The sequence below is a fragment of the Haliotis rufescens genome, unplaced genomic scaffold (assembly GCF_023055435.1).
Source record: "Haliotis rufescens isolate VD_foot unplaced genomic scaffold, xgHalRufe1.0.p SCAF_13, whole genome shotgun sequence".
In the NCBI taxonomy this organism is placed as follows: domain Eukaryota; kingdom Metazoa; phylum Mollusca; class Gastropoda; order Lepetellida; family Haliotidae; genus Haliotis; species Haliotis rufescens.
Genome location: NW_025963813.1, coordinates 34,782,151 through 34,906,940, shown reverse-complemented (window position 1 = coordinate 34,906,940; position 124,790 = coordinate 34,782,151). Strand labels below are relative to the sequence as shown.

The following is a 124,790-nucleotide window of genomic DNA, read 5'->3' as shown; positions in this document are numbered from 1 at the left end:
GTGTCATCCTTGTGCAGGAACCCGTGAAGATCCGGGGTAGAATAGATCTTCAGCAACCCATGCTTACCGTAAAAGGCGACTATGCTTGTCGTAAGAGGCGACTAACGAGTGGTCAGGCTCGCTGACTCGGTTGATGCATGTCATCGATCCCAATTGTGTGGATCGATGCTCATGATATTAATTACTGGATTGTCTGGTCCAGACTCGATTATTTACAGACCGCCGTCATATAGCTGGAATATTGCTTAGGGCGGCGTTAAACAACAAACCACCAAACCAATCAAATCCTTGTGCAGGTTTACAATTCGTGGCATCAGTATTGTTTGGGGGAACATGCGGGTCTGAATTGATCTCTTTGTTAGATTCGGCAAATATGGAGAAGAACGTTAAAAAATTAACATGTCAAGCCTTTATATGCTGGAGGAAATCAGTGGGCGTTTTACGGTAATTTCGATCACATTTCCAGTACACATAATGTGTGTGTACACATAGGTCAGTCTAGTTGTCACTTCTTTGTCTTTGATGTTGTTTTTAAATTTTAATGATTTATTGACTTAATATGAAATTGTGTGTTTGTACATGCTTTCTGCATATTTTTTATTGCGGTAACATTGATATTTATATAATGCTTACATTTCATGCAGGCTTGTTTCTGTACTTGGAACAGGAATCGTCCTTCGTGAAGATTGACAAAAAGGAACACGGAATGGGCCGTCCATTAAGAAATGCCATAATGGAATCCATAACATTTTGAACATGGATACCATGCATGACATAACTGCCAATTTTATAACAGAAACGATGGGGATAATACATTAAACTCTCCATTTTCAGCCTACGTATTCTATATTAGCCTTGTCCTCGAGCAACTCTATTTCAGATTTACATCATTGCTGTAAGAAAGATGAAAACCACATTGAACAGATTTAATTGAAAATATTTATCTGTCAGTAAGGATTGAAACATATCTTTTAGTAAGTGGAATCAACATCATTGTTCTTGTCTAAGTACATTATTATATTTGTTTGTTTGTTGTGTAACGCCGCACGCAGCAATATTCCAGCTATATCACGGCGGTCTGTAAATAATCGAGTCTGGAACAGACAATCCAGTGATTGACATCATGAGCATCGATACACGCATTCGGGATCAATGACATGTATCAACCAAGTCAGCGAGCCTGACCACCCGATCCTGTTAGTCGCCTCTTACGACAAGCATAGTCGCTTTTTACGGCAAGCATGGGTTGCTGAAGACTTATTCTACCCCGGATTTCCACGGGTCAGATTATTATAACTTGCCCTTGTCATACAAATGAATACGGACTCAATATACCACTCAAAGTATCCGGCCTTGTGGCTGTACAGCAGCGTCTAATTGTGAGCATATTATACCTAGGCGTGTTGGAGCATTCACAGACGGTCGGCTGATTATTTCATTTTTTGAAAAAAATGATATATAAGATCATGAAGAACTGCTGTCTTGTACACTTCGAAGTACAGACATACATATAGTCAGTTAACTCGTCTAAGGCGCCGCAGTTCGCTATGCAGAGTTGCGTCCCTTAGTCGTGTCGGGAATCTATATTTGGGGAATTGATGTATGTTCGTGTGTGTGTGTGTGTGTGTGTGTGTGTGTGTGTGTGTGTGTGTGTGTGTGTGTGTGTGTGTGTGTGTGTGTGTGTGTGTGTGTGTGTGTGTGTGTGTGTGTGTGTCTTCTTGTACGAGTCCGAAGTGATGCCGATTTATAGTGTTTGTCCAGAAACCTATGTTTGTGGGTTCGAATCCCGGTTCGCCCAAATTATGTTTCTAGGTTTGTCAGTACCTTAACCATGTTCATAGGTTTCACTCAAGTGAAAAACGAATAAGACCTTCGGGTTTTCCACCAAAAACGCCGTTTTAAATAAGTAACACCGTTCCAAAAAGCGTTTAAGAAACTCACTCACTCGCTGTTACGAAGGTCCGAATGTCATTACAAGGAGTGAGTGAGTGAGTGATTGGGGTTTAACGCCGCTTTTAACATTATTCCAGTTATATCGTGGCGTGCCAGCTTAGTGTGGGAGGAAAGCCCGAAGTGATGCAGGTCTCAGGCGTTTACCACTTCGGTGAAACCCACGAGCACGGGTATGGTGCTGACAAACCTAGAAACATAATCAGGGCGAACCGGGATTCGAACCCACAAACATAGGTTTCTGGAGTGCCCAAGGGACGCAACTCTGCACAGCGAATCGCGGAGCCTTGGACGACTGGGCCACCCGTGCCCCCTCATTACAAGGAAGTATAGTGTGTAGTGTTCCAAGATCTCAGATATATTACGTATTCTATCGTACATAGGTGTTTGAATGTTGAAGATACACAATGCGATGACCTCAGTAACGTCCTTTCTCACCATTGTGCTCTCAAATCTGACATAGAAAATAAAGTCATGACCTTCCGCCCCGAGAGCGGAAGGTCATGAGTTCGATCCCCGACCGCTTCATACCAAAAGACGTTAAAAGATGGTACTTGTCTGTCGTTCGGCATTAAGGGGCTGAAACAAGTACTGGTTGTCTCGGAGTCAGTACACTGTGTTCGAGTGGGGTATTCATGTTAAACTGCGGCATAGTATCTCGGTGGGCAAACACTATAAATCGGCATCACTCAGGACTCGTTCAAGAACACACACACACACACACACACACACACACACACACACACACACACACACACACACGAACATACGCTATATGAATGCAATAATATTGGACGCGACGTTAAACCATATTTCACCTCACCTCACCATGACATGATCCATTTATGGTGAACGCAGCGTGTGATTTATCATTCTGTTACCTGTTCAGTCTCCCCTCAAGTGCACAAGCCATTCAAATGGCATGCACTTGATATAGAATGACGCTTTTAACGCTCGCCTAAGTGGAGCGGTGTTGAACAACTGATGCTCGCTCTACCTGAAAGGCTGCTCTGTTGTTACTGAGATGTTTTTACGGATGGTACCAGTAACTTAAATGACGCGACGCTAACAACATCAAACATTCATTGTTGACAATTCAGCACTTCATTGATTTCCCCTGTGCCTATTGCAATGTCCGGATCTGACGAAGATTATACCTGGATTTCTGCTACGTATGAAATACTGCAAGGGACATTCTCGCGATCTCGATTTCTCGCGATCTCGACCTTTGGAAACGAGCTAAAGATGCCCAAAGTGCGAGAATGGTTGGCGCGAGAACGCAACATGTGGCCAAAATCTCGCGTTCTCGCGATCCGACATTCTCGTGTGTTTTTGTTTTTTTGCACGTAACGATACGCGATAAAACAACATTTGGACCTCAATCTGTGTTCGTCAAATCTCGACTTGTCTAATAAGGCCACACACGAAATCGCCAGAACGAGAGAATGCGAGATTTCATTTTCTCGCATCCTCGCGTTTTAGACGCTGTCTGTGGCCGTGCGTAATGTCAAAAGGTTAAGGCGCATGCGCACGTGAGTAGTCCTGTGGTCATGCTTCTTTCATGCTCTTCATTTTCAAAGTAGTATTTAGCAAAATTATGACAGCTTGAAAATTGTTTACATGAGTCCTATGTTTTGTATACAAGTCGTCTCCCGCTGTTACAGTTTCTTGTGTACTTTAAATTAAAACCCTCAACAGGCTCAATATGATTTAACAAAAGAAAGTATGTACATGAATGTCAAGTAACAGTGAAAACATTAAAGTGTTCAAAAGCTGGGTGAGTTTATATTGTTTAAGTGAGTGAGTGAGTATGGTATTACGCCGCTTTTAGCAATATTCCAGCAATATCACGGCGGGGGACATCAGAAATTGGCTCCACACATTGTACCCATATATTGATTAAAGCCGCATCAGCAGTATTGCAGCTATTCGCGGTGACACTGTCATTCACCATGAGGCTATATTATACACGGCGAGCATATTCATTAAAACAAAATTCTCACAGAACAATGTGTAGCATTCGGATAAAATAAGCTGATCCGATATTTTACGCGACACCATCGTTACCTTAGGGCGTGCAAAATAAATTAATAAATTTTCATCCGCTCGCGCCAGACTTCAAAACATCCCGCCTTACAATATTCTATTGCCTCCATGTTCCTAAGAAATAGAAATATACTAGTATGTGTGGTCCTTCTTTCTTTACTTGATGAAATACTCCACACACGTGGCCCTACCGATCACGCATGATGCATGTGAATCGGTATCTTTTGTATTATTTGTAAACTGATACCTTAAAAATGTAATTATACAAATGTCTTCCGCCTCTCGTGTTTTTTTTCATAAAAATCAATCAAACTCTATTTATTAATTTATTGCGGCCTTCACATCCACATGCTATGCTTGCTTATAGTAGTAATGTGCCCAAATTCACAGCCCGTGCAGTTTTATCACGGCGTTTTAGCTGGATAGTGAACAAGCGCACAATCATAGGTTTCTGGCATGCCCAAGGGACGCAACTCTATACAGCGAATTGCGACGCCTCAGACGACTTAGGCGCCCGTGATCAAGATGACTGTATAGGCAATGGGCAGAAAAACGCGAGATTACGAGGTCACGGAATTAGTCTAGTGTCGCAATCTCGCGTTCTCGCGATTTCGCATTCTGAAAGAAATAAACTAGTGTCCAAAAGAAACGATACCACCTGTTTGCAACGACATAAAAGAAAAACTAAACAATGCAGAAGTTTAGGATTGGTGTTATGCTTTTGAGAAATCCTTTCACAACATCTGTACAAAAATTTCATTTCAATAAAATCTGTACAACCAATATGACAAGCCTTTAAAGATGGGTGGGGTCGAAAAATGAACATTTCGTTAGAGCACTGATCACAGAAACAACGGGAAATGTCACACCACACGCCTCAATGTCAAGTCAGTAGCGGGTATGTCCACCGTGAGCATCAATACATGCCAGAACACGCCTACGGACTGATGACGTCAAACGTCTGATGACGTTGGGAGTGATGCGTTGCCATTCCTCGAGGAGACATCGTTCCAAGTCCTGGACGTTGACTGGAGGCATACGGCGACGTCGGATTTGCCGATCGAGGTGGTCCCATAAGTGCTCGATGGGATTCATGTCCGGTGAACATGCGGGCCATGGCAAAACCTGTACGTTGGCGTTGGCAAGGAAGTTCTGTGTCAATCTTGCTGTGTGTGGCCTTGCATTGTCATGTTGGAAAAGGAGTCCACGAGGCTGTTGCTGAATAAAGGGCACCACAACAGGTCGTAGGATGTCATCAAGATAACGCTGTGCATTCAGGTTTCCACGAATTACGACAAGCATCGTTTTGACGTCACCACATATGCCACCCCAAACCATTAACTATCCACCTCCAAACGGCCGGACCTGTTGGATACAGTTAGGCGCCAAACGTTCACCAAATCGTCGGTATACAAGCTGCCGTCCATCGTTTCTGAAGATGAGGAATCTGCTCTCATCAGAGAACATAACACGTGCCCAGTCCCGCCGTTGCCGACGTCGAACTCGCCTGGCCCAGATCAGTCTGTTGTTCCGGTGTCGAGGCGTCAGGAGCGGTCCGCGGTAGGGATGACGTGGCCGGATACCATACTGCCGTAGTCTCCTGTAGACGGTCTGTCGACTGATCCTGTGTCCCAGTGCTGTAGCCGCCGTGGACGTCGCTGTTACGGTGCGGCTCCTCAGGTGTAATACCCGGATGTAACGATCTTCAAGGGGCGTGGTTACTCGTGGTCTTCCACTCCTGGGCCTGTCTGACGTCTGACCTGTCTGACGTAACCGCTGCATCAACCTGGTGATAGTGATGCGTGCGCAGCCCAACCTTCTGGCGACGTCGACGTGTGACGCTCCTTGTTGGACCATTCCAACGGCTCTCTCTCTCTCGATGGCTGTCAAACGTGGCATATCTTGTGTTCTTTTTGTTGCTGTGATATCAACGTGTCTGATCAGCCGTTTAATACAGTTTTTATGCACGTGCAGAACATGCTAGAGAGGGAAATGTCACTTTCACGAAATTTACGTTTTTTCCCAGAAGTGATCACGTGTTCCCGGTATTTTTTTCCGACTATACTGTGTTTGGGATGTGCAATACGAATTGGCATGTTTTCATACTAGACAATTCACTTATATTAGTAAAAAACAATTTTGAAAATAAGTTGGTATCGTTTCTTTTGGACACTAGTTTAGTTACATGTAACGGCACAGGCAAGTGTTGCGATCTGTCGGTTTTTTTCAATGGTTACATATAACGGTTTGAGTCGAAACAGCGCTAGCCAATCAAAAGTCGCGTAGGAATTGACTTTTTCCCCACTACTGCACTTAATTATGAAAATGTCAAATCGTGTGAAAAACGGGCAAAAATATGAATTGTTACATGCACACCAGATATGGCTATCGTGAGTGGGTGAGTTAAAACGTAATGTCGCATCGGCATTATTTCAGCCATAGAGGGGGGCACAGGTGCCCCAGTCGTGAAAGGCGCCGCGATTCGCTGTGCAGAGTTGCGTCCCTTGGGCACGCCAGAAACCTATGATTGTGGGTTCGAAATCCGGTTCGCCCCGATCATGTTTGTAGGTTTGTCAGCACCATACCTGTGCTCGTGGGTTTCACCAAAGTGGTAAACGTCTGAGACCTGCATCACTTCGGGCTTTCCTCTCACATTAAGCTGACACGCCGTGATATAACTGGAATACTGTTAAAAGCGTCGTTAAACCCAACTCACTCACTCACTCACTCACTCAGCCATATAGCGACGAGAACAAGTTTATTTAATATATATATATATGATGATAATGATGATGGATTTAAATGAATGCTTATGGATTATTGATGGATGATGTGTGGATGTATGATGGATGATGATGATGGGTGTATGGATAATAATAATAATAATAATCATAATAATCATCATCATCATAATCATCATCATCATCATTATCATATACGAACTGGACATAACGAACTACAAAGGAATGCAATAGAAGAACTTGTATCTGAAATTATTACTTTATCAGAAAAATATATTCCAATATCGTGTTATTTTAGTTACAGCTTCCACTATATGTATTGAAAATTATAAGAACCATAAGAGTAGCACTTTGGTACAGGTGGTTGCTGTTGCCATATATTTTTTCGTATGGAACAACTTGACCAGTCACCGTAGGGACTTCCCGCGCTACATGTTGGTTGATTGGTTTGTTGTTTAACGCCGCACTCAGCAATATTCCAGCTATATGACGGCGGTCTGTAAATAATCGAGTTTGGACCAGGCAATCCAGTGATGAATATCATGAGCATCGATCCAATAATTGGGATCGATGACATGCATCAACCAAGTCAGCGAGCCTGACCACCCGATCCCGTTAGTCGCCTTTTACGACAAGCATAGTCGCCTTTTACGGCAAGCACGGGTTGCTGAAGATCTAATCTACCCCAGATCTTCACGGGTCGCGCTACATGTATTTCGATTGCGAAAACGATATATGTATTCATTCTCTTGCAACTAAAGTTCGTTTCAAGCCGTCAATGGCGGTAAAATGACCGTGGTTGCTGTAAACAACGTTCAGTTATGAGTGAGTGAGTGAGTGAGTGAGTTTGATTTTACGCCGCTTTTAGCAATATTCCAGCAATATCACGGCGGGGGACACCAGAAATGGGCTTCACACATTGTACCCATGTCGGGAATCGAACCCGGGCGTTCAGTTATGAGATCTCCCGATCACTTCACACACGATTTCGTCGAAATTAATGTCAAGATTTTTGAATGAGTAGCTGATAATGTTTTTAAGCAGAGGAAGACATCGCGTCATTGGAAAATTTAGGTGCAATCAGTAATATAGGGCTCATGTGTTACTTGAAGACATTGAATTATCCAGTTTGACACAAACGGTGGTCCATTTGGATGTTCTATTGTTTAACTGTACAGAAATCAAGCTCTGAACTGAAGCATTTATACACACGCACGCGCACACAAAAACGAAAAAAAAAACTCACGCCGAAACGCACGTGCACACAAAAACGAAAAGAAAAACTCACGCAGAAACGCACGCACGAAGAAACACACACCACAATCGTATGCACGCACAAATGCTCGCACATTCACACGCACAAACGCATACACAAACACGCATAAACGACGCTCGCATGCACAAGCGCATGCATGAATTTCCAAATGTTCGCATTCACAAACGCTAACATGTAACTTCGTGCACACTTTCATTCTTTTCTATAAAAAAAACCTTTCAAGATATATTTTTTTAAAGTAATATTTATAAGAAAAGAAATCGATCATAAGGTAATATTATATGGCCGCAGCAAAAATGGTATCAGAAAAACAGCTCGCATTATTTGATGTATCACCCAAGAGAAGTTTAAAACAAACCCGAACTGTTCATATGAATAAAGTTAATCTGTACTGGCCCGTCCGTTATATCACCAGGGCTCGCATTTCGGTAAACCTAGCTACACTAATCCTTAAACAAATAAGAGAGTGTACTTTAACTTTCAGTGACAAGAGCGAGCTTGAGATTTTAGTAGGTTAAGCCCTGTTTCATCGTATCAGAATATCGCAAGCTGACGACGCACATAGTCTTGAACCAGTTTAGATATTTGTTTTCTTCTTCTGTAAGCTGATTCCCGGCTCTCTATGCGCGTCGTCAACTTTCCCCAAACTTGGAGTAGGTACAGACCACCATTTCAAAAGGTCATCTCGTTTATGTGTCTCTATGTCGACGTCGCGTTGAAAGATACGGGAAGCAGTTTAGATGTAATGCCAATGCAAGATGCACACTTGTTGCCTCATCTTGTGATAAGGTTAAAAATTCTCGAATATTTTTTAACCGTACAGTCGTTACCACTGAAATATTTCTCACATATAACATACAGTAAACGGTTATTACGAACTCAAAGGGACCTCTAATTTTAGTTCGTCATAACCGAAGTTCGTTCTAAGCATATACACAGAATATATACAACAAATGGCCTGGACTAAAAAATAAGTTCGTTATAAAAGTGTTCGTTATAAACGTATGTAGTAGTATGTAATTATGTATATATCATCAAGTGTATTTTAAGGTCACCTCTTATTTTAATACCTAAGTTTTAGTCTACACTCCAATCTAACCTGCTTCACTAATACAATAGCACAGTCACCCTTGCGCTTGCCTTCTCTATTGTTTCTCTGGTTTCTATTGTTTAGCCCCAGCCCCTTACTTTCAGTGACAGGGTGCATTATGGGACTGGTCAGTTTAAATTCACACTTGTAGTTGATTATGTATGGAGTAGTCGGTTCATCGCTGATATAATTGAGACAATTGTCACAGGTTAGTTTGGTTGAATTGTATATTTATGTGTTCTTATTTAGTGCTTTGAAGAGTTTGTTAAGGTGCATATGTATGGTTTCTTAACTTCTTTTAATAATGCTTATATTGTTAGGTGTGATAAATATATATCATATCAGTCATCGTATTCAGGTAAATGTAGTTAGGCTAAATTTGCTTAAATACCTTATGTAAGTATGTTTATAATAGATAATCTTAACTAGCATTTTCATGTTGATATTACTTAACTTATTGTGTAACTAAGCATAATGAGTACATTTATTGATAGACTGGAGCTATTTACCTGTAAATTAAAGTTCTGCACCTAGCTGCACATGTATGAATGTATGTCTGTATGTCTGTATGATGAGGTGAGTAATTAGAATATATATTTTAGGGTTATTGTATATACCTAAGGATGTAAACATATTGATGTAATATGTTACACTGTAATTATGTTATATGTATTTATGTTCAGGTGTGTCCCTGTAAAGCAAATATCTGATGTTGTGACATCATAGGGCACAGTGCCATACACCTGGTGAGGACATTTATATTTTGTATGTATTTATAGTGATATGTACTTTAATTGTGTGTTATGTATTAATGCATTTATCATCATTCACCTATTATTGATAAACTATGTTTGTCAATTTATTATATGATAAATCTCCTGTAATATTTATAGTACAGTAAGACAAAACTAATTAGGCTAACTATGATTGATCATAACAATGTATATAATCATATTTAAGATTCTAATGTTTGTCAGTAAGTTATAATGTAATGATTTATTTGTATGTGTACGTATTGTGCATATTGTAACTCTGTGTATTTATTTTCACAGGGCCGTTTTATTTTGTATTAAAACAACTGGCATCAACAAATTAACCTGCGTTTTGTGATTCATTCACATAAACCACTCCGGTTACATTGGCGTCGTCGGCAGGATTTAACAGTTGTTGCAGTAAGGCACCCAGTGACAAGTGACAACGATGGACACTAGCTGTCCATGGATGAACGCGACAGAGATCTGTGTGCTCCAGGACCCGTGATGTGAAATTAATGTAACTACATAATGTATCAGTTACTTTATGCCATCATCTTTTCATGAGCTTGCCTCTCAGTGTATAGACAGCGATAAACTTGTATTGTGCAAGAGCTTGATTGACACTTTCGTTCCATTGTATTGTGCTTTCTGTGATTGACAGTTATTCATGTGAAGAGAAGAGGATACCACTGCTGTGATCATGTATAACAGACATTTGTCTTTCCTGTATGTTTATATATAACTGTCTAATGGGTTGTCTGTTGTATATTTGACATTTACATAAAATATTTACTGCATAGATTTGTACAGTGCACTTGGTAGTCTTAATCATACCGGCCGGTCATTAGTTAGTTACCACATTAGTTAGTTAGATCATTAGTTTGTTATAACATTACTTAGTTAGATCATTAGTTAATTATTCCTTTAGTTGCTATACAGAGTTGTGTCCCTTGGGCACACAAGAAACCTATGATTATGGGTTCGAATCTCGGTTTGCCCCACTTGTGTTTCTAGATTTGGCAGCACCATACCAGTGCTGAGGGTTTAACCAGCGTAGGTGTCTAAGATCTGCCTCACTTCGGGATTTTCTCCCACTTTGAGCTGACATGCCGTGATATGACTGGAATATTGTTCAATGCGGCGTTAAACCCTCACTTACTCACTCATTTAGTTAGTTAATTAGTCTACAGATTTTTTAATTTTATGGTTAATTTGTTAGTTTCTTAGTTAAGTAGTTATTTAATTAGTGTTATTAGTTTAACTTGTATCATATTAGTACCCTTTATATAGTTATGTAATATATCTGTGTTTGTGTGAAAGAAGTATGACTGTTTAGCACTTACATATTACTCAAACACTATTATAAGCAATAAAATCATAACATAATTTAATAATAAAACATTTAAATCAGTTTAGATATAATAGATAGGTCATAATTGTGTTTGGTTACATTCAGTTGGTCATAGAGTTTATTGATGTTGTCTTGGTAAAGTTGTACGTGTTGGGACTCTGTCTCCATACATCTTATTTTTTTCTTCTTCTTTTTTTTCTTTGTGTTTGCAGCGGTCGCACAGCTTACACTTGCACACCATTACTAACGTTTGCACTTGTCAATATACAAGTATTTTATATCTTGTGTTCTATTCAAAACAACATTGTTTAGTTAGAAGTTAGAATATACATATGCAGTTGCTATGTTGGAGATCCAGCCCAATCACTTTACTTCTCTGCTACTAGTGTCATAGATATATTTTTATTTATTTTTTGGTGCTAGTTGTTAATACTATACACAGGCATGTCTGATCAAATGTCAGAAGAGGAAATTTCGCAACTTGTTGCAACATTTCAGCAGCTAAAGGTCAAACCTAAGGCTGACTCACCAGAAATCTTGTTAAAGTGGATGTCTGAGTTTTCAACTGGCTCTGTGAAAACAGAAGATGTTTCCCATGCCTTTGGAACTCAGCATCCTAGTCACCCATCTGCAGCTCAGGTGTTTACCGTATCTCACCCTCCAAGTTTACCTTGCTTCTCGGGAGATGAAGGTAAAAGTAATGTGTCATATGACTTGTGGAGATACGAAGTGGATTGCATATTGAAGGACAAAGCACATTCAGGGGCGACAATTGAACATTCCATCAGGAAATCTTTGAGAGGGGAGGCCGCCAGAGTTGCTATGCGATTAGGTTCCACAGCTTCTCTTTCATCGCTTTTAGATAAGCTAAGGTGTGTTTATGACACAAGTGATTCTCCCGTCAACTTATTGGCAGCCTTCTACACAGCACGGCAGCGGGACGATGAGGACGTCAACACTTGGTGTTGTCGTCTAGAAGACCTACTTAGTAAGGCTGTAGACGCTGGTGAAGTTATCCATCAAGACACCAACAAGCTCCTTCACTCCATGCTTTGGACAGGACTCAAGCCATCAATCAAGGATGTCAGCGGACACAAATTTGATTTATTCTCCGATTTTGATGTTTTGCGAAGAGAACTACGGCAGATTGAGCGGGAACACAATCAACGCAGAGGTGACGGAAAGGTCAAAGGTAAACAGTCTGCAACAAGTATGGCGGCTGTAACTGAGACAACCACCCAAACAGAGTTGAAGGAACTTCGAGGAATGATCAAGAGCCTTACTTCTGAAGTTGCATCTCTCAAGAAACAACAGCAACAACCACCACAGGATCACTATCAACATCCTACAGGAGAACAAGCTCGATTTCAGTCGAAGTCCTATGATCAAACAGACAGGAGCAACACTGGATGGTATCCTCAATCTTCTTTCCAGACGCAACGGTATGACCAGTCACAATATAGAGGCAGATCTAGAGGACGACCATTTGAGAGAGATGTACAGTGCTTTCGCTGTGGACAGTTTGGACACATAGCTTCAGGATGCAGGGTCAGGATGGACCATAGTCGTCAGCATTTAAACGGGAGATGGCCTATGCGAAGGGGTGGCCCATAGGTCTCAACAAACAACAGACTGATACTCAGAGATATGATACAACAGCACTTGTAGGAAATGCCAATGAAGTCGATGTCTGTATTCAAGGAATCAAGACAAGAGCTTTATTAGACACAGGAGCTACAGTCTCCACGATGAGTCAGGCATTTTATGATCAATATCTCTCCAGTATTCCTATCACCCCCATTACAAGTGTTTTGGATGTTGAATGTGCTGATGGACAGCCTCTTCCATATACAGGTTATATTCAGGTTGACCTTGAGGTCAACGGTATTGATGCTGAATCTCAGTCATGTCTTCTACTTGTAGTTCCTACTAGTAACTATAATTACAAGGTACCAGTTCTACTTGGCACCAATATATTATCTGTTTACTTGGGAACTTGCAGACATAAGCATGGTGAAAAGTTTCTTCAAGACGCGAACCTTCACACGCCTTGGTATTTAGCTTTTAGGTGTATGGTGCTACAGGAACGCGATCTTGTAAGAAGAAATTTTCAGCTGGGATTAGTCAAGTGCGCAGGAGTTAAGAAGGTTATCATCCCACCCAACTCAGACGTCACTATCTCGGGCTATATTGACAAGGCGCTTCCCTATCGCAGTACATGTGCTATATTGCAAAGTACTGGCCGTTCAGCTATCCCCGATGATCTTGACATCTCACCCAGTTTGATCACTTACAGAGAGAAAGGATTCGTGGATGTCAACATTTCCAACATTACCACAAGGACAGTAGTCATTCAACCTCATGCACTTCTTTGTGAGATCCAGCCTGTCTTTGTTGAAGAACAGCCTACCTTGGAAGACAATTCTCAGGACAGCACTTCTCTCATTAATAAGATGGACATAGAATCTTCAAGAATTTCAACCACTCAGCATGAAGAGGGATTGAAAGTCATCTCAGACTATTTAGATATTTTCTCTCATGGTGACCTTGACCTTGGACACACTAGTACAGTGAAACATAGGATCGACCTCATTGATGAACGACCTTTCAAACAACGACATAGGAGAATTCCACCATCCATGCATAACGAAGTAAGAGATCATCTACATCAACTATTAGCTAGTGGAGTCATTCGTCGATCACGATCACCTTGGTCTTCTAATGTGGTGTTAGTACGCAAGAGGAATGGATCTTTGAGGATGTGCATTGATTTTAGACAGTTGAATCAAAGGACAGTTAAAGATTCATACGCTCTGCCACGGATTGAAGAGATGTTTGACACCCTCAGAGGATCCAGATTCTACTCCACAATGGATATGAAGAGTGGATATCACCATGTCGAATTAGAAGAACATCACAAGGAGAGAACAGCTTTTTCTGTGGGACCCCTTGGATTCTATGAATTCAACCGGATGCCCTTTGGTTTATGCAACAATCCTGCCGACGACGCCAATGTAACCGGAGTGGTTTATGTGAATGAATCACAAAACGCAGGTTAATTTGTTGATGCCAGTTGTTTTAATACAAAATAAAACGGCCCTGTGAAAATAAATACACAGAGTTACAATATGCACAATACGTACACATACAAATAAATCATTACATTATAACTTACTGACAAACATTAGAATCTTAAATATGATTATATACATTGTTATGATCAATCATAGTTAGCCTAATTAGTTTTGTCTTACTGTACTATAAATATTACAGGAGATTTATCATATAATAAATTGACAAACATAGTTTATCAATAATAGGTGAATGATGATAAATGCATTAATACATAACACACAATTAAAGTACATATCACTATAAATACATACAAAATATAAATGTCCTCACCAGGTGTATGGCACTGTGCCCTATGATGTCACAACATCAGATATTTGCTTTACAGGGACACACCTGAACATAAATACATATAACATAATTACAGTGTAACATATTACATCAATATGTTTACATCCTTAGGTATATACAATAACCCTAAAATATATATTCTAATTACTCACCTCATCATACAGACATACAGACATACATTCATACATGTGCAGCTAGGTGCAGAACTTTAATTTACAGGTAAATAGCTCCAGTCTATCAATAAATGTACTCATTATGCTTAGTTACACAATAAGTTAAGTAATATCAACATGAAAATGCTAGTTAAGATTATCTATTATAAACATACTTACATAAGGTATTTAAGCAAATTTAGCCTAACTACATTTACCTGAATACGATGACTGATATGATATATATTTATCACACCTAACAATATAAGCATTATTAAAAGAAGTTAAGAAACCATACATATGCACCTTAACAAACTCTTCAAAGCACTAAATAAGAACACATAAATATACAATTCAACCAAACTAACCTGTGACAATTGTCTCAATTATATCAGCGATGAACCGACTACTCCATACATAATCAACTACAAGTGTGAATTTAAACTGACCAGTACCAAGATCCTATCTTACGACAATGGACAAGATGTTTACAGTCTGGCAACAAACCAAGAAGACATGACTTCTGTGATTCCAATGCTCATTCAGTTTTTCTCAAGATCTCAAGTAATCTCCATCTTCAGCGGGGAATTATCTACAGAGAAGTAATAATCAACGGAGAAACTAGACAACAGTTGGTATTACCGGCAGACTACATTCAAGATGCATTAGAAGGTCTTCATAACAGCGTTGGTCATCCAGGAAGAGACAGAACCTTGGCACTCTTGAGAGACAGATTCTTCTGGCCAGGTATGTCTAAGGATGTTGATGACTGGATTAAGAATTGCAGAAGATGCATCTGTCGGAAGACTCCAACCAACCAGAGAGCTCCACTCATTGGAATTGAGACTACTCAGCCACTAGAGCTGGTGTCCATGGATTTCTTGGACCTTGAACCATGCAAGGGAGGGAAGCACAATGTGTTAGTTGTTACGGACCACTTCACTAGATATGCACAGGCATATGTTACCAACAACATGACAGCCAAAGTCACCGCTAAAGCCTTCTTTGACAACTTCATTGTTCATTATGGGATTCCACAGCGGATACACTCTGATCAAGGTGCTAACTTTGATGGGAATCTCATAAAGGAATTGTGCTTACTTACTGGCATGAAGAAGTCCAGGACCACACCGTATCATCCCATGGGCAATGGCATGTGTGAGAGGTTCAATCGCACTTTATGTGACATGTTGGGAACCTTATCACCTGACCAGAAGAGTGATTGGAAATCACATATTGGGCCTCTTGTACATGCCTATAACTGCACAAGGCACGAGTCAACTGGACAGTCACCATTCTTTTTAATGTTTGGTAGAGAGCCACGTCTTCCTTTAGATCTTGCTTTTGGGCTAGAACTTGGTTTGACACAGTCACTTGCAGAGTACACCCGATTACTCAGAGAAAGATTGAAGAAATCTTATGAACTGGCTGTGGCCTCAGCTAAAACATCTCGAGAGAGGCAGAAGAAAGGCTACGACATTAGAGTGAGAGGAGCCACACCACAGACTGGAGACCGCGTTCTAGTGAAAATATTGGCATTTGATGGTAAACACAAGCTCTCAGATAAGTGGGAAGAAGATCCTTACATCATTCTGCAACAGCCAAATCAAGATGTGCCCGTCTTTGTAGTGCAGAAAGAGAATGGTGAAGGTCGACAGAGGACTTTACATAGGAATCTTCTCTTGCCCATTGGTGCTCTTCATGACCCTGGAGAGATTGAAATATCACATGAACCAGAGCCTATATCATCTAGACCTGTACCAAGGCCAAGACGGTCTAAGCCACAACCAAAACCAGAGACACTCCCAGATGAAGACATTAGTCAGGAAGACATCATTGTAGAGATCCACACCCCAAATAGAGATGCTGCAGCTGCTGGTATACCCACAGATACCAATCAGGAGGTTCCTGCAGATGTGGATACTGCTACTCAGGCAAGTGGTGACGATCATGAGGCTGAGGCAGCAGTGGAGAACATTTCTGGTGACGACGGTCACATCCCAGGAGAGGGAGAAACAGAGGTGAATCCTACTGATGATGAAGTGGATGAAGATGCTGGTGCTACTACTCCAGATCTACACGAAGATGATGTCATTCCTTCAGCTGAAGACGAAACTAAAGATGATGATACAGTTCTGGATCAAGTTCCTTCAGCTGAAGCAGAACATGTTGACGAAATGGATGTCACAGGTGATGCTGTTCCAGATACAGACGGAGCTGATGTTGTTCCACGAAGGTCAACACGTGAACGACACCCTCCAAGTTGGATGCATTCAGGGCAGTATGCGCTTAGTCAGGCAGCAGTAGAGCCAGATTGGATGGTTAGGGTTCGTTATCTGGAGCATTTAACGAGCGCTGGAACATTGGAACAGACTACACCGGACATCACGAAAGCATTTATATCTATTTTAACACGCCAAAACTCAGAATGACGAAGACGTCATTTCCGAGGGGAGGGAAGAATGTAGTAGTATGTAATTATGTATATATCATCAAGTGTATTTTAAGGTCACCTCTTATTTTAATACCTAAGTTTTAGTCTACACTCCAATCTAACCTGCTTCACTAATACAATAGCACAGTCACCCTTGCGCTTGCCTTCTCTATTGTTTCTCTGGTTTCTATTGTTTAGCCCCAGCCCCTTACTTTCAGTGACAGGGTGCATTATGGGACTGGTCAGTTTAAATTCACACTTGTAGTTGATTATGTATGGAGTAGTCGGTTCATCGCTGATATAATTGAGACAATTGTCACAGGTTAGTTTGGTTGAATTGTATATTTATGTGTTCTTATTTAGTGCTTTGAAGAGTTTGTTAAGGTGCATATGTATGGTTTCTTAACTTCTTTTAATAATGCTTATATTGTTAGGTGTGATAAATATATATCATATCAGTCATCGTATTCAGGTAAATGTAGTTAGGCTAAATTTGCTTAAATACCTTATGTAAGTATGTTTATAATAGATAATCTTAACTAGCATTTTCATGTTGATATTACTTAACTTATTGTGTAACTAAGCATAATGAGTACATTTATTGATAGACTGGAGCTATTTACCTGTAAATTAAAGTTCTGCACCTAGCTGCACATGTATGAATGTATGTCTGTATGTCTGTATGATGAGGTGAGTAATTAGAATATATATTTTAGGGTTATTGTATATACCTAAGGATGTAAACATATTGATGTAATATGTTACACTGTAATTATGTTATATGTATTTATGTTCAGGTGTGTCCCTGTAAAGCAAATATCTGATGTTGTGACATCATAGGGCACAGTGCCATACACCTGGTGAGGACATTTATATTTTGTATGTATTTATAGTGATATGTACTTTAATTGTGTGTTATGTATTAATGCATTTATCATCATTCACCTATTATTGATAAACTATGTTTGTCAATTTATTATATGATAAATCTCCTGTAATATTTATAGTACAGTAAGACAAAACTAATTAGGCTAACTATGATTGATCATAACAATGTATATAATCATATTTAAGATTCTAATGTTTGTCAGTAAGTTATAATGTAATGATTTATTTGTATGTGTACGTATTGTGCATATTGTAACTCTGTGTATTTATTTTCACAGGGCCGTTTTATTTTGTATTAAAACAACTGGCATCAACAAATTAACCTGCGTTTTGTGATTCATTCACATAAACCACTCCGGTTACACGTATATTACTGTTTCTTCATTAATTCAATAAATGATTGCTGAATAAGTTTGTTTCTAAATCGTGCAAATCCGACAATCCTTCTGAAAGGTAAATTTTATCAGGATGTATATCATGTCTGTCTAAAGTTATTATTTAATTATTTCAGTGTAGTGAAATAGTTTTCGTGATTTTGCCATTGTATCAAATGTGAAGAGATATATTCGGTGCAGAGATTCACTGAAGATACCAGGAAAAGCGCACTAAAATCACTGCGATATTAAATGATGAACGCGTTTATGAATGAAAACTGTGCGGATGAACTCTGTTTGCTGCTTAAAATATAAAACCAGGAGATCAAATACTACATACAGTAACTACGTTTATAACGAACACGCTTATAACGAACTTACTTTTTTGTCCCGACTATTTGCTGTATTTATGCTGTATATATACTTATAACGAACTACGGTTATAACGAACTAAAATTAGAGGTCCCTTTGAGTTCGTTATAACCGTAGTTTACTGTAATATGTGAACAAAATCATGCCATTCGTGTGTGTAGAGGAAACGGCGATTATATTCTAAAAACATCAGTTACGCATCAATATATCACTGAGTGAGTGAATGCATATGGTATTACGCCGCTGATAGCAATACTTCTGCAATATGTCTGTTGCAGTGACGATTTTACGTTGTATTTTGTTTTATTTAAAAAGTCAATAAAAAGGTACCTAATATATTGTTTTAATTTGTGATTAATTTCATTGACCTTAATTATCTTTATCAACTCTGAGTCTATTATCAAAATAATTATTAAACTGACATGGTCTTACAAGTAACAACTTTGATTTGTTATTCTCATAATAATAGGTCTTCTCATAATAATAGTAGGTCTTCAGTCTGCTCTGGAAGCTGCACAGGTCTCGGGAACTTCTGATGTCAAGTGGTAGGCTGTTCCACAACCTTGGAGCTGCTCGTGCAAAGAGTGAGTGAGTGAGTTGGGTTTAACGCCGCTTTGAACAGTATTCCAGTTATATCACGGCGTGTCAGCTTACTGTGGGAGGAAAGCCCGAAGTGATGCAGGTCTCAGACGTTTACCACTTCGGTGAAACCCACGAGCACGGGTATGGTGCTGACAAACCTAGAAACATAATCGGGGCGAACCGGGATTCGACCCCACAATCATAGGTTTCTGGCGTGCCTAAGGGACGCAACTCTGCACAGCGAATCGCGGCGCCTTGGACGACTGTGCCACCCGTGCCCCCGCTTGTGCAAAGAAGGATCACCAAATCTGCTTGTTTGTGACGTGGGTATGCAAACTATTTTTATGTCACCTGAACGCAGATTGCGTCGAGGTTCATACTCACAAATCATGTTCTTGATATATGCTGATGCAAGACTTTGTCTTGCTTTGAAGATCAATGGGAAGATCTTGTACTTGATACGGTCAACGGTCAACGGTCTACGGTCACTTGAGCCAGTGAAGGTCCTTTAATATTGGTGTCATGTGATCTCGTCTTTAGGTCTTGTGACTAGCCGTGCAGCGCAGTTCTGGATGCGCAGGAGATTTGCTAAGAGATGTTGTGGTAGGCCAAGAAGCAAAGCATTACAATAGACTAAGTCAAGATGTGAACTTACGCATGCCCGTACTTATGTTGCAGCGGTCTTTGTGTTGATGAACCTACGGGTCTGGCCGATGTTTCTCATGTTGTCGTAGGCACTCTGGCACACTTTGTTTACGTGGGACTCAGCACTCAGAGTAGAGTCAAAGACAACTCCAAGACTCCGTGCCTCCTTACTTGATTTGATGACATTTCTTGCGATTTCACCATCATCATCATCATCATCATCATCATCATCATCATCATCTACATATAGCATCCAATATCATATATCATCCCGAATTATTATCCGGTGTGCAAGTAACAATCGATGGGAAAATATTTCTGCCTATTTCTTCCACGTTTTGATCACGTTATCATAATAATTGCGGGAAGATGTGTATTGACATACCACAATTTTTACGTGAATTCTGATAAGCTAGCATTGTTTCGACTCAAACGTCATATGAAACCATTGAAAAAACCCCGCAAGAATGCGAGATCGCGACACTTGACAAATGTCACGATATCGTAATCTCGTGATTTCGCGATCTCACGCTTTTGTGCCATTTGCTTATATTATACAGTTACATGTAACTATTTTTGAAAACGCTAGATCGTGAAACGCTAGATCGTGACCAGTTCTCATTCTTTTTTTACCAAATGCGCAAACTATGGTGGGGGATTAGGGCCATCGCCATATCGCCCTGGGACAACCACGCGAAATCGTGACAAAATGGTAGCACGGCGCGGCATCGCGACACGATATAGCGATATTGCGAAACAGCTCAAAACAAAGTTAACGCGCAATGACATGTCGATAGCACGACACGACATGACTATTACACGATACGACACGAAACTACACGACACGACATGGCGATAACATGACACGACATAGCGACAACACGACACGACATTGCGATATGGTAACGCGATACAGCTGAATAATGGCGATACGGCGACATAGTTATTTTACGAAATAAAGTAAGCGGGAACGTAGGATCATATTGATTATGAACATCTCATAATATGAGAGCGGGATGTAAGTTTGATCAACGCACTCGTAAGCAGGCACGACGGCACCCTGTATCTAACCGTTGCTCAATTGGTGTAAGGGGGCACGGGTGGCCCAGTCGTCTAAGGCGCCGCGATTCGCTGTGCAGAGTTGCGTCCCTTGGGCACGCCAGAAACCTATGATTGTGGGTTCGAATCCCGGTTCGCCCCGATTATGTATCTAGGTTTGTCAGCACCATACCCGTGGTCGTGGGTTTCACCGAAGTGGTAAACGTCTGAGACCTGCATCACTTCGGGCTTTCCTCCCACATTAAGCAGACACGCCGTGATATAACTGGAATACTGTTAAAATCGGCGTTAAACCCAACTCGCTCGCTCGCTCGCTCCCTCCCTCCCTCCCTCACTCACTCACTCACTCACTCACTCACTCACTCACTCACTGACGGAAAATGTGTTTTTGTTATTCCTTGGCAAGACGACTAATCAAATGAACTAATTAGAAACGCGTAATGATCACCGAATCCTACAAATTAGGCTAATGCTAATGCTCTGTTGTGTGCAAGATGAATGTCATATTCGCGAAGTAAAATCAAACATCAGATAACAACAGTTCAGTTTATTGTAAAATGTCATATCCATATAAAATCTTAAAACGATAATCGAAGGTACTTGCAGCTGAATTCAAACAAACTCCTATTTGAAGATTTTACGACGCATCTCTCTCAATACCACTGCTGATAACATTTCTCAAACGCAGTGTCATTCGACATACACAACTGATATCGTTCATATTTAAAATTACGTGCATGTGCTGAGGGATGACACTCAACAGGGCCTGAGGGTCCTCGTTTGCCACGAGCGGCTTAAATACGGGTGTCAAGTACTCAGTGATTATGTGGAAGTCACGATAGTGAGTGAGTGAGTGAGTGAGTGAGTATACACCAGAAACGGGCTTCACACATTGTACCCATGTCAGGAATCGAACCCGGGTTTTCGGCGTGACGAGCGACCGCTTTAACCACTAGGCTACCTGACCGCCCTCACGATAGAGAAGTCAAGATGGTATCAAATTGTTAAGTAGCTTTCTCTACTCCAGCCAAAATGTCTGTTAACGGACATACATGCAGTGGCAGGACTCACCTACCTAGACAAACGCTGCAAAACGCCAAAGAGATGTTTGATAAGACACCGCATTCTGTTGATTACATTTTTGTGTCTGAAACCTCTCACATGAAATATGATTTTGTGTTCGATGATCTTGTGATGAACATTAGCTAAGCAGGAAGTTAGCTTATGTTAACCTTTTATAACACACTCTCGTCATTTGGGGATTATCGTAAAAAATCTTCAACAATCGGCCTACCCCGAAGGCTCATTTGCTAGCCCAATAAGTTGAAATACACAAATTTTCATTTTGTTGTCCAATCACCCTTCAGCACATGATTACACAGTTCTAGCCTCACACATCTTTCCAGCACAAGCAAAATACTTGACAGATTCATGTCGAGGTGCTATTGAAGGAGGCAAGAAGCATACTTATCTCTTGGTTGGACACTTCTCCTTTAACAATCGACCCGTGAAGATCCAGGGTAGAATAGGACTAAGGTCTTCAGCAACCCATGCTTACCGTAAAGCGAGGCTATACGTGTCGTAAGAGGCGACTGAGGGGATCGGTTGGTCAGGCTCGCTGACTTGGTTGATGCATGTCATCGTATCCCAACTGCGTGGATGGATGCTCATGATGTCAATCACTGTATTGTCTGGTCCAAACTCGATTATATACAGACCGCAGTCATATAGCTGTAATATTGCTGAGTGCGGCGTTAAACAACAAATAAACCAAACCATAATACAGTTAGGTTGTGGGTTACGTTCATACGAGATATACTTGAATTACATTCCTCCATGGCAGCCCTATTGGTTTCTTAAAATATATTGAATATCTTAAGCTAGTACTTTGCCAAGGGTCATGATTTTATGACAAAGTGCAGATTTTGTCACGAAGCGGCTTCACTATATTGGCAATCTTAAACTGTTCGTATACACACACTTACTCAAATCCATAGGAACTGAAGGCGACTATGCTTGTCGTAAAAGGCGACTAACGGGATCGGGTGGTCAGGCTCGCTGACTTGGTTGGCATGTCATCGATCCCAATTGCGTGGATCGATGTTCATGATGTTAATCACTGGATTGTCTGGTCCAGACTCGATTATTTACAGACCGCCGTCATATAGCTGGAATATTGCTGAGTGCGGCGTTAAACAACACACCAACAACAACACCAACCATACGAACTGAAATGACTTGTACACCATAAACACTGGATGTATGTACGATGTATCATGACAAGTTATTGTTTAATGGAACGCTCGATTCTGTCCTGTTACTTTCAACTTCCTCGTACAATAACAGGTCGATGTAATACAAAACAAAGGGAAGGAAAAAAATGCGTAAAATATGTAACTATTGATATATAGAAAATGAAAATCATGTTTTGCTTGTCTATGAGGCTTATGCACTGTGTACATCCACCTGACTGATATATTCGATTCTAATGTCTGTTGATGACATTGAAATTGTTAGACTTTTGGCTCTGTTTGTTTTTCATACAATGCAATTACGAAACAACAGTGTTAGAGTTATGTGTAACAAGAAGACTGTATGTTGGCTGCACTGACAGTCTTTAACCTTCATTCATGTTGCAAATAAGATGACGCTGATGAATAAGCAGATGACATACATTAGGGAACTGCATTCCACATAAGACAAAAACCGGAAATCTGAACTTGCACCTTTATTTAGAAGCAAATACAATGGTGAAGATCAGAAAGTTGTGAGGACTTCATCCAACCGCAACTTCAGGCCCGGTGTCAAATGAGATGGCGAAATTCTTGAACCACGCGTAACAATCACGAAATGGGGCCCAGGTTGCGTTGCTCCCACCAAAGAAGGTGGAAAAGAAAATGCCATCAATGTTGACATCACTTTGTGACCGTAGTGCTAGGTTGTCATCGGCGTACACCACCTTCCCATTGTGCAACACCTTGATCGCCCCATCCGTGCTCCCGGGGGTGTTCAGCTGGATCGACTGTGCAATATTCTGCCATACGCCACGTTGAAACCGCCAGGACCCTCTGCCAAACGAAAAGCCCTTCACTGGATTACAAACATTTTTCGTACAGAAACCAGGGAGTTGGTGCGATGGGTCAGGAACATAGCCGTAGACTTCTCCGTCCCCATTTTCTCGCCACATGAACCTTGTAGAGAAGCAGTTTTCTGAGTGTCTCCCACCTGAACAATTGACCAGACCACCATACAATCCCGGAAGTTTGCCGCCTATGCGGAAGTCGAAATTTGGGTCGAATCGAACGTCATAACTCAAGGTCATGGCGACACGTGGTTTGATTGGAGTGGCAAAGAACTGCACCTTGCTGTTTGGCCCATGGTGGCTGTATCTCCCCTTCTCATAAAAGACTTTCAGAACGAGGTTGGAACCTCCATTTGGATCCGGAACTACTGTTGCTGATCCGTTGACATCTTCGTCGGTGACAGGACTATGCATGCCATTCCTGAAGTACACGGGGTCGAATTCATTGTGCGTCCACACAACGCTTGCTGTTGAAGAGAGAAATTTTAAGATGATGTTGAAGATTTTAAAGAATACACACTTTGCACATTGGTAAATTCTGTTTTACGCCGCAGTCAGTTATATTGGACGTGAACTTAATAGCTATAATTGTTTCGCCAGTAATTGACGTCTGCCTTCAATTGCGTGCTTTAGACCGTCTCTGTGGTCTAGAGGTAGAGCGTCCGCCCTGAGAGCGGGTTCGATCCCGGCCGCGTCATACCAAAATACGTTAGAAGATGGTACTTGTTCTTACCCTGTCTGGCGCTCGGCACTACAGAGCTAAAACAAGGACTGGTCGGCTCGGAGTCAGTATACTGTATACTGTATCAGCATCACTCCGGACTAGTACAGTCAGCCACACACAAACACACACGTGCATGCACGTCGTTATGTAAGTGCAATAGTCTTGGACGCGACGTTAAACTCCATTTCACCTCACGTCACCTGTCTGCTTTAATATGCACGAAAAGGGACACCATTAAGTATTACATGACAGGAAATCTTCAAAGTGACTGTCTATACCAATGTATGCTCTTTATTCACAGCATTAGAATGAATGTGATTTCACAAAGATATCTCCAGTGGACATAATGAAAATAGCTCACCCTCTGCTGTAGTCAGAAAGAAGAAGAGTAGATACGTTAAGATCTCCATTGTCCACATCTGGTCAAGGTAATGAAAGCAATGCATTACTATGTTTACTTCTTTTCAATAAATGCATTCATTTGAAAGTAACAGATCTCATTATAAACGCCATACTGATTACCGGCCGGACATTTGCATTATACTGAATATCAGTATATTTTGTAAACGTCGATCAGTCATGTTGTCATGAATGCGCCTCTGCAATTAAGTAAAATGAAATGTTTAGTGTTTGTACGTTTGGCGTTGTGAGTGAGTGGGTGAGTTGGGTTTTACGCCGCTTTTAACAGTATTCCAGTTATATCACGGCGTGTCAGCTTAATGTGGGAGGAAAGCCCGAAGTGATGCAGGTCTCAGACGTTTACCACTTCGGTGAAACCCACGAGCACGGGTATGGTGCTGACAAACCTAGAAACATAATCGGGGCGAATCCGGATTCGAACCCACAATCACAGGTTTCTGGCGTGCCCAAGGGACGCAACTCTGCACAGCGAATCGCGGCGCCTTAGACGACTGGGCTACCAGTGCCCCCTTTGGCGTTGTGAAAATGGTGATAAAAATGTTCAGCTTTCTGTCATGACATAGATGGTATTTTAGATTTTTCCTTCATGTCAATCGATATACTTTATTACTCAAAAGGGGGCACAGGTGGTCGAGTCGTCTAAGGCGCCGCGATCCGCTGTGCAGAGTATCGTCCCTTGGGCACGCCAGAAACCTATGATTGTGGGGTCGAATCCCGGTTCGCCCCGATTATGTTTCTAGCTTTGTTAGCACCATACCCGTGCCCGTGGGTTTCACCGAAGTGGTTAACGTCTGAGACCTGCATCACTTCGGGCTTTCCTCCCACAATAAGCTGACACGCCGCGATATAAATGGAATATTGTTAAAAGCGGCGTTAAACCCAACTCACTCACTCACTCACTATTCCTCAAAATATGTAGTTTATTGAGATTCGAATGAGGCTGTTGTTGTTCTTACATGACACAGTGATGCTTGAAGCATTATTTGAAAGATTATGACACAGTCTCAGTCTTGGTATAATGATCTATACCAAAACGTTTCAAAAACAATACATTAAAGAAGTAATATCCATAACCGTGTCATCTATGTCAACCGTCAACTGACAAGAATTGCCTGGCAATCTTTTCACAGATAATAGTGAGTGAGTGAGTATGGTTTTACGCCGCTTTTAGCAATATTCCAGCAATATGACGGCGGGGACACCAGAAATGGGCTTCACACTTGGTACCCATGTCGGGAATCGAACCCGGGTCTTTGGCGTTACGAGCGAACGCTTTAACCACTAGGCTACCCGACCGCCCCTCACAGATAATAGCATACTGTAACAGTCTCATGCAATCTGTTGGTTTCACAGAGCTAAAGCATACAGTGGCATTCTGTGTGTCCGGATTAATATAGTTCCAATTAGCAATTCATGGGTGTAGCATTCCTTGTGTCCCCCGCCGTGATATTGCTGGAATATTGCTAAAAACGGCGTAAAACCATACTCACTCACTCACTCACTCATGGGTGTAGAGTTATGTCCTTCTGTCAGGTTGTACTCGTTCGGACTGACGGGTCCGGACCAAGGGGCATCATGGCGGACGCAAAGCTGCGACCCCTACATTAAGTTCAAAGTCACCATCCTTCATGGTCGTCGACTCTTGTCCTCGCTTTTTTATTTCAAAAGTTTATCAAAGTGGCAATACTCTGATCAACCTACCAGAATACATTAGTGTTCAAACAAAAGCAACAAAACCCTTTCCATATTCATAAGACATCTCCGCGAAACGCAGAGTCGATTCTTTGACTATATATCATGAGCATGTGTTAATGAATCACTATCATGGTATAATGAAAGTTTACTTAAATAGTGAATGTAGGTTCTTCTATATTCTCCCATGAATGCTTGATTCTGATTGGTTAAAAAAGATTTTATTTTTGCTACGAAACCCTTTTAAATTTATAAAGCCTTTTCACTCAAAACACCGTGCTTATGAACACAGCTATAGCCTACATATCGATTCACAAAGTTGACAACCGATCGATCTCCCATAAGAACTGTAAAACGTATCTACTCTACAGTAGGGGGGCGGTCGGGTAGCCTAGTGGTTAAAGCGTTCGCTCGTCACGCCGAAGACCCGGGTTCAATTCCCGACATGGGTACAATGTGTGAAGCCTATTTCTGGTGTCCCCCACCGTGATATTGCTTGAACATTGCTAAAAGCGGCGTAAAACCAAACTCACTCACTCACTCTGCAGTAGAACTACATCACATTTTAAACCACGGTAGGTTTATATCTAAAATCGAAGCCCCTTCAAGCGGACAAAAGCGTAACATACCTTCCTTCCTGTCTGGTTAGAAAGCAGTGAAAGCAAGATGAGTACACACTGACCCTCATTGTCAAGAAAGATAACACACGCTCCATGTGATCAGTTCACAACTTAAAGGGCGATTACCAAAATTGATTCAGTTATTAGCGAGCGAGTGAGTTAGGTTTAACGCCGCTTTTAACAGTATTCCAGTTATATCGCGGCGTGTCAGCTTAATGTGGGAGGAAAGCCCCAAGTGATGCAGGTCTCAGACGTGTACCACTTCGGTGAAACCCACGAGCACGGGTATGGTGCTGACAAAGCTAGAAACATAATCGGGGCGAACCGGGATTCGACCCCACAATCATAGGTTTCTGGCGTGCCCAAGGGACGCAACTCTGCACAGCGAATCGCGGCGCCTTAGATGACTGGGCCACCCGTGCCCCCGATTCAGTTATTAATTTATATATAATTTATAATTGTGTCAGACCATGATTGTTATTTCAACGTCAAAACGACGGCGCGAATGTGCCCTGATGACCTGATGTCCAGTTACATAAAGCCCGACTGTGTTGCTCTGTTACCTTGTTCTTTATTTAAATGGGCCCGTGAAGATTCTGGTGTAGAATGGGTCTTCAGCAACCCATGCTTGCCTTAAAAGGCGACTATGCATGTCGTAAGAGGCGCCTAACGGAATCGGGTGGTCAGGCTCGCTGACTTGGTTGATGCATGTCATCGATCCAAACTGCGTGGGTCGATGTTCATGATATCAATCAGTGGATTGTCTGGTCCAGACTTGATTATTTACAGACCGCCGTCATATAGCTGGAATATTGCTGAGTGCGGCGTAAAACAACAAACCAACCAACCAACAACTTGATTTAATGATTATTGCTTCAAGAGGTAGCCTTGTTGTTAAAGCGTTCGCTCATCACACTGAAGCCCCGGGTCCGATTTCCGGCATAGGTTCAATGTGTGAAGCCCATTTCTGGTGTACACCGCCATCATATTGCTGGACTATTGTGGCATGAAACCATAGTCACTCGCCCACTCACTTACTCTTAGTTTGACTTATAGTGAGTGAGAGAGTGAGTATGGTTTTACGCCGCTTTCAGCAATATTTCAGCAATATCACGCAGGGGACGCAAGAAATGGGTTTCATAAATTGTTCCCATGTCGGGAATCGAACCCGGGTCATCGGCGTGACGAGCGAACGCTTTAACCACTAGGCTACCCGACCGCCCATTTTGACTTACCTATTTGATAAGACTGGGAGGCAATCTGTTATTTCTCACGTCTATACCACATGCATAGATTAGGTGCATGGTGCATGATACAATCATAGGTTAACAGCGTGCAAATCTGCACAGCGAATCACGGCGCCTCAGACGTCTTGGCCACCTGTGTTCTCCGTCGGATACAGATATGGGTGTATCTGCAATGTAAATGTTAGTTTAATTTACAATCAGTTATACAAGTAAAACATGTCGACCGTTGTGAAACCGAGTTGGAATTTATCCCCAGCAATCTGTACGTCTAACCTAATTGGCAGAGTTGGTGACTTGGCAGATGGAGCATCATTGTAACCAAACGGAGGGATCCTTACTCACGCTATCAGTCACTGATGACTGTTCAAACTGCTGTACAGTGGCATATTTTAGTTTGGTTACAACCAATAGATTCAAATAATACCATCATTAGATGAGAAAGATCTGTGTAAATCTACGACAGTAAGTCAGTCACAGTGAGAGCATGTCGTCATACATTTGCATCAAGTACAGGTCATCAAAATGGCCGACATGATAAACGTGACGGGTGAAGATTTAAGAAGATTTTGATGAACCTGTGGCCATTACACGTGTCAGGCATCACTGATCACTTGACCGATCATTGAAAGGTGATTGATTAAAAAGATTTGCCATGTAGATACTGGGTTAAAATTACACATTGCTGTAGATTGGCACTGTTAGTCTAGACACTTATCGAGTTGATAGTTTTGATTTAATGTGCATTTCTTCGTTTTGTGCACTAGATGGGTCGTAGCAAGCATATATTCTTAAACGGACATGCCGTCAGACTCTTTGACTTTTCCTAATGTATGCTAAACTTATAGTGTAGTGTCTAAGTGATCAGAAACAACACTTCTTGATTTTTGCGTTCACGGAAATTCCTAGGAATTTTTCCATGTACATGTATGTGGATGTAGTCCTTTAGTGTTTACGTCAACTGAAGAATACAGTTTCGTCAAAACGGTATGAACGCCAACGTGTGTCGTTCATACGCCAATGAACGGCGGTTCTGCAGTCATGTGATCGACCCTTTGTCCAGTGGAAAAGCCATATATCGTGTAAACGCCACATTAACAAATTATCAATAGATAACGCATTCCTACATGAAGTGTCATTGCACGTCGGCTGCCTGGCACCGTCACGATAAAGACATTTAAAAATATTTGAAGCCGACTTCACTACCGGCTGGTATAAATACTCTATGTACAGGCACTGACTTATAACATTTTATGAATTAATAATTGAGACGAGAATGCCCATTTCCACAACAAACACATCATAACTATTTGCAACCAACATTTAATCAATCAAATTGTCCATTTGATACACTATTAATCCATAGTCCTGGCGTACTTTGCAACTCCCAACATCTGGATGACGTAGGTGTAGGCGTCTGAGGACCAGAAGGGAAAGAACACGGCGTTGTCGTTGTAGCCGGGGAAGACGGTGGGTGTGTGGTAGTGGCCCCAGATATGCTTCATCTTCTGTTCATATTCTTCCTCTGGAATGACGTCTTCAACCCCCATAATGGCATGACCATGCGCACGAAATGTGTCGTTGATTCTTGTGCCATTGAACAGCTCAATTCGGTTCATCGGATAGAAGTATGGTTCTGTCTGCAATGAAAAGGAAGCCTCAATTTACAATCAGTTATACGAGTAATACCCGTCTTCCGTTGGGAGAACGAGCTAGAATTGATCCCAGGCGAGCCGTACGTGTAAGAGGCGACCTCGTTCTGATGGTCATGCTCGGTGACTTGGTTGATTGCAATCACTGTTACCCGGCGCTGTAGATCGTATCTAATTATGTCAATCATTGTATTGTCGGGTCGAGACTCCATAATTTACAGGATGCTGTCATTTAGCGGAATAGTGCTAAGTGCGCCGTAAAACAACAGACAGGCTATTTCGGTCACAACAAACCGTCACTGCCATGTTTACCTACGCTATATACTAATTCTAACATGACATTGATGAATGCTTGATTCTGATTGGATAAAAAGATAAACGCCTTTCAAATATATTTAGTCTTTTCACACAAAAAGCTCGAGTAAGAATACATCGATAGTCTTCATAAAAAATGGCTGCCGATCGATCTCGTGACGGAAAAACATGTTTGGTCCATAAAGGGACATTTTCGTAACAACTGTACTGTACACATTGAAGCCATACCTAATTCAAGTACCAATTTTGTCTTTAAATGAAATGTCCCCAATAAAACGAATGCTACTTCTATCAACGAAGAATTGCTCTTCCGGGGGGAAAATGCACATGTTCTTGTTCTTTGCCATAGACTCGAGGCCTGCGCACGTTTCAACACCATGGTCCAGGTGTATTGTCCTCGTAAAGCTAATGATACTAATATGTGAGTGAGTGAGTGAGTTAAAATTTTAAGTCACATCGGCAATATTTCAGCCATATCGTGACTTTCCATAGTTATTGATAATACATATATTGAAATTTATATAAAAAAACTGTCACCAAAGGACAGTAAAATAACTAGATTTATCACAGAAAAAGATATAAAACTAGTATGGAATCATAAAAGAGAATAGCACTATGCATAACGATACAAGATAAAAACGGGCTGCAGATCGTCAGCAACTGAAGGCAGACCACCATACTGGGGACCATGGGGACTTGCAGTACCTTTGCTACCTGCATGGACCCCAGCGAATTTACATAATCCCTTCAGCAACTGGCGATTGTACGCAAAGTTAGCCACAAGTAGAAATACAAATATTCTACGTTAAAAAAGCAGTAGGCATAAATATTCTTTGAATGACATGTACTTACGATATCCTCTTAGTAGGATACTAATGTTACACTACATCAACCCCCTTTGAGAATACGGCCATATATATGGAATTATAATTTCATTCTACTAGTTTAAAAAAATGCATTATACACAAAACATATTAACAAAAGTTATGATACAGTTCTATCTCTTTTAAAAAATCAATAATTAAAAAAGTACTCATAGTATTAAAAATATCCTTTTAGATTTGACCTGAAAATATTTATCCCTTGCGATGGAAAAATCAACACAGTCAAGCAAAATATGCTTGACGGTGATTCTTTCATCACAAGGGATACAGAACGGAGGATCCTCACCTTTCAACAAATATTCGTGGGTGTAACGACAATGGCCAATGCGACATCTTCTCATAATGACCTCTTCAAATCTGGACTGACAACCCAAGTTGATACTAATATGTCATACTGGCAGCTATGTGTATACGTACTGTATGTCCCTTGTAGGAGCCGGAGAAGAAAGCATTCCATGGTTCAAACCCACTGAACATTCCGAAGTAGTACAACCAGCTGACGATTCTGTCGACTGTAGTCTTTACGTTAGCGGGTGTATCTATAATGAATAACGTACATGATTTTAGTTCTGTACTAAGTGATAAACCAGAATCAGGGGTTAACCAGAAGTCGATGGTCGTCCAGTCGTGCCTCGTTTATACGCACACTTGCGTCATTTCATAATTATAATTATAAACGAATATCCGTAAAACTGAACTAGCTTCTTACTGGAAGAGTTACTTCCCTTCAATTATGCAACTCATGACGGATGACAGAGCAAACAGATACATCCACTCAATCTTTATTCAAGACATACACGTTTGAATTTCCGTATATACGGGTAAATTTATATAGTTATTATTTAGTTTTGAATGAAAATCGTCCGGGAACCGTGGTTTCCGGATATCTGAAGTCCGTATAAGCGGGGCATGACTGTAATCCTACACGAATGTGAATAAGTGTTAAAAACTACTGTGGTATTTAATATCTGCCAAATGTGTAGAGCTGAATAACTTAATCCATCGTTCAACACTTGGACATGCTCTATTAGCCCTTTAAAGGAGATATTCATATTATCTGAAATATATCGCTCAACAATCGAAACGAGCATGATGAAATCTGTTACAAACTGAAACCTCGTTTGTCTGGAAACCCACCACACGCAGGACGATTATAATTATATATACAGGAACACAGAACTGGCACCAGTATAATACACATATGGTTCGATTCTCCACATGGAAACTGATTGTGAAGCCCGACGAGATATTGCTGGAATATTGCTGAAAGCGGCTTAAAATCTTATTCACCCGTCCAATTCCTGCGAACACATGATAATCCATGTTAAATTGGAAATTTGTTCATCCGATGGTTTCCTTGGAATCGTACCGTTCGTATAAACGAGGTTTCATTGTAGAAATCTAAAACATCAAACACTGCAGGTTGACAGTTGACATCGACATATTGATGTGTTCATACAGACTAGCTGTCGTGTGGTATTTGAGGAAAGTAAGGAATCTCTACCTTTATCCCAGATGACCTTCTCGGTGTGCTGGTCCTGCGTGGTCCAAGTGGTCATCAGAGCATTCAGTGCCATGGAAGTCGTGAAGATACGGTCCTCCGCGTTGTTCTGCAATACATCTTCACGCAATGTTTATAGGTACATGTGTTGAAGCGCTAAATTGCATCTAAGTGGTTAGCCTTTTAAGATCCTGGTGACTTACCAATGATGAATATGATAATAGTTAAAATGTCCTGATCTCACAGAGAGTTGCACATAAACATATTCGACATGGCTTGAATGCTCTGTCACCGTAGGTCTTGGTTTTCTGTGGCAACCTTCGTCTGTACAGCATAGCAAACAATCAATGGCATAAACCAAACTTACAAACAAATGTCCACAGTCACCAGCGGTGATTTCAGGTAAGACTTTAGGTCCCTATCAAACTATGCAGGTCGTACAGGGCGAGTAAACTGATCGTGTGTTCCTGGAGATACGAATTTGCTTGTCGTGAGAGGCGACTAACGGGATCGGGTGGTCTGACTTGGTTGATTCATGTCACTGTATGCCAATCGTGTGTACTGATGTTGTGGTGTCAATCGCTGGACTGTATGGTCCAGACTTGATTTATTGACAGACCACCTTCATAAATCTGGAATGGTACCGCTGGTGATATTCAACAACATACAAACAAAATAGTGCAGATCACGTACGATCTTATTCTGCCAAAATAGTCTTAGTCTCAGTTAATGTCAAAGTATTTTATCTTCTCCGGCTCATATAAACATCATATACCATTCATTCACAGCATGACCCTCAACCCAGATGAACCAGCTGGACACTGTTGATTTAAGTTAAATTTATGAAATTATTAACCCCTTCAATTATATTATTGGTTAAAGGTGAGTTTCGATGTCAACGTCAAGTCGACGTCTTGTGTCCCCTAGGCCTGTCGTTACATTGCTGGAACGTTGCTCAATAACACTTTCAGAGCATAACTTCTCCTGACAACACATTAACTTACCACAGTTTGGTTTTCATATGATTTATCGGCATTGCCGAGAAAGTCGTCATAGTATATGAGGTCATATCCTGCTTGAGAGCCTTTCTTGCCCTGGGTGACAAGTCTGGGGCTGGCGTATGTTCTCAGTACACGCTTGAAGTCCGCTAGAACCTGATCCATGCCCTGCAAGTAGGAAGGAAATATTGTACATCGACCTGTACCGTCAAGATTTATGTTACTTGACTCTTTAAAGATTTGTAATGCAAAAGTTTGTCATATCTAAGAGATTTTGTGACGACGTTGCATATGATGTGTTTATGTAGTTCAAGAGCTGGTACCACATGTAATCTTTCATACAGGCTAAGACTTAGTCTTGATGCGTTCAACAACTGATTACAGAATGTGTGCTGTCGTTGAGGCAATTCACTTTGATCAGAATGTTTGATCAGCATGATCACAATCATGATCCAAGAGTGTATTAGCTTTCATCAGAACACCTATTTATCAACACCTCCGATAGCTAATTTTCGACAATAACAATGTAATCAGGGTTAGGCCTTTCAGAACAATTAGGTTTAGCCTTAAAGCTTGTCATCACCTTATGTGGCAGCGATCCCGTCCTGTCCAGAGTTTCCTGTAGTTTGTTGTACGTCCTGGCCACGAACCAGTAGAACTCTATGACAGAGGGGTAGTACGTCAACGCCAGGTCTGCTCGGTCGGAGAAGTTAGTCTGAACTTGGAAAGCGATCATCCTCGATGTATCATTATAGATTTGCTGAAAGACAGAAATGCTTACATTGACTAACCAGGACTTTCTTGAAGTCGCCCAGAGACCACAATTCCAACAAATTTGACGTTGGTTTTTATCGTTGCTTTGAGCGGTACATTCTACTTCAGTTGTATCACGGCATTACAGATTCATTTGATGCAGGTCGCAGATCTTTAGGAAACAAACGAACATGGGTATAATGCTGAGAATGACATACATCTGTTCAGTGATTCTGGAGTTTGAACCCGTTTGAATCGTTCAATAACCATCAAATAGCCAATTCCCTTCCACTGATTTACCCATCTGGACTAGAAATAAAGGAGACCAAAGAGTGACAAAACACTCTCCACAAGACCGTATGACAAGAGGATTGACTTATACGTTCCAATAGTATACTTTCTCTTCATGTTGAGCAATATGTCAGACGTTCCAGCTTTTGGAGTTTACATTTCCCTACTTTTGAGACACAATCGAGCATGCTCTTTCTACCAAGATTTCAAAGAGTGCTATACGACTCTTGCTCTGAAGTTGTTGGATCAACACTTAAGGCCTCAGTAAAGCTTTCACAAAGTTTTATGGTAGACATGTGGAGAACATTTCCAAATCTGACGCATCAGTGACAAAAATGTTGTCCGATGCAATTCTCAATTTACGTGTGCCATATGATCCCGTGTTCACTCAGATGAACAATTGACTTCACTTTGCATGTGTTTCTGATGGATGCCACCGATGGGCCAGGATATGCTGACCTATTCGCGAACACGTGGTATCATCACTATTTGATAGTGATTCATAAACTCATGCTCATGATCAACTCGGAATCGTACAATCGCTTTCAGCAGAGATTTTTATTAAATATGGAACAGATTGGTCGCATTAGTTTACCGCTTTGACTGACCATTATTTCAGGATCATCCAACAGTGATGGTTGAAAGAGGCCATTAATGATTCCATTGGTGACGCCAAATATGAAGTTGGCACACACAGTGACGTCAATGTTGTTAATGTTGTAGGGCATCATGACTCCTTTGTCAAACCAAGTGCGAACCTCGTCAGTGTCCTGGATCTGCATACAACAATGTAAACCTTAATATTTCAATAATCTCAGTTTTGTCACACTGCCATGGGGGACTGGAGTCGGCAGGAATGCATGGAATTACTTTACAAAACGATCTAAGCGAAAGTCTTACTTGTTGTGCTGAGATATAAAGGTCCTTTGACGCCGATGTCTCAGATATACAGAACGTACAATTGGTGTGATCTCCAAGGTGTGTGGGCGCTAAATCTACCGTGCCTCCTGTAAGTTTGTCGTTCTAGAGTCGTCAATGTAGCCTCACTATATGTTTCTATATATGGTTCGCGTTTCTTTTGGCGGTGAGTATGATCTAAATGCTGGACCTACGAGATTCGTCCGTTTAACTCGTTTAAGGCATATAAGCGTTAAGATAATAAAAAGTCCACTATGCTTGAAGTATGATAGTAGCTTTAACAACCACATCGCCGTCATGCTTTGTTGACATATATTCGTTCTTGTAGGTCTAAGTTACATAAGCAAACTGCTACTCATATCTCCGACACGCTGAACGTGTGCTAGTCGTGTATGAACATGAAAGAATAAACTACGACTCTCGTGTCTCTAGTCATACGGCAGCAGTAAATGTCTCTCTGAAGACAACTCGTGAAACAAGTCCAACGACCCGCAGTTAGTCCTTGATATGTTCCATGGTATATATGATCCACGTATCTGTATTCATGCTGACGTTAATGATACTTTAATCAGTGACATCTTCAGCACTGTTGAATGTTAAAAGGGTACTACGTGACATACTCCTAACTGTTATCAGAAGGTTATAGAAATAACAATATTCATGAACCCGCCTTTTTATCTGTGTCTGACATACAGATAATAATAGGTTAAATGGTACGACTTTACGCATGTATACAAACCCATGTTGGCACTAAGGCTACATCGTGTCCGGCTTGTTTCTCCTGCTCCAACCAATGTCTGAGGTAGTAGTACGTCCTGGAGTCGATGGTATTTACCCTTTGGTTCCCAGAGAAGGGTCTGTGTGATATACAGAATTAGCGGTATAATCTTGAAATATTTGAAAATAATACTTTCGGATGATATTGATCAAACAATAACAATACTATATTGGGAATTCAATGAATATGGAAGGTCCCTTCCATGTAAATACATATACCTTGGCCACATTGGTGTTACAAGTGGCCCGAACTAAGCATTGAAGTTGGTACGTCAGAGGAAAAGGGACCTAGAGGCCACTCCGTACGTATTCTAGATCTGTACCTTCCTTTCCTCTTAGCAGGAGCATTAAATGGCATGACGCCCTTTTCCTTTCAACATACAGTTAAAATCGCGGGTGCTTGGGTAAAGTTTAATATTGTAAAGTTTCATGTAAATGTTTTAACATTTATAAACAAACATCAGAATAGAACAGTTTTGGTGTAATCTTTTGCATGTGTAACTTAATGGTTCTTCCTTGACCCGGGAATTCTCAAGGTAATTAGTTCTTGATCATAAATTACTTCAATTTAATTTTGCTTTCTATCCATGAACAGCTGCTTTATCAGGTAAGTAGTAATTATAGCAAGGAAGCAACTAAACATTTATCAACAAGAAACATGTACTTTTAACAGATTTCGAGTGTCGTCCCCAGGATGGCCTTTGGCTCTAATTATGTTTACACATTTTTGTCGTCTCCTTGACCACCATGTACTCTTCAAACTGTTGTCAAATGATTATCGTCTCACACAATTGAAGGGTATAATATTTTGTAGAGAATCTTTGATTTTGATGTATCACATTTTCTGTAGGCGATTAGTTAGGATTGGTTAGCAATTAGTAGCGCAGGATACGCGCACCTTATCGGAAACAGCTGGTGTCATTACTTTTTTCATATTGGCTCATCAACACATTTTCATGATACCGTAATCGATTCTGCTGTCAGCGGATATTTCTTGGGATTATGGAAATGGTTTATTCGCTTTAAATTACTCATCTTTTCACGTCTTTTAGTATTGTGCGTTCAGGACAGACACTCTATCCACTTCACCAAGGACTCATTCACGTACTAAGATGAAGACAAGCATGCCCTCTACCATACTGACCTGTAGGCGTAATACTTGAGGGCGTCGAACACAGATGTGAGATTGGTGTTGTGGGATCGCCACATCTTGTCGTAGGTTGGGTACAGATGGGACATCTCTGAGAGGAGGGAACCGAGACCAATGTTGAGGAAGGTGTCATCAAAGTCCGGGGGGATGTGAAACGCATATGTGTAACCACCCCTGTATCCAAAGAAATCGGTCAATATTACAGTTATAGCACAGGGCGTGAGCTTGATCAAAGATGAAAGCCGGAAGTAATGCCTGACTTAGACGTTTACCACGTCAGTGAAACCCACGAGTACGGGTATGTTGCTGACAGAGAAGTAGTATCAGGTCGAATCTTAGAATCGAACCCATGATCACAGTTTTGTAGCAGGCCTAAAGGACGCAATTCTTCACGCCGATTGCACAACAACCTGTTAGATTTTGGTTTGGTTTGTTATTTAACCCGCACTGAGCAATATTCCAGCTATATGACGGTGGTCTGTAAATAATCGAGTCTGGACCAGAAAATCATGTGATTTACATCATGAACATCGATCCACGCCATTGGGATCGATGACGTGCATCAACCAATCAGCGAGCCTGACCACCCGATCCCGTTAGTCGCCTTTTACGACAAGCATAGTCACCTTTTACGTCAAGCATTGGTTGCTGAAGACCTATTCTACCCCGGATCTTCACGGTTCACAACCTGTTAGTGGACTTTGCTAACCGTGCCTCCACGAACACTGAATGCTGGAGCCCATGTCAGTTGATTCGTGGAGTGACACGGTCCTGAATAACGTATTGCTGTGTTATTGACCACGTACTGATCTCTTACAGCACCCTAACTAGCAAGGATACAATCAACACTAAGATATGTTGTGTATAATATTTATACAAGAGGTTGTCAGATATATCAGGGTACTTACATATGAAAAACATCAAAATAATACAGACCTGATACTCATTAAGGCTTTGATGATCCCCTCAACATCTTTCAGACCCAGTTTCTCGAGGAACTCATACGTCGCATTCAGTGGCATGGCGTCAGTCGTTTTGATGAGGTCATTGAGATTGATAGGGTAACTGTTATAGACTCCGAGTGTCTCATTGTATTTCTGAGGCCAGAACGTCATCAGTGAGTTAGAATAGTTCACATTCATATCATGGTGGCTCTTAATGGCATTCAAACCATTTGTCATTTCTTCGTGCGTCGGTCCATACGATGTGCTATTGATATACCTCCTTCCTTCGACCAAGCAAGCCATAACGTAGGTGGTTGTGAACATATTGTTGTCGAATATGCCAAATAGTTCTCTGAACAATACATAATCTGGGTAACCGTGGAAGTTCAGCTTGACATCACTGGGCCACATTCCTTGTTCCTCATCCCATCTGAACGGAGGAAAGAAGTGCTTTGTTTTAGGTACTTGCAGGTCCATAACTTGCGACTTCAATGTTTCAGTCGCCAACTTCAGTGACGGTAGATCAAATGGCAACTCATCGGGTGTGACGATTGATATCAACAACAGAAATATAATATTCTGCAGTACCATGTTCAAAATGTCAAATAAATCTAGATGTGTCGAATTTCAGTGGTTGAAAATATATACCTAGTGCTCCAAAAAGTAAGATTGATAAGATAGCACTCTGAGAGATCATTGTGTCTGAAAGCAGGTGTTTTTCTGAATGTCAAGCTTTATCTATATCTTCTTGTGTCGTATGTTTGAAATCTGCTCGTACCACTAGGAATCTCATCAGGCCATAAGTGAATAACCGACATGGAGTTGTAACATATAGGTACGTGACGTCATAACATTTAGGAGAACTATGACGTCACAATACCAAGGTGAAAATGGACAAAGAACATACGCCTTACATTTCACTTAGGCGCGTATTTATGAATAAAACGTTGCTCTTTTTTAAATAATGTAGGTGCACGATCAAAATTTATCTTATATAGCGGGAAAAGTAAAAAGTTGTCGTTGCCACATGCATCTTGATGTTGAATCATCTTGAATCGTGTGGTTGTGTGGCTGCCTTATTTGTGAACAGTGAAGATTCATTCTTCTTTTCAATTTATGATCTTTCTGATATACCTTTGATGGTACCAACTACAAACAATCAGGTAAATAACATTTCTGGTATTACAAGTCATATTTTCGTTTACAGTAAATTTAGTATCTTCTGTAACTTCAATTATGTTGCTGCAAGTAAGGCAGCATTTGTCACTGCACTAAGGCATGCCTCTGATTTGTGGATGTTCCAAAACCCTAACCAGACATTTGTATTTGATGCCCTGAAGCGTTATGCCTACAGGTACCACCGTAATGTATGCATCACTCTGACTACAGGTACGACGTAACCATCACTCTGACTACAGGTACGATGTAACCATCACTCTGACTACAGGTACGATGTAACCATCACTCTGACTACAGGTACGATGTAACCATCACTCTGACTACAGGTACGATGTAACCATCACTCTGACCACAGGTACGACGTAGGCATCAGCCTACAGCGGTAAGACGGGTGTATCAGTTTGTCTACAGGTAAGACGGGTGTATCAGTTTGCCTACAGGTAAGACATGTACATTGGTTTGCCTCCAGGTAAGACGTATACATCAGTATGCATCCAAGTAAGACGGGTGTCTGTTTGCCTACAGGTAAGACGGATGTATCAGTTAGCTAACAGGTTGGACGTATGTATCCGTTTGCCTATAGGTAAGGCGGATGTATCAGTATGCCTCCAGGTAAGACGGGTGTCTGTTTGCCTACAGGTAAGACGGATGTATCAGTTAGCTTACAGGTTAGACGTATGTATCCGTTTGCCTATAGGTAAGGCGGATGTATCAGTATGCCTCCAGGTAAGACGGGTGTCTGTTTGCCTACAGGTAAGACGGATGTATCAGTTTGTCTACAGGTAAGACGGGTGTATCAGTTTGCCTACAGGTAAGACATGTACATTGGTTTGCCTCCAGGTAAGACGTATACATCAGTATGCCTCCAGGTAAGACGGATGTGTCAGTTTTCCTCCAGGTAAGACGGATGTATAAGTATGCATCCGAGTAAGACTGGTGTCTGTTTGCCTACAGGTAAGACGGATGTATCAGTTAGCTAACAGGTTAGACGTATGTATCCGTTTGCCTATAGGTAAGGCGGATGTATCAGTATGCCTATAGGTAAGACGGGTGTCTGTTTGCCTACAGGTAAGACGGATGTATCAGTTAGCTTACAGGTTAGACGTATGTATCCGTTTGCCTATGGGTAAGGCGGATGTATCAGTATGCCTCCAGGTAAGACGGATGTGTCAGTTTGCCTGCAGGTAAGACGGATGTATCAGTTAGCTTACGGGTAAGACGGATGTATCCGTTTGCCTATAGGTAAGGCGGATGTGTCAGTTTGCCTACAGGTAAGACGTTTACATCAGTATGCCTCCAGGTAAGACGGATGTGTCAGTTTTCCTCCAGGTAAGACGGATGTATAAGTGTGCATCCAAGTAAGACGGGTGTCTGTTTGCCTACAGGTAAGACGGATGTATCAGTTAGCTTACAGGTTAGACGTATGTATCCGTTTGCCTATAGGTAAGGCGGATGTATCAGTATGCCTCCAGGTAGGACGGGTGTCTGTTTGCCTACAGGTAAGACGGATGTATCAGTTAGCTTACAGGTTAGACGTATGTATCCGTTTGCCTTTAGGTAAGGCGGATGTATCAGTATGCCTCCAGGTAAGACGGATGTGTCAGTTTGCCTGCAGGTAAGACGTATGTATCAGTTAGCTTACGGGTAAGACGGATGTATCAGTTTGCCTACAGGTAAGGCGGATGTGTCAGTTTGTCTACAGGTAAGACGTATGTATCCGTTTGCCTATAGGTAAGGCGGATGTATCAGTATGCATCCAGGTAAGACGGATGTATCAGTTTGTCTACAGGTAAGACGGATGTATCAGTATGCCTCCAGGTAAGACGTGTGTATCAGTTAGCTTACAGGCTAGACATATGTATCCGTTTGCCTATAGATAGGACGCAAGCATCAGTATGCCTACAACTTAAACGTATGTATCAGTTCGCCTACTAGGGAGGCGTATGTATCACTTTGCCTACAGGTAAGACGGATGTGTCAGTTTGCCTACAGGTAAGACGGATGTATCAGTTAGCTTACAGGTTAGACGTATGTATCAGTTTGCCTACAGGTAAGTCGTATATATCAGTTTGCCTACGCGTAACATGCATGCATAATTTTGTACACTACATCCCCTTATTTTACAACAATGCTGATCATACGGTCAACATGACTCAAGTACGTGGTCTCCCAATCAATAAGATGACAGGACATTGACACGATTGAAGATGCATCTTGCAAGGCAGCACTAAACGAAACTGAAAGGCAATTATGAATTCAACCTGTTGTTGTTGTACAAATCTTATAGTATATGGATTCCACATAGACATTAACCAATTATTAAAAGACAGCGTTGAGACAATATTAATGTATGGTACTTAAGAATTAGAAAACTGCCCTCTATCCTACTATTAGTAATCTTAATTTTATTGTTAGCGAACACCATAATATGAGCAAAAAAGATATATATAGCATGTTTTTAGTTTGGTTACAACCAATAGATTCAAATAATGTCATAAATAGATGAGAAAGATCTGTTTAAAACTACGTCAGTAACGCCAGTCACAGTGATAGCGCGTAACGCATTTACATCAAGTGCAGGACATCAAAATGGCCGACACGATAAACGTGATGGGTGGAGATTTCCGAAGATGTTAATGAACCTGTGGCAATTACACGTGTCAGGCATTACTGATCAACTGCCCGATCATTGAAATGTGATTGATTATAAAGATGTGTCAAGTAGATACTGAGTTAAAATTTAACATTGCTGTAGATGGTCACTGTCAGTCTAGACACTGATCGAGTTGATAGTTTAAATGAGCATTTCTTCGTTTTGCTCTCGGGGATGGGTCGTAGAAAGCATATATTCGTGGACGGACATGCAGTCAGACTCTGTGACTTTTCTTAATGTATGCCACAATTATAGTATCCAAATGATCTGTGTTCATGCGTGCAAGGGAATCACCAGGGGTTTCCCCAGGCATGTGGATACAGGCCTTCTGTGTTTACGTCATTTCAAGAATAGACTTTCGGCCCCTTGTTCAATGGAAAAGCCATGTATCCACCGTAACAAATTATCAATAGGTAACAGATACTTCCATGAAGTGTTAAAGACATTTAGAGCCGACTTCATTTTCGGCTGGTATCAATATTATATGTATAGGCGCCGACGTGTAGCACTTTGTGAATGAACAATTGAGGTGATAACGCCTATTTACACCACAAACACAACATAACTATTCGCAGTATTTAATCAGTCAAATTGTACATTTGATACACTATTAATCCATACTCCTGGCGTACTTCGCAACTCCAAACATCTGAATGACATAGGTATAGGCGTCTGATGACCAGAAGGTTAAGAACACGGCGTTGTCGTTGTTGCCGGGGAAGACGCTGGGTGTGTGGTAGCGGCCGCGGACATGTTTCATCTTCCGTTCATATTCTCCCTCTGGTATGATGTCTTCAACCCCCATTTTGGCATGACCATGAGCACAAAACGTGTTGTTGATTCTTGTGCCACTGAACAGCTCAAGTCGGTTCATCAGATAGAAGTATGGTTCCATCTGCAATTCTAAGCCAGCCTTAATTTACAAGATGCGATCTCGTTCTGATGGCCATGCTCGGTGACTTAGGTTGATTGCGATCACTGTAACGCGGGGGCGTTGATCGTTACTCATTATGTCAATCACTAGATTATCGGGTCGAGACTCCATATTACACAGAATGCTGTCATTTAGCTGGAATGGTGCTAAGTGCGTCGTAAAACAACAAACAAGCTAATTCTGTCACAACAAACCGTTACTGCAATGTTCACCTACGCTGTATACTAATTCTACCATGACATTCATGAATGTTGATTCTGGTTAAAGAGTTTTTCTTTTTGCTACGGAAACCCCTTTCAAATGGATTAAATCTTTTCACACAAAAAGCGTGCATATGGAGACATCAATAGCCTTCATATCGATTCATAAAAAAATTCTGCCGATCGATCACCCCCATATGAACTGTAAAACGTATCTATATTTTCTCTTTTACACGCTGGGTCTCAAATACAAGCCAGGTCTCCAAAACACGCCGAGTGAAGCATGTCTGAGGAAACTTTATTCAAGACAACAGGTTGCTTAGAAACCATTTGTGAATTTTTGCCATCTCCGTCTACTACCACCGTAAGAATTTGGCAGGAGAGGTGTTTAAAGTCCATCATAAAAAAACTCAAATTGACAGGACAAATCATGCAGATACCTCGTGTCAAAATAGATGGCTTGTCTGCAGCCATAAAAGCGTCTTGTCAGCAGTCTAAAAAGCAGCTGTTCAGTCATACTCCAGTTCCATTGGTAATCACATTGTACCAGCAGGCACATTCCCAGTGAATCTACAGGTTAATGTTGAACCACATCATAGATCGGGGTTGTCATCTTGTTTCGTAACATGTCTGCTGAGGCACGTGAGATGTAAACACTGGCAGCCATATTGACAGTTTTGAAGTGTGAGGAACTTTGATGATGAGGTGAAGAAGCGTTTATTTATTTTTTATTTACTGGTGGTAATTGCTAACAAACTAATATGACTTACACTTGCTAAATAAATAGTAGAATGTTAAGTCATAAAGTATGTTGAAGAAATATATTCGTATAGCATTTTAAAAACTAGTTCTACAACCTCTAACCCCTAAAATTTCAAAGAAATTACCTCTCTCGCTGATTTCCAAGAATTCACTTGAGGTCAGTCCAAACAGTGCACAGCGGGTTGGTAGAAATTAAAACATCTGTCTTTGGACTAAGTTTGGAGGGTTGTTTGTCAACCATTTTTTGAAAGCTATGTGTTTTGAACACTTGTTTTGAACAACTCAAGTCTTGGTGTTTTTAATCTTGAACTTAACTAATATTTGTTACATATATAACTACCTGGGATCACTTTTCGGAATGTTCAAAGATTGGAACCTACATGATGTGTCATCCTAAATTAAAGACGTATTTAGTAAAGTCGACTTCGTTATCGCTTAGTGTCAATACTATATGCATAGACGCCGAGTTGTAACACTTTGTGAATGAACAACTGAGGTGATAACGCCCAGTTCCACAAACAAGCACATCATCATTATGTTATTTGCAATATTTAATCAATCAATTTGTACATTTGATACACTACTCATCCATAGTCCTTGCATACTTCGCAACTCCCAACATCTGGATGACGTAGGTGTAGGCGTCCGAGGACCAGAAGGGGAAGAATACGGCATTGTCATTGTAGCCGGGGAAGACGGTAGGTGTGTTGTAACGGCCCATATGTTTCATCTCATACTGGTACTCCTTCTCCGGAATTAAACCCTCCACGCCTTCTATATATTTAGCAGTGTGAATTTCAGTTCTGTTCATCCTGGTCCCATGAAATAGCTCGACTCGATTCACTGGGTACAGTAACGGGTATGTCTGAAACAGAAGCGACCGTTTATTTCAACAACAGTAACTGAATCTGATAGCGTCTGGTATGACGAAAACAATATCATTCAAATGATCTCATCTTTGATATTTATAAACGCAAGAAATTCTTGTTCACATTCATAAGAAAGCTTGATTGTCGATTGTACAATTCCGACCATATAATGAGCATGCACCCGTCAAATAGTGACTTCAGGTGTTCGTGAAAAGGTGAGCGTATCATGCTACCCTGGTAGCTCTCGTCACAAACACATGCAAAAGCAAGTCAAATATTCAGAACGTCTTCTGTCAATATTAATACTAGACATTAATTATCAATATACAGTTTAAAACAGCAGCCATCGACAGTGAAAAAGTATAGTTATCCACAGTTCGTGTGCAACATTAGAATACAGTAAAGGTTTATATTTTGTTTCAGGCAGACAATAACGGTCGCATATACCGTGTTGAATTAGCTTGAAGTAACGGCGTTTAGTCATTACTTTACTCCCGTATGTTTGAGCCTTTAGTTAAAGATATGTGTGAGTCCTTTGGATTCAATGCCACATTAATATTATATTATTACTGTGCAAATGAAAGAAAGATTAGACATAAGCGAATGTAAATTAAGACAGTCACCATTTAATTATAAGGTTGCCTGTCCCATGACTACAAGTTGCACAAGGTCTGTGTCCAGGGGAATATGACGTGTGACAGGTACATTCTTTAAATCATGCACCTTGTGGCTACCAGACCTTTCTACATGGACGACAAAGCAAGACACCAATCTCAACAGGTATCAGCGTTCCTCTAGCAGAACGCCATAACGACCATCCCTAGTCCCGCCATGAATCTGCAGGGGAGCATGATACAGTCGCTGGACCAGCGAGGGATCAATCTACAGGAAGACACATATACAGGAACTGACACAAGCATTACATAGAAAATTGCAACATCTACCATCAGACGTCTCCAGGAGGCTACATGACGGCTATACACGCTATTGACAACCTCGTGACGGGAAGACATGTGTTGGCCAAAACGGACATTTTTAGTAACAACTTACGAGGGCATGTTAAAGCCATACTTAATTCAAGTACCAATTTTGTCAACTTGAAATGAAATGTCCCCAATAATACAAATCTTACTTTCTAAAATGTCACTATTGTTGTCTTTATTTAACGACGAAGACTTGCTCTTTCGGGATAACAAGCAGCATGTTCTAGTTCTATGCCATAGACTAGAGGCCTGCGCACGTTTCAACCCTATGGTCCAGGTGTATTGACCCTGTCAAACTAATGATGCTAATATGTCAAACTGACAGCTATGTGTATACGTACTGTACGTCCCTTGTAGGAGCCGGAGAAGAAAGCATTCCACGGTTCGAACCCACTGAACATACCGAAGTAGTACGACCAGCTGACGATTCTGTCGACTGTAGTCTTTACATTAGCGGGTGTATCTATAATGAATAACGTACATGATTATTCAGAATCAGAGGTTAACAAGAAGTCGATGGTCGGACATGTAATCCTACACGGAAGCGAATTAGTGTTAAAAACATGCTGTGGTATTTAATATCTGCCAAATGTGTAGAGCTGATTAAATTAATCATTCGTTCAACACTTGGACATGCTCTATTGAAAGTACATATTGATATTATCTGAAATATATCGCTCAATAATCGAAACTAGCCTGATGAAATATGTTTCACACAGAAACCTCGTTGTCTGGAAACCCACCACACGCAGGACGATATTATAATTATATACTGAACCGCAAAAGAAACGTCACCATGGCTAGATATATGAGTAACCTTATTTGTCCAAACACTGTAAACATACTTTGAGAGGTATTAAAAAGATGAAACTTGGCATCAAGGTTGAAATTAAAGTGTCCAATGTTCTTAAAGTGAAACACAACACTAGCCTCTGAGAAAATGCCATCACAAGTCAGTATCTAGTGTGTCCGCCTTTTGCATTAATGCCTGCCATGCAACGTTGATACATGGAATGAATGAGGCGGTTGATGAAGTATATAGGCACTTGAGCCTACACTCTGAGGAACGCCTGACGCAGTTCAGCTGCAGTTGTCGGCCTTGGTCGGACGTCATCCAACCATCGTTGAATTTCGTCCAGCAAGTGCTCAATAGGATTTAAATCGGGACCGAGGGCAGGCCACTGCATGGTTCTGATGCCATTCTGCTGAAGGAAGTGTTTTGTTGCTATCGTAGTGTGGGCACGGGCGTTATCATGCTGAAACTCGTGGTTGCAGCGACGTCCCAAAGGAGGTATGGCATGTGGTCTCAAGACTTGATCAATGTAGCGAGCTGCTGTGACACCATTGCCTCTCCCAGGACCTATGTTCTGGAAGACCACAGGGTCGACCCTCTGTGCAAGACCAATTTCAACCCACACCATGATGCTCGGACAACCCAACGAGTCTCTCTCAACAACACAAGCATCCGAATAACGTTCCCCACGGCGTCGCCAGACTCTCTCTCTCTGCCATCTGCTGTTGAGATACAGTAACAGCTCTCGTCTGAGAAGAGGACTCTTCTCAGCTGCTGTGGCACCAATGCTGGTTCTGTGTTGCCCACTGAAGACAGTCCCGGCGATGACGTGGTGTCAGAATAGGTCCTCGGTGTGGCCTGTGGCAGTGGAGGTCAATCGTCGACAAAGCGACCTTGAAGAAGCTGTCGCACAATCTGACGATCCTGACGTCGGGTGGTAACCATTGGTCTTCTACTACGTGGTCGGTCATCTGTAGCGTTGGTGGTCTGGTTCCGTTGCTGGAACCTGTGTATGGTCTTTACGTGGACTTGAAATGCATTGGCGGGCGGTTTGTCCAGATTGCAATCGTCCAAGGGCTTGGTGTCGCTGATTCCTTGTCAATCTTGGCATGTGGTATCAATTCAATAACGAATGAATGTTAACCGGTCTGGGTGGATTTTTATAGGGTAAGAAATGGGGGAACGCCTGTGCATTTCTATTTGCACAGAACTCACGTGCATCGGGTAACCATGGGTGATCGGTTTTATTGTCATCAACAACAGAAATATGATATTCTGCAGTACCATGTTCAAAATGTCAAATAAATCTAGATGTGTCGAATTTCAGTGGTTGAAAATATATACCTAGTGCTCCAAACAGTAGGATTGATAAGATAGCACTCTGAGAGATCATTGTGTCTGAAAGCAGGTGTTTTTCTGTATGTAAAGCTTTATCTATATCTTTTTGTGTCGTATGTTTGAAATCTGCTCGTACCACTAGGAATCTCATCAGGCCATAAGTGAATAACGGACATGGAGTTGTAACATATAGGTACGTGACGTCATAACATTTAGAAGAACTATGACGTCACAATACCAAGGTGAAAATGGACAAAGAACATACGCCTTTACATTTCACTTAGGCGCGTTTTTATGAATAAAACGTTGCTCTTTTTTTAAATAATGTAGGTTCATGATCAAAATTTAGCTTGTATAGCGGGAAAAGTAAAACGTTGTCGTTGCCACATGCATCATGATGTTGAATCATCTTGAATCGTGTGGTTGTGTGGCTGCCTTATTTGTGAACAGTGAAGATTCATTCTTCTTTTCAATTTATGATCTTTCTGATATACCTTTCATGGTACTAACTACAAACAATCAGGTAAATAATATTTCTGGTATTACAAGTCATATTTTCGTTTACAGTAAATTTAGTATCTTCTGTAACTTGGAGATGAACAACCTTCAATTATGTTGCTGCAAGTAAGGCAGCATTTGTCACTGCACTAAGGCATGCCTCTGATTTGTGGATGTTCCAAAACCCTAACCTGACATTTGTATTTGATGCCCTGAAGCGTTATGCCTACAGGTACCACTGTAATGTATGCATCCCTCTGACTACAGGTACGATGTAACCATCCCTCTGACTACAGGTACGATGTAACCATCACTCTGACTACAGGTACGATGTAACCATCACTCTGACTACAGGTACGATGTAACCATCACTCTGACTACAGGTACGACGTAACCATCACTCTGACTACAGGAACGACGTAAACATCACTCTGACTAAAGGTACGACGTAACCATCAGTTTGACTACAGGTACGACGTAGGCATCAGCCTACAGTGGTAAGACGGGTGTATCAGTTTGTCTACAGGTAAGACGGGTGTATCAGTTTGCCTACAGGTAAGACATGTACATTGGTTTGCCTCCAGGTAAGACGTATACATCAGTATGCCTCCAGGTAAGACGGATGTGTCAGTTTGCCTCCAGGTAAGACGGATGTATAAGTATGCATCCAAGTAAGACGGGTGTGTCAGTTTGCCTACAGGTAAGACGGATGTATCAGTTAGCTTACAGGTTAGACGTATGTATCCTTTGCCTATAGGTAAGGCGGATGTATCAGTATGCCTCCAGGTAAGACGGATGTATCAGTTAGCTTACGGGTAAGACGGATGTATCAGTTAGCTTACGGGTAAGACGGATGTATCAGTTTGCCTACAGGTAAGACGGATGTATCAGTATGCCTCCAGGTAAGACGGATGTATCAGTTAGCTTACAGGTTAGACGTATGTATCCGTTTGCCTATAGATAGGACGTCAGCATCAGTATGCCTACAACTTAAACGTATGTATCAGTTCATCTACTGGGGAGACGTATGTATCACTTTGCCTACAGGTAAGTCGTATGTGTCAGTTCGCCTACAGGTAAGACGCATGTATCAGTTCGCCTACAGGTAAGACCTTTGTATCCGTTTGCCTCCAGGTAAGACGGATGTGTCAGTTTGCCTACAGGTAAGACGGATGTATCAGTTAGCTTACAGGTTAGACGTATGTATCAGTTTGCCTACAGGTAAGTCGTATATATCAGTTTGCCTACGCGTAACATGCATGCATAATTTTGTACACTACATCCCCTTATTTTACAACAATGCTGATCATATGGTCAACATGACTCAAGTACGTGGTCTCCCAATCAATAAGATGACAGGACATTGACACGATTGAAGATGCATCTTGCAAGGCAGCACTAAACGAAACTGAAAGGCAATTATGAATTCAACCTTTTGTTGTTGTACAAATCTTATAGTATATGGATTCCACATAGACATTAACCAATTATTAAAAGACAGCGTTGAGACAATGTATGGTACTTAAGAATTAGAAAACTGCCCTCTATCCTACTATTAGTAATCTTAATTTTATTGTTAGCGAACACCATAATATGAGCAAAAAAGATATATATAGCATGTTTTTAGTTTGGTTACAACCAATAGATTCAAATAATGTCATAAATAGATGAGAAAGATCTGTTTAAAACCACGTCAGTAACGCCAGTCACACTGATAGCGCGTAACGCATTTACATCAAGTACAGGACATCAAAATGGCCGACACAATAAACGTGAGACGTGGCGATTTCGGAAGATGTTAATGAACCTGTGGCAATAACACGTGTCAGGCATTACTGATCAACTGCCCGATCATTGAAAGGTGATTGATTATAAAGATGTGTCAAGTAGATACTGAGTTAAAATTACACATTGCTGTAGATGGTCACTGTCAGTCTAGACACTGATCGAGTTGATAGTTTTATTGTGCATTTCTTCGTTTTGCTCTCGGGGATGGGTCGTAGAAAGCATATATTCGTGGACGGACATGCAGTCAGACTCTGTGACTGTATGCCACAATTATAGTATCCAAATGATCTGTGTTCATGCATGCAAGGGAATCCCCAGGGCTTTCCCCAGGCATGTGGCTACAGGCCTTCTGTGTTTACGTCATTTCAAGAATACAGTTTCGTAACAACGTATGAACGTTTCGCAGTCATGTGATCGGCCCCTGTGATCGGTTCAATGGAAAAGCCATATATCCACCGTAACAAATTATAAATAGGTAACAGATACTTACATGAAGTGTTAATGACATTTAGAGCCGACTTCATTTTCGGCTGGTATCAATATTATATGTATAGGCGCCGACGTGTAGCACTTTGTGAATGAACAATTGAGGTGATAACGCCTATTTACACCACAGACACAACATAACTATTCGCAGTATTTAATCAGTCAAATTGTACATTTGATACGCTATTAATCCATACTCCTGGCGTACTTAGCAACTCCAAACATCTGAATGACATAGATGTAGGCGTCTGATGACCAGAAGGTTAAGAACACGGCGTTGTCGTTGTAACCGGGGAAGACGGTGTGTGTATGGAAGCGGCCACGGACATGTTTCATCTTCTGTTTGTATTCTTCCTCTGGTATGACGTCTTCAACCCCCATAATGGCATGACTATGAGCACGAAACGTGTCGCTGATTCTTGTGCCATTGAAAAGCTCAAGTCGGTTCATCGGATAGAAGTATGGTTCCATCTGCAATTCTAAGCCAGCCTTAATTTACAAGATGCGGTCTCATTCTGATGGTCATGCTCGGTGACTTGGTTGATTGCAATCACTTTAACGCGGCGGCGTTGATCGTTACTCATGATGTCACTCATTAGATTATCGGGTCGAGACTCCATATTAAACAGGATGCTGTCATTCAGCTGGAATGCGTTGTAAAACAACAAACAAGCTATTTCTGTCACAACAAACCGTTACTGCAATGTTCACCAAGCTATGTACTAATTCTACCATGACATTCATGAATGTTGATTCTGATTAAAACGAGTTTTTCTTTTTGCTACGGAAACCCCTTTCAAATAGATTAAATATTTTCACACAAAAAGCGTGCTTATGGAGACATCAATAGCCTCTATATCGATTCATAAAAAAATTCTGCCGATCGATCACCCCCATTTGAACTGTAAAACGTATCTATATTTCCTCTTTTACATGCTGGGTCTCAAATACAAGCCAGGTTCACAAAACACGCCGCGTGAAGCATGTCTGAGGAAACTTTATTCAAGACAACAGGTTGCTTAGAAACCATTTTGTGAATTTTTGCCATCTCCGTCTACCACACTGTAAGAATTTTGGCAGGAGAGGTGTTTAAAGTCCATCATTAAAAAACTCAAATTGACAGGTCAAATCACACAGATACCTCGAGTCAAAATAGATGGCTTGTTTGCAGCCATAAAAGCGTCTTGTCAGCACCCTAAAAAGCAGCTGTTCAGTCATACTCCAGTTCCATTGGTAATCACATTGTACCAGAAGGCACATTCCCAGTGAATCTACAGGTTAATGTTGAACCACATCATAGATCGGGGTTGTCATCTTGATGCATAACATGTCTGCTGAGGCACGTAAAATGTAAACATTGGCAGCCATATTGACAGATTTGAAGTGGGAGTAACTGTGATGATGATTTTGAGAAGCATATATTTTGATTTTTTATTATCTACTTGTGGTAATTGCTAACAAACTAATATGACTTACACTTGCAAAATAATTAAGTAGTAGAATGTTAAGTCATAAAGTTTGTCGAAGAAATATAATCGTTTACAATTTTAAAACTAATTCTACAACCTGTCACCCCTACAATTTCAAAGAAATGACCTCTCTCGCTGATTACCAAGAATTCACTTGGGGTCAGTCCAAACAGTGCACAGCGGGTTGGTAGAAATTAAAACATCTGTCTTTGAACTAAGTTTGGAGGGTTGTTTGTCAACCATATTTTGAAAAACTATGTGTTTTGAACAACTCAAGTCTTGGTGTTTTATATGTTATATTTGTAACATATATAACCACCTGGGATCACTTTTCTGAATGTTCAAAGATTGGGACCTACATGATGTGTCATCCTAAATTAAAGACGTATTTAGTAAAGTCGACTTCGTTATTGCTTAGTGTCAATACTATATGCATAGACGCCGAGTTGTAACACTTTGTGAATGAACAACTGAGGTGATAACGCCCAGTTCCACAAACAAGCACATCATCATTATGTTATTTGCAATATTTAATCAATCAATTTGTACATTTGATACACTACTCATCCATAGTCCTTGCATACTTCGCAACTCCCAACATCTGGATGACGTAGGTGTAGGCGTCCGAGGACCAGAAGGGGAAGAAAACGGCATTGTCATTGTAGCCGGGGAAGACAGTAGGTGTGTTGTAACGGCCCATATGTTTCATCTCATACTGGTACTCCTTCTCCGAAATTAAACCCTCCACGCCTTCTATATATTTAGCAGTGTGAATTTCAGTTCTGTTCATCCTGGTCCCATTAAATAGCTCGACTCGATTCACTGGGTACAGTAATGGGTATGTCTGGAACAGAAGCGACCCTTTATTTTAACAACAGTAACTGAATCTGATAGCGTCTGGTATGACGAAATTAATACCATTCAAATGATCTCATCTTTGATATTTATAAACGCAAGAAATTCTTGTTCATATTCATAAGAAAGCTTGATTGTCGATTGTACAATTCCGACCATATAATGAGCATGCACCCGTCAAATAGTGACTTCAGGTGTTCGTGAAAAGGTGAGCGTATCATGCTACCCTGGTAGCTCTCGTCACAAACACATGCAAAAGCAAGTCAAATATTCAGAACGTCTTCTGTCAATATTAATACTAGACATTAATTATCAATATACAGTTTAAAACAGCAGCCATCGACAGTGAAAAAGTATAGTTATCCACAGTTCGTGTGCAACATTAGAATACAGTAAAGGTTTATATTTTGTTTCAGGCAGACAATAACGATCGCATATACCGTGTTTAATTAGCTTGAAGTAACGATGTTTAGTCACTACTTTACTACCGTATGTTTGAGCCCTTAGTTGAAGGTATGTGTGAGTCGTTTGGATTTAATGCCACGTTAATATTACTGTTCAAATGAAAGAAGGATTAGATATAAGTGAATGTAAATGTAGACAGTCACCATTTAAGGTTGCCTGTCCCATGACTACAAGTTGCACAAGGTCTGTGTCCAGGGGAATATGACGTTTGACAGGCACATGCTTTAAATCATGCACCTGATGGTTGTACCACCTTCTGGCTACCAGACCTTTCTACATGGACGACAAAGCAAGACACCGATCTCAACAGGTATCAGCGTTCCTCTAGCAGAACGCCGTAACGACCATCCCTAGTCCCGCCATGAATCCGCAGGGGCGCAAGATTCAGACGCTGGACCAGCGAATGATCAATCTACAGGAACCCCATCACAGGAACTGACACAAGCATTGCACAGAATATAGCAACACTTACCATCAGACGTCTCCAGGAGTCCACATGACGGCTATACACGCTATTGACAATCTCGCGACGGGAAGACATGTTTTGGCCAAAACGGAATTTTTAGTAACAACTTACGAGGGCATGTTAAAGCCATACTTAATTCAAGCACCAATTTTGTCAACTTGAAATGAAATGTCCCCAAAAATACAAATCTTACTTTCTAAAATGTCACTATTGTTGTCTTCATTTATCGACGAAGACTTGCTCTTTCGGGATAACAAGCAGCATGTTCTAGTTCTATGACATAGACTAGAGGCCTGCGCACGTTTCAACCCCATGGTCCAGGTGTATTGACCCCGTCAAACTAATGATTCTAATATGTCAAACTGACAGCTATGTGTATACGTACTGTACGTCCCTTGTAGGAGCCGGAGAAGAAAGCATTCCACGGTTCGAACCCACTGAACATACCGAAGTAGTACAACCAGCTGACGATTCTGTCGACTGTAGTCTTTACATTAGCGGGTGTATCTATAATGAATAACGTACACGATTTTAGTTCTGTATTAAGTGATTATTCAGAATCAGAGGTTAACAAGAAGTCGATGGTCGGACATGTAATCCTACACGAATGCGAATTAGTGTTAAAAACATGCTGTGGTATTTAATATCTGCCAAATGTGTAGAGCTGATTAACTTAATCATTCGTTCAACACTTGGACATGCTCTATTGAAAGTACATATTGATATTGACTGCAATATATAGCTCAATAATCGAAACTAGCATGATGAAATATGTTACACACAGAAACCTCATAGTCTGGAAACCCACCACACGCAGGACGATTATAATTATAAACTGAACCGCAAAAGAAACGTCACCATGGCTAGATATTTGTGTAGCCTTATTTGTCCAAACACTGTAAACATACTTTGAGAGATATTAAAAAGATGAAACTTGGCATCAAGTTTGAAATTAAAGTGTCAAATGTTCTTAAAGTGAAACACAACACTAGCCTCTGAGAAAATGCCATCACAAGTTAGTATCTAGTGTGTCCGCCTTTTGCGTTGATGCCTGCCATGCAACGTTGATACATGGAATGAATGAGGCGGTTGATGAAGGATATAGGCACTTGAGCCCACACTCTGAGGAACGCCTGACGCAGTTCAGCTGCGTTGAATTTCGTCCCACAAGTCCCACAAGTGCTCAATGGGATTTAAATCGGGACCGAGGGCAGGCCACTGCATGGTTTTGATGCCATTCTGCTGGAGGTAGTGTTTTGTTGCTCTCGTAGTGTGGGCACGGGCGTTATCATGCTGAAACTCGTGGTTGCAGCGACGTGCCAAAGGAGGTATGGCATGTGGTCTCAAGACTTGATCAATGTAGCGAGCTGCTGTGACACCATTGCCTCTCCCAGGACCTATGTTCTGGAAGACCACAGGGTCGACCCTCTGTGCAAGACCAATTTCAACCCACACCATGATGCTCGCACAACCCAAAGAGTCTCTCTCAACAACACAAGCATCCGAATAACGTTCCCCACGGCGTCGCCAGACTCTCTCTCTGCCATCTGCAGTTGAGGTACAGTAACGGCTCTCGTCTGAGAAGAGGACTCTTCTCCGCTGCTGTGGCACCAATGGTGGTGCTGTGTTGCCCACTGAAGACGGTCCCGGCGATGACGTGGTGTCAGAATGGGTCCTCGCTGTGGCCTGTGACAGTGGATGTCAATCGTCGACAAGTGACCTTGAAGAAGCTGTCGCACAATCTGAAAATCCTGACGTCGGTCGGTAACCATTGGTCTTCTACTACGTGGTCGGTCATCTGTAGTTTTGGTGGTCTGGTACCGTTGCTGGAGCCTGTATATGGTCTTTACGTGGACTTGAAATGCATTGGCGGGCGGTTTGTCCAGATTGCAATCGTCCAAGGGCTTGGTGTCGCTGATTTCTTGTCAATCTTGGCATGTGGTAGCAATTCAATAACGAATGAACGTTAACCGGTTTGGGTGGATTTTTATAGGGCAACAAATGGGGGAACGCATGTGCATTTCAATTTGCACAGAACTCACGTGCATCGGGTGACCATGGGCGATCGGTTTTATTGTCATCTGCTTTGTTTTTTTATCATCAAATTTCCTTTTGCCAAACAAGGTAATATTAAATTTTAGAAACTTTGAAAAAATTACCCAAATATTTAAATGCAATGTTACTTGGGGTGACGTTTCTTTTGCGGTTCAGTATATATAATCTACAGGAACACAGAACTTGCACCAGTATAATATACATATTGTTCGACTTTCAGCATTGGAACTGATTGTGAAACCTGACGAGATATTGTTGGAACATGGCTGAAAGCAGTGTAAAATTTCATTCACCTACTCACTTACTGCGAACACATGATAATCCATGTTAATTTGGAAATTTGTTAATCCGATGGTTTCATTGGAATCGTACCGTCCGTATAAACGAGGTTTCATTGTATATATTTAAAACATCAAACACTGCAGGTTGACAGCTGACATCGACATATTTATGTGTTCATACAGACTAGCTGTCGTGTGGTATTTGAGGAAAGTGAGGAAACTCACCTTTATCCCAGATGACCTTCTCGGTGTGCTGGTCCTGCGTGGTCCAAGTGGTCATCAGAGCATTCAGCGCCATGGAAGTCGTGAAGACACGGTCCTCCGCGTTGTTCTGCAATACATTTTTACTCAATGTTTATAGGTACATGCGTTGAAGCGCTAAATTGCATCCAATTGGTTAACCTTCTAAGACCCTAGTGACTTACCAGTAATGATAATAATAATAGCAACAATATATTACACATTTTTGTAGCTCAAAACCGCTCTTTGTCACATGCTGTCCTGATCTCACATAGAAGCGAGTTGCACATAAACATATCTGACATGGCTGGAATGTTGCGTCCCTTGGGCACACCAGAAACCTGTGATTGTGGGTTCGAATCCCGGTTCGGCCCGATTATGTTTCTAGGTTTGTCAGCACCATACCTGTGCTCGTGGGTTTCACCAAAGTGGTAACCGTCTGAGACTTTCACTCCCACATTAAGCTGACCCGCCGCGATACAACTGGAATAATGTTAAAAGCGGCTTTAAGCGCAACTCACTCACTCACTCACTCATGGCTGGAATCCTCTGTCTCCGAAGGTCTTGGTTGTTCTGTGACAACATACGTCTGTACAGCACTGCAACCATCAATTGCATAAACCAAAATTACAAACAAATGTCTACGGTCACCCGCGGTGATTTCAGGTAAGACTACAGGTCCCTATCAAACTATGCAGGTCGTAAAGGGAGAGTAAACTGATCGTGTGTTCCTGGAGAGACGAAAATGCTTATCGTAAGAGGCGACTGACAGGATCGGGTGGTCAGGCTCGCTGACTTGGTTGATGCATGTCTTGGTATGTCAATTGTGTGTATCAATGTGGCGTTGTCAATCGCTGGACTGTCTGGTCCAGACTTGAATTATTAACAGACCACCGCTGGTGATATTCAACAAACATACAAACAATACAGTGCAGATCACGTCTGATTTTATTCTGCCAAATTAGTCATAGACTCAGAAAATGTCAAAGTATATTACCTTCTCCGGCTCATATAAACGTCATATAACATTCATTCACAACATGACCCTCAACCCAGATGAACCAGCTGAACACTGTTGATTTAAGTCAAATTTATGAAATTATAAACCACTTCATGTATATTATAGGTTAAAGCTGAGGTTCGATTACCTGCCGTTATATTGCTGGAACGTTGCTAAAAGTGACTCACTCAATAACTCTTTCATAGCATAACTTCGTCAAAGCAAAATTTCGCCTGCCAACACATAAACTTACCACAGTTTGGTTTTCATATGTTTTATCTGCATTGCCAAGAAAGTCGTCATAGTATATGAGGTCATATCCTGCTTGAGAGCCTGTCTTGCCCTGGGTGACAAGTCTGGGGCTGGCGTATGTTCTCAGTACACGCTTGAAGTCCGCTAGAACCTGTTCCATGCCCTGCAAGTAGGAAGGAAATATTGTACTTTGACCTGTACAGTCCACATTTATGTTGCTTGACTCTTTAAAGTTTTTGTAATTCAAACGTTTGTCATATCGTAACGACGTTGCAAATCATGTGTTTATGTAGTTCAAGAGCTGGTACCACATGTAGTCTTTCGTACAGGCTAAGCCTTAGTCTGGATGCGTTCCGTAACTGATTACAGAATGTGTACTGTCGTTGAGGAAATTCACTTTGACCTGAATGTTTGATAAGCATGATCACAATCATGATCCAAGAGTGTATTAGCTTTCATCAGAACACCTCCGATAGATAATTTACGACAATAACAATGTCATTTGGATTAGACCTTTCGAAACTATTAGGTTTAGCCTTAAAGCTTGTCATCACCTTATGTGGTAGCGATCCCGTCCTGTCCAGAGTTTCCTGTAGTTTGTTGTACGTCCTGGCCACGAACCAGTAGAACTCTATGACAGAGGGGTAGTACGTCAACGCCAGGTCTGCTCGGTCGGAGAAGTTAGTCTGAACTTGGAAAGCGATCATCCTCGATGTATCATTATAGATTTGCTGAAAGACAGAAATGCTTACATTGACTAACCAGAACTATCTTGGAGTCGCCCAAAGACCATATGTCCAACATACTTGAGGCTGGCTTTTATCGTGGCTTTGAGCGGTACGTTGTACTTCAGTTGTATCCCGGCATTACAGATTCATTTGATGCAGGCCAAAGATCTTTAGGAAACAAACGAACATGGGTAAGGTGCTGAGAATCACATACATCTATTAACAAAGTGATTCTGGAGTTTGAACCCGCAATCATTGTGTTTTGCGCATCTAAGGGATGTAACTGTTAAGCTAATTGCGATGCTGTGGACAACTTGGAAAATCAAACCAAAGTCGATGAAGAATTTTCCTTATCCGGCTAATCAATGAAACTGTGTTTCAAAATCCTTCTCTTGTATTACCATTTGGAAATGTGTCGCGGTATCTTACGTCCTTTTGAGTTCCTGGACAAGATTCATCATTATTTGAATCCTTGATGGTTATCAGTTCGTCACTAATGATCAGGATTTGACACTAGGGGGTCCTCCCAGATTACAAAGATATGATCGATATACTGTTAAAAATGGTGTCAAAGTCAGAACAAAGTAATTTGGCCAAGATGTTTAACTAAGCTTCTGGTCTAACGATGATCTGATATCGTTTTCAATAACCATCAAACAGCCATTTCCCTTCCACTGATTTACCCACCTGGACTAGAAATAAAGGAGACCAAAGAGTGACAAAACACTCTCCACAAGACTGTATGACAAGAGGATTGACTTCAATGTTCCAATAGTAACTTTCCCTTCATGTCGAGCAATATTTCAGAAGTCCCAGCTTTTGGTGTTTACATTCCACTACGTTTGAGATACACTCGAGCATGCTCTTTCTGCTAAGTTTTCAAAGAGTACAACACGACTCTGAAGTTCACAAAATTTATGGTAGACACATGTGGAGAACATTTCCAAATCTGACGCATCAGTATCAAAAAAGTTGTTCGATGCAATTCCCTATGTTTACGTGTGCCATATAATTCCGGGTTTACTCAGATGAACAATTGACTTCCCTTTGCATGTGTTTGTGATGGGTTCCACCAGTGGGCCAGGATATCCTGACCTTTTCGCGAACACCTGGTATCATCACTGTTTGATAGTGATTCACAAACACATGCTTATGATACAGTCGGAATCATACAATCGCTTTCAGCAGAGATTTATTAAATATGGAACGGATTTGTCGCATTAGTTTACCGCTTTGACTGACCATAATTTCAGGATCATCCAACAGTGATGGTTGAAAGAGGCTATTGATGATTCCATTGGTGACGCCAAATATGAAGTTAGCACACACAGTGACGTCGATGTTGTTGATGTTGAAGGGCATCATGACTCCCTTGTCAAACCACGTGCGTACCTCGTCGGTGTCCTGGATCTGTACACATCAATGTTAATTTTAATATTTCAATAATCTCAGTTATCATGTCACATAATACAATACAGTGCGTTAAACATTACATGAATGTTGCTATTCATGAGAATGTTGCAACTGCGCCCTATTGCCATGGTGGACTGGAGTCGGCAGGAATGCATGGAATTACTTCACAAAGTGATCTCAGCGAAAGTTTTACTTGTTGCACTGAGAGATATAGGTCCTTCGACGGCGATATCTCAGATATACAGAACGTACAATTGGTGTGATCTCCAAGGTGTGTGAGCGCTAAATCTACCGTGCCTCCTGTAAGCTGGTCGTTCTAGAGTCGTCAATGTAGCCTCACTATATGTTTCTATGGTTCACGTTTCTTTCGCGGTGAGTATGATCTAAATGCTGGACCTAAGCGTTAAGATAATAGAAAGTCCACTGTGCTTGAAGTATGAAAGTAGCTTTAACGTATACAAAAACTATAACAACCACATCGCTGTCATACTTTGTTGACATATATTCGTACTTGTAGGTCTAAGTTACATAAGCGTACTGTATACCCATATCTCCGACACGCTGAACGTGTGCTAGTCGTGTATGAACATGTAAAGAATAAACTACGACTCTCGTGTCTCTAGTCATACGGCAGCAGTAAATGTCTCTCTGAAGACAACTCGTGAAACAAGTCCAACGACCCGCAGTTAGTCCTTGATATGTTTCATGGTATATATGATCCACGTATCAGTATTTATACTGACGTTAATGATACTTTAATCAATGACATCATCAGTACTTTTGAATGTTAACAGGGTACTACGCGACATACTTCTAACTGTTATCAGAAGGTTATAGAAATAACAATATTTATGAACCCGCCTTTTTATCTGTGTCTGACATATAGATGATGATAAGTTAAATGGTACGAATGTACCCATGTATACAAACCCATGTTGGCACTAAGGCTACATCGTGACCGGCTTGTTTCTCCTGCTCCAACCAATGTCTGAGGTAGTAGTACGTCCTGGAGTCGATGGTATTTACCCTTTGGTTCCCAGAGAAGGGTCTGTGTGATATACAGAATTAGCGGTATAATCTTGAAATATTTGAAAATAATACTTTCGGATGATATTGATCAAACAATAACAATGATGTATTGGGAATTCAATGAATATGGAAGGTCCCTTCCATGTAAATACATCTACCTTGGCCACATTGGCGTTACAAGTTGCACTAACTATGCATTGAAGTTGGTACGTCAGAGGAAAAGGGACCTAGAGGCCACTTCGTACGTATTCTGTACCTGGAGAATAGAAGGAGAATAAGATGGCACGACGCCCTTTTCCTTTCAACATACAGTTACAATCGCGGGTGATTGGGGTTAGTTAGTTAGTTTCATGTGGATATTTTAACATCAGAATAAAACCTTTTTTATGTAAAAGTAAGTAGTAATTATAGCATGGAAGCAACTCAACATGCATCAACAAGAAACATGTACTTTTAGCAGATCTCGACCCCCAAGATACACTTTGGTTCTAATTATGTTTTCATATTGTTTGGTCTCCTTGACCACCATGTATTTTTCAAACTGTTGTCAAATGATTATCGTCTTACTGTGGTCAACATAACACAATTGAAGGATATAGCCATTGTCGAAAACCTTTAATTTTGATGTATCACATTTCCTGTAGGCGATTAGTTAGGATTGGTTAGCAACTTGGGGTGCAGGATACGCTCGCTTTGTCAGAAACAGCTAAAAAACACATGTTCCACGATGCAGTCAAAATCGTACAACGGACTCCGTCCGCGGATAGGATTAGGGAAATGGTTTAGTCGGTGTAAATTACTCATGTTTCAAGCTTTCTGCTAATGATGTTGATAGCCTTTTTTGACCAATCAGATATGCATAATGCATGGTGTACTTAAATCTATGTTAGTTAAAAATAAATATCATCGTCATTCTCATGCTCATTGTCATTCTCATTCTAATTCTCCCATGTCTACCAGCATCATCTTGCTGACACACTGTCAGAACCTAAAGAACCATGAATTCCAAAATAAATCTCCTCGATTGTAGTTTGAACAACTTGACTGTCGGAAAAAAAAGTATACACTTGAAAATTGGATTTGACTGGAAACAGGAAAATGTCATTTGGCTGGAAACAGTGGGAGAAACACTGCAGAAATAGAGTTAAAACACAACTACCGTACCGGTATCAAATAGAAGCAAATAATGTTTTATCGTAAAATAAACCACACGTAGTTCTTTATTGTTCTTCAAGATTTATCGCGTGGCTATCTAATATTTCAACATGGTTCTATCTTGACGTCATTTCTGGGGATTCGAATACGCGCTCCCAACTGGATGACGTCATTTATTGGACGACGTCATTTTTTTATGGAAAGTATCCTTGCGGAGGAGGGATTTCTGAAGCCGCTGCTCGACCGCCCGTCCAATACCCCCTCGGCCGCGCCCCTTCCTAAGCGAAGGTGACGGTTATTTCGTCGTAACGGTTTTCTGCCAGTAATCATATGCTTGTCTCATATGCGCCTCTCATGGTTTAATCCTCCTGCAGTGTTTTATTGTACGATAATCAACGACCACGAGTCGTTTATTTCTTAAATACAAATACCGTTTCAGGGCCACAAAACAGGATTATAATTGCTGCCCACCACTGGGTTAAATGAGGTGAAGTGGGAATTAACGTCGCGTTTATGATTATGTTACTCATATGGGGACGTGCATGCATGTGTGTGTATGTGTGCATGTACGTGTGTGTGTGGCTATTTGCATTTGTGCAGACGTAATAAATACGATGCTGGTTTTAAAGTGCAAGCCCACTGAGACACCATACCGTGGTCTAACATGGATAACCTACTCAGACATAGTTCTTGTTTCATCAGGGACTCATTCCCGTATAAAGATGAAGATAAGCATGCCCTCTACCATACTGACCTGTAGGCGTAATACTTGAGGGCGTCGAACACAGATGTGAGATTGGTGTTGTGGGATCGCCACATCTTGTCGTAGGTCGGGTACAGATGGGACATCTCCGAGAGGACGGAACCCAGACCAATGTTAAGGAAGGTGTCATCGAAGTCCGGTGGGATGTGAAACGCCTTTGTGTAACCACCTCTGTAGCCAAAGATATCGGTTTTATGCCGATTTGGACAGTATTGCCATTACAGCACAGAGCGTGTGCTTGATCAAGGATGAAAGCAGGAAGTAACGCCTTAGGCTTTTACCACGTCGGTGAAACCCACGAGTACCGGTAATTTGTCGACAGAGAAATAGTATCAGGGCGAATCTTAGATTCGAACTCATGATCACAGTTTTGTGGCACGCCTAAAGGACGCAATTCTTCACGGCGATTGCACAAAAACTTTGCTTTCCGTGCCTCCGCGAACTCTGAATGCTGGAGCCAATGTCAATTGATTCGTGGAGTGACACGGTTCTTTATGTCCACTTTATATATTATTTATATAATTATAATAGACCACATACTGATATCCTGCAGCACCCTAACTAGCTGGATACAATCGACACGTAGATATGTTCTGTATCATATTTGTACAAGAGTGAGTGAGCATGGTTGTACGCTGCTTTTAGCAATATTCCAGAGATATCACGGCAGGTGACACCAGAAATGGGCTTCACACATTGTACCCATGTCGGGAATCGAGCCCAGGTCTTCGGCGTGACGAGCGAACGCTTAAACCACTAGGCTACCCGACCACCCCTTTTTCATAAGAGGTTGTCAAATTTATCAGGGTACTTACATATGAAAATCGGAAACAATACGAGCATCAAAATAATACAGACCTGATCCTCATTAAGACTTTAACGATCCCCTCAACATCTTTCAGACCCAGTTTCTCGAGGAACTCATACATCGCATTCAGTGGCATGACGTCAGTCATTTTGATGAGGTCATTGAGATTGATGGGGTAACTGTTATAGACTCCGAGTGTCTCATTGTATTTCTGAGGCCAGAACGTCATCAATGAGTTAGAATAGTTCACATTCATATCATGGTGGCTCTTAATGGCATTCAAACCATTGGTCATTTCTTCGTGCGTCGGTCCATACGATGTGCTATTGATATACCTCCTTCCTTCGACCAGGCAAGCCATAACGTAGGTGGTTGTGAACATATTGTTGTCGAATATGCCAAATAGTTCTCTGAACAATACATAATCTGGGTAACCGTGGAAGTTCAGCTTGACATCACTGGGCCACATTCCTTGTTCCTCATCCCATCTGAATGGAGGAAAGAAGTGCTTTGTTTTAGGTACTTGCAGGTCCATAACTTGCGACTTCAATGTTTCAGTCGCCAACTTCAGTGACGGTAGATCAAATGGCAACTCATCGGGTGTGACGATTGATATCAACAACAGAGATATGATATTCTGCAGTACCATGTTCAAAATGTCAAATAAATCTAGATGTGTCGAATTTCAGTGGTTGGAAATATATACCTAGTGCTCCAAACAGTAAGATTGATAAGATAAGCGAGAACATCGTGTCTGAAAGCAGGTGTTTTTCTGAATGTCAAGCTTTATCTTCTTGAGTTGTATGTGTGAAATCTGTAATTATCAAATGTTAATGATTATAGAATAACCCACGAGGTACGAGTGATTACGGAAAATATGTCACGAGTGAAATGAATGTTTTAAGTTCCGAGCTATAGCTTTGTCGTAATGAATGACCCGACTTTACCCAGATATGAGACAGTCGAAACCAGGAATGACAAGAGAACCGGCGTTACAGTTTAATCCGGATAACAAGTTTAATGAACATCGTGTGTGATTTGAGACAAGTGTGACTGATTGCAATTGGAAACATGTGCATGTGGGATTTTAGGAAAACTTGTCAAACACGCTTGTGGACTGGACACAGTCAGATGACGGGAGTTTGTTGATATTTTGATGTGATTCATAATGGTCGAATACCTGTTGATAGACTAACACGGTATCTGGAGACTTGGTGACAAGGTGTCCGCATTCACGGAGTTCATTTAGTTCAATATCGGACACAGGATCAGCTCGCTGGGGTAAGTTTTCTTTTCCTTGTATTTTTAATTATTTTTGGTATGATGTGTTTTCAAATTAGTCTTTTTTCATTGTGTTTTCATTTTCATTGGCAGTTATCGATGTCATCATCGTTCACAAAGGCAAACCTGTCTGTACTAAGTCCGGTTTTGGGTTTCGCGGAATAGCAAGTCCTCTAACACAAACGCAAACCCGGAGTTGGTGGTGTTGATCTTGGCGCACTAGGAACAGTTTCCGGCAACATCACAATCTGAATCTTGGAACTTCAATCTGGCCATATGCAGTTTTGACAACAAAGACATTAAATGTGTTCAGAGGTTGAATTATACGAATAACTTTTCATGTCAGTCAGATCTCAGTCCGCTTTAACGAGGTCATTTACTTTGACAGGTGTCAAATGTTTGTTTACAAACGCAGACGTAGCTTTGGTTTTTAATGTAAAACGAAAATCATGTGAAATAAATGAAAAATAAATGATGTGGAATCATGTTCTTGATATGAAACTATGTTTCTTGTCTTTAAAATCTTGAATCAGTGAGATTGTAGCACGTAAAATATCTGAAAAGAAAGGCGTGGATTTATAAATGAATGGGATGAGAAAAAAATAGTTCCGTTGTCCAATGAAAATTGATCATTGATCAACTTCGAGAATCACTAATTGCACACTGTGCAAATATCAAAAAGTTATTAACTGCACATTTGAGTCCAGGGCCCGGTTGTTCAGAACCCGGTTATATTAACGTCAGGTTAACTCCTAACAAACCGTTAAATATTTAACCACACGTTAGTTAACCAGCCGTTAAAATACTGTTGCAGGATCAATAGTTAACAATTAGGTTAGCTAACCACTCGGTTAAATTTTAACATCTTGGTTAAAGCACCGATTAGGTTAAATATTATCCCAGAATTCCAAGCGTTAGTACTTCCGTCACTGTGTCGTATCGAATAATGGCCGAAACAGCGTCGATGACTGAGGAAACTCCAAGGAAAATAAGAAAGAAAAGAAACAGGAATTCTACTGTGGATGAAGAAAATATCATCCAGTCAATGGTGGAGAGTAATTCACAAGTACCTCATGAAAAACTGAGCAGTGAAGTTACCAATAAGAAGAAGTCTGCTATTTGGATGGCTATCACCAAGACAGTCAACATGAAGGGCGTAGCGCTTCGATCTGTTGATGAGGTGAAGGAGAAATGGAGCAACATGACAAGAAAGGCCAAGAAAACCTTCACGGACTACAGGCTGCAACAGAGGAAGACCGGAGGGGGACCCCCACCATCCGAACCGAGTCAGGCTACTTCTCGAATTATTGAGATAATGCAAGATTCAGCAAGTTTCAGCGGGATATCAGGGGGCTTAGAATCGGAAATTCTTCCAAGTAAGTGCTTTCATAGTAACATATTTTATAAAAGCTGTCAATCTGTGCTGAAATAAGGGTATATCTATGGAATTGTACTAAGCCGCCTACTCATTTTCATACGTTCGAAAGTCGTCTGTTTATGTTGACACGGAATATCCCTTTTCTATATTTAGACATGACCTTGAACTTTTTCGAAAGAATGTGTTTGCCTCCCATCTCTACAATATATGAACAATGCAGCCAACTTTGTATGAACTTTTACTATTCACGTGAGATTCACGAGTATTATTATTATATCAACCCAGTCTACGATGCTGTAAACCGTAGAAACGAATATAAGATTGTTGAACACAATTTCGTGAGCCTCCATCAGGCGACGGAATGTGACGCAATTTCTCTTCTGTGGTGTCAACATCGAGTCTAAAGCCTATTGTTTTAGCAAGAGCGGGATATCTGCTGTAACAGAGGATACGTAAAGTAATGCTATTCCAAAAACTTATGACAAACCTGACTTGGTCACGTTTATATTTCACAAATTCATCTGTGAGCAAAGATTATTTATGAGCACGCTTCCGCTCCTCCATATGTAGAGGTCAAGGTCAGTAAGGTAAATTATTGTGAAGCGGTAGTAAAATGAATTTAATGAAAATATAATAAAATGAATAATTCAGTTACACACATTAAAACGAAACGAATAGTCAGAGCCATAAAGACACAGTCAACATAATTTCGGTCTCCTGAATTTGTAATGAAGTGAATATTCTGTTGATGTTAGTCAATACATTAATACCCAATAACATTCAAAGTATATTGTCTTTCTCTGAATCATAAATGATTAAAACAAGAGTAGATCCGTATATAAGTTTTCTTAAGCCGTAATCCCTAATAGAAACACAGACAAAACCATAAATATTTATACTGATAATTGTTTATTCCTCCTGGTTGTGCTGAACGTTCATCAGTGGCTGATCCTTGGTTGCCAACTGGTGCCACAGATCCTACTCCGGCAGCTACTACCTCAACCCCAACATCACAAAGTCCTGAAGTCAGAGAATCTCAAGAAACAGAGCACAGTGAAGCAGCACCAAGACTTGATGACGGACGTCCAGCCAGGCAACTCAAGTTCAGAAAAGAAATTACAAAACTCAGTTCTTCAGAAAGAGTCTATCAATTACAGGAAAGAGCTACAGGAGAGCTAGAAAAACAGGAAATGGAAAAAAAGAAACTTAAGCTACAAATTCAACTCCTTGAGCAAATACTGCAACGTGATGATATTGACAATTTCAGTCCATCTCAACTGTTACTTTCTATGATGTAATAAACCTGCAGTTTAATTATCACTATATTTAATTCTTGTGTCCTCTGTTTGTAGTTTATTAGCTGGAGAAGAAGGTATTGGCAATATGATCTCTAATGCCTCGTCCATCATGCCTTCCTCCATGTGTCCACTGTTGGCTGTTCATCTGGGTTGTCGTTGTCATCTTGTAATGGCTCGTTCAGTAATATGGATATATTGTGGAGGACTACACAGGCAAGGACAATCTGACACCCACGGCGTGGACTCATCCTTATCTGTTGAATAAACAAGAAACGTTTGTGTCAAATACATAAATACAGAATGGCACATTTAAATCTACATTTCAGAAGGAACTTGTTTGCTTCTTTGAATTATTAATATAATTACTAGTAATTGGATACGTTAGTTAGGATTCTTGGAAAATTATTTGTTTCTGCTATGTGGTCGATGTAAAATGTGAACCATTGGAACACACAACAAACACCATGACTCCAAACCTTAAAGTTATGAAAAAAAATCAAGATTAGATGTAGAAAAGTAAAACATTGGTCAAATTAAGTACACAAATATACTATGCATATTTACCTCAGAATGAAGTACATGAAACCGTCTTTTCCATCGACCAAATGTTCTTTCTATTGTAACTCTTGTAGCACACAAGCTGTCATTGTATCTCTGCTGAGCATTGCCTTGTGGAGTCATGTATGGGGTTTGGAGAAAAGGCCTGCAAGGATATCCACTGTCTCCTAATAGAAAGCCATCTGATATTGAAGTGTGCGACCTCTCTAAGTATTCACACAAAGTAGAGGTTCTAAATATGTGGCTATCATGAGTTGATCCCGGCCATTTAGCACACACATTCGTAAATTTACCTGCAAATTAGACAATAATTAAAACAATAAGCAATGTTCGTGATGGATTAATGGATTTTCTATTATAGGCATATATATTATATATTACAAACTTCTTACAGCTATATTTCCTTAAAATTACAGTCTCTTGACACAGCTTTGAGCTGAAAAGAACTTTAAAAACATCCCTTGTTAGCTGACTAGAATATCCCATTTGTATTTATTAAGAGTAATGAGAGCATTTACGCAAACCTTTCATTATTTATCTAATTCCGAATCTTTTTAATGCGGAATTTTATAGACCTTGGAAGGGAAGCTACTCTAATTGCAAAAAGGGACAGTACTCTAATCTCACAAGACGTACCTTCGTGGTCACACACTGCCTGTATGTTGATACTGTGGTATCCTTTCCGATTAACGTAAGCTGGTTCATCTCTGGTCGGTGCCTGAATACGTATGTGAGTACCATCTATGCAACCTAGGACACTCGGAAAACCACCAAGGACGAAAAATCCATCTTGAACCTGACGTATGTAGCATTCTTGTGTTGGCCATTTTATGAATTCACGTGAAGGAAACTACCACTTAAAAACGGAAAGCTATCATCAGTTGTTGATCGACGTTTAGAGCATGGCTACGTTGTGTAGGGCGCTCCAAATCTTCCCTCAGTATATTGGCGATGTAGTTGATAGATTCCCGCCCAAATCTGTACCTATCACTGTGTAGTTTATTAATGCAAAATTAACAGCTCGGAATCGCTTCTGTTGCCTCGCATTAAGGGCAAGTTCACACGGAAATGAACCTATTTTTCTTGTACTTTTTCCACATTAAAAGTGTTAACCTAGAAGTGTCATAGACAAAAATATAAAAATATCACAATTAATCAACATAATTTTCGCATTAAAGCTATTTATATTTTTCACATTTACCAAGTGTTCTATTTCCATAACAAAAACACCATGGCTTATGCCCCTTGCAATATGACGTCATTGGTGCCAATTGATAAACATTATGACGTCATCATGCTTTGTTAGAGCCGCTTCGCGTGGTGTAGGTACAGGTGTGTAATTCTTGCGTCTCAGATGCCAGCTAGCATAGTGTTATGCTGAGTCACCATTGCGCCGGAGTGTGTCGTAGGCCATGTTGTTTTACCGCAAACTGGTACTTGATATCTTTTGCGTTGAGAATAGACAGGGACCCAGTTGAATTGGCACCAATTACGTCATAATCTAAGGGGGATAACTCAGGCCTGTTTAGCTCGAAAAACGAGGGCCTCATAACGGCATATCATTTTCACACTATTGTGAGCTTCCTACTTTCACTGTGAAAAAATGAGTGTATATTTTCAAACACAGATACTAACTAATTCTAAAATTGCGTTTTGTTTAGAAAACGAAAGAAAGTAACTTTTGCGTGTACACTTCCCCTTTAACCTCTGGAACCATGAAAGCGGCGCTAAGCCTAACCATGAACGCCATTTTGTTTCAAAGATAACCAAGGTGTTAAGTATTTAACGGAGGTCGGGAGGTGTGTTAACTTTAACGGGGGTTTAACCAGTCGTTAAAGATAACCATGCTTTGGGAAACAACATAACCATTTGGTTAAATTTAACGGAGAGTTAACACTGACTCAACGGCTGGTTAAGAGTTAACCGGGTTCTGAACAACCGGGCCGATATGGGTAATAACATGCTTACTCAACCGGTTTCACGCATGTGATTTTCAAGAGTACAGTTATACCGTTACGCTGTTTTGACGTCACAGTGCACTCTAATATAGTATGACGTCATAGTGCAATCAAACTTTGTGACGTCACAATAAGACAGACGTAAGACGATAGGGCAGGCGTACGACACATACGACGTATTGTAGTGGCAGTAAAATGTACAATACATGTAATTGTATAAAATAATTCAATTATTTCAGGCCATTTAATTTTGGTTTGAAAGTATTAATAAAATAACTTTCTTTTATCTTTCTCAGTGCATCATTGTCACATTTGTAAAACGGGAATATCACAGAATTTGGTGTTTTATTCCCGGCACACTGATCAATGTGTTGACTGAGTGGGATACACCGACAAGAGGGGTCCCTTATATTTGTTGTCGGTGGACCCTCACTCTCGCTATTAGGGTGTCCCCTGTCTGTCCAATTTATTCGGCCTTGCATCCAGCATATTGTATGACATAAATCACGTTTTTAAAGCACAATTCATATTTTCACGGACATTTCTTGAAGTTCTTAAATGAATCTTATTTGATTCCCAAACTTTCGTTCAGGTCGCGGGAGTTCAACGAATCGGCGGGAAACTTTTTGTTTGTCAAAAATGTTCGTGGAAGGGTCCCCAAATTGCAATTTCGTGGCTGTATCGTAATCCATTCGTAATTAATTTTCATGTTCCGTAACAGCTTCATAATCGATTCTTTTGCATTTTTGGCTATTCTTAGCGGTTCCTAGCTCCCCAAAATTTCTTGTCCTCAACTCGAAAACATTCCGAAACAGCCACGAATGTCCCGAGTCTACTATGAATCATATAAGAATTAAGTTGGTTGGTTGGTTGGTTTGTTGTTTAACGCCGCACTCAGCAATATTACAGCTATATGACGGCGGTCTGTAAATAATCGAGTCTGGACCAGACAATCCAGTGATTGATATCATGAGCATCGATCCATGCAATTGGGATCGATGATATGCATCAACCAAGTCAGCGAGCCTGACCACCCGATCCCGTTAGTCGCCTTTTACGACAAGCACAGTCACCTTTTACAGCAAGCATGGGTTGCTGAAGACCTATTCTACCCCGGAATCCTCACGGGTCGGACATATCTGCGACATCCAGGGGCTCACGATACAGACACTGGACCAACGAGTGACCAGGTTACAGGAATACATGAACTGTCACAAGAATTGCACAGAAACTGGCAACACCTACCCAGGGTCTCATCAGACGTCTCCAGGAGGAGGGTTGAGCCGTCCCTCCTGTCACATGGCGGCTTTTCATGCTATAGACAATTTCGTCACGGAAAGAGTTGGGCGTAACGGTCAATTTATCAACTACTTACAAAACATTACTATCAAGGGCACATTGAAGCCATTGTTAATTGTTGTATCTGTAATAAATAACGTGCATGATTTTAGTTCTGTAATTAGTGATTAACCAGAGCCAGAGGTTAACCAGATGTCGATGATACTCCATCTAATCTAACAAGTGTGTGAATTAGTGTTGGAAGCATGCAGTGGTAATGTCTGCCAAAATCCGGAAGTTGTGTTGTGTTTTGTTGTGTTTGTTGCGTTGCGTTGCGGTGTTTACGTGGTTATGGAATGAAGTGTATTCATAGACCCGCCTTGTTATCTGTGTCTGTAGATATATACATTTATTACTTGCCCGTGAAAAGATCACCCGTTTAATAAACATACAGCTGTATTACACATGCTCGCTCCCGTGTAAAACCAATTTTATGAAACTAGTGATTAGTTGTGGTATCGCTCGTCAGATTTTCATAAAATTAGTATTACACGGGAGCTCGTTTAGTATTCTATATATAAATGATAGGTTAAACGATACGGCTGTATCCAAGTATACATACAAATGTTGGCAGTAAGGCAACATTGTCTCCGGCTTGTTTCTCCTTCGTCAACAGGGGCGGTCGGGTAGCCTAGTGGTTAAAGCGTTAGCTTTACGCTCGTCGAGTGTAAAGCAAAGGGAGGTCACTCTGATATTTCTCGCTGGGATCTTTCTCTGATACGATCAAAGCGTGTCAACGCAAACCGCAGTGGCGACCAGTTTATTCGTCGTTCATGCATTTCACATGGAAGCAAGTCAATATCTTCATTTTTGAATGTGGAGCTTGACAGGACTGTCGGAGATGTCATACTTGATTTAACTGACAACGACAATACAGTCGAAAGTGTTAGGGCGAGCAAGGGTGGAACAAGTGAAAACTTCGGATTTCGCCATATCTTGATGAAAGTTGTTCACCAGACCTCTACAAAGAAAATTGATACTGCAGACACCACGTCAGTCTCTGATAATCTCATGAATACTCAAAAACGATATACATCGCTGCCACATAAGAAGTAAGAAAAAACAAACCTCGTTCCGGTCAATTTAACTGTCATGTACGTTTCTAAAAACCTATGATAATGATTATGGCAACTTGTGGTTATGACACTCGTATCAACATTCTTCTCAGAGGAAATAGTTCCATATTTATCATTTTAATTGAAAGGAAGTAATGTAAAACATTTTTTTTAATACTGGTGTATTGATAATAAACATAAGCCAATGAGTAGCAATTTTGGTGCAGATTTGTTTTAAATATTCCTTTCATATTTATGATTTTGAACTTTCAGATGATTTTATGGGTAAGAATCTTTACTTTGTTTCCCAAATGCTTCATGTGCTGTAGCTCTATGTTAAATTGTCTGATCGTATATGGTGATGGTACTTTATTCCTAATTTTTATACCTTCTCTTATAGTAGCATGTTTAGATATTCTCCTCACGACTTAAAAATATTTATTTATAATGCACAGTATATTAACATGCTAGAACGTTTATGTTAATAGAAGTGGGTAAGTTCAATATATGGAAATATATGGGGTAGTTTATAAAATGCATATTAAAGATGTGTATTTATAACATGATAAACAATATTTATGATAAGATCTCACACTCGCAACAAATTTACATTTTATGTATCTTTGATCATGTGAATTGTGTGACCTATTTATATTGAGAAATATATTATAAGTTATTAAGTGATTGTTTATATGAACCTGATAAGAAAGAGATATATTAACTTCTGCATTTTCATTTTCCACTGTCTGTCAATTTGTTGCTTAATGTATCTGATGTTAGTTTGTTTGTTGTTTAACGCCGCACTCAGCAATATTCCTGCTATATGACGGCGGTCTGTAAAATAAATCGAGTCTGGACAAGACAATCCAGTGAATGACATCATGAGATCGATCCACGTAATTGGGATCGATGACATGCATCAACCAAGACAGCGAGCCTGACCACCCGATCCCGTTAGTCGCCTTTTACGACAAGCATAGTCACCTTTTACGGCAAGTATGGGTTGCTGAAGACCTATTCTATCCCGGCGTCTTCACGGGCCGAATCTTCATGGGTCGGTGGGGTGCATGAACGTAGACCCCATATATACATACCCCTTGCTATTTCACTTGATGATTTTAGACAGCAGATTGTGCACGGTATGCTGCCTCAAAGTCCAACTCCATCAGTAACATGGACACGTATGAACATTTGCAGATGAATCCATATGCCAGAACAGCTCCACATTACAGGTGTCGCTTTAAAGTCAAGAATGCAATACAACAGAGATTGTTGCACTAAAAGCATCATGACAAGGATATGCATACCATCAATTCATGAAGACGAAGGAAAGGGCAGTGAAGCATTCCACAATGGTGTGCCTTGATGATAAGTCACTTGTACCTATTGGTGAACCAGAACAGTATGTTTCAATAGGAGTCCGTCCTCGTAACAAGTCCCTGGTCCCTGTTGGGGCGCAGATAGTTTGCGCTTGACCATGACTTCCATGTCCACGGTCCCATCCCTTCGGTTCTGTTTGATGTCAACATACCCGAAGACTCGTCCGATCCTTTTTACGACGGAACTATTCACGTAACTGCGAAGGACAAAATCTTCTCACCATCGACAGTTGTAAGGCACGCCACACTGTCTATCTTCAGAGGAAACAAAGATACATGTTCTGATTGGTCCACTCTTGATGCACCGGTGTTATTTGTCATCAAAGATGGTGGACCTGACCATCGTTCAACCTACTGGTCAGTACAACTTTTGTACATACTCCTCTTCATTGCTTTGGACATTGATCTTTTGGTGTCAGCCAGGACAGCTCCATACAATAGTTCTGCGAACCCTGCAGAAAGGTGTATGAGTCTTCAAAACATGGCTTTGCAGGTATGTATAGATGATTATTTCAAAAGTCTACTTTCTAGATTCGAATACTAGTACTGAAATCGGACTTGGAAACAAAATGAAATATGAAACTGTTAAGCAATTTTAGGCAATTAGTGTCTACAGAATTAGTATCATGACCTGTTTTAGTGCTTGTGATACATATTATTAAAATGGGCTACTGTTCCATGTTTAGAATGTGGCCCTCGCTAGACGAGAGATGGGGGAAGCATGGGAGTTTCAAGTATGAAATCACTCCGTGACTGTGCCACAAGAAAGCCTGCCTTGAAAGAGGTGCTGAAGGCCTTTCTTGAGCCTGTAATTGCTCCACTTAAACAGAGATGTTCGCACCTCAGATTCCACGAGGAAGAGGTGGTGGTGGTACATGATAAAGGAGAGAACTTCTCGGCCGGCCATGTTTGGCAATGAAGACAACCCATGTACCATTGAGAATTCTCAAAAGAAGTCTGGGCTGAAAAGCCTTCCACTTCTTGATGATTTCGCCTAACAGCATTGGTCGTTTTAGACAATATTCATTTCAGGTATGCAGTTGAGTTTATAGGGTATGAAAATGCTGAAGGTTTTTTTGTGTGATCAGTGTTCTGCCGAGACAGCTGGCCTTCCTTTATCCTTGCAATATTAATTTCTCCTAAACAGTTTACATCACAGGACAACTGCAATTATAGTGCAATTATTATTTTGCAATTTTAGTGTAGAGTAGTCATAGTTCTTATAATCCTAAAGACGTTTCTGCTTCAAATGACCTCGGTATCACAGAATCGACGACCACAAGTTTATATAAGCGAATCACAGTGTGTGTCTCATGGCTAACGTGAGAGTGACAATGGTGACAGACTGAGGAAAGGTAGAAAAACAAAGAACGTATAAATTAACGTTTACTTGTGGCGATTCTGTATCATCGACATGCATATCATGGTTTTTTTCAGTGTTTATATGATCTCTCAGAGTGTGTCACCCATAAGTTTTGAAAATGACCCCATGTATTTATCATATTATACATAATCATTTCATATTGTTTTTCATGTAGGCGAAAGAGTGCAATAGAAACATATGTTTCTATTGCATTTATATGCATCCAAGAAGAATTCCAGATGATGTTGTGGTCGACTTGCTTCCTGACTGTGTCCCCGACAGTGATGGGTACAAAAACTTCTCAGAAGTATGTGGGTCTGAGACCAATGCTGCTGCTAGGCCATCCTTCAAATTTAAGGACACTGCGACTGAGAATGATAAGTAGCTCAAGGGAACTTGAGTGGCAAACATACCACAGTTAAAATGTATTGGTTGTACAGACTACTAAATCTTCTGGGGCAATGGGGTAGTCACCTCCGAAGACCCGGGTTTGATTCAGCACATGGGTACAATTTGGGAAGCCCATATCTAGTGTCCACCGCCATGGTTTTGCTGGAATATTGCTAAAAGCAGTATGAAATTATACTCACTCACTCTCTCACTTTAAACTTTCTACAGCAGGCAAAGTTTTTGCATATATTAAGTATTTCTGTTAACCTTTTGGTAGACCCGTGAAGGTTCCGGGGTAGAATAGGTCTTCAGCAACCCATGCTTGCCATAAAAGGCGACTATGCTTGTCGTTAAAGGCGACTAACGGGATCGGGTGGTCAGGCTCGCTGACTTATCTGATGCATGCCATCGATCCCAATTGCGTGGATCGATGCTCATGACATGAATCACTGGATTGACTTGTCCAGACTCTATTATTTACAGACCGCCGTCATATAACTGGAATATTGCTGAGTGCGGCGGTAAACAACAAACCAACCAATTAATTTGGTCGAGAATATTAGATTATCAAAGCTTTATCTGAACATCCACTGCTCTGAAGATAGTTTAGGTTGGTTGGTTTGTTGCTTTACGTCGCACTCAGCAATATTCCAGTTATATGACGGCGGTCTGTAAATAATCGAGTCTGGACCAGACAATCCAGTGATTAATAGCATACCATCGATCCACGCAATAGGGATCGATGACAAGCATCAACCAAGTCAGCGAGCCTGACCACCCGATCCTGTAAGTTGCTTCTTACGACAAGCATAGTCACCTTTTACGGCAAGCATGGGTTGCTGAAGACCTAGTGATTAAACCCTGGTATATTTTCTCAGCAGATGACAACAAGCAGGGATCTGGCGCAAGTCCGACGTTTGGACGATGAATTGGTTTTCACATGTGACAGCATTTCCAGTCTCACAAATTGTGCTGTGGTCAGAAAGGGGATCATCTGCTCCTCGCCCATAGACACTGCTTATTATTCTAGTGAGCCATTTTGAAGCTTTCAGATGCGTCTTTAATTCGTTTTATTAATAGCTTTTCCAAATACAGTGGTCATTGAAGGAGGAATGTTTGATATAAAACAACACGGCGAAAACAAGCTAAATTTTGAAAAAAAGATAGATCTTTATACATTAATGCATGATCTATTTTTAGGTTCATATAAAAACATCCTGTGTTATGACAGGTGTATTGTGCAAGATTCCCCTTTATCTGCTTCTATTGGGGCGACATCGAAGATCTTGCTAATGGACCACTTGCTAATGGACCACTTGCCATAGTAAAATTCCTCACCATAACAAAGCGATATCACGCCATTCTGCACAATCCCTCAGCATATTTACAAAGGTCCCTACCCAGATGCAACAACAACCCCACCATAACACAGAAACAATCCCTAGCCGATATTGTCAATGGACAAATCGGTTTCCTGAGTCTGAACTTGGCACACAGTGGAAGCCAACAGATAGTATTGAAGTCACGGCACTGATTGGAATATGGATTATCGCTGGCGTTACCAATAACAACAATCAGAGCACAGAAAGTACTGTTGAGTACGAAATACGGATTGGCACAGGTATGTTCAACCATGTCCAGAGAGAGGTTTCAGCACCTAATGACGTTTCTCAGATTAGATGATAAGGCCGAAAGATCCCAGAGACAAGAACGCGATAAACTGGCTCCAATTCGCAACGTGTTTGAGACCTCCAATGCCCGACTTCAGCGCTTTTATTCTCGTGGCGCGTATCTGACTAGATGAACAGTTGGTGCCCTTTAGGGGGAGATGCAGCTTTAAGCAATACATTCCCTCAAAGCCAGACAAAAATGGTCTAAAATTATTTTGGATTGTTGATGCCAAAACGTTCTACCCTCTTAAGGCGTACCCCTACATTGGAAAGGAGGCTGGCAGAGTACATACAAGTTGGTCTTGGAGAAAAGGTTGTCATGGATCTGGCACGACCTTATGCTCGTTCCGGAAGAATTATCACCATGGACAACTATTTCACTACTCTGAATCTGACCATGAATCTTCAGAAGGAGCAACTTACTGTTGTTGGAACCGTGCGTTCAAACAGAACATTTGTGCCAGCTGATTTTTTGCCAAAACGTGCAAGAGAAGTGGAATCATCTGTGTTTGGCTTTCGGGAAACGACAACTATGGTGTCGTATGTGCCAAAGGAGTCCATGGCCGTCATTTTGCTCTCAACCATGCACAGCTCTCCTGATGTCATTACTGAGAGGAATCACAAGCCTGAAATGATACTCTTCTACAATGAAACCAAAGGAGGTGTGGATTCCCTCGACCAGCTAGCACACAAATATACTGTCAAGAGGCGAACCAACAGATGGCCTGTCGTGTATTTCATGAATATAGTCGACATAGGTGCTATTGCTGCCTATATCACTTGGCTGTGGAAGAATCCACTGTGGCAGGACAAACAGAAAACAAAACGCAGACTATTCCTTTTGGCATTTGCTTAAATGAATGTTTATCATTATGTTGCAAACTGAAATCAATATATTTACCCCTAAGCACTGAATGTCATCCTTAGTTCCTCTTCCATGCTTCTGTCGATCTCTAATTTGGCGCCAAGAACCCCTGAGCTACAATTTGTGGACCCTTTGCTGGTGGGGTCCAGATGGACCCCAAACCGACTCTGTGTAACATTTAGGCTTCCATCGGACAAGGGTTAAAGTAGAAAAATAGCATATTTGTGATCACGGGTATCAAATCACTAATGATAATTCTGAAACGTCGCTGATAAGCCTAGAATCGTTCAGAATGTTTTGGAAAACGCATAAACGAACGCCGAAGTGTACGTTCCGCCATATTGGATTGTGTTCACAAAAAGCCGGTTATGAGACGCCTATTCGATCAGGTATATTTCAAACTCAGCTGCTATACATGCATCCCTGAATTCCTCATACATTTTAGAAACAAATGACAAATGGTCTTTGTCACCATTGCAAATTATCTAGATGAAATCATGCGAAATAAATAAGGTATGAAAACGAAAACTGTACTTAATTAAATGTAAACGAATAAAAATTAAGATTTTGCACTGTGTAGCATTTTTACTAAAGGTACTTTCGTCTAATTGTCACATACATTGGCTCGATCACGCGTTTGAGAATATAAATAGGAAGAGTATCGTTGCACTAATTATGGAAATACACATATATACATTACAATAATGTGGGAAATTCAACAGAAGCCGTAAAAGTGTCCGCCATGACTGACGCTAAATCACGCACAACGACGACGGTGGTAATCTGCATTTCTGACTTATTCTCTTTGTTACATTGGTTGGTTGGTTTGTTGTTTAACGCCGCACTCATCAATATCCCAGCTATATGACGGCGGTCTGTAAATAATCGAGTCCGGACCAGAGGATCCAGTGATTGATATCATGAGCATCGATCCACGCAATTAGGATCGATGACGTGCATCAACCAAGTCAACGAGCCTGACCACCCGATCCCGTTAGTCGCCTTTTACGACAAGCATAGTCGCCTTTTACGGCAAGCATGGGTTTATAGTCGCGGGTTTATAGTCGCCTTTTACGGCAAGCATGGGTTTATTGGAAAAAACAAATAACAGTAGCAGATTGTCAGAATGTTTCGGATTACCTACGTGACACATTTATGTATATACGATCAACGAAAATCCTCCTCTGGAAATCCCGCGTACTGTTGTCAGTGAAACAAGCCATTTTGTAAAAGTCGGTCGCCGGCAGTGATGTCCAACGGAGAAAACATTGTTGTACATATTTGGTAATTTCTTTGAGGTGTAAACACACGCACCCAGCGTGTTCTTTGTTTTTGTCTAGGTTGCATTATTATCATCGCCTTGATAATCCTCAGATATGACGGAAACCTTTTTGTGTAGGGTCACATTATTTATGAGTAGAAAGCAGAATATAGGATGACGTCACATAACAGTTGTGGTATGTATTAATGCGCTACTGCAATCATGAGAATAGACAAAATGCATCGCTTCGATGCTAAAAAGGTGCGATTTTAGAGTGTTTAAGAAACAGATTACTGCACCGTTAGATACCTTTTGAAACAACTCGTTGTAAGATCATTCGTATCTGACAGACACTCGTATAGTAATCTCTATTTATCAAATGGGTCATATGTGGGTCTCACAGGAATTCACAGCTGTTTAATCCCTGTATACTGTGAGGCCAAAGGATACTTCATGAACATTTTCAATTCTTTGCGCAGCTACGAATGCATGACATAGAAATTGTTTGAGCACAATTTTGCCAAAAAGCCGTATTCCCATTTGTGCACCAGCTGTGTGCCAGGGATGTAATACAATTTTCTTGAAAAAATGAGTTGTTTTACTTTTGTTTCTACAGAATAGTTTTTTTGGTATACCTGTTTAGGACAAAAGAAAAGTAAACAAATCTGAGAGGTTATTTTGTTGTTTTTTTAACTGGCCTACCTCACTTTTAAAAGATTTTTTTTTTAAATGTCGCCTAATTATAAGGAACAGGAGGTTCCAGCGGCAGTGGTAGGCCCTTTCGGTTCCAAGAAGAATTTGGAATGTTCGTAACATTTGGCCTTTGGTGACATGAATCGTCCGCGAACGAGTTTACTTTAGGCATCCAAACACCAGGCAGCTAACTCTCCCCTGTTACTCATTGGGGTCGTGTGTGTGTGTGTGTGCGCGTGCGTGTGTGTGTGTGTGTGTGTGTGTGTGTGTGTGTGTGTGTGTGTGCGCGTGCGTGTGTGTGTGCGCGCGCGCGCTTGTACGGACGTAATAAATACTATGCTGGTTCTATAAGGTTAGCCCACTGAGATACCCTACCGCAGTCTAACATGGATAGCCTACTGAGACACATACTCTGGGCCAACGTGTCCTTGTTTTAGCCCCTTAATGCACAGCGCCAGACAGGATAACAATAAGTACCATCTTTTAACGTCTTTCAGTATGACGCGGCCAGGGCAGACATTCTATCCACTATATATACCAGTGATAGTAACTGACAGTTTTAGTCCACTAGTCCTAAAATATAGCAAAACCCATAAAAATGGCAAATTACAAGTCGTCCTTATGATACCTAAACTATTGGGAGGTTGGGCAAGGACCAATTTATACCACTGTACCAGTGACTCATTCCCGTATTAAGATGAAGACAAGCCTGCCCTCTACCATACTGACCTGTAGGCGTAATACTTGAGGGCGTCGAACACAGATGAGAGATTGGTGTTGTGGGATCGCCACATCTTGTCGTACGTCGGGCACAGGTCGGACATCTCAGACAGGATGGAACCGAGATCAATGTTGAAGAAGGTGAAGTCAGGGGGATGTGAAACGCCATTGTGAACCACCTATGTATCCCAATATACATACATTACACGTATGCCATTCCAGTGCTTTCACCGTTAAAAAATTGTAAAGACATAGACATCAAAATGTTCAAAAGTGAAGAATGAAATGGTTTGGTTTAATTCCGCCTTGAACAGTGGTTTAGTTATATCAGAATAGTCCAGCGTAAGTTTAAATACGCCAATACTGACACACGTCGTGGATGTGTACCATTGAGGGAATGAGTTTGGTTTAATGAGGATTTGAACAGTATTGCAGTCATAGCACGAAGCGTGTGTTTGATCCAGGATGAAAGTCGGAAGTAATGCATGCCTGATCACGAACACATGTGTTTAATGGACACGAACACATATGTTTAATGATCACGAACACATATGTTTAATGATCACGTCCACATATGTTTAATGATCACGAACACATATGTTTACGAACACATATGTTTAATGATCACGAACACATATGTTTACGAACACATATGTTTAATGATCAAGAACACATATATTTACGAACACATATGTTTAATGATCACGAACACATATGTTTAATGATCACGAACAAATATGTTTAATGATCACGAACACATATGTTTAATGATCACGAACACATATGTTTACGAACACATATGTTTAATGATCACGAACACATATGTTTAATGATCACGAACAAATATGTTTAATGATCACGAACACATATGTTTAATGATCACGAACACATATGTTTAATGATCACAAACACATAGGTTTAATGATCACAAACACATATGTTTACGAACACATATGTTTAATGATCACGAACACATATGTTTACGAACACATATGTTTAATGATCAAGAACACATATATTTACGAACACATATGTTTAATGATCACGAACACATATGTTTAATGATCACGAACAAATATGTTTAATGATCACAAACAAATATGTTTAATGATCACGAACACATATGTTTAATGATCACGAACACATATGTTTAATGATCACGAACACATATGTTTAATCATCACGAACACATATGTTTAATGATCACGAACACATATGTTTACGAACACATATGTTTAATGATCAAGAACACATATGTTTACGAACACATATGTTAAATGATCACGAACACATATGTTTAATGATCAAGAACACATATGTTCACGAACACATATGTTTAATGATCACGAACACATATGTTTAATGATCACGAACACATGTTTAATGATCACGAACACATATGTTTATGAACAAATTAGTTAATGATCACGAACACATATGTTTAATGATCACGAACAAATATGTTTAGTGATGACAAATATACATATTTACTCTTTACACTCGAGATACTCCAAGGTCAATGTCTGTTATGGATCAAGACCCTGTGAAAATATAAATTACCGAAACTTTAAAGGTTTGTCTTATATTTCAAAGCTGCATAGACATCAGACGTTCATCATTTGTTCGAACATGCCACTGGTAACACAATAGCAGACCTTCACGTCTAGACCCATGACCTGACGCGTGCCATTTAAGATAAACATATGTGTATCGGCCCTGATTTCACATTAGTTTTCACGTTCCATACATACTGACGATATTGTTGGTTTTTTACACATTGAACATGACTGTCATAGTTGCATGGTGCTTTGTGTTACTGCTAACGTGTGTCTCGTCGTCCCCGACCAAGCAAGACATAGAGGGAGCTATACGGTTTATGAGAGATATTGTAGAAAATGCCCAGATAAAGAAGGAGAAGAAATACGTGCCTTTATTGGAATGGGCAGAACACAAGGGGGTCTGGCCGAGTTATGTCAAGCAGTACTTTCATGGTGACCCTGACTTGGCTTTGTTCAGGCAACTATTTGGTGTGTTTGACAACAACATGTTTGCCACAGCGTATGTGATGGAGATTCTGGCAGAGTTCAGTAGATATGGAGATATGACGGGTTTTAATCTGAGGGGTATCAACGCTGGTCTAGACGCCATCAAGGATCACCGGGACAAGAATGTTGCCTTCAACAATTCTTTAATGACGTTCTGGCCACAAGTGTATAATGAATCCGTGAAGGCGTGGGACAGCAGTCCTCGAAACTTGGTGGATCTTATAGAGGGGATCAAATATCTACCCTTAAACTGGACCTATGCTGAGCTTGAGAAACTTGGTCTAAAGGACATCGAGTACATCATGACGCGGCTTATGAGATCTAGGTAATGTCATTCTCCTGTTGCCACGTGAAGAACCGGGGTAGAATAGGTCTTCAGAAACCCATGCTTGCCATAAAAGGCGACTATGCTTGTCGTAAAAGGCGACTAACGGGATCGGGTGGTCAGGCTCGCTGACTTGGTTGATGCATGTCATCAATCCCAATTGCGTGGATCGATGCTCATGATACTAATCACTGGATTGTGTGGTCCAGACTCGATTATTTACAGACCGCCGTCATATAGCTGGAATATTGCTGAGTGCGGCGTTAACCAACAAACAAACAAACCTTGTCCTGTTGCTGTTATCATTACCTTTTATGTTTGTATTACACTACCACTAAATGTTAATAGCATACTAAAGTTTGATTTATAAAAGTAACGAAACACATTCCATAGTTATAGATTACCTTGTTTCTTTGTTGTTTACTTTTATCTCAGGCTGATAGTTCAAGTGTCCCAAAACACTGAAATATGTCCTTGTCAATGATTCTATTTCGGGACGTGTTTTGTTTTCCTTTCAGAGATGGGTACATGTCGGTGTTTCATGTTCCGCCAGATTTTGATGACACTTTTCTCAACATCGGTCTAGGTTCAATGCTAAAGGAAACGTCTCATACCTTCCGAGAGGCCTCTGATTTGTGGATGTCCCAAAACTCTAACCTGACATCTGTATTTGATGCCCTGAAGCGTTATGCCTACAGGTATGGATCAGTATGCCTCCAGGTAAGACGGATGTGTCAGTTTGCCTACAGGTAAGACGTGTGGATCAGTATGCTTCCAGGTATGAAGGATGTGTCAGTTTGCCTACAGGTAAGACTGATGTATCAGTTTGTCTACAGGTAAGACGGATGTATCAGTTTGTCTACAGGAAAGACCTATGAATCAGTATGCCTCCAGATAAGACGGATGTATCAGTTTGTCTACAGGTAAGACGGATGTATCAGTTTGTCTACAGGTAAGACGGATGTATCAGTTTGTCTACAGGTAAGACGGATGTATCAGTTTGTCTACAGGTAAGACGGATGTATCAGTTTGACTACAGGTACGACATAGGAATCAGTTTGCCTACAGAGGTAAAACAGATGTATCAGTTTGCCTACAGGTAAGACTGATGTATCAGTTTGTCTACAGGTAAGACGGATGTATCAGTTTGTCTACAGGTAAGACGGATGTATCAGTTTACCTTCTCGCAACATGCGTGAATCAGTCTGTACACTACATCCCGTTTTGTTACGACAATGCGGATCATTAGATAATCCATGATCCGCCGTTCATGGTCAACATGAATCCTAGATTTCCCCCGAAATCACTCACGTGGTCTTCCCACAATAAGATGACATGAAATGTAATGTACTAATCACTATACTTACCACGTACATTTGATGAGTGACGATCCATCTTGCAACGCAGCACAAAACGAATCTGAAAGCCACTAATTTATTCAACCTGTCTTTGTGTATATTGAATCCCATATAGACATTAAGCAGCTAGGGAAAGACAGTGTTGAGACAATGTATGGTACTTGGAATTATTGATTGCACTGTATCCCTATATTAGTAATATTGCGTTTATTTTAAGCGAACACTATAATATGAGCAAAAAATGTTAATACAATCAGATGCATATGGACAAAAGATGATTTGAAAAATGTCAAAAGCAAAAATGCCTCAACTTTTGTTGAAACCGCTTTTGTAACGTTAGCCCCTTCGTGGCAGTTACCAGTCGTAGTTGATGTGACCGTGCGTTTCAGTAGCAAAGAACGAACAGTGTATATAAAGAGGATATTTCATGTTTCGAGTGAAATATCATTTTAACAAAAAATATTCTTGAAAACTAGGAGCCCGCTGTCGATTGACGAGTTCAAAGAGAAATTAAGATTTATAACGAAACATTTTCGAGAGAATAACAAGCGGCAAGAAGTGATATTAACTCCATAATTGACCATCTGTCAATATTTTGCCTTGGCAATGTGGAACTAACGTGGAAAAGACGTCAATTTTTGTGTGCGGGCGAGACACTTACGATAAAGGGAGACAATTTAAGGGGAGTTAACTCTTGTATGACAATAGTTCCGTCACTGCAGTAAAATAACAACGTGTTATGTTCACTGCAAGGAAAATATCACTTTTCTCAACTTCAGAAAACTCAATCGTTCACACTGAAGTATCTTATAAATGATTATGTTTTTGTTTTTTTTGCAAAGACCATTTTCCGGAGACCAGCGAGTCAACACGATCGATTCCCGGTCTTATGTCTACCTGCGGAAGTGGCTAGAGCAGGAACAGAAAGCTGGAAACGACGTGGTCCTTGTGCCAACGTGGGTCAGTAGATTGCAACTGTATGTCCGTTTCAATTTATGACGTCAATTTTTACGCAATAAATTGTTCATAGACAGCGAATCTTTGCCAACGTAAACATAATATCAGTATAGCATGTGAAAATGTAATGCTCACGAGACAAATATTGTATTTCTGCTATATTGGGATAACACTTTCTTAGTAAAGTACAGATCTAGTACTTTTGAGGGTTGAGTCCCATCCGGGATTCGAACGCACACTGCCAGAGTGAGGCAGTCCGACAACTTGTAGATCGCGTACTTTGTGTACCCCTCTGAAAAGTGTATTTCTGCTTGTCCCAAACTTGTTCTAGGTTTGTATTGGTTAATCAATAATAATGAAGTTTCGTAATTCATGAACACTAGGATACAAAAATATATGACTCCTGTACTAGATCCAGGACACTGATGAAGTTCGGACCTGGTTACAAAAGGGGGTGATGATGCCATTCAACATTAACAACGTCGACGTCACTGTATCCGCTAACTTCATGTATGCTGTAACAGCCGGCATCATCAATGGTGTACTTGAACCTTCTTTGTTGGATGACACAGACATTCTGGTAGATATAACTGTATAATCAGCTCATCTGTTTCTCCGATATTAACAGTATAGTCCAACCTTCTCTGGTGGATATAACGATAGTAACTGCGTAGTCAAACCTTCTATGGTACGAAATCCGACGGTACGGCTACAGTCTATTCTCCTTTGGGGTCACGGATGGCCCAGTCGTCTAAGGTGCCGCCATTCGCTGTGCAGAGTTGCGTCCCTTGGGCACGCCAGAAACCTATGATTGTGGGTTCGAATCCCGGTTCGCCCCGATGATGTTTCTAGGATTTGTCAGCACCATACATGTGCTCGTGGGTTTTACCGAAGTGGTAAACGTCTGAGACCTGCATCACTTCGGGCTTTTCCCCCACATTAAGCTGACACGCCGTGATATAACTGGAATACTTTTAAAAGCAGCGTAAAGCCTAACTCACTCATTCACGCCAACCTTAACAGGATAGTCCAACCTCCTCTGGTAGATATAACAACAGTTACTGTGTAGTCAACCCTTCTATGGTACCAAATCCGACGGACCAACTTTTGTCTATTCTCCATAGTAGATATCCCAATAGTTACTGTATAATCTTATGGCAGATATCGCCAAAATAACTGTTTAATCGAACCTGCATAGGAGATACCCTGCTAGTTATTATGTTAACCAACATGCTGTTGTAGATATCCCGATAGTTACTGTATAATCAAACCTGCAGGGCAGGTATCCCGACAACTACTGTTCAATTCAACATGCAGGAGAGATATGGCCATAGTTACTGGATAATCCAACCTACAGGACGATATCCCGATAGTTACTGTTAAATAAAACATGCATGGTCGATATCCCCATGGTTACTGTATAATCCAGCCTGCAGGGTAGATATCGTGATAGTAACTAAATAATCCAATCTGCGTGGCAGATATCCCGAGAGTTACTGTATAATCCAATATTCCGAGCATGCAGATATCTCGATAGTAACTATATAATCCAACCTGCAGGGTAGATATCCTGATAGTAATTGAATAATCAAACATGCAGGGTAGATATCCTGTTAGTAACCGAATAATCCAATCTGCAGGGTAGATATCCTGATAGTAACTGAATAATCAAAGCTGTAGGGTAGATATCCTGATAGTAATTGAATAATCAAACCTGCAGGGTAGATATCCTGATAGCAACTGAATAATCCAACCTGCAGGGTAGTTATCCTGATAGTAATTGAATAATCCAACCTGCAGGACAGATATCCTGATTGTAACTGAATAATCAAATGTTTAACCTGCAGGGCAGATATCCCGATAGTAACTGAATAATCAAACCTGCAGGGTAGATATCCTGATAATAACAGCATAATCCAACCTGCAGGGTAGATATCACAAGGGTAAGTGAATAATCCAATTGGCATTGTAGACATCCCGATAGTAGCTGAATCATCAAACCTGCAGGGTAGGTATCCCGATAGTAGCTGAATGATCCAACCTGCAGGACATATATCCCGATAGTAGCTGAATAATCCAACCCGCAGGACAGTTTCCTGATAGTTACTGACTAATCCAACCCGCAAGGCAGATATATCGATAGTTTCTGTATAATCCAACCTGCAGGGCAAATATCTCGACAGCTACTGTTCAAACCAACATGCAGGAGAGATATTGCGACAGTTACTGGATAATCCAACCTGTAGGACAGATATCCTGATAGTTACTGACTAGTCCAACCCGCAAGGCAGATATCTCGATAATTACTGTATAATTCAACCTGCAGGGCAGATATACCGATAGTTATTATATAGTTTTTGGGGTCGATATAGATAATCTCACCCTCGTTTCTTTTGATAAAATTAAATATGTCAACACGAGTCGTACACGGGGGTTAGATTATATATATCATCTAAAGTTGTTCTTTATCATTCTTTCAAATGTTTCATGGCAACCGATGCAAATATCTGCAACGCATTGTGATCCAACAACATTATAACGAAGCTAGTTTGGGATGAAACATCCTGATGTTGACTATATAATCCTGCATTTGTGTATATTAGTGATACATTTCTGGTATAATTTGCGCTTATGTTTTTAAATTGCAGAAAATCTATAACGACACTACACGAATGCTCGCTTTCCAAATCCAGACTAATTTCTCTGATCGTGTTGACCTTGCGCTTACGTACTATCCGCCAGTCATAGAGTTCTACTGGTTTGTGGCCAGGACGTACAATAAACTCCAAGAAACTCTTGACAAGACGGGATCACTGCCACATAAGGTGAGTCAGTGGAATTACACAAATACGTTTTCATTTCAGTCTTGCTTGACAACGGTATAAGGATCTATACCGAAACGTCGCTTTTCACAGTATTAACGAAGTTGTTATCCATAAAATTGTGTCTACCTTGTCATCCGTAAACTTCTAAGTAATGCCTATCAAACAATTTATCCGTCATGCATTGTATGCCAGAAGACCATGACGGTCTAGATGGATTCCTTATTCGCACTCATAATATATCTAGATTTGTCAGATCGTGCCTTTCTCGTCAGTGTGACCAAAGTGATAAACGTAAGACCGGCGACAATCCAGGCTTTCCTCACAAGCTGACACACTGTGGTTTAACTGAAATAATGTTTAACGCGGCGCTAAACCGAACTCACTCACTCACTTAATAGTTAATACTATGGCTTTTCTGTAAAAGATTTCGTACTATTAACAGATATGTTTCCTTATGTGACTGAAATGTATTTAGTTTCACATTAAGACACAACTTCAAATCAAAGTTTTCTTGATATCAATAAGATCTGTTTACTTTATGATATGACAGAAATGTATTTAATTTCACATTAAGACACAACTTCAAATCAGAGATTTCGTGATATTAATAAGATTTGTTTATTTCAAGATATATGACTGAAATATATTTAATTTCACATTAAGACACAACTTCAAATAAATTGTTTCTTGATATCAATAAGATCTGTTTACTTTATGATATGACTGAAATGTATTTAGTTTCACATTAAGATACAACTTCAAATCAAAGATTTCTTGAAATTAATAAGATCTGTTTATTTCACGATATGACGGAAAAGTATTTAATTTCACAATAAGACACGGCCTCAAATACAAGATTTCTTGATATTAATAAGATCTGTTTACTTTATGATAAGACTAAAATATATTTAATTTCACATTAAGATACAACTTCAAATCAAAGATTTTTTTATATTAATAAGATCGGTTTATTTCAAGATATGACGGAAAAGTATTTAATTTCACATTAATTAAGACACAACTTCAAATCCAAGATTTCTTGATATTAATACGATCTGTTTATTTCAAGATATGACTGAAATGCATTTAATTTCACATTAAGACACAACTTCAAATCCAAGATTTCTTGATGTTAATAAGATCTGTTTATTTCAAGATATGACTTAAATGTTTATAATTTCATATTAAGACTATATAACTTCACATTAAGACGACCCGTGATGATTCCTGGGTAGAATAGGTCTTTAACAACCCATGCTTGTCGTAAAAGGCGACTAACGGGATCGGATGGTCAGGCTCGCTGACTTGGTTGATGCATGTCATCGATCCCAATTGCGTGGATCGATGCTCATGATATCAATCACTGGATTGTCTGGTCCAGACTCGATTGTTTACAGACCGCCGTCATATTGCTGGAATATTTCTGAGTGCGGCGTTACACAACAAACCAACCAACCAACTCTCATTAAGATACAACTCAAAGATTTCTTGATGTTAATAAGATCACAACTTCATCATGCCCATTATGTGATAAAGGGGATGGAACAGGTTCTGGAGGACTTCAAGCAGGTGCTACGAGAGTATGCGTCACCTTGGATCCTGGACCAGCGAAAGACTGGAAACCAGACAGGCTGGGACACCATCTACTACGATGACTTTCTCGGCGGTGGCGACACCACGTACGACAACATGTCTGTGGTAATATATCTCGTAATATATGATACACAACATGTGAGTGCGGTTGTTCTACACCGTTTTTAGCAATATTTCAGAAATATCACGTCGGGGGACACAGGTGGGATTTACACACTGTACCCATTTAGGTAAATCGAACCCGAACCTTCAGCGTGACGTGTGACACGTTCGGTCTTTCAGATTTTATAGTTTTCTCATTCATTGATTACGTTATTAATGTTATGAATAGAATGTAGAATTACACTGCAGACAGTGGTTAGATTTGAATCAATATACAAAATATACACCCAATAAATACATGTAGCTTCGTTTCAGTAGTGATCACATGCCCCAATCTCTAACAGGAAGAGGATCTCTCCAGCTCATGAGTGAGTGAGTTGGGTTTAACACCGCTTTTAACAGTATTCCAGTTATATCGCAGTGTGTCGACTTAATGTGGGAGAAAGCCCGAAGTGGTTCAGGTCTCAGACGTTTGCCACTTTGGTGAAACCCACGAGCACAGATATGGTGCAGACAAACCTAGAAACATAATCGGGGCGAACCGTGATTCGAACCCACAATCATAGGTTTCTGGCGTGCCCAAGGGACGCAACTCTGCACAGCGCCTTAGGCGACTGGGCCACCCGTTGCCCCCCTCAAGTTCATGAAAATGAGGTGATTGGCTTGACAGCTTCAACATCCTGACATTCTAATCGGGATGAGGATGTGGTTGGGAACAGTTCCAGTGTATTCATCTAACTAAAATGTAGATATAATGTAATGGATAATCGAGGATTACTTTTCTTTTGAAATGAGCATGTGTAGGATTGAAACGTTTAATTGCAGAACAACGCGGAAGACCGTATTTTCACCAGCTCCATGGCCCTGAACGCCTTGATGACTATCTGGACTACTGAGGACCAGCACACAGGGAAGCTTATCTGGGATAAAGGTTTGTGTAGACATTGGGCGGCCTTAACCCTCAGGACCCGTGAAGATCCAGGGTAGAATAGGTCTTCAGCAACCCATGCTTGCCGAAAAATGAGACTATGCTTGTCGTAAGAGGCGACTAACGGGATCGGGTGGTCAGGCTCGCTGACTTGGTTGATGCATGTCATCGTATCCCAATTGCATGGATCGATGCTCATGATATCAATCACTGGATTGTCTTGTCCATACTCGATTATTTACAGACCGCCGTCATGTAGCTGGACAAGTGCAGAGTGCGGCTTTAAACAACAAACTGACCAACCAACCTTAATCCTAAGCAGAACTTGCATCTTTTTTATCTACATAATCAATCGGATTCGATTCCCCACATGGGTATAATGTGTGAAGCTTATTTCCGGTGTCCCCCGCCGTGGTTGAATATTCCTTAACTACTAATTCATACTCACTCACTCTCTAATCAGCGTCATTGTTTTAACATTTACCGTACACGCACAGGAATGTCCTCAAACAAATATATACATCTGCTAAAAAAAGTACACCCATTAAAGTCGCCAATTCAGGTGAATTTTATGAACTTCAATAATCGGCCACGTTCTTCCAACCCGTTTATTTTCAAACTAAGAGCAGTTTCAAATGTTTGGAAGTATGCGCTAATGTGCTCCATACGCCTAAGTGCATGGAAAACATCATTTATTGATATTTCAAAAGTTATGAATAGATGCAATATGAAAGTGAGGAACATTTCATTTCATACTGGAAAAGCAGAGTTGCGTCCCTTGGACACGCCAGAAACCTATGATTGTGGGTTCGAATCCCGGTTCGCCCCGATTATGTTTCTAGGTTTGTCAGCACCATACCCGTGCTCGTGGGTTTCACCGAAGTGGTAAACGTCTGAGACCTGCATCACTTCGGGCTTTCCTCCCACATTAAGCTGACATGCCGTGATATAACTGGAATACTGTTAAAAGCGGCGTTAAACATCACTCACCCACTCATACTGGAATATACTCTCACTCCTTGTCTCCATCCTACTTTTACATATGATGGCGTTATATGTTCGTAATGAATCAACCGTTACTGGACGTTTTAAATCTGTGATAAGTCTAGTTATTTTACTGTCCGTTGTTGACAGGTTTTAATAGTAGACTTTAAATTTTAACTCACTCACTCACAACCGTTCCTGGAACTCGAGGGACCTTCAGTAAGAGCCATAATCCCATATACGGATCTGGCGGTGAGAATGTTGAATCTGGCTGACTGCATATTATTGTGTTCTGGCCCAAAGTCAACTTCAGTATTCAGTAAATATCCATGTGTCAAGAATTTTATCATACTCGTTCTATATTTCACACGTGCCTCATTTCAGATACGCCTGCATTGGTTCAAGAGACTGTCAAGAAGATTGTAACATGGCTGTATCTAAACAGCTATGGGGGTCAATACAAACCCTGGAACGCGTTTTTCTCTGGTTCCAATAAGGGCGAAACGGTAAGGAAGATATAGTTAATAAAATAGTGTTATTAATAATAAGGTTATTACATTTTACACCCAAGATTGCCATACGAAACGGTTTGCGCTAATGTTGTGTACAATTTGACTTTACTAGAAAGTATGTAGGCTTGCAATCTGTACTTGCAAGTAATTTATTGACATGATTATACGGTACTCTTTGTATAATATAGTATAATATGTGGTATACTCTACAGTTTGGGCAAACGATAACATCTTGATTACCTCGTTTAGGAGGTGACTATGGTATCACATACCACATGCATAATATACATAAGGTAGAATTCATACGGTTATGTGCATCCATCAATCCATCTTCCCATCCACTAATCCATCCATCCATCCATCCTACCGCCCATCCTCACATCCACCCATTATCCATCCATCCATCCATCCATCCATCATCCACCCGTCCATCCTCCATCCATCCATTCATCCACCCGCCCATCCTGCCATTTATCCATCATCCATCCACCCATCCATCCACCCGCCCATGCTCCCATCCATCCATCAAACAGTCCATCTATATTTCATTGTGTTGGGCAGGCTGTTTTGCTGTTTCATATATTTACACCAAGGACAACAGATCTATCAAAATACTGATGGGGCGGTGAGGTAATCTAACGGTTAATGTATTCGTCGCTCACAATTAACACCCGGATTCGATTCCACACATGAGACAAGAAGTTCATTCATGGTTAACGTAGTGAATGATCAACTCATTCGTTCCCTGCGATGTACATACAATGGTAACAGCATGCCCCCGTATGCTCAGTGAAACTTACTCAGTCTGTTTTGTGTTTACCATGCCGCATACTACATGTACCTCCGCGAACCATGTCAGAATCAGTGTTTCCTTCACTTCAGACATCTCCAGCTATGTACCCAGTGAATCGGATCGAGCTTTTCAATGGGACAAGGGTCCCTATTGCTGACAACTGTAGAATACACAGAGGGAACGAACCATTTATTTTTGGAGTTGAGGGAATTATACCTGAAGCGACGTACGAGAACATGACAAGTAAATGCCATTCTCCTGTAGTGTTCCATGGGTATAACGACCAGGATCGCTACTTCCCTTTCTGGAGCTCTGATGCCTACACCTACGTTACGGCCATGACCGGAATGGCCAAATATGTCCGCACCCTTCCTGAATAAAGCACCTGGGAAGAGTTTGAAGGGCACTTTTAGTTTAAAAATATACACGTCCGGGCAAAAGAAAGTATACATGATCCATGTTTCTAGGTGTCTAAAAATGAAATAAACATTTAATTGTTATTCGATGGGGATGTATTTGATACGGGTATCATTGTTGTGTTTTTGATGTTAGGTTTGCAGTGTTTTGACGATTGTTTTCAGCCTAGGAACCTTTTTTATCACCTTTGTAACGTTTATGTCACATACAAATTGAATACTTTATACAATGTGATTATTTTCATTTAACCGGCAGTTTAAGTTAACAAATATAGTTGGGTTGTAATCGGATGTGTCGACTCCATTGTTGTGTCGAACTGACAATCTTGACCCAGGCAACTCCTGCTAGATATATCACTATTTTAACCCGATGTAACTCAATTTACAGTTACAAATATATCAAACAGAACTTGTGCTACGATGTGGAATGTTAGCTGTATTTCTTTTTTTTTCTTTTTTTTTTTTTTTTTTTTTGTGTGTGTGGGGGGGGTAGGAAAGTCGGTAATTATGTCGAGAGTGTGTCGAACCCTGGATTCGTCGAACTATTTCTCGAGGAGACAATGGGTGCCGACTGTACGCAAAATAAACAGTTGTATATTGTGTAATTAGCATTACAGACCCTTGAAGATCCGGGATAGAGTAGGTCTTCAGCAACCCATTCTTGCCTTAAAAGGTTGATGCATGTCATCGTGTCCCAGTTGCAAGGATCGATGTTCATGATGTCAATCACTTGATTGTGTGGTCCAGACTCGATTATTTACAGGCCGCCGTCACATAGCTAGCATTTTGCTGAGTGCGGCGTTAAACAACAATCAAACAAAACAAACAATAACATAATAGACAGAAACACTGCTTCGAAACACTGGTACAATACTTATATGTAGATTGAAACGATCAAGTGTCCAATGGCGGACAGCACACAAAATGTATAAGAACATAACACTTTTCGAAACCATCCAAGCCATGTCTGCCAGTGGATATTGAATAATGTCACCCATAAGACTTGATATACAGGTGGGGCGGTCGAGTAGCCTAGTTGTTAAAGCGTTCGCTCGTCACGCCGAAGACCCGGGTTCGATTCCCGACATGGGTACAATGTGTGAAGCCCATTTCTGGTGTCCCCCGCCGTGATATTACTGGAATATTGCTAAAAGCGGCGTAAAACCATACTCACTCACTCACTCATGATATACAGGTCTGAAGATGTAAACCGAGGGAAACACATTGGTCAGTGGTTGTAATTTATAAATACACAAATAATGGTGTTCGTGATTTAACAAATAGATCAGGTTGAACACTTCAGTACTAAATTCGCGTAAATAACTCGTTATCTTTTACCTGATATAAGATAGCAACACGATAATTCGCAAAGAACAATGAAGAACGAATCGTGGTTTATTTCACGATAAAACAGTGTTCTATAATGCCGTCATGTCTGGAGATTCGAACAAACGCTCGCAACTTGATGACGTATATAGGACGACGTCATGTTTTGAGGGAAGTGTCCAGAATAACATGTTCCCCGTAGATGTAGCTGGGCAACGCACATAAACGAAATGGCCGTACGATCGCACCAACAATTGGGAGAGGTTTGAAAATCGGTATTGGGAGAGAATGTGGAGGAAATAGACGTGAACATTGTGAGAATACCAAACTTAGCTCACCTGTATCTAAAAAAGGAGTTGTCCGGCATTGCCGAGGTCGGTTGGTTGGTTGGTTGTTTAACGCCGCACTCGGCAATATTTCAGCTATATGACGGCGGTCTGTAAGTAATCGAGTCTGGACCAGACAATCCAGTGTTTGATATCCTGAGCATCTATCCACGCAATTGGGATCGATGACATGCATCAACTAAGTCAGCGAGCCTGACCACCCGATCCCGTTAGTCGCCTTTTACGACAAGCATAGTCGCCTTTTACGGCAAGCATGGGTTGCTGAAGACCTATTCTACCCCGGAATCTTCGATTGTATTCAGGGAGTCATCAATATTTAAATACTGGTAAATGTTTTAAAAGCTTGCACAATTTATTGACATCCTTAAAAAAGGATGACATAATGTTGGTATCTCATGTAAGAAATAAACGACCCGTGGTCGTTGTCTATCGTACAATCAAACACCGTAGGCAAAATAAAACCGTCATGGCTGCGCCCTTCATGGTTTATTCTCCTTGCAGTGTTTTATTGTTCTATAAACTACTTGTCGTTTATTTCTTAACTAGTTACCAACAAATGAAGCGGGTTTGGCCGTCAACAGTGTGGTCCTATAATGAAGCGGCGCTAAAATCCGTTTCAGGGGACAACATACATTAGGCTCTCCATGCTTTGCTTCATTTGTGTATTTCAGTGCTGTTTTCGAATGCTTGTTCAGGGTACGTGCTGTCGGGGAACCAACGCACTGTGTAGGTATTACTGGTTAGACTGACAATAGGGGCGTATTGGATTCGACACCAAGATAGGAGGATCCTGCAAGTGTCATCTACGGATCACAAGCCTCTACAACATCGACACCACGATAGAAGGATCCTGCAAGTGTCATCTACGGATCACAAGTCTGTACAACATCGACACCAAGATAGGAGGATCCTGCAAGTGTCATCTACGGATCACAAGCCTGTACAAGATCGATACTACGGTAGGAGGATCCTGCAAGTGTCATCTACGGATCACAAGCCTGTACACCAGCGACACCACGACAGGAGGATCCTGCAAGTGTCATCTACGGATCACAAGTCTGTACAACATCGACACCACGATAGGAGGATCCTGCAAGTGTCATCTACGGATCACAAGTCTGTACAACATCGACACCACGATAGGAGGATCCTGAAAGTGTCATCTACGGATCACAAGCCTGTACAACATCGACACCACGATAGGAGGATCCTGCAAGTGTCATCTACGGATCACAAGTCTGTACAACATCAACACCACGATAGGAGGATCCTGCAAGTGTCATCTACGGATCACAAGTCTGTACAACCTCGACACCACGATAGGAGGATCCTGCAAGTGTCATCTACGGATCACAAGCCTCTACAACATTGACACCACGATAGGAGGATCCTGCAAGTGTCATCTACGGATCACAAGTCTGTACAACATCGACACCACGATAGGAGGATCCTGCAAGTGTCATCTACGGATCACAAGTCTGTACAACATCGACACCACGATAGGAGGATCCTGCAAGTGGCATCTACGGATCACAAGTCTGTACAACCTCGACACCACGATAGGAGAATCCTGCAAGTGTCATCTTCGGATCACAAATCTGTACAACATCGACACCACGATAGGAGGATCCTGCAAGTGTCATCCGCGGATCACAAGTCTGTACAACATCGACACCACGATAGGAGAATCCTGCAAGTGTCATCTACGGAATACAAGTCTGTACAACATCGACACCACGATAGGAGGATCCTGCAAGTGTCATCTACGGATCACAAGCCTGTACAACATCGACACCACGATAGGAGAATCCTGCAAGTGTCATCTACGGAATACAAGTCTGTACAACATCGACACCACGATAGGAGGATCCTGCAAGTGTCATCTACGGATCACAAGTCTGTACAACATCGACACCACGATAGGAGGATCCTGCAAGTGTCATCTACGGATCACAAGTCTGTACAAGATCGACACCACGATAGGAGGATCCTGCAAGTGGCATCTACGGATCACAAGTCTGTACAACATCGACACCACGATAGGAGGATCCTCCAAGTGTCATCTACGGAACACAAGTCTGTACAACATCGACACCACGATAGGAGGATCCTGCAAGTGTCATCCACGGAACACAAGTCTGTACAACATCGACAAAGGATAGCTTGTGCCCAGATGGAATACGATCACGTTTCTTGTTTTTCACATGCCTTGCTCGCTTGTTTCCTTGCTGGTCTCTGTAATGAATTATGCTCGGTTTAACGCATCCCAACAAGACGGATTCGCGGCAACGTCGTGCAGATAGCAAACAAACATTTGTCATCCATGCCTATTGTGTAATAAAAGGAGGGAGCATTGTAGGACAATTGTTGTCATCGTAGACAGAGGAAGACATCAGTATAAACGATAACCAATGATTAAGTCGAGGAGTTCCCTCATGTTGCTTAATATAATCTCAACAAATCAGATACTATGATTTCAAGGTTATAGCATTTGCATAGGCAAACCGTTGTGTGGAAATGAAACATGGTTAAAGTGACACTGTTTAACTTTTAAGGCTAGGAGATAAGACACATTGCGTTAAGGGATAGATTCAGATCTTTATGCATCATAAACACTGGGTTTAGGGTCATCGGGAGACAAGGCGATGGAACTTTCCATTAACTGGTGAAAGTTTCAGAATTACGAGTGAATTGTCGGTGGCTTGTGTTCAGAATCAAGACGGCTGCTGAAAAAAGTGAGTTGGCGTCACCCAATGTCTTGTGACCAATCGAGGATCCTTCTCCGAAGATGGCGTGAGACGTGGTTGGAAAGGCGCTCACAAAGACTGCTGTCAGTGTATCAAGACACAACACTGCCGATATATGGTGTTTTCAGTGGTTTTGTAGGAGTGAATCGCGGCTTGAGTACAGACCTTGGCCGTCTGGATGATCGATTTACAGGGGTTCTGTATAGTGATGGGATTTGGGGTGCCGTTTGGGTGTAGTAGTCGTCGGCAGGAAAACGACCACTCACAAGTCCTGTGCCAGTGGACATTTTGAGGAACTGGAACATAATGAGTTAGATCAAGGTCCTATCCTCAGTGGACTGAACATCTGTTTGATGAAATTAGACGTAAGCACCCCTCACAATCTGAACCCACTGCTTGCAAGTATCTCTACCCTCATCTTGAGCATGCAGATGTCCCGACGACGCCAGGCGGTTGTCCTGATACACAGGGTAACAGTCCTTATTAAAACTGACACCTTGGCGTTGTACCATTTTCACAAGTCATTACCATTGAGTATCAGTTCAGTTGATTCGCTCGCGTGTTAGCCGTGAGCATGTTTTGATAATACAAAATGATCATAATAATAAATAAAGGGACAAAACCCTTCCATATCTAATGGAAATCTCTGCATAAAGCAGAGTAGATTGTACGATTCCGACTATATCATGAGCATGTGTTTATGAATCACTATCAAATAGTGATGATACCAAGTGTTCGTTAAATGGTGTGTGTATCCAGCCCCACTGATTGCACCAGTCACGAACACGTGCAACGGCAAGTCAATTGTTTAAAATAATGTACACGTTAAAAAGATTTTGCTCCACTGAAATGACATTACAGATGTAAATGCGTGTATGAACGTGAGTACAATCGGACACTCATACTATTGAAGGGAAGGTCCCCTTACGTGGGTGTGGGTGTTTACGCGCAATGGAGATCAGCGCATCAACCAAGGCAGTGAGCTAGCCTGACAAGCCGGTCCCGTTAGTCGCCTCTTACGACAAGCCTGGGTTGCTAAAGACCAAGTCCATTAAACTCAGAGCTTCAAGTGGGATATACAACAGTAGTAGTAGTAGTAGTAGTAGTAGTAGTAGTAGTAGTAGTAGTAGCAGCGACAGAAGTAGTAGAGTTCGGGGCTGGTCAAAAGGTTCTAAGCCTATCAAACAAAACTAACAATTGTGAAAGTGTTTTTAAAATTTTTTAAAAGCATTCACGGCAGCTTTGAGGTCACCGTTGTCGTCATAGCGCTTTCCACGAAGGTGTTCTTTCAGTTATGGAAACGGGTAGAAATCACTTGGTGCCAGGTCTGGCGAGTATGGAGGGTGAGGAAGCACTTCGAACCCACATTGTCGCACAGCAGCCTTTGCAAGTCGAGAGGTATGAGAAGAGGCATTGTCGTGAAGTAGTAGAACTGCAGCAGTCGGCATTCCTCGTCAACCAGGATCACACACTTTGCATCCAAGAATACATTGGCCATAACTTTCTTCATTGAAGACTTGAATTTGTTTGGGTCGGGAGAATAGGAATGGTGCCATTCCATGGATTGACGTTTTGACTCGGGATTAAGTCGTAGACCCATGTTTCATCCCGCGTTACTAATCTCTTTTTGAATTTGACGAAATCCTCCTCCATTACCACTAAAGTTTCTCTGACAATGACAGTTTTTTACTTAGATCAGAATTTAGAAACTGGCACCCAACGAGCAGATATCTTATTCATCTGTAAATATTCATTTAACTAATAATAGTTACAATGGTTCCATGGCTGAGAACTGTGTCTTCCTCAGGTTCAATGGTAATACGTTTATCTGATAGTATACGTTTTTTATATCTCCGTGATTGAAACTTCATAGATGGAAATTGAGGGACGTCAAGACCTAGGGTCATCATCAAGGCTTGTTCTCCCAGCCTTAAACATAGCTGCCCGACGTTTAACAGTGGAATAGCTAGGGGACTTATCCCCATACACTTGTCACGTGCGGTCATGAATTTCTTCGGGAGTTCTCTTCTCTAAAGTAAAACACTTAATGATTGCTCGGTACTCATTCTTTTCCATTCCTGTGTCCATTTGGAACCCTATCACGTTCACCTGGTTGTCACTAATATACAAACGGCATCAACAGACATAATACACTTGCAATGAACTCCTCAAACAATGTCCTACATTGACTAGTTCACTTTGTTATGACCCATAGTTGAACATTAGAACATTTTTACTAACTCTCGAGGTTGTAGTAGTAGAAGAAGTAGTAGACGCAGTAGTAGTAGCAGCAGTAGCAGCAGTAACAACAGCCGCAGTAATGGTAGTACTGGTAGCAACAGTCGCAGTAGCAGTAGCAGTAGCAGTAGTAGTAGTAGTAGTAGTAGTAGTAGTAATAGCAGCGGTACTAGTAGTAGTAGCATCAACAGAGTATTAGAATCAGCGGTACTAGTAGTATTAGTAGCAGCAGTACTAGCAATAGTAGCATTAGTGGCAGTAGCAGTAGTAGTAGCAGTAGTAGCACTAATAGTAGTAGTAGTAGTAATAGCGGTAATAGTAGCAGTAGTAGTAGCAGCAGTAGTAGAAACAGCAACAATAGCAGTGGTAGAAGTATCGGTAGCATAGGAAGCAGGAGTAGTAAAACTATAAGTAGCAGTAGCAGCATCAGTAGCAGTAGCAGCAGCAATAGCAGTAGTAGAAGTTGTAGCAGTAGTAGTAACAGTAGTAGGAGTAGCAGTTGTAGTCGCAGTGGCAACAGCTGCAAATGAAGCAGAACTAGTGGCAACTGTAGTAGTAGTAGTAGTTGTAGTAGTAGTTGTAGTTGTGGCAGTAGCAGCAGCAATTGTTGCAGCAGCAGAAGCTGTGGTACCATTATTGTTTTGTTTAACGCTGCACTCAGCAATATTCCAGCTCAGGACCAGACATTCCAGTGAGTGACATCATGAGCATCAATCTATGCAACATGCATCAATTGCCTGTAAATAGATTAGTTAAGAAATGTTATAGATTATTAGTACTTGATGTTAATAATGGTAAGATCAACTGGGTCTCTAAAATCAAACACATTTTCTATTCGTTTGGTTTTTGGCTACATATGGGAGATGCAATTAGTAATAATAGTAGAAGTTTTATTTCGGAATTTGTAAACCGTTTAAAAGCCTCATCTGAGCAAGATTGGCATGCAGCGGTTTCATCTAGCACTAAATCCCAAAGTTACTCTTTTTACAAAATTTCGTTTGGCTTAGAAAGCTATATCAATGAAGTAAATGTTTCAAAATTCAGAGCTGCACTTGCTCAGTTGAGATGCTCCTCGGCTGCGAATTGAGACCGGTCGATATATTAAGGAAATTAGAGAACAGAGACTGTGTTTGATTTGTAACCAGAATTTTATTGAGGACGAATATCATTTTGTGCTTATATGCAATGCTTATAGTGATTTAAGAGCTGAATATGTTCCTCCTAAATATTTTACAACCCCTTCTAAAAATAAATTTAATGCTCTTATGTCATCCACTAACTTTAAAATCATACGAAATCTAGCAGTCTACGTTTACAAAGCTTTTCGACTTCGTTCAGTTGATACAGTCTAAATATTTATTTGTATATATGCATGTGTATGTGTATGAATGCGTATGGATATGGATATACATGTAAAATAGTGGTAATTCTTTTTTCTCCCTCTCTCTGTATATGGTTCTGTGTAATAGGCCTACGGCCTAACACTTTTTGTGAATAAACAATATATATATGCATCAAACAAATAAAAACCCTGATCTTCAAGCGGGATACATAACAGTAGTAGTAGTAGTAGTAGTAGTAGTAGTAGTAGTAGTAGTAGTAGTAGTAGTAGTAGTTGTAGTAGTAGTAGTAATAGTAGTAGTAGAAGAAGAACTAGTAGAAGTAGAAGAAGCTAGAAGTATTAGCCGCAGTATTATTAGTAGTAGCAGCAGCAGCAGTAGCAGTAGTAGCAGCAATACTAGTAGAAGTAGTAATAGTGGCAGCCTATCGATCACGAAAGCGTTGTGTATCCTTGATTCACTGAAAAGCTCCATGGCCTTTTTTCCAAGGTTATTTTTAAACTCTCTTGATGACGGTCAGATTATAGATACTTGACATATTCATATGATGTCATATATATAGGGAGTGGGCCCCCCGACAGAACCACACTTCAAGTTATCGGAGTGCTGTTCTTTCTCTGGGGAGTAATACATTAGCATCGTGACAACACTTGTTTCGGTATTCTGGAACACAATAAAATCGTCTCGATAACAAGACAAGAAAGAAGATGTTCATGAAAAATATTCATAAAATGTTATTTGAAATTGCTTCAGAGAGATTTAGCAGCGATTTCTTATGATTATGGAAAAAGTTGGGTTTTTTATTTGCTTTTTCATCGACGCATAAATCAATGCTTAAAAGATTTACTTCTCAAATGCATTCGTGTTCCACACTCGCATTCTGAGTAGAATCAACCATGTAAATGTAAAACCATTCTACTATTTGCATATTATTTGTTTGGATAATGTTCCTAAATTCTTTTAAATCTGGCAAATTGCAGGCACGACATGAGCCGATGACGACCGTTGTGTCGGGTCTTGTTTTAACAACGGCAGCAATTGTATAAACCCCAATCTTCTTGTTTTCATTTTCTGTTTTCTGCTTTATAAATACCAGTTAAAACCTTTCAGTGAATGTTTACAAAATTGATTTTGTGGATTATAGTGAACACTTAAATGATAAAAAACGTAGAACCACTTAAACAGAAAACTCTCTTTGAGAAGGAAAGAATAGAGCACTCGCTCCCCCTTTCACTCCAGACATTGTTGATGGCGCATATACCCGCTATGTGGTGGTGGAAAGATCAAACAGATAGTGATGGCGTTGTCGATTAAGTCAGAAGGAAAATTGATAAGGGTCAAATTTCATGAGAATGTCTACAGAGACCACCTTAGAGACCATTTAGAGGAAATACGAAGATGGATTAACATTAATGATGTAGAACGAAATCCAGTGCTAATATCATTGGGTGTATTCCGCATCACAACGCGAAACACAAGACGGGGAAAAGTACCGTTATGCAGGTTTTATGGTGACAAATCCTTTTTTTTCCCTTTTTGATCCGTTATGCTGGATACGATTTTTGTCAAACCACTTTTCCGAGATTGTGGTAATCTTCGTGAAGTATAATGTGGTGGTGAGGTGAAATGGGGTTTAACGTCGCGTCCAAGATTATTGCACGTGCATGTACGTGTGTGTGTTTGTGTGGCTGCTTGTACTAGTCCGGACTGATGCCGATTTATAGTGCTAGCTCACTGAGATACCATGCCGCAGTTTAACATGAATACCCCACTCAGACACAGTATACTGACTCCGAGCCGACCAGACCTTGTTTTAGCCCCTTAATGCCGAGCGCCAGACAGGGTAACAACAAGTTCCATCTTTTAACGTCTTTTGGTATGATGCGGTCGGGGATCGAACCCCGGACCTTCCGCTCTCCGGGCGGACGCCCTACCACTAAACCACGGAGGCGGTCATGAAGTTTGCAAATCCAACTAATTCTAAATCTGTATGTGGAGATTTATTATCAGTTCTTAACAAGTATAACCTACGAAACAACCTTTGTACATATATAAGCTGTGGTGTATTTCCTACAAAGAGAAACTGGAAGCAACTGGTAAATAAAACCATTCATGAATATGAAGAAAATATGTGGCGCAGAAAAGTTTCTGTCAATACAGGTCTTTCACGCTTCATGCTAATACACACAAAGCTTACTCACCATATATTATGGCAACTAGCATATCAGTACCCAGAACAGAGGTCAAGTTTAACATTTTGTGTTAGAGTTTCATCACGTAACAAAACTTCCAGGGACTGTTTATTGTGTAACAAGCATGCCTTTGATTATGATAATCACATCATATTACATTGTGAAGTTCTACTGCAGGAAAGAAATGAACTGTTTTCAACCTTTATTGATCTGCTTGATGTTGAAACCTATGTCCAGTTGGAATTACAAGATGAAGAAGATATGTTGTCATTTTTCTTTGGTGCTGATACTCACTTCTCACAATGTATTGATATAGTTACATGGGAATCTGTTATACTGATATTTTCTGCTTATGTACTTACACTAAAGCCTTACCTTGATTATGTCATCTGATCTAACCTTTTGTACTGTGTGAATAGCATGACACTGGTGCTACTGTCTTTTATTGTATATATGTACAGGTAATATGAGTCTGTGTGAATACGTTTGATTAATTATGTATAATCTTCGGATTAACTTCTGGAGGAAATAAAGAATCTCTCTTGGGAACATTATTTTTAGATATGAGTGCTCAGTGAATAGACTCAAATTCATGACTAATTATTTTAAAAGAACGATTGTTATTTTTTATATTTGACGCTGGCATCTCTTGGCACATGAAGCCCTGGTAGAAACTGTTTTACTGCAGAGGGTTCTAATGAATAGCTATGTCGGTTTCATTTCCAGCAAACATGGATCATGTCAGGACTTCAAAAGCGATGTATATATCATGAAAAGACCCTCATAAAAGAGGTATTAGTTATAAAGAAAGTTGCCTTAGTCTGGAATCCGACAATCCGTCATATACATCATCAGTATAGTAATGACTGTCACACCAGAGGGCGTCAACACGTGCTACAAGACACAAGGACTACAACTGTCAGTCTTCAGGAAGACGTCCGCATCAGTTAAATGTTCTATTATGTTTTAAATAAGAAATTCCACCAACTTAAGATATGCACAAAGAAAACACTTTTTTTCTAAAATCTACTTATTCATAAGCGGTGGTCATTTCAGCTGGGGACCCGTGAAGATTCGGGGTACAATAGGTCTTCAGCAACCATGCTTGCCGTAAAAGGTGACTATGCTTGTCGTAAAAGGCGACTATAACGGGATCGGGTGGTCAGGCTCGCTGACTTGGTTGATGCTTGTCATCGATCCCAATTGCGTGGATCGATGCTCATGATGTCAATCACTGGATTGGCTGGTCCAGACTCGATTATTTACAGACCGCCGTCATATAGCTGGAATATTGCGAAGTGCGGCGTTAAAAAACAAAACAACAACAACAACAACAACAACATTTGAGCTGGGAGAATTGTGTGCTGGGGCTGTCTGATGAATAGATTATCATCTTAGAGCACTGTGACACTAGGCAACAGACTGACCGTGTTTGTGATATGGGGCCACAAAGGGGAGCCAGAGTAAACTGTATTCAAATGAACGGGTTCATTTTAACTGATGTCAGAATGACAATAAAGTGAACAATGTTTCCCCAATTGCGTGGATCGATGCTCATGATGTCAATCACTGGATTGTCTGGTCCAGAATCGATTATTTACAGACCGCCGTCATATAGTTGGAATATTGCTTAGTGCGGCGTAAAACAACAAACAAAGACAGAGCACGATGTTTCCTACTGTCAATCAATAAAGCTAAGTTCGAACACAGTTTCAGAAGAAAGCAAGGTCGGGTAATTATGTTGTTTTTGTCAATGTAAATTAACTGAAAGTGATGAATGTTAGGGAGATTAAGAGGGATTGCTGAACAAGAACAATGGGATGGGAGATACGGATGATGTACACGGGATGCGTATAACTGATGATATTTAGCTTCTTTTTAGGTAGACAAATGATTTAAAACATATTTTTTTTTATTCGGCCCATAACTTTATTTGCATTCGTCTCGCCGTGACTATCATTCTCAATGAACAACACTAAATAAGCCCATCTTTTTAGTGTATGTAAACACGTTATTCGTTTATTTGTTCGTTAGAAACTAATGTCATAAACCCAATTAAGAGGAAATTAAATATTGTATTAAATATTGTGAAATATTGTTAACGAAAAACAAGAGCCCAAGGAACTGTCAGCAGGATTGATCAGGCAAGATTCAATCTCAAATCCATGAATGGATTGTAATATTTTTGGACGAATTTTCCTCTTTAAAACTAATTTTACTGTGAATAATGTAATATGTAAAATGATGATTATTTCATGTCATCTTTTTTTTCTTTTCTTTTTTCGTTCCTGAACATGGTGAGCACATGTGTTTTTATTACATATAAAAAAAAAAATATTATTCAGTGGACAACTTTTCTTTTGAACATAATATTTAACATCATGACACCAAAAATGTTACTAAATGAGTCATCTAATTTCCCCATATTTGTGAATGACAAGAAACAATGTGAATTTGACAAGCACAATAATTTATTGTGTGAAACATAAATACATAGGATGTATGTAAACAATAAATTATCATTTCAGTAGTTCTACAAATATTTGCATTTTAATACCCTTGTAATTTTACATTGTTATTTTACTGCAACAGTTACCTCCAAACTTTATTCTTTTGTTATTTTATCAGATTAGAAGTTAAGACTTACTGATAATAGGTAATTTAACATTAACATTTTCTTCTTTTTATCTTCATGAAAACAAGACAATAATAAATATGTATTTTAGTGACGTGTTCATATGTTATTTAGTTTTGGTAAAAAGTATTAAAATTAAAATTAGACATTGCTAATGTAAAGAAATGAGGTTTATGGTAAAATGTTATAAGAGGACCTCTTGTTGGTCATTTCTTGATCACCCATACTTTCTTTACTTACCATGTTCTGATAATTTACACATTAGAATAATTTAAGGTCTCTGATTAAAATGGAGACACAGCTTTCCACTCCCAGGCAGCCAATTAGATTATGTGAAAAAAATAAACCACTGTAAACCTTGTAATGGGAGAATAATAAATAAAAATACATTTCTTATTTTGTCATATGTCTAGTTTATCATCCGAAGAAATGCTAAATAATTATCATTAAAATTAAGCTAGCAATGCATATTGGGGCTCTTAATCTGCTATGATAATATAACAATTGCATTATTAAACATGGTAAATAATGAATCTTTGGTTTGAAGAATATACTTAAGACAAACATAATTCTACATGTCTCAATACTTTGTATTGTCTGTTAATTCTGAAAATAATTAACTGTGATATTGAGTTTCTACCTAAAATTTAATTATATGAAATTAATTTTGAGATTATTTCATCATATCTAGAATACAAAATGTATTTTATGATACATAAATGTACATCATTGTTGAGAAAAAAAAGATTGTTTTTGAAAAAAATACCTAATAAGGTTGATTGGTGCCCATCATCTTTATCTTCATCATTTTGTCTGCTCCCTAGAAGACATCAAAATAGTTAAGAAGAAATATAAATACATATATTACTTTCTTGAGTTTATATAGATTTAGGTATGACTTAATGACATTCATGTTTAAACGGGGTAATGTTGGTTTTTTCAAAATAGTTTCTTAATTGTCCTGAGATAGTATGTTTAAATAATTGAAGTCTTCATGTTTAAAAAACACCAAATAATTATAGGCAAAAATACATTAATTATATTGATCTTGATAAACTTCACCTGTTCAAAGGGGAAACAACTGCTGTGGTTGCAAAACGTGAGATGTGAGATGTACCGTCCGTCCGGCAAAGATTGATCGTTTCCTGCATTAAAATTGAGTATTGCTTTAGATCCAAATTATCTGAGTGTTTATTTTTCTTAAAATATGAAATTTAAGTCTCGATTATTTCAATATAGCTATGAAATATGTTTTTGATCGATCGGCTCTAGATCAACACTTCGTTATAACGTGACATTTCTTATGTGGTTGATAGTTATTTTTTGGAAAAATACCAAACAATATGGTTTGTTTCACTATTTCATCGGTATTTTTACTTGAATTAAATAACTGTTTCATTAGCTTTGTTATTTAGCCTTGAAAACGCCCAGTAAAGAATGTAGCGGGGATGACACAACTCTCCACTCTCAGCCAGCCAATCAGATTGGGTGAAAAAAAATAACCACTGCGAATAAACCACTGCTGGCGATTGAAGATTAAGCCCTGTAATGGGAGAATGTAAGAAATAAAATTTACATGCCATGCTAGATGTGTATATATAATACATACATTTGCAGTTAATGTTAATCAGTTCATTTATTTTATCGAAAATCTACCAGTTTATAATTTTAAGATTTGAATAGAATAGTTTGTTTTGATCTACCTTATTCAGATTCTGATTTCCGTATAGCACAATTTTTAAAGACTGTGGCGGACAAAAAATACGATGTACATGCGATGAAGGCATCATGTTACGAATTATGATCATACATCAATTTAACTATGAAAGATTAAATGTGCATGTAGGTTTTAACACATGCATGCAAACTAAAAGCTTTGCTCGTTGTCTTATTTGTTCCTGTGGTGTTGTTTTTTTTTCCAATGAACGATTGACTTGCCTCTGTATGTATTTTTTGACGGGTGCCCGCGTTTGGTGGTAGAAAACGCTTGAAATCTAGTCGGATTCGTACAACGAACTCTGCCCACGGCAGGTACATGTACACTGGGTGATTATATAAATATTGTGTATCTTTTATTTGAGTATTTGTTACTTTTACGTCGTAAAAAATGTAAAGAAAAAATGACAAGGAACATATTAGGTCATCCCGCGTATATCACAAATGTTGAAGGGTTCCTGACATGTGTGTTTTATTCCCACAGCCAAATGTCTTCCTTATGAATAACTTCTTTTTTATGCAGTGAATAAGTATAGTTTTACGCCACTTTTAGCAATATTCCAGCAATATCACGGTGGGAGACACCAGAAATGGGCTTCACACATTGTTCCCATGTGGGGAATCGAGCAAACGCATTAACCACAAGGCTACCCCACCTCCCCCTTTTTTATGTTGTTTAAGCGGCGGGTTCTGCCTGTAGGGCGGGACATACTTTCGCGTAGATCTGCTGTCATTACTGATTTTCAGCGATCGATTCATGTAATTTTCCCCGCTATTTTACTTTCTACGCCCAATTTTACTTTCTACGCCCAATTTTACTTTCTACGCCCAATTTTACTTTCTACGCCCAATGGAATCTGGATAATCGATTTTGGATATTCTCTGACGATGACGTGTTACATTTGCAAATGGCTTCAACCAAAGTGTTTTATAGCAATGGTGAAACTATTGTCTTTGCGGTGATCCCTTAAGCCAGTATAACTTGTTTCATCGCGATATGGTCGCAACATTGCCAATGCGATATAAATTCTTAGCTCAGTCACAGAGTCCCAAATAATGGTATTTTCTGAGATTATTTCGATCTTCATGAACATCTACCAATGTCACCATCACAGCGCCTACCAGTGACCGAAATGTGAAAGGGGCAGTTATATTTAGACGACAGCCATACATACATGATCTCCATGACAAGTTTGACATTCTATGAATTTTGAATACCGCATACATAATGCTGTAGGTCCACAGTGATTGGCGACACTGGAGACCCGGGATGACACACTGTACTCTCAGTTGCTCAAGAGGAAACTTTTGTATAGTCTGATTGAGTTTTAACCCGATCTCCTTACTCATATTGTGACATCTATCTGTATTACACAAAGGACGACAAGTGGCAAGGCGAATGCTGACATTGCACGGTCACTTTTTCGCCTCGGGCTCCAGGGAGGAGAATGGCGACAAAGTCGCTGGTTTTGACATCGGAGACCTACTTCAATTTGACAATATTTAAAGGTCGAAGGTGATGATGGTCTTATGGAGGGTGTTGCTGTCAAACGGCTCAATATCTAAGACTTGTAATTGGGATTGACGTGACGGATTCGAGTATACTCAGATTTCATGTTAAAACCATCAATAATAAAAGGAAGATATTTTAGAAATGTCGAAGACCATTAAGGTTGATGCGTTTGGGTATAATCCTTCTGTGTATATATGTAGATGAGGCTTGGCAACCACGACTTGTTCCCATCATGATACAGCAGCAGAAATCTTGAAGAAATAAGTAGGGCGAGGTCCCACTATTCCCTGGGTGCCGTTGTGGATAGCAGAGTCAATCAATCAATCTTTATTCATGGTACTTATGAGGCCAAAGGCCTATAGTACAATGTGTGGGGCGTGTTACAAATTCATACATTTTCTTAGTTTCATGGCATGATAAATGAACATTGATAGATTTCTTATAGTTTCTGTACAATCACAAGTCATTAATTTACAAAATTTGTTACCGTTTGGGTTGCGGTAGAAATAGTTATTTAGATATTTTGCTCTTAAATCTTCATACACTGGACATACACATAGAAAGTGATATTCATCTTCAGTACAATCAGTTTTACAAATCCTACAAAGTCTGTGTTCTCTTGCAATACCTTCATATCTGCCTATTTCAATAAATAGATCATGTGAGCCACAACGGAATCGAGAAAGAGCCGTTCTAAACTTATGTAAATTTACACTTAATAGATAAGGTTCTAGTATAATAGTAGTCTTAAATGTAGTGTAGTAGTTTGCTTTTCTAGAACTGGACAAAGATAGCAGAGTCAGAATAAAGTAGATACTATTTCCTGGGACAATATTTGGTTAAGAGTTGGGGCACGTAACCGAAACGACAGGAATTTTTTAAAAAAATAGCTAAATTCTCTAGAATAAAAAATCATTTTTTCCTGACAAACTAGCTGGGGAGTGGAATCTAAACGTATGTAGAATAATTTGGACTACAAGTTTGAATAGAAATCTTCCTTCAAAAGCATTGTTTGGTATTTTTAAATGTTCATCATATCTTAACACTTTAAATGCGATATTGTAAAGCCTGTTGCAACTGGGCGGCAAAGTTACAAAGTATTTAATTTTAAGATGGGATTTGTGTATGTCTAGAAGGAACAGTATAGTGTTACAAGATTTAAGTGAACCGAACGTATTAATCATAATAAACTACGTGCCCCCTTTCCTAAATCGTTCACTTGATAATTTCAAGAAACACATATCGGTCATGTGAGTTTAGACTTACAAATAAATATATATTACGGTAATGCGTGTCGATTAAGTTCAATCAAACATTTTATTTTCAATACATAGAGGCCACAGGCCTTTGTGTACAAAAGTTGAGTACAGACAGGTTTTAAATATTCAGTTTCGCATTTCTCACTTCATTTGCATATTATAGATATTTTGCTAGATTTGTAATAATATATGTATCTGGGGATGACAGAAGCATATAACTCTTATGAACGTTAGGATGACAATAGAACTTTGCTTTGAGATATAGTTGCCGTAACTTGACATACGTTGGACAAATAAGCAGGAAGTGGTCCTCGGTTTCAACACAGTCTTAAATTTCTTGGGATTTTATAATGACGTCCATTATTAATTTCCAAATTCGATTAAGTTAATGCATGTATCCGGGGACACGATGTATAAAGTCTGTAATCTCAAATATATAGAACAGTTAACCTGGAGTATTTGTCTCATGTCAGAATATAGTGTTAAAGGGGGATCCAGATCTCCCACTGCCTTCATGTTGTCCAGAATGACGAAGTGTCATTGACACATGCTGAAGCAGTTTCTTTGTATTTGTCAAGTACCGTGACGAGGAAAGCCCACTGTAAGTATCGCTTACCCAAACATGCCCCGTGGACTGCGAAGTGATCACAGTTAAGGATCCGGACAATCAGTAAGTGAGTTACCGTATTCGACGTAATAAGCGCCCAGTGCGCTCTCAAAATTAGAAATAAGGGGCTCTTATTAGAATATTATTTTGGTTGAAAAAACAGAGTTGAAAGATAAATGTCGTGGTTTATGCTGACGGCCTGACTGTTTATATACGACAGATATATTTTTCCAGAATTTAATTGCCAATAATTAAGGGTGCATATAACACACGAGTGCGTATTATACACGAATAAATAAGTCTTGCGTACATTGATCAATCGGAAGGGGTGCTAATTGGGATTGTTCACTTGCCAATATATTAGCAAATATCGCCGTGGGCGCTTATTAGAGCGGGGCGCTTAATACGTCGAATACGGTATCTGGTTTTACGCTGCTTAGTACAGTGTTTGTGTTACATCACGGGTGTGCGCTTGTGGTAGATATACCCGACTTAATGCGTGTCTTCACTTTTAAGAGGGGGCACGGGTGGCCCAGTCGTCTAAGGCGCCGCAATTCGCTGTGCAGAGTTGCGTCCCTTGGGCACGCCAGAAACCTATGATCGTTGGTTCGAATCCCGGTTCGCCCCGATTATGTTTCTAGGTTTGTCAGCACCATACCCGTGCTCGTTGGTTTCACCGAAGTGGTAAACGTCTAAGACCTGCATCACTTCGGGCTTTCCTCCCACATTAAGCTGACACGCCGTGATATGACAGGAATACTGTTAAAAACAGCGTTAAACCCAACTCACTCACTAACTCACTCACACTTTGTGAAACAAATGTCCAATATCAATCTTGGATGATTTTTTTAATAAAATACTATGGACATGTATAACTTGTTGCAACGGAAAATACCAGTCAATTCAGATGAGCTTGAACGTTTTATGTGTCAGAGTGGAATTTATAGTTATATTTATTTATATATACTATCTTTTTATCTATGTTGTAAATGTTGCCAGTAATTAAGCAGGGAAAATGACAGAAACTGTTGTGAATACTCGTCCTTCCGGCAAGAAATGTATGCCAATTATATATTTTTTTCATCAGGATGAGCACAGAGTGTTTGAGCAGAGACAAATTTAGTGAGACGAGTGAGAGATCGTGTTCATACCTCCAGATGGCCAGGACAGGGACCGACAATTTACAGACCATCGTGATTACGCGACTCACTCTTTGTAAAACAGGGGGCACGGGTGGCCCAGTCGTCTAAGGCGCCGCGATTCGCTGTGCAGAATTGCGTCCTTTGGGCTCGCCAGAAACCCATGCTCCGATTATGTTTCTAGGTTTGTCAGCACCATACCCGTGCTCGTGGGTTTCACCGAAGTGGTAAACGTCTGAGACCTGCATCACTTCGGGCTTTCCTCCCACATTGAGCTGACACGCCGTGATATAACTGGAATAGTGTTAAAAGCGGCGTTAAACCCAACTCACTCACTCACTTTTAACACTTTGTTGAAATTCATGACATGGGTATTGTGCTGACAAAACTAGAAAAATAATCTCGTCGAAACTGGATTCGAACTCGCAGTAAAAAGGTTTCTGGCACAGAATGGTGCCTTATATGACGGGGCCACAAATACCCCTACAATGAAGGGCACATGTCGAAAAACAGTTTGCCCAAAACCTTTTACCTGGTGACGTGAGGTGAAATGGGGTTTATTAATATATTTCTTTGTTTGTTTGTTGTTTAACGCCGCACTCAGCAATATGCCAGCTATATGACGGCGGTCTGTGAATAATCGAGCCTGGACCAGACAATCCAGTGATTGACGTCATGAACATCGATCCACGCAATTGGAATACGTTGACATGCATCAACCAAGCCAGCGAGCTTGACCACCCGATCCCGTTAGTCGTCTCTTCCGACAAGAATATTCAATTATATAGCGTGTGCATATGTGTGTGACCGTTTGTACCAGTCCTGGCTAATACCCTTTTTGCGCAAACCCACTGAGATACCATGCCTCAGCTGAACATAATGGATACCCCACTCAGACACAGCATACCAACTCCGATCCGCACGTGGCCAGTCCTTGTTGTATCCCCTCAATGCCGAGCACCAGGCAGGGTAACAACAAACACCACCTTTGAACCCCTGACCTTCCCCTCTCAGAGCAAAAGCTCTGTCCACTTGACCACGGCTGTGATCTAACAATAGCAGAATGTTACCAACGGCCACCAAAAGAACACATTATAGAGCAAGACACACAAGGGAATACTAACAAACCCTCTGATAATGATTCACCAGGGATTTAGTCTTGTCATTTTAGGATTATAACGCACACCAATGAAAGTCCTGAAAGTCACGTCAGCTAAGTCAGAAAATCCTTCCTTGAGTACCTCAAACCCTTTCGGTAATGCCTTATACATCGTAAATATCCCCAACCGTGTGAGATTGAAATCAGTGCTAAGTTCCTAATGGGGCATTAGTTTTCAGTGTAATCCTTCAGTGTAGAAACTAGATTGGTTTCACCGTTTCCCGGCCCACCTGCTTTTCACAGAAGGCGTCCATTGTGCTTGAGGTATTGTTTCAGAAACTGTATATGCGTTCAAGGCCAGACGTACGACTCTCGCAATGTCCATATCCCGCAATCTGACACAAATGGGTTAGGTGGGATCCAGGGGGGTGACGGATGGACATTGGTCATCTCAGGTCACGTGACAACTCCCACAAAGGAAACCCTGCTCGTCTTAGGGGACGGGTCAACGCATCTTTTCATCAGTAATAATTACACGTGAAGAAACGTTACAAAAGACAGACCTACAGTACATTTACCAAGCCTGCCTTCAATAAGACAAGCAAACAAGATAGGAGTCGAGTAATAATCGGTCTGGTCCCCCATCAGTCTGCTCACGACTCCTCCCCATTAACCCTGGCACCATGCGGACACTGACAATACCCCTAAGGCGACAACCGTCCCGGAAAAATAACATTATAAAGAATAGCGGTCAATAATGCTTAAATAACAGTGTTTACTGAAGAGTGTTGTGTTCTCGCGCTTGACCAGTTGGCCACATATTTGGATGTCCAGCGGCGTTAATTACCTGACCTTGTGTGACCTACTAGTCGATTTTACATTTGTTTGTCGAACATGCTTAGGCTATAAATCATATGTATACCACAAACTATTTTTATTTGCAAGTATACTGTTTCCATAAAACGTCTTTGAAGCAGTTTTTCGTTTTGCATTATTTGTTTTCACAACATTCATATGACGAAAATAGTTCGACTGTGTACAATGGCGTGCAATCCACCACGTTCTCGCCCTCGGGGTACAACGACACGCGATCTCGCGGGATATCACAGACTAATACAATTTCATCGCCTCTTTCAAGCAAAGGGTGCTGGGGAGTGGGGACTTCTCCAAACTGTGAACTGTACTGTCGACCTTTAGTCCATATCATAGAAATATACTGTTAATACCAGTTGATTTAAATGTTCATTTTTACTGTAGCTCAATTGCAAGTTCATTGTACTTCCATTGTATTAACGCTCCTGTGTGCACGGTTTAAGGACGATCACGTGTCCCGAGATGAGACGCCACATATCTCTTAATGGCCATGGTCGCTGCATGTGTGTATTGTGTTGGCGGTATGTCCTTTATACCACTTTCTCCTTTGTCAACAAGCAGCACAGTGTTACCTGTATGAGAAGCTATTCGGTTTTAGTCCCCAAGTTCACATACGTTTGTGACGTTACAGAATCAGTTGTATAGTGCAACTATGTTGCAATCGACGCATAAATATTGTCATAAACAAAACTATTGTTGGATTATGGAAGACACATCGAGTGATCCATAGTTCGAAACAAACGGAGTACTATAACGCCGATAGCTACTCTGGTTTGTTTGTTTGTTTGTTGTTTAACGCCGCACTCAGCAATAAATAGCTATATGACGGCGGTCTGTAAATAATTGAATCTGGACCAGACAATCCAGTGATTGACATCATGAGCATCGATCCACGCAATTGGGATGCGATGACATGCATCAATCAAGTCAGCGAGCCTGACCACCCGATCCCGTTAGTCGCCCCTTACGGCAAGCATGGGTTGCTGAAGACCTGTTCTACCCCGGATACTCACGGCTCGGGTATTCTGGTGGCAGGGTTATATGCTACATGTTCTAAATTTGAGGGTAGGTAGGTATTTCTTGAAATCAGTTTTCATAAATACATATTACCTGAATCCGTATGTAAAGTTTGCGTTCGGTTTCCCACAATCAGGTAGATTAGGTCGGACCTATAAGAGACAAGCTGTTCACTTTGACGTCATCGTTGATCCGCTTGTGTTTACTCCCGTTCACAGGAGGTGCCTTTTATGGGTACAAATAGGACTGTTTGGTCACCTGATAGTTGTGTTACAACTGTTGTGCAGGCGGCAAGGGTGGCCCAGTCGTCTTTGGCGCCGCGATTCGCTGTGCAGAATTGCATCCCTTGGGCACGCCAGAAACCTATGATTGTGGGTTCGAATCCCGGTTCACCCCGATTATGTTTCTAGGTTTGTCAGTACCATACCCGTGCTCGTGGGTTTCACCGAAGTGGTAAACGTCTGAGACCTGCATCACTTCGGGCTTTCCTCCCACATTAAGCCGACAAGCCGTGATATAAGTGGAATACTGTTAAAAGCGGCGTTAAACCCAACGCACTCACTCACTGTTGTGGAGGAGAGAAATATGTTCATAAAGATACTTATTATATACATACTCAGTTAGCGCATCGACACAAAGGAACAAATTATCTGACATACTAAAGTCACACCAGCAAATTGGACCTATTCCTACAACAAACGGGAATTGACATCCCAAGATGAGATTGTAAGAGATATAATTTACAGTTAACTACGGTTATAACGAACACGCTTATAACGAACTGACGGATATATCGAACATACTTTTTTGGTCCCGACTATTTGCTGTAGTAATGCTGTATATATGCTTATAACGAACTACGGTTATAACGAACTAAAATTAGTAGTCCCTTTTGAGTTCGTTATAACCGTACTTTACTGTATGCAGACCTTATACTGAAGACATCTTCCCACCAGTAGTACCCATGGAAGAAAGATTTCAAATGTTACACACCCTTTGTTCAAAACGCCAATACCAGTGAATAATCAGTCTCAAATATCTGCCGAAACAGATTCCGTAGGTCGACACAGGAAATAGTTATTAAAATAACAATGTATGGGAATGGATCACTGAAGATCCAAGTGGTAATAGCAGCTGTTTGGGAAGAGTGTCAGCATCTCATGCTCTATCTATCATTATTGTCAGTAAGCATACAGTGTTTGTTTGTTTTTACACGCTATCAATTTACCGAGCTTGACCACACCTCGTTGATATTCTTTGAGTGACAGGGACATTTTACTCTCAATGTGTACTGACTATTGATCAACTCATCTGCGGCCAAGCAATATTGCTAGACGTGATGTAAAACTATTCTCTCACTCATTCACTCATTCACTCACTCACTCACTCACTCACTCACTCACTCACTCACCCACCCACCCACCCACTCACTCACTCACTCACCCACTCACTCACTCACTCACTCACTCACTCACTCACTCACTCACTCACTCACTCGCTCGCTCGCCCGCCCGCCCGCCCGCTCGCTCACTCACTCACTCACTCCCCACTCCCCACTCACTCACTCACTCACTCAAACCAAGCATCCATCCACTCTGATTCCATGTTGGGAATTGAACCTTCGTGAATGACGTGATCAACGACCACTATAACCGCTACACCAACCAATGCCCCTCTCAATTCTTCATATAACAGATGGAATATGCCGGTTGTTAATTCAAAGCACCGATACAATGAAACATACATAAAAAAATAGTCCAACACCGAACACCCTTCAAAATATTTATCGGCGTATAATTATGGTGGGGATAACACTATCAAACATCAGACAGTTTAATTAGCGCAAAGTATAATTTTATCCTCAACGTTTCAATTCCATTGCTGTATTCCACCCAGGGGTTAAATTATCTTCAAAACGCTGACTGCATTCTAACAATGCAAACGATCAATTACCTTACTCCGTGTCCTTGGTGTGTTGGTTTTTATAAGCTTTGAGTAAATATTTAAACTTATAATTACCTGAACGACAGTTGATATATTTAAGATAAATATATAGTAGCTCGCATGTTTTAAATAGAAACAGACAGGGAAGATACTGGCGTTTGATGTTTAAACGTAGAAAGCATACCAACCGTGGAGTAACCACTGTTTATTTGTTAAGATCGCCCCAGGAGTCGAGAACGTTGTCGACAGTTTGTCAATACCGGACTACATTTAAGGTCCCGAATGTATTTATAATTTATAAATCATGATTTCCTTACGTTTTCTTTATTCTTATTTTTCTATCTCGTGCTATAATCTCACTTATCCGGACTGCTGTCTAAACCGGCATTGGCTTTAGGTTTCACAGGTCCGGATTTACAAAGATTACATTGTATTTTCGAAGCCTTGGTAATCCGCTGCTCATTGCTACAATCAATGATAGATTTAAACTCGAAACCTTCATGCCAGCAAAGATTGATCATGAACAATGATGTTATCCCTATTACAACTGCTTATACACTGTAACAAATTACCACACAATAAGTCCCGTGAAGATCCGGAGTAGAATAGATCATCAGCAAACCATGCTTGCTGTAAAAGGCGAGTATGCTTGTCGTAAGAGCTAGGTGACTAACGGGATCGGGTGGTCAGGCCCGCCGACTTGGTTAATGCATGTCATCGTACGAGGACAACGAGTAGAACACTAGGACAATCAGTAGAACTCTAGGACAATCAGTAGAACACTAGGGCAACGTGTAGAACACTAGGACAATGAGTAGAACTCTAGGACAATAAGTAGGACACTACGGTAATGAGTAGGGAAAAATTACATTGAGTAGAACACTAAGGTAATGAGTAGAACACGCACGAGGACAACGAGTAGAACACTAGGACAATGAGTAGAACACTAGGGCAATGTGTAGAACACTTAGGTTATGAGTAGAACACTAGGACAATGCGTAGAACACTACGGTAATGAGTAGGACAAAAGGACAATGAGTAGAACACTAGGACAATGCGTAGAACTCTAGGACAATCAGTAGAACACTAGGGCAACGTGTAGAACTCTAGGACAATCAGTAGAACACTAGGACAACGAGTAGAACACTTAGGTAAAGAGTAGAACACTAGGACAATGCGTAGCATACTACGGTAATGAGTAGGACAAAAGGACAATGAGTAGAACACTAGGACAAAAAGAAGAAAATTAGGCCAATGAGTAGAGCACCAAGGCAATGAGTAGTACACTAAGGTACGCTTTCGTTGCGTTGCTAATACTTGGATCTGTGTTATAAGTAAACGATCTTATCACTTAGCGTTTGGTTAGAAATGCTCGATATATTTTCTTTTGTTAAAAAGTGTTTTAAGCGATACATTACAAGTATACCAATTACAACCACTGGAAACAACTAACATTTAACTAACATCAACGCTTTCGAGTGAGAAAGCAAGAACGATGTCGTGAGTAGGCTCGCTTTTCCCACGGTATTATGATAGGTATTTTTAAAACAGTCAGAACCATGAACAATAACTATTTTATTTAAAAACCCATTCCTTCGTGTCTGAAAAGACATTGCAGTCCCCCACTCTAGCATTCATCACGCTTCTTTATCGCTTACATACCTCCTTCACTGATGCCATATCAATTATAACACGTTCTCAACTAAGGGAAATTTATGTGTGTAAATAATTTGAATACAAAGTCTCATTGTCATGATTCAATTTATTTCACTTCAATAAATGCTCTGGTTGGACTTAACCTCGTTCACCAACAGAACGCTCATTGTGCTGGTAATGTTTGTAAAAGGGCATTGCGAGGACAAATTATTTCTCGGGGTTTAAAACATGTACACATTATCAAACAACAAGCCTACGTTATCAAACAGTGCAATTGTATGTTCGTTGTGAAGAGGCTAACACAGAACTATAACGAGGCGACAGACTATCTGTACTTTCCCATGACATACGAGGCTGCGACAAAGCGGAGCTTGTTGATCTGGTAACATTATCACTGAACTCTCGATGTCTATTCTCACTAAATTTGTCTCTGCTAACTTTCTGTACTCATCCGGATGAAAAAAATATATAATTGGCATACATTTCTTGTCGGAAGGACGGGTATTCACAACAGTTTCTGCCATTTTCCTGCATAATTACTGGCAACATCTACAACCTAGATAAAGAGATAGAATGTATAAATAAATATAACTATAAATTCCACTCTGACACATAAAACGTTCAAGCTCATCTAAATTGACTGGTATTTTCCGTTGCAACAAGTTATACATGTCCATAGTATTTTATAAAAAAAATCATCCAAGATTGTTATTGGACATTTAGTTTACAAAGTGTGAGTGAGTTAACGATTGAGTTGGGTTTAACGCTGTTTTTAACAGTATTCCTGTCATATCACGGCGTGTCAGCTTAATGTGGGAGGAAAGCCCTAAGTGATGCAGGTCCCAGACGTTTACCACTTCGGTGAAACCCACCAGCACGGGTATGGTGCTGACAAACCTAGAAACATAATCGGGGCGAACCGGGATTCGAACCCACAAGCATAGGTTTCTGGCGAGCCCAAGGGACGCAATTCTGCACAGCGAATCGCGTTGCCTTAGACGACTGGGCCACCCGTGCCCCCTGTTTAACAAAGAGTGAGTCAAGGCTGGTTCACATTACAGACGGTCGCGTTATCACGATGGTCTGTAAATTGTCGGCCCCTGTCCTGGCAATCTGGAGGCATGAACACGATCTCTATTATCGGGATACGGCACACAATCAGCCAAGAACACTTTGTTACCCACCGGATTCCAATTGCTAATGAGGTACTTAGGAACAATGACCGCCTCCGTGGTCTAGTGGTAGAGCGTCCGCCCGGAGAGCGGAAGGTCCGGGGTTCGATCCCCGGCCGCGTCATACCAAAAGACGTTAAAAGATGGTACTTGTTGTTACCCTATCTGGAGCTCGGCATTAAGTAGCTAAAACAAGGACTGGTCGGCTTGGAGTCAGTATACTGTGTCTAAGTGAGGTATTCATGTTAAACTGCGGCATGGTATCTCAGTGAGCTAGCACTATAAATCGGCATCAGTCCGGACTTGTACAAGCAGCCACACACACGTACATGCACGTCGCTATATAAGTGCAATAATCTTGGACGCGACGTTAAACCCAATTTCACCTCACGTCACCTCACTTAGGAACAATTACGTATATTCCCCACGGATCGTGCTGTTTAGAAAACGCATATGCGTGTACTGAATATATATGAAATAATGTTTAATAATCTTATGTACCAGACTGGGTCTCAGGTGGAATTGTAGTCGAATGCGAGTTGCGTCCCTTAGGCGTCCCAGAATCCTGTGGTAAAGATTCTTGGTTTGTCAGAACAACACTCGGACTCGAGTGAGTGAGTGAGTATGGTTTTATGTCGCTTTTAGCAATATTCCAGCAATATCACGACGGGGACACCAGAAATGGGCTTCACACATTGTTCTCATATCGGGAATCGAACCCGGGTCTTCGGCGTGACGAGTGAGCGTTTTAACCACTAGGTTACCCGACCGCCCACACTCGCGCTCGAGGCTTCGCCTGCATTTAATCGGGCCTTCATCGACAGAAAGACTGCGTTGGTTGTGTTGGTTGCTAGTTATTTCTTAACATAATCGCCTTCGAGGTCCACGCACGTCTGTCAACTACGCTGGAGTGCCTGAATACCACAGCGTCCTCCTGGTAGTGTAAAAGGTCCTCCACAGCAAAAATTACGTCATCATCACTGCATAATGCTTGCCAGATAATATTTTTTCTGTCTTTGGAAGATGTGGAAGACGTGACGTAATGAATACCATAATATCATATATAGCGTAAATAGATTTTGACAAAACTAAAAGCATTATTTATGACAAAAACATTTTTTGATCAGCATAAAAGTCAGTCATAAATACACGATTGAACAAACAAAGACAATGTCTTCTCACAGTTACAGGATATTTTCGTACATAGGGAAATGAAAATATCCTGTAACTGTGAGAAGACATTGTCTTTGTTTGCTCTATTTTCGTACATAGGGAAATGGACCCGTGAAGGTTCCGGGGTAGAATAGGTCTTCAGCAACCCATACTTGCCGTAAAAGGCGACAATGCTTGTCGTAAAAGGCGACTAACGGGATCGGGTGGTCAGGCTCGCTGACTTGGTTGATACATGTCATCGGTCCCAATTGCGTGGATCGATGCTCATGATGTCAATCACTGGATTGTCTGGTCCAGACTCGATTATTTTACAGACCGCCGTCATATAGCTGGAATATTGCTGAGTGCGGCGTTAAACAACAAATAAACAAACAAAACATAGGGAAATGTCAGTATGCTTTGTCTGAATGGGGTATACATGTTAAACTGCAGAATAGTAACGCAGTGGACTAGCGCTATAAAAATAAAATCGGCATTAGTACTTGTACAAGCAGCCACACACACACACACACACACACACACACACACACACACACACACACACGCACGCACGCACACACGCACACACATGTGCATGCACGTCTCTATAAAAGTGCAATAATCTTGGGCGCGACGTTAAACCCCATTTCACCTCATCTCACCTTGGGAAATACGGGGAGAAAATACATTAATCCGCCTACTAAAAAGTGTGAACCAAGGGTTTCTAACAACATTGAGATATGATTGTCAACTGTATTTTCATACACAAAAACCTAATCTCACCTCCAAAAGAATAGAAAAAAGCAATATTTATTTCTGAATATTTACCCTACACAGTAAGTATTCATTTGATAAATGCTCAACACTAAGCCTCTTTGACAGGTATATGCCACACAATCGATGGGTTTGTCACCTCTGTGTAAAATATCTCAGGAAATATGTATTTACCTGATTAACTTCAAACGTCCTACAAACAAGATAAAAGCCTTATACAAGTACAGCATAAATCCTTAATGTTTATTAAGATCAAGGCGAGGAGAATCTGCCCCAAGGTGTACCTCAATCAAAGAAATTCTTTCTCTCCAGCTGGGCAGAATTTCAAATATTTTCCTTGACAGAAATCAACCCTTATCTAAGAACGCGAATGAGGAAAAAAGCTTATCTGAGATCCCATAATAACCCAGACGAACCTGTGAGCGTGTGAATATAGCAATAGAAGGGCTTAAACCCGCCCCCTACAGTCAGCGAGAGCCGTGAATACCCCCAGCTGATGGGTTGCCGCGCAGTGAAGCGCCCTTGTTGATATGACGTGGGAGTGATATGATGAAAGCGTTGGAACAAATCATAAACATCATCGTAACAGTCAAAGACAAATAGGTGACCGTCAACCAACAAATTTATTGCAATCTTAATTTGGTAATTGTTGCGAAGGTAACGATGGTTACTCAATCTTGTTTCACTTGCACACAACCGATCCTCTTGACAAGCGGAGTGAGTGAGGTGGGTTCTACGACACTTTGAGCAATATTCGAGCAGTATCACGTGGGGCACCGAAACGGGAGCTTCAGCGTGACAAGTGACAAGGTTTTGACAACTAGACTGCTCAGACGTCCCGTTACATTAATTGTGTTTCTTCATGTTATGTTACGCAAGAGTGTAGTACAGTAAACTACGGTTATAACGAACTCAAAGGGACCACTAATTTCAGTTCTTTATAACCGTAGTTCGTTATAAGCATATACACAGCATATATACAACAAATGGCCGGGACTAAAAATAAGTTCATTATATCGGTCAGTTCGTTATAAGTGTGTTCGTTATAACCGTAGTTCACTGTATGTTTGATTGTTTTGTTTCATTAGAGTGCAGTATATTATGTTTCTTTGTGTTATGTTTTATTTAATAGTGATAGTTGTTTATTGAAATACACTGTACGAACATAAACTATGCGGGGCGCAGCACAAAGTGGTTTGTTCTCCCTACAGTGTTTCATTGTGCGATAACCAACGACAACGAGTCGTTTATTTCTTATATGAGCTATTAACATTATGTACAGCCTCTTTAAGGATGATGATGATGTGTACAAGCTTCGAAAGAGTTCCAATAGTGATGACTCCTCAATAGAATTCGACCTCGGTATTGTCGAACAAGTTCTCTTTATGCACATGTTAGTATTTCTCGCATACTCTCACAATCCTCACATAGATT

The 124,790-nt window shown here is 40.6% G+C and overlaps 9 protein-coding genes and 1 long non-coding RNA gene across 10 annotated transcripts; 5 read left to right on the top strand and 5 right to left on the bottom strand.

Moving 5' to 3' along the window:
* Positions 1-9,025: 9,025 nt before the first annotated feature.
* LOC125378638 lies at positions 9,026-14,258 on the top strand. Its single transcript, XM_048394463.1, has 2 exons — positions 9,026-9,849; positions 10,156-14,258. The coding sequence occupies exon 2, from the start codon at positions 11,654-11,656 to the stop codon at positions 12,821-12,823; it is 1,170 nt and encodes a 389-aa protein (XP_048250420.1). The 5' UTR covers positions 9,026-9,849; positions 10,156-11,653; the 3' UTR covers positions 12,824-14,258.
* Positions 14,259-15,483: 1,225 nt separating this feature from the next.
* Positions 15,484-18,462, top strand: LOC125378637. Its single transcript, XM_048394462.1, has 2 exons — positions 15,484-18,078; positions 18,385-18,462. The coding sequence occupies exon 1, from the start codon at positions 15,534-15,536 to the stop codon at positions 17,214-17,216; it is 1,683 nt and encodes a 560-aa protein (XP_048250419.1). The 5' UTR covers positions 15,484-15,533; the 3' UTR covers positions 17,217-18,078; positions 18,385-18,462.
* Positions 18,463-23,851: 5,389 nt separating this feature from the next.
* LOC124151578 lies at positions 23,852-27,761 on the bottom strand. Its single transcript, XM_046524104.2, has 3 exons — positions 27,686-27,761; positions 25,306-25,363; positions 23,852-24,687 (listed from the first exon to the last, which is right to left on the bottom strand). The coding sequence occupies exons 2-3, from the start codon at positions 25,361-25,363 to the stop codon at positions 23,915-23,917; spliced, it is 831 nt and encodes a 276-aa protein (XP_046380060.2). The 5' UTR covers positions 27,686-27,761; the 3' UTR covers positions 23,852-23,914.
* Positions 27,762-30,223: 2,462 nt separating this feature from the next.
* LOC124151576 lies at positions 30,224-39,777 on the bottom strand. The gene is made up of 9 exons (XM_046524102.2): positions 39,096-39,777; positions 38,154-38,333; positions 36,972-37,089; positions 35,923-36,090; positions 34,854-35,030; positions 34,277-34,438; positions 33,276-33,381; positions 32,189-32,310; positions 30,224-30,560 (listed from the first exon to the last, which is right to left on the bottom strand). The coding sequence occupies exons 1-9, from the start codon at positions 39,692-39,694 to the stop codon at positions 30,276-30,278; spliced, it is 1,917 nt and encodes a 638-aa protein (XP_046380058.2). The 5' UTR covers positions 39,695-39,777; the 3' UTR covers positions 30,224-30,275.
* Positions 39,778-45,367: 5,590 nt separating this feature from the next.
* On the bottom strand, positions 45,368-51,967 carry LOC125378732. The gene is made up of 3 exons (XM_048394686.1): positions 51,784-51,967; positions 47,025-47,146; positions 45,368-45,696 (listed from the first exon to the last, which is right to left on the bottom strand). The coding sequence occupies exons 1-3, from the start codon at positions 51,965-51,967 to the stop codon at positions 45,412-45,414; spliced, it is 591 nt and encodes a 196-aa protein (XP_048250643.1). The 3' UTR covers positions 45,368-45,411.
* A 1,603-nt stretch (positions 51,968-53,570) lies between these two features.
* On the bottom strand, positions 53,571-65,283 carry LOC124151552. Its single transcript, XM_046524069.2, has 9 exons — positions 64,616-65,283; positions 63,749-63,928; positions 61,741-61,858; positions 60,640-60,807; positions 59,224-59,400; positions 58,671-58,832; positions 57,403-57,508; positions 55,227-55,348; positions 53,571-53,899 (listed from the first exon to the last, which is right to left on the bottom strand). The coding sequence occupies exons 1-9, from the start codon at positions 65,212-65,214 to the stop codon at positions 53,615-53,617; spliced, it is 1,917 nt and encodes a 638-aa protein (XP_046380025.2). The 5' UTR covers positions 65,215-65,283; the 3' UTR covers positions 53,571-53,614.
* Positions 65,284-65,306: 23 nt separating this feature from the next.
* On the top strand, positions 65,307-66,319 carry LOC124151551. Its single transcript, XR_006863386.2, has 2 exons — positions 65,307-65,846; positions 65,940-66,319. It is a non-coding gene; the product is annotated as an uncharacterized LOC124151551 (long non-coding RNA).
* A 339-nt stretch (positions 66,320-66,658) lies between these two features.
* Positions 66,659-67,298, top strand: LOC124151550. The gene has a single exon (XM_046524068.2). It carries the CDS (start codon positions 66,793-66,795, stop codon positions 67,276-67,278), a length of 486 nt encoding a protein of 161 aa, XP_046380024.2. The 5' UTR covers positions 66,659-66,792; the 3' UTR covers positions 67,279-67,298.
* Positions 67,299-68,399: 1,101 nt separating this feature from the next.
* On the bottom strand, positions 68,400-78,803 carry LOC124151539 (putative nuclease HARBI1). Its single transcript, XM_048394685.1, has 4 exons — positions 78,657-78,803; positions 69,717-69,930; positions 69,087-69,373; positions 68,400-68,776 (listed from the first exon to the last, which is right to left on the bottom strand). The coding sequence occupies exons 1-4, from the start codon at positions 78,801-78,803 to the stop codon at positions 68,630-68,632; spliced, it is 795 nt and encodes a 264-aa protein (XP_048250642.1). The 3' UTR covers positions 68,400-68,629.
* A 4,715-nt stretch (positions 78,804-83,518) lies between these two features.
* LOC124151549 lies at positions 83,519-94,589 on the top strand. The gene is made up of 9 exons (XM_046524067.2): positions 83,519-84,142; positions 84,661-84,840; positions 86,343-86,460; positions 86,870-87,037; positions 89,106-89,282; positions 90,819-90,980; positions 91,803-91,908; positions 93,274-93,395; positions 94,284-94,589. The coding sequence occupies exons 1-9, from the start codon at positions 83,556-83,558 to the stop codon at positions 94,572-94,574; spliced, it is 1,911 nt and encodes a 636-aa protein (XP_046380023.2). The 5' UTR covers positions 83,519-83,555; the 3' UTR covers positions 94,575-94,589.
* The last annotated feature ends 30,201 nt before the right edge of the window (positions 94,590-124,790 follow it).

Excerpts from the sequence above, each read along its gene's own strand:
- LOC124151576 (XM_046524102.2), bottom strand. The coding sequence starts at position 39,694 with ATGGTACTGCAGAATATTATATTTCTGTTGTTGATATCAATCGTCACA. Across the intron at positions 37,090-38,153 it reads CTCAAGTATTACGCCTACAG|ACCCTTCTCTGGGAACCAAA; the intron begins GTCAGTATGGTA and ends TATATCACACAG. Across the intron at positions 34,439-34,853 it reads CGGGATCGCTGCCACATAAG|GGCATGGATCAGGTTCTAGC; the intron begins GTGATGACAAGC and ends TCCTACTTGCAG.
- LOC124151552 (XM_046524069.2), bottom strand. The coding sequence starts at position 65,214 with ATGGTACTGCAGAATATCATATCTCTGTTGTTGATATCAATCGTCACA. Across the intron at positions 60,808-61,740 it reads TAGCCTTAGTGCCAACATGG|ATCCAGGACACCGACGAGGT; the intron begins GTTTGTATACAT and ends TGATGTGTACAG. Across the intron at positions 59,401-60,639 it reads TGGATGATCCTGAAATTATG|CAAATCTATAATGATACATC; the intron begins GTCAGTCAAAGC and ends TCTGTCTTTCAG.
- LOC125378638 (XM_048394463.1), top strand. The coding sequence starts at position 11,654 with ATGTCTGATCAAATGTCAGAAGAGGAAATTTCGCAACTTGTTGCAACA.
- LOC125378732 (XM_048394686.1), bottom strand. The coding sequence starts at position 51,967 with ATGGGGGTTGAAGACGTCATACCAGAGGAAGAATACAAACAGAAGATG. Across the intron at positions 47,147-51,783 it reads AGTTGCTAAGTACGCCAGGA|ATACACCCGCTAATGTAAAG; the intron begins GTATGGATTAAT and ends TATTCATTATAG. Across the intron at positions 45,697-47,024 it reads GCTCCTACAAGGGACGTACA|ACATACCCGTTACTGTACCC; the intron begins GTACGTATACAC and ends CTTCTGTTTCAG.
- LOC124151578 (XM_046524104.2), bottom strand. The coding sequence starts at position 25,363 with ATGTGGACAATGGAGATCTTAACGTATCTACTCTTCTTCTTTCTGACT. Across the intron at positions 24,688-25,305 it reads CTTTCTGACTACAGCAGAGG|CAAGCGTTGTGTGGACGCAC; the intron begins GTGAGCTATTTT and ends TCTCTTCAACAG.
- LOC125378637 (XM_048394462.1), top strand. The coding sequence starts at position 15,534 with ATGTCTAAGGATGTTGATGACTGGATTAAGAATTGCAGAAGATGCATC.
- LOC124151539 (XM_048394685.1), bottom strand. The coding sequence starts at position 78,803 with ATGACGGCCATGGACTCCTTTGGCACATACGACACCATAGTTGTCGTT. Across the intron at positions 69,931-78,656 it reads AACGCACGGTTCCAACAACA|TTTCCTTCACGTGAATTCAT; the intron begins GTAAGTTGCTCC and ends TTTAAGTGGTAG. Across the intron at positions 68,777-69,086 it reads TTCATGTACTTCATTCTGAG|ATAAGGATGAGTCCACGCCG; the intron begins GTAAATATGCAT and ends TTTATTCAACAG.
- LOC124151549 (XM_046524067.2), top strand. The coding sequence starts at position 83,556 with ATGACTGTCATAGTTGCATGGTGCTTTGTGTTACTGCTAACGTGTGTC. Across the intron at positions 84,841-86,342 it reads CTGAAGCGTTATGCCTACAG|ACCATTTTCCGGAGACCAGC; the intron begins GTATGGATCAGT and ends TTTTTTGCAAAG. Across the intron at positions 87,038-89,105 it reads TGGATGACACAGACATTCTG|AAAATCTATAACGACACTAC; the intron begins GTAGATATAACT and ends TTTAAATTGCAG.
- LOC124151550 (XM_046524068.2), top strand. The coding sequence starts at position 66,793 with ATGGCCGAAACAGCGTCGATGACTGAGGAAACTCCAAGGAAAATAAGA.